The sequence below is a fragment of the Kogia breviceps genome, chromosome 11 (assembly GCF_026419965.1).
Source record: "Kogia breviceps isolate mKogBre1 chromosome 11, mKogBre1 haplotype 1, whole genome shotgun sequence".
Classification (NCBI taxonomy): Eukaryota; Metazoa; Chordata; class Mammalia; order Artiodactyla; family Physeteridae; genus Kogia; species Kogia breviceps.
Window position 1 is genome coordinate 13,873,290 of NC_081320.1, and position 142,260 is coordinate 14,015,549.

At 50.1% G+C, this 142,260-nt stretch overlaps 2 protein-coding genes across 13 annotated transcripts; one reads left to right on the plus strand and one right to left on the minus strand.

Annotated features, from left to right (window-relative positions):
* The first annotated feature begins 457 nt into the window (after positions 1-457).
* Positions 458-47,978, plus strand: ST3GAL5 (ST3 beta-galactoside alpha-2,3-sialyltransferase 5). Of its 5 annotated transcripts, none has more exons than XM_059078365.2 (7): positions 458-687; positions 21,393-21,516; positions 25,058-25,169; positions 36,229-36,572; positions 40,229-40,415; positions 42,109-42,267; positions 46,738-47,978. In XM_059078365.2, the coding sequence occupies exons 1-7, from the start codon at positions 597-599 to the stop codon at positions 46,984-46,986; spliced, it is 1,266 nt and encodes a 421-aa protein (XP_058934348.1). In that variant the 5' UTR covers positions 458-596; the 3' UTR covers positions 46,987-47,978. The 5 variants fall into 5 exon arrangements, with proteins under 5 accessions (XP_058934348.1, XP_066863375.1, XP_058934350.1 ...); XM_059078367.2 differs by lacking the exon at positions 458-687 and adding an exon at positions 753-1,222 and having other exon boundaries at positions 46,738-47,977; XM_067007273.1 differs by lacking the exon at positions 458-687 and adding an exon at positions 753-1,127 and having other exon boundaries at positions 46,738-47,973.
* Positions 47,979-91,679: 43,701 nt separating this feature from the next.
* Positions 91,680-126,525, minus strand: ATOH8 (atonal bHLH transcription factor 8). Of its 8 annotated transcripts, XR_010835381.1 has the most exons (6): positions 125,278-126,189; positions 115,864-116,055; positions 112,383-112,618; positions 107,347-107,514; positions 96,174-96,345; positions 91,680-92,699 (listed from the first exon to the last, which is right to left on the minus strand). XR_010835381.1 is itself a non-coding variant. In XM_059079019.2 (3 exons), the coding sequence occupies exons 1-3, from the start codon at positions 126,031-126,033 to the stop codon at positions 92,694-92,696; spliced, it is 954 nt and encodes a 317-aa protein (XP_058935002.1). In that variant the 5' UTR covers positions 126,034-126,525; the 3' UTR covers positions 91,680-92,693. The 8 variants fall into 8 exon arrangements, 3 of the variants coding, with proteins under 3 accessions (XP_058935002.1, XP_058935000.1, XP_066863377.1); XR_010835380.1 differs by lacking the exon at positions 96,174-96,345; XR_010835383.1 differs by lacking the exons at positions 91,680-92,699; positions 96,174-96,345 and adding an exon at positions 102,296-102,434.
* Positions 126,526-142,260: the final 15,735 nt, after the last annotated feature.

The window sequence follows — 142,260 nt, forward strand, 5'->3', positions numbered from 1 at the left end:
TAGTGCTCCCTCGATTTTTTCTGATACGTGGAACAACTCAAAGCTGGCAAAGGTCCAGACACACTCAGGCTGCTCTCGTTGTGTCGAGGGCTCCAGGAACTCCAAACCAGTATTGCCTGCGGGTCCGTCCTAGAGAATAAAGCACGTGACTACATAAAGCCCCTTCATTCAGCAGCTCCGCATCTACGAGTCCTCTGTGCAGTAAAAGCCTATAACCGGCCTATAAACACCTTTTGTTCCTTCGCCATCTAACCGCACGCAGAGATCCAGAGGGCGGTGGGTGCCCGGGACCCTCGCCCGGGCCAGCACACAGCCAAGTGCGCTTCCAGCTACGGGTGTCTGGCTGGGGGTGCCCAGCTCCCCTAACCCCGCGGCGTGGAGGATTGAGCGTTGGTGGAGCAGGGCAGCCTCTGGGGCCCTCGAGCGCTCCGATTGGTTCTCGTGTCCTCGTGACTCCAGGCCCCGCCCCACGCCCCTCCTCCGCATCTGAGCTGGGGAGCGGACGGTCCGGGACTGAATGGGAGCTAGCGCGGCGCAGGGGGCGGGCCGGGGCGCCGGGCCCAGGACTGGTGGCAGGCTGGCGCCCGCTCCTTAATATGCCGACGAAGGCGGAGGGCGGCACGGAGCGGCGTTCCCTGCAGCCGCGAACCAAGGCGGCGGTGGCGGCGGCGGCACCTGCCGGTCGAGGTACGTGTCGCAGCCCCCTCCTCTGCGTAGCGGGGCCCGCGGGCCGGGGGCGGCGGCGCAGATCCGTCCCTGCCCCCGCGTGGCTGGGCCCGGCGACGCCGCCCAAGCCCCCGCGGGCAGCGCCCAGGGCATGGTTCCCCGTAACGCGCCTGGCGGGGGCGCGGGCTGGGAGTCGTGGCCTCGCGCGGAGTGTACCGGCGGGAGGCGCCGCGGCCCGCGCAAGTGTGGACGCGGTGGAGACATAGGGGTGAACGGCCGGGACGTGGGGTCCAGGCGCGGTGTCCCTTTCCCCTCAGTCTTTCACATCGACTTGGGGTTTAATTCATTGCTGGAAGCTTCTGAGCCCAGGAGAGCCGGGACAGAATTGGGGGACCCTATGACTAGCAGCTCTGGAAACTGACCTTTGCATCATCCATCGGGAAGCCGTGCCGTGTCTGCAGGTAGAAATTTGCCAGTGATCTTCCCTGCACCCTCTCTGCGGCCAGCCCTGCGGAAGAGACACGTTTGGGTGGTGACCTTTGGTTTCTCCTGAATTGTAAGCAATGGCTTGACCTGGGTGTGCATTCATATGAGCCTTTAGTGTGTAAGTAATGCAGGATTTGGGGGGAGCATCTTCGAATAGGAAGAGGCAAGGGGTCCTGCCCAACCCCACATCAGGTGGGTGACCTTGGCGGACACATCCCCCTGTAGGACTCCATCTCCTGATCTGTACTGGGAGGCTTGACCTGCTGATGGCCAAGGCCACTTTCAGGCCCCTGGTTCTGTGGTTCTGACCGCAAAATGTGTTCACCAGTGAAGAGGGTCCTGCAGAGTCATTAGCTGACTTGAAAGACATTTATGTCCTCATGTCTTAATTCATGTTTATGACGTTGCTTCATTAGGTACTGTTCATTTAAAAGGGAAAATGGTTTTACCTGCTACCCTTCATCTGACACCCTCAGGTTGCCTGCTCATTAGGCCACGGCACCGTGCTGGGTGTTGCGATTACAAAGAGAAAGGAGACGCATCTCCTGCCCTCTGGTGTTAAGCGGAGCCCTCCTCTTGGTAATCCTCTGCCACAGAAGAGTGCGCTATCCTGAACCTGGAAGAGGAATCCTGTCTGTTGAGTGAAGGGGCACAAACTCAAAACTGTCAGGATGGGTTGTGGTTTCACTCACATAATCCTGAAAGCTGGATGGTTTAGAAGAATGTCTTAAATTTCTAGTCGTAGAGCCAGGGGATCACCTAAATTCCAGTCAGTGCTGCGACAAGGAGAGACTAATGTGAACTGGCAGAGCCCTGTGACTGGAATGTCGTTAGTCTTTTCATGTGTCTGTCCGTTGTCTGAGTGCCGCTGCTTCTGTAAGATGAAATGAACCTTGGTTATGATTAGTAGCTGTATCTTCCTCTAGGCGAGAAAAGAAATGGGTGAGGTGGGAAGGCATGAAGGTGTTTGTAGAAGACGGAGAGGGCCAACAGGCAGAAATTCTAAAAGTGCACATTTATGACTACCTATTTTGAAAATGCTTATCATTTTGGCACAGACTGCCAAATTGTTTCATATCACCACAATAGACTAGTATTGAATTTTTTAAATTTAATTTTTATTGGAGTATAGTTGATGTACAATGTTGTGTTAATTTCTGCTGTACGGCAAAGTGTATCAGTTATACATGTACATATATCCACTCTTTTTTAGATTCTTTTCCCATAGGGGTCATTACAGACTACTGAGTAGAGTTCACTGTGCTATACAGTAGGTCCCTATTAGTTATCTGTTGTATATACGGTAGCGTGTATATGTCAATCCCAATCTCCCAGTTTATCCCTCCCCCATCCCCCTTAGTAACCATAAGTTTCTTTTCTACATCTATGACTCTATTTCTGTTTTGTAAATAAGTTCATTTGTACCATTTTTTTAGATTCTACATATAAGTGATATTATATGATACTTGTCTTTCTCTGTGTGACTTAACTTCAGTTAGTATGACAATCTCTAGGTCTATCCGTGTTGCTGCAAATGGCATTATTTCGTTCTTTTTTATGACTGAGTAATAGTATTGAATTTTAAGACTATATTTAAGGCAGTATAAGAACAAACCCTTTGTTCTTTGATGTGCCTCCTTCAGTCCTTCCCTGCTTTCCCTGCTGGTCTGTTTGGTAGGAGTTTATCTAGCAGGTTGGCTCTTGGGAGGTGAATGGGAGAGTAAAAAAGGTTCTGGGTCCTCTGTGGGAGTCATCCAGGTGCTGAGGACAGAAGGGGGAGTCTTGGAAGAGAGTCAAACCTGGCTTTCCACACCTTGCTAGTTCCTGCGAAGCGATTTAACCTGAATTGCCTGTGGAGACACTCCCAGAGAGCATGCTCTGTGTTTTTGGCCTAGCTGGGAAGCCTTGAGAGAATTAAAGCAACTGGGAGTATACACACACTAATGATGGTACGAACTCCCTAACTGCTGAGGAAGGAGAAGCAAGGAAGGGCTGGATCAGTAAGAGGGGTATAAGTTAGCAAAGGCATCCAGAAGTGGGTGAATCACTGGCCTAGTGTGGGAGGGAGCCATGACCGTGGTTGGTGCCATGCAGGCTGTCGGGGTAGAGAGACCCAGCTTGAGCACACGTGCAGAGGGGGAGTGGGGAAGATGTATAGGGGAGCAGGAGAAAAATGAGGTTAGAGGGGTACAAGGACACTACCAGGCTTTTCTTACCTGGACAGCTTTTTTCTTTGTTTTTCTAAGTATAGCATACATACTAGGAAAGTGGGTATAAGTATACTACTGTTCAACAGATTTTCCAAACTCAGCAAGACATTTTTGTTCCCCTTTGGAGTGTGGAAAAATATCCAGGATTAAGTTATTGGATGGTTCATCAACTCCTTGTACCCATGAATTCTTCCCCTTTTCAAGTTTTAAATGTCTGGAATTAATAGTTCAGAATCAGGTGGTAGGATTTGTTTAATTTAAACAGGGAAATATTGATACAAATAACAAATTTGTTCTGATGGAATAGTAGGCTGTGTTTTGAACATGAAGTCTGCCTTTAAGACTAGGTGTCAGGGCTTCCCTGGTGGTGCAGTGGTTGCGAGTCCGCCTGCCGATGCAGGGGGACATGGGTTTGTGCCCCTGTCCGGGAGGATCCCACATGCTGCGAAGCAGCTGGGCCCGTGAGCCATGGCCGCTGAGCCTGCGTGTCCGGAGCCTGTGCTCCGCAACGGGAGAGGCCACAACAGTGAGAGGTCCGCGTACCGCAAAAAAAAAAAGACTAGGTGTCATTTTCATAATTAAAGGCTTATATATCTTGAGTTCATCAACTCCTGTCTGCTTTTCACAAACGTCTGGTTCTCATTTCCAATCTAGACTTCAGCAGCAAGAGAGGAGGACAGAGTTGTGGTACTTTTACAGGGCTGCCAGTACTCTCCTCTCTTTGCTTGTCATTTTCTTCAGTCAAGTCCTTAGTCACCCAGGATTTGGTAGCTGGTTTTCTTGCTTATTCTTCCTCTGGACCAGCTCTGTCCAATGGAAATATAACCCAAGCCATGTATAGAATTAAAATTTTTCTAGTAGCTACATTTAAAAGGAAACCAGTGGATCAAAGTTTCAGTTTCCCAGGAAGATAAAAAAAACCTTCTAACTCTTATGCACCTAATAACACAGCTTCAAACTGTATAAAGTAAAAAGTGACAGAATGGCAAAAAAAGTTGACAAACCTGCCATAATAATGAGAGATTTTAGCACATCTCTTTCAGTAATTGATAGATCAAGCTTACTAAAAACCAATAAGGGATTTCTTTTTCCAATAAGGGATTGATTCAACAAGCAACACAATTAATAAGCTTGATCAAACTGATTAAATAGAAAACATAGTTCCAGCAAGTGAAGATTATACTTTTACAAAAATTGAACATAGGGCTTCCCTGGTGCCGCAGTGGTTGAGAGTCTGCCTGCCGATGCAGGGTACAAGGGTTTATGCCCCGGTCCGGGAAGATCCCACATGCCGCAGAGCGGCTGGGCCCGTGAGCCATGGCCGCTGAGCCTGCACGTCCGGAGGCTGTGCTCCGCAACGGGCCACAACAGTGAGAGGCCCGCGTACCGCAAAAAAAAAAAAAAAAAAAAAAAAAATTGAACATATACCAGGTCATAAAGTAAGTCCTAACATATTTAAAATAATCAGTATTGTATTGACCAAGTTCTCTGAACACAGTGAAACTAAATTATGTATCAATTTAAGAATATAATTTTAAAATTAAAAAATTTGAATTTGAAAGTATTTCGATTTGAATGATAAAGAAGTAATAACAATGGAAATATATATATCAAAACTTGTAGAATGAATTGTACACGTAAGGCTTGTGGGATGCAACTAAATCAGTATTTTAAGGGAAATACACAGTCTTCATTACTCATATTAGCAAGAAAATAGTAAAAAACTAATGAGCTAGTTAGCTAAATTAGAAAGAAGTTAGGAGCACAGCAATTAAAATAAATCCAGGGGCTTCCCTGGTGGCGCAGTGGTTGAGAATCCGCCTGCCGATGCAGGGGTCACGGGTTCGTGCCCTGGTCCGGGAAGATCCCACATGCCGCGGAGCAACTAAGCCCGTGAGCCATGGCCGCTAGGCCTGCGCGTCCGGAGCCTGTGCTCCGCAACGGGAGAGGCCACAGCAGTGAGAGGCCCGCATACCGCAAAAAAAAAAAAATAAATAAAAAATAAAAATAAATCCAAGGAATTAGAAGGAAGGAATTAAAAAAAACAGGTGAATTAATTTTAATAATATATTTTAGTTAACCCAATATGTATAATATATTATGAAATCAATATAAAAATGGTTATTGAGCTATTTTACATTCTTCTGGTCAAACTAAGTCTTCAAAGACTTGTGTGTATCTTATACTTTTATTAGAGCACATCTCAGTTTGGTCTGACCATGTTTGAATTACTCAGCAGCCACATGTGACTATGGTGTCTTCGCCTCCTGTAAATGTTGAGGAGATTTGTGGTGATAAACAGGACAGTCAGAGCTAACAGTGGTGGGGTTCAGTTATCTGCCAAGTGCATCAAGGGTCATGGGAATCTAAGAGCGTTTTGTGGTTGGCAGAGGGTGGCTCTTCTTGAAAATCTTATACACCTCCCCCCCAACAAACCCACGTGCTACAAAACATAGGACAGAAATAAAGATAAATACTCTACTGACTCACTTTGTCCTTACCTGTTTTAGACATGTTACATATATGTGTGTGTGTGTGTGTATATATATATATATATATATATATTCTTTTAATTTTCACAAAAGCCATATGAGTTTGGTACCATTATTATCCCCATTTTACAGATGAGGATACTGAGGCTTAGGGAGGTTAAGAAACTAAGAAACTCTAGGGGACGGAGCCGGGATCCAGAATCAGGCAGCCTGGCGTGGAGGGGGTAGATGAGGCAAATGCATCCCTGTCTTTGCAGCGCATAGGGCATTCCTACCCCACCCCTCAGAAGGGCTCCTGAGAGGATGATCTGAGGTGGCTGAGGCGGCTCTGTTCCCTGGTCCAGGTTCCTGCGTTTGCAGGCACAGCATTGTTACTCTGCTGGGTCTCCATGACAGCCTCCTCACTGGTCTTGCCTCACAGAAGGACTTCCCCATCTCCAGTCCTGCCTCAAGAGAGGTCTCTCCAAACTCCAATTCCAGTTCAAATCCACACCCCAACCCCCGGTTGCTTCTTTTATCTTAGGATAAAATTCCAACCCACCATGGCATGACCTGCTTCCTTTCCCAGTCTCTGGGTACGTTGTTCCCTCTGGGGCTATAGACCTTCAGAAACTCCCCTCAGTGTGTACTGTCCCTGCTCTGGTGGCACCTGTGTCCCCACCCCCAGCAAGTCCTACCCATTCTTTCCTGGGGGTGGGGGTGAGCCTTTTCTAAGCCCCTCCCAAACACACACATACACACATCCTCCAAATGTAAAATACCTCCTAACACTACCCTCACGTCCAATGCAGAGTGAGTTGAAAAGAAAAATGAGGAAAATAATTACATGGGTGTTAGATCTACTTGTCTGATTTTGAAAATGAGATGAGAGCCTTTAGAAGAAGAGGCTGTGTCTGTGTTGCTTCTTGCTCTACCCCCAGGTACATACTCCCTCCCTGATTAAAAACGGGGTTACGTGAATGACAGTATGCCTGTTTGGGAGGCTGCCCAAGTGCTGGTTTCCCAAATTTTTGGAGCAGAGAGTAAAAGGGACATGTGATTGGGGTGTAAAAGGCAACTGTATGTTTTAGCCATGCCTCTTACAGACCTAAATACATGTTGTCCGTTTTAGGAACTCAAACATGCTTAACTTATTCTGGGCTTAAAGCGACCCAAACAAAACTTTCTTCTGTCTCCTGTGGTTGCTCCCTCTCCTTCAAGTCTCTCAACTGCCAGGGCCTGTCAACCTCCAGGTTGTTCCCAGTCCTTTTCTGGGGTCATTGCCACTTTCTGGTAATGGATTTGGGGTTTTACATGACTAGTATGGTTCTTCTGTTTCTGTAGGACAAATAGGGTTATTGAATACAGCCAGCCCTCCATGTCGACCAACTGTGGATCAAAAAATATTCAAAACGGAAACTTTCTTGAAAGTTCCGAAAAACAAAACTTGAGTTTGCCGCATGCTGGCAACGACATACATAGCATTTACATTGTGTTAGGTATTATAAGTAATCTAGAGATGATTTAAAGTATACGGGAGGATGTGCATAGGTTATATGCAAATACTGGACCGTTTAATATAAGGGACTTGAGCATCCATGGATATGGTATCCGGGGGGGGGGGGTCCTGGAACCCATTCCCTATGGATACTGAGGGACCACTGTACCTACCAGATTAGTGCATAAACTGCCTATCGAATCCTCCGCCTTCCCTTCAGCCAGCTGCTTCCTGAGGAATATTGCTAAGGTCCTGTTTGGTGATGTCTCTTCATAATCCCAAGCCTTAAGAACCCATACCCTTACCCTTTCTTTTTGGGGAAGGATCTTGGTTATTTTAGAATCTGCACACTCACTTTTCCATCATCTCATACCTGGTGTTTCCCTTTATACTCCTGTTTGGGGGAAGGTCCCCATGTTGGAGCTTGTTTATATTGGGTCCCCGAGTTGCTTTTGTTAACTGTTCATTCTACTGACTTTCACTTTCTCCTATTAAGTGTTACGTATTTAGCCTGACTACTTGTATTTCCTTTAGATTAAGAGGGAAATCTCCCATTAAAAAGGTAGCTTCTAGATTTTGCTTTATTTATGGCACTCCTGAGGTTGCCACAGACGTGCTCTGCTGTAGCATATTCTGCATGTCTAATTTGCTGTCACGTGGAGGCCCACCGCCAGAGAGCTGTTACATAAGGTGTTTTGTTAGAGCTTGGAGGGGCCCAAGGAGGGCAGGCAGCTCTCTGGGCAGTTTTCTCAGTTTCTCCCAGTGTCCTGTCTTACTCCCTCTGGTCTCCTCCTCTTTGATGGGTGCCCACACCTCGGCCGGGAAATCATCTCAGTGGACGTGGGATGGTGGCAGCTGGTGGAGCCTTCTTGCATACTTTTGCTTGTTTATTTCTTTTTTTTTCCTCCCGTTAGCAGCCTGAATTTGTTATGCAGGCCGGATCTCGGCTGGCTGGGTGCGACAAGAACAGCCCCTGCCAACTCAGTCACCGAGTTCGGTGGCCTCTTCTTCCTCCACCACTCTTGTCGGCCCCCATCTCACCGTCCCTGCTCTGGCTCAGCTGCCCCATCACCCCTGGCTGCGGTGGTCACAGCAGCCCTTTGACCACTGCGTCCCGTGGCCTCCTACATTCCCAGTGTGAGCTCTCTGCCCCCCTGCTTAAGAACCACTTAAGGCCGCCTCCTCCTCTGGGGCCAGTTGGGAGGGCCTGGTTCCTTCTTTGTCACATCTTCTGCCACTTTCCCCCAGGTCCCCTGTGACCTGGCCTGAGCAGCCCTCTCTGGGCATCTTGACATGCCCTTCCTCCCATCCGGAATGCCTGCTCTCTCTTCTTTCTGTCTCTGAGGTCTTGCCTATCCCTCAAGGATCCATTTACACATCATCTCCTCAGGGAGACCTCCTTGATTTCGTCTGATGGAGCTAGTGAGTGGTTCCTTGGCCCGAGGCCCTCCAGGTTCCTCTGTTATTTGGCATTTTGAGTATTTAACTATTTTTTGCTTTCCCTGGCTGGGTTTTTCATTTCAAGAGAAAGGCTGTGTCTTAGTTTTCTTTATATTCCCAGTGCTCGGTGTATGCTTATTAAATGTCTGCTTAAAGGATTGTTAGGTGGACAAAGCAATTATACAACATTACAGACCAGCCCTCCCCAGCTGGGGCTCTACAAGAGAATTAAACCCTAATGCGCTAAGGTCACCATTGTATGCTTTGAATTAACTTCTCTCCTGTGCTTCTGGAGTGATTCTAGTTATAAACCATCCTTGGGAGAATTAAGAAAATAGACACTCAGGGACTCCCCTGGCTGTCTGGTGGTTAAGACTTCACCTTCCAGGGCAGTGGGTGATGGTTTGATCCCTGGTCAGGGAGCTAAGATCCCACATGCCTCACAGCTGAAAAACCAAAACATGAAACAGAAGTAATATTGTAACAAATTCAATGAAGACTTAAAAAATGGTCCACGTCAAAAAAAAAAAAAAAATCTTAAAAGAAAATAGACACTCAAGTCCTTTTCTGTAGGGCTTAATCTCCAGTGGACCCAGCCTGAACAAGACTAGTGTAGGTAGTATGATCCTAAACCTGATAAAATATACATATGCAAAGAGGAAAGGTAGACGGAATATAGACCAGAATGTTAGCAGTGGATATCACTGCACTGTAGTGTAACAGCCGGTGTGTGATTTCAAAATGTTCTTTCTGAAGTTTCTAACCTTGTGATAACAGAGGTGTTGTTTTGTTTTTTTTTTTAAATGTTTCTTGAATAATCCAAATCGGAGTTCCTAAACCTGATTGTGCTTTAATCGAAGGCAACGGAGAGTTGGAGTTTTGTTTTTCAATATAGCTCCTTGTGCCACGCCATAGCGGACCAGAAATCACCGAGCTGACCCCTGGAGAACCAGGCCTCCACATGAGGACGGCTAGCTGTCAGCCCTCTGACCCCTGTTAACTACCACTCTACTCTCTGTTTCTATGAGTTCGGCTTTTTTAGATTCCACATACAAGTGATGTTCCAGTTGTTCTTTTATTTCCTCGGTGGTGGGTGGGACAGTCATTTATCTCCCTCCCTCACCCTTCCTCACCCTACATACACAGTGATTCTTGTTTGAAAAAGGATTCCTGTCTCTGTTCTCTGTATGCTGGGTGCGCCCTGGACACTGTACAAACAACCAATGATTGTGATATCTGGACGCATGGAAGGATCTGGTCTTCACGTCTGCCTCCTGTTAGGATCTTGCTGAGTTTGGGTTAGCTTTTCTGTGGGGATCTGGGTGCAGGCTGCTGACCAGCGCATTCATTTATTCATTGGTTCATTCGTTCAAGTATTTCAGTGCCTTTTACACGCGAGGCACTGTTTTAGGTTCTGAGGTTACAGCAGTGAACAACATTGACAGTCTAGGAATCTTATGTTTTAGCGGGGAGAGCAGACAGTAGGCAAATATGTACGAGTCGTAATGAGTGTACAAGGTAAAGTGAAGCAAGAACGTGAATCTCAGGGCTTAGGGTGAGAATGCCGCGTTACAGAGGGTGATCAAGGAGGCGACTTTTGAATAAAAACCAGGACAAAGATGGTGCGGGAGGGAGCCTTCTGGAAGAAGGACAGAGAGAACCACCAGTGAAGACCCTGAAGTGGAAGTGGGGACGGCCTCCCCACCCCTAGAGGAACAGCAGGAGGCCTGCTCGGCTGAAGCAGAGAGGAGAGGAGCGTGAGGAGAGGGGGAGACGGGGACAGGGCTCCAGATGTGACACTGCAACAGTCGATGTCCTATTAATATCTTTTGTCACTTCAGTAAAACCTTGGAGAAATACCATCTGCAGTTGCTGGGCATGTTCTCATTTTGGAAAATGTTCACGTACTGTGAGGGCTCAGTTAATTGCCTTTAACAATTTTAAACATATGAAAAGCAGGCGATTGAATGATAGTTATCATGTATTCTCCGCCTTGGAGCTATACCAGTTGATTAGAAGTAGATTAAAAAGCATACCTCAGAATCATCTTGCAGTTGCCTGCATCTTGGTAGGTGGCCCAGATTAGTAGAGTGTAGACTGCATATTCGCAGAGCAACACTTTTATATGCTTTCCCAGAAGACAGGTCCTTATAATTTTGTGCAGTTTGCAGGAGGATCTGAAAATCTTCAGGCTAAAATCTCTGTTGTTAATCACCGCTGTGAGAAGCTTGCTGGAGAGCAAGGTTTCCTAAAGGGCCATACCCACATAGCTCGGGGGAAACTTGCTTAAAATGCACATTTGGTGTCCTCAGCTGGTCCTGCCAGGCGGGAAATTCTGGGGATGAAGTTACATACGTTACAGCAGCAAGTGGTTCTTGTGTGTGGTCAGGTTGGAGAACCGCAGGCTGAGACGGGTGGAGGCGTTGATCAATTAAATTGAACAAATACTAGAAGTTCTGGGGAGATGCTTGGGCGTGATCTCAGCATCAGTGCTCTCACCAGCACTTCTGTTGTGGTTTTGACATCACGGGTGAAAGCTCACATTCCTAAAATAGAAATGAGACAGCGCCTACCCAGCAGAAATAGGAAGGTCCCATTAGCAGAGGTTTGCACCCTTGGCTGGTGGGCGGGGACCGAGATGGTTAAGGTGATCTGCTGGCGTTGCACGGATCCAGGAGTGAAGGCTGTCCTTCCTCCCCCGTGTACACCTGTGAACCCGCCTCAGCAGGCTGGTGTGTGAATGCAGGGCTGTGCTCGCCAGTTGGTTCCTGTTCCATTGTACACGTGAGAACACGACCCCGTATCTTGCTGAATCAGGATTTCGTGAGCTGATGCGACCCAAACCAAATCTAGAAAAAGATTGGATACTGAAGGTCAAGTAACATCAATTTTTAGCCCCCAGTCTTTGATTTCCAGGTTTTGCGTTGTTTAATTACCTGCAATACTTTAAAAAAAAATAGAGCAGTATTGAGATTTTAATATATATAGTGACTTTGTCCCAATGGGTAAAGTCGGGGAGGATTTGCCCTCCAGGGGATGTTTGGTAAGGTCAGAAGACACGTTTGGCTGTCACAACCGGGAGAGAGGGCCAGGGCCAGAGATGCTAGCAGCATCTAGTGGGTGGAGGCCGGGGATGCTGTGAAACATCCCACGATGCACAAGACAGCCTCTTTGCCTCCTGCACCGTAGAATTACCCAGCCCCAAATGTCAGTAGTGCCGAGGCAGAGAAACCCTGCAAGAGATCAACTCCATGCCTCTTATCTGTGTTATATGTTAGGATTCTAAGTGAGTGTTCCTGTTTAAAACACAAAAAGAGTTCCACGGCCGAAACTGGTTTGAAATTAGCCACCTAGATTATATGAGGATGCTGGTCAGCTTGGACGGCTGGGGAGCACAGGTCACCAGGACTCTGTGAGCCCCAGGTAAGGCCCTGGCAGCTGTGCTCTTGAACTTTTCCAACTAGACCATCTACCCACCCCCCCCCACCCCACCCCCCCCCGGCCACTTCTCCTTCCTGTCGGCTGGGGGCAGAAAAGTAAGTTTAGTTTAGAACTTCACTCTGACCCACTGCTTCCCAGCTTCTGGGTCCTAGCCCCGTGGCTTTTGTGATAGTACCCGTGTGTGGGCTTTGGGGAGGCCGCACCGTGTCTGTGTCTGTGCTGGATGTCAGGCACCACACTTGTGAACAGCCTCCTTTCCTGCAGCCCTCCCCACGCCGTTGGAGTTCCGTTCCTGTTGTCATTTCGCTGGACCTTGGGTTTCTAGAAAGCGGGGACTTAATCCATTTCCTCTTGGCATTCCCACAGAGCATATTGTAGGAACTGATGAAATTAGAAGTCACCCTTTTTTCTGTGTACAGTGGGGGCACCCCTATTACTTTTTAAGGTTAAAGCGATCCAAAATGCATTTTGTTTAGGAACTATTGTGCTCCTTTCTTAAATAGTTGAATTTCTGGAGTGTTATGGAACCCAGGCTTGGAACTGTCACAGCAGAGTCACAGATTTTACTTAAGGTTTCCTTTTCTGCTTTCCTGCAGTACCTTCTGTGTTTCTTCCTCACCTCTCCAACCCCTAGAAGGCTCTGCCTTTTGTTCTTCCCCTTGGAAATCTCATCTCTTTAGAACAGCCTTAATTGTTCCTTTATCTAAATAGCCCCAGGCCCTTATCTCGGCTGTGGCTGGCCCTCCTGCCGATTTAGAGATTTCCCTCTCTCCCTCCTTCCTTCCTTACTGGCAGAATCCTAATTTTGTGTGGAAGCAGCCTGCCCAGTTTGTGAAAAGTTCCTGGCCAACTGTGAGGCTGGGGGTAGTCACGTGATGCAGTTCTGGCTAACAAGATAGAGTTGGAAGCCCGTCAGGGATTTCTGGGGAAGTTTTTCCTTTCCTGATGGAGGTGCCTCCCCTTCCTCTCTGGTTCATCCCTCTTCTCCTTCCTGCTGGGAGTTTGGAGCAGAGGCTGGTGGGAGCCAGGGTCACGGACAGCTTTGCAGAGCCACCGCGCCTGTTCTGTAAGAAAAACACACGCCCGGGGAATTCCCTGGCGGTCTAGTGGTTAGGACTTAAAGCATCCACAGCAGCGGGTACGGGTTTGATCCCTGGTTGGGGAACTAAGATCCCGCATGCCTCGAGGCATGGCCCAATAAAAGAAGAAGAAAAAAAAAAAAAAAAGACACCCCCAGTTGGCTGAAAGCCTTGGCTGGCACCCAGGTTTCTGTTACATGTGACCAAGTGCACCCCTGATTGATACTGCAGCTCAGATCCCTCCCCAGGGCTCCAAGCTGGCATTTATCAGCCTAATGGCCCACTGGCACTGGGGACTCCGCAAGGGCACACGTCCTCCTTTGTGACCTCCCTGACACTTGAGTTCTCCTCCTGCCTGCCTGCTTGCCACATCTGACCTGCCTCAAGCCCTGTCTGTTCTGCGGCTGGAAGCCCTTCCTGCCCACCTGGCCACAGCATGGGGGCTGGGGCACAGGGTCTGCTGCTGAGACCAGCCCCGTCTCTGGCTCTCCCCCTCCACCACGTCCCTGCTGCCTCCCCGGCGACTTTCCTCCACATCTCACGACCCCCCCCTGAATAAAATGTTCAAGGGCTTCTCATGATCGTCCGTGACCTTCTCTGCCATCATCCATATGTTGACCCTGCTGACCTAATGACCTGTCTTAGGTCAGGTTCCCTAGAAGCAGAGCCTGGAACAGGAATTGTGGTCTCAGCTGCTTCCCCAAGGAGCTCTGGAGCTTGAATTGCTCTCCAGGGTAATCCTAGGCCTTTTGTGCCCCCCTGTCAATCGTTGGCTGGGGACAGAGGGCAGATCCTCAGAGAAGGGGCCAGCTGTGTGCTGTCAGCAGTCGACACTCACAGCCGAGATGTGGCAGCAGCCCTGGGGTGTCCAAGGAGACCACAGTAGCGCCCGTAACTCCTGCCTGCGCCCACACCCCAGGCCATATTTTCACATCTGTACCTAGTCACTCGCTCTCCAAACTCCCCAGGCCTCTGCTTCACTCCCTTCTGCCCTCAGGGTGGGTCTCCCCTCCTCACCCAGCCCCCTCTGCTCCTGCTGTAGCTGAGTGTGTTATCCTTGGCACTGGGAGGCGTTTAATCTCTGCGCGCTCCAAAGACGTCTCCCCCTGCGGCAGGCTTTCTGTCTTGTCTCCTGCCCTCCTTTATCAAGGACAGTTCTTCATCTAAAACATAAAATCCAAGCATGATTTGAGGGACTGTCTTCTCCCCTTTCCCATGGATGGCGTGTGACTTGTACCAGTCGAGGTTCACAGGAGAGAAGTTAATCACTCTCGGACCCGCCAAGAAAGGCTGGCTGGAGGGATGGGCGTTCTGGGGAGTCCAGGCTGCATTTCCAGCTGCATCCTGGGCATCTCTGTCTAGTTATTTATCATCTCAAGTTCATCACATCATCATCACTAAACTACAAAAATTGACTTCCGATCCTGTTTCTTTCCATAACCGGGACCCAGATTGACCTTTGCCTGCTTCTTTTTGGCTCTAGTCTTCTTCATTTCTTGATCGATCTCTGTCCTCGTCCTATCCTCTTCCTCACCAGGATGGACCTCAGGCTCCCTTTCCACCCGAGCGTCCAGCGTCCTGCCCCGCTGTCCCGGGACAGCCTGGGGTGAGGCTTCCTTCTCTCTTGCTGTGAAGTCCTTCTCAAGACACCTTCCACCTTGAAGGGCATGCTCTTTCGGCTGCCGTGTTAAGATCTAAGCTGTACCTGCTCATCCTCCCAGATTGTCCACTCCAGCTGTGTCGGTTTATTTACTGCTTTGTCAGTTTCAGGTTTTTGTTTCTAATAATCTGTGCTTTGGCGTGCCTTTATTATTAAAAAAATAAAAAACCAAAAAAACCTTCACATACAGGCATACCCACCTAATTCCAATACCTACCCTTCCTAAGTACCCCCAGGTGGAAGGGTGTGGACTTGGACATGGATAGATGTTGGTTGGAAATTTCAGCTCCCAACTTGTCTATGTGTGACTTTCGACAGGTTAAATGCAGATAGCAATTCAAAAAAGTAGGTGTTTGGGTTTTTTAAAATATTGATTTATTGCTTGATTTATGTGGCTGCATCGGGTCTTAGTTGCGGCACGTGGGATCTTTGTTGTGGCATGCAGGCTTCTCTATAGTTGTGGTGCGAGGGCTCCAGAGCGGGTGGGCTCAGTAGTTGCAGCACGCAGGCTTAGTTGCCCGGTGTCATGTGGGATCTTAGTTCCCTGACCAGGGATCGAACCTGCATCCCCTGCATTGGAATGTGGATTCTTAACCACTGGGCCACTAGGGAAGTCCCCAAAGAAGGTGTTTTTCGGATGTAATGATATCATGTGTAGGCTTATTCCTCCCAATAAATATTAATATTACCCTCTCTTGCACCAGTAATTGGCTGTACAGTTAATCTGACAGTTTGTCATGTACTGCTTTGCAGCATCTGTTGTATTCTTACCTTGGATGGTTAATTCTTAATTTGAAAATGTCAGTGCCAGTTCTATAAGTGGACTGAAGGCCTGGACCTTGCCTTAGTATTTCTTCATTAGGGCCTTAATAAGAATGATTTCTTCATCAGGGCTACAAGCATTTGAGAAGCATCTGTTACAGTTTTACATGTGAGTAGAAATAGATAATTTTGAAAGCCAGGCCTTTTCTGAATAGAAAGGGTTAGTGGAGGCTCTTACTCTGGCAGTCTGAATGAAAGGAGGGACACATTTATGAGCCTTGGGACCCTAGCACTTAGAAGGAGGTGGTAGGGGACAAGCTGCCCGTGAAGGAAATGGAGAAGCAGAACCAGGAGAGTGCCACGGGACAGATGGTGGTGGCTTGCCAACACACGTCCTTGGAGAAATGCCTGAAACCAGGATCACCTCTGAAATCTCATAAGAAACTTGAGTATTTATTCAGTAAATATGTATTAGTCGCCTGTTGGGTGCCCCTTGCCATCCTAGGCACTGGGAACTCAGTGGTGAGCAAAACACTGCTTTCATGGAATCTACATTCTGGTGGGGAAGACAAGAGAAAAATGTATATTAAAAAGACAACAATTACGTGTAACACGTCTCATGATAATAAACGTTTTCATTGAACTTTTCATTGCAACCCGTCCTCCACCAAACAGCACATTAAAGACAAAAGAAATGAATGGACACAGTGCAGATGGTGCAGAGAGGAGCATGGCTAGAAATACATAAACCCCGGGTTCTCCGAGGGAGCATCTTAAGGCCACCCAGCAGCCGTCCGTCAACTGCACGTGTGTGAAGATGACTCTGCTTGGCCCTCCTTTTGTCGTGCTGAATCCAAATGGTCCCTTCTAAATTGGAAGAAGACATTCCAACCCAAGTAGGGGAGGAGTCAGTGACTTCATGGGAAATCCAGTTCTCCTACCTTGAGTAGGTGCACCCTAGAACATGATTATAGGTATATATACGTAATTTTTACAAGCCTGCTTTCTTCTTGCAGTAACTTTCTGTGCCAATAAATGTATGAACCGAATACTTTTGAGTGCTTCTCAGGCTTTAACGTTCATATGAACCCTGTGATTCAGCAGGTGGAGGGGGCAGTGCTGAGCCTTTGCATGTCTAACCTGCTCCCCGCTGACGCTGAGGCTGTGGTCACAGATTCCACTTCGTGTAGCAAAGGCTTTAACAGCTGCAGAGTATTCTAAATCGTTTGCACCATAATCTAGCAACAAATTTCCCTGTTGCCGGACATGTTAGATGTTTCAGTAGAGCTTACACTTTACTCTTTGCTCTTAGAATTGCCGTTAACATTCAGTTTTAGTTTTAATCTGAAATATCCTTGGGAAAGTACACTTGGGGAGGGGAAGTTTATCTTGTTTGATAACAGACCATAGTTGAGTCATGCATATTCCACTCAGTGTGGGATGTTTCTTAAGGGCCTGCTGTGTGCCAAGCCTTATCCTAGGTGTTAGGGTTACAAAGATGAACAGAGCCCCGGCCCTGCAGTTCAGTCCTCCAGGTGCTTGCAGAAAAGTAGAGGAGACCCAAAATGTACACAGAACATTTCAGTTCATAGTGGTAAACAGAGATGGGGAAGTGCCCAGGGACAGTTATGGTGTTGAAAATGATCTTCACAGAGAAGGAGGAGGGTTCAAGGAGGAAAGGAGACACTTCACCAGGCAGATCGCTGGGGAGGATTTCCACCAGGATTCCAGGCTGAGCGTGCATCTGTCCAAAGGCACGGAGGCGACACTGTGGCACATCCGGGCTCCTAACAGTACTTCTTTGTGGCTAGAGTGTAACAGACAGGTTTGTCACCTGAAGTCATAGCACCTGAGACGAGCTGGGAGCCACTGAGCAAATACATATTTTAGAAAGATGGCTTTGAAGGGACAAAATTGAGACAGGGGAGTCTGGGTAAGTGACCTCCACTAAGAGAATGCCCGTGGGCCCGGGAAGTTCAAGAAGGTATGACTGAGAGGCCCTGGGGATTGATTGGGCCTGGGGATGCCAGGGAGAAGTCTGGGGCCGACCTGCAGGTTTTGGCTTGGATGACTGAGTGGATGGTACAGCTGCCACATGATGTGAGAAAAGATTCTGCTTTGTGATTTCGTCTGAGGAGAAGGTAGCAGGCAGGTCGTTAGCTAGACAGGTCTGAGCTGGGTGAGAGGCCTGCATAGGGAGATGGATTTGGGGGTCTGATCCCTTGAGGAGGTGAGTAAAAGGCAAGTGGTGAGCCTTGTGAGTGTATGTGAGCGAGGAGAAAATGGTGCTGAGGGTGGGAACCGAGACTGTGGAGTCCCGCACCGTGTGCAAGAGAGTTTACCATTGCAGAGGTCGGGAGGGAAGCGTGGTTCTAAGGCACCCGGCACGGTGCGCAGATGGAGCGAAGGATCAGCTGGGCCGTCACGGTGGGGAGGAGAGGCCGGTGAAGGAAGCTGGGCGTTTAGAAAGGGGCTGGGGAGAGAGAGGCTGACCGGGACCTGACAGGGTGAGCGCAGGAGGGGCTTCGGGAGGAATGCTGCCTCTCCAGAGATCCCCAGGAAGGGACACGGATAGGACTGAAGACAGGCCCCTGATGGGGCTGGAGCGGAAACCTGTGGCCAGAAAGGAGAATGCCTAAAGGATGCAGATGTCTTAAAGCCCTGTCAGATAGTTGTATAAAATGCCTGTCAACTCCCCTCTCTGTGTAGCAATAGCAACAGCCAGCACTGAGGTAGTGCTTCTTCTGTGCAACCACCATTCCCACATGAACCCTGGGAGGTAGGTAATATTGGACCCATTTTCCAGATGAGGAAACTGAGCTACCAGAGTTAGAGTCAGTTGCCCCAGACTTCTCAGGTGGCAGGTGGAGGAACTGAGCCTAGTGGTCTCTCCTGAGATCCCCTCCAATGTGATAGGAAAAACAAAACAAAAACACAACTGTCTTTTTCTTTTCGTTTCTCTCCCTCTCTCTTTTTTTTTTTTTTTGAGCGTTTGAATGATGCGTGGGTGTGTTGTGTGGTAGTAGTGGTGACAAGAGGGAGGAATCCAGGACTGTAGACCCTCCTCTCACCTCCAGAGCCTCTTCCTGTTTGGTTCCACTTTCCTAAAAGTAGCAGAAGAGAGTCATCTGATGTCCCAGTCCGTGTCCAGCAGGAAACCAGAAATCCTAGAGATATGAAAGGCTGCCTTTGCCTTCCAGTTTTCCACCCAGACGGCACACAATCACAGTTCCTCAGGAAGCTTGATGGCACAAGAGAGAGTCTGGGAATGCAGTTTGCAGTCTTGCAGCCTGAGTGGCAGAGCAGAGTAGAGCCCAGAGCCCGCAGCTCCGTCCAGCGTGCCAGCCGTGGGCAAGGGTGAGATCCCGGTTCCAACGCCACCGTCTGCTTTGTTCTCGGGAGGTCCACGCGGGTGTGAAGTGTCATTCAGGTCATAAAAACACGGGCATCATAGAAACTTGCTTTTTATAGATGCCCTGGTCACAGGCAGCCCCCTAGGACCCACCACTTGGCTGACTGTGCAACTAAGTAACCACGAAGTTGTGGTGATTGAAAACCTTCCAGGGTCTCAGTTGATCTCGCTTCTCCTTTAAGAATTCAGTAGATTCTTCAGCAGAGGTTTACTAGTGAGGCCCTCGGCTCAGTTTTTTGAAACTACTCAAATGGAGTGATGCAAGTCTATGAAAATTCTTGTACTCTAGTGTTACACAGTTAAAATTGCAGTTGAGGGAGGGTGTTTACAGTAGAAAGAAATCAAATACTTGGATGTCAATTTGATAAAAGGTTTTTTTTTCAAAGAAAATGGCACAGCACTAATGGGGGAAAGGAAGTGAATAATGAGATATAACTTCCTCCTGGCTTCAAGACTAAGTATAGTAAAGACATTATTTCTTGAATTAATATGTAAATATCAGAATGCAATAGGTGCCTATATTGGCTGGGATTTAATTAACAATTGCTTCAACAAGATGGAGGTTTATTTCTCTGTCATGTAAGAGTCCAGAGGCAGGCAGTCTAAGGTGGATTGACAGCTCTGTCCTTGGGGTGGTCCAGGGACCCGGGCCCCTTCTCTCTTGTTGCTCCTCCATCCCTTGGCGGACATGCTGTGTGGTCCAAAGTGGCTCATCAAGTGTCAGTATTTCAGCCAGCAGGAAGGGGGGATAAAGGAGAAAAGGGCATATGCCAAGGAAAGCACCCTGAAAGTTCTCCGGGTCACTTTTGCTTGTATCCCATTGACTAGAACTTAGTCACAAGGCTGTACTTAGCTCCAAGGGTGGCTAGGAAATGCAGTCTTTATTCTGGGAGGCTGTGTGCCCAGCTAAAAATTCAGAGGAGAGAGGAAGGGGGAAACTGATATGAGGGGAAATGTTTTGGGTTTTTTTTTTTTTTTTTTTTTTTTTTGCGGCATGCGGGCCTCTCACTGCTGTGGCTTCTCCCGTTACGGAACACAGGCTCCGGACGCGCAGGCTCAGCGGCCATGGCTCACGGGCCCAGCCGCTCCGCGGCATGTGGGATCTTCCTGGACTGGGGCACGAACCCATGTCCCCTGCATCGGCAGGCGGACTCTCAACCACTGCGCCACCAGGGAAGCCCAAGGGGAGATGTTTTGATTTCTACTACAATACCCCTTGTGATATTGCTTAAAAATTGAAAATTTGAGAATAAAATTAATTCAAAAGAATAAGTAGGCAAGCATACCACAGAACATATGTATTTTTTAAAGAAAACCTCTTTTAAAGTTGCCATTAAAATTTTTTTTAATTGCCATGTTTTCTTTTTCCTTTTTTCTTAGTGTAACCCTCTTCCTGTTTTTTAATATACCACTTTCTTTTTAAACTTTTACTATAGAAAATTTCAAATAGTTTTGAGAATTGTATAGTGAGCCCCATGTACCCATTGCCCAGATTTGACAGCAGTTTAAAGCTCAACTTGTGTCAGCTATTCCCACAAACACTTTTCCCCTTCCTGTTTTTTTTTTTTGAAGCAGATTTCATTTCTCCTGTTTCATCTGTAAATAGTTCTGTAAGTATCTCTCATAGTTAAAGACTCAACAAAAATTAGACGTTTACTTTTGGGATAGTTGTAGAGTCACATGCAGTTGTAAGAAATAACACAGATTACTCACTTTAACCCCAATGGTAGCATCTTGCAAAACCGCCGAATAGCACAACTGGGATATGGACAGAGGTACAGTCAAGATACAGAATATTTCCATCACCAAAAGGACCCCTCCTGTTGCCCTTCCATAGCCACCGCACCACCCCCTCCCTAACCCCTGACACCTAATCTGTTTACATTTCTGTATTTTTGTCATTTCAAGAATATTATATAAATGGAATCCTGCAACATGTGACCTTTTAGTGTTGGCTCAGCATAATTGCCTCGAGATTCATCCAGTTGCGTGTATCAATCAGTCACTCCTTTTCTGGGCTGAGTCGTATTTCATGGTATGGCTATACCACATCAAAGCTCTTTAGGAAATTCCTTGGCAGTCCAGTGCTTAGCACTTGGCGTTTTCACTGCCAAGGGCCCAGGGTGAGTCCCTGGTTGGGGAACTAAGATCACGCAAGCTGCCCAGAGAGGCCAGGAAAAAAAAAAAAAAAAAAAAGCTCTTTAAAAGCATAATCTGCTGAACTCACTTTCCTCTTTCCCTTCTCCTGCCCTCTCCTCTCTTCACAGCAATGCCAAGCAAGTACAACCGTGTGAAGCTGAAAAGCGATTGCCCGCGGCCCTCCCTGCAATGGTACACCTGTGCTCAGAACAAGATGAGAAGACCCAGCTTGTTGTTAAAAGACATCCTCAAGTAAGCACGAGCCCTCGGGCCACAAGACACCTCTGATTTGGGTCAACTGGGTAGAACCAAGTTGGGGGGAAAATTCAGTGAAGAGCCCTGAAGATGGCTCTCATCCGCGGTCACACTTGTTCAGGGATCATTTAAAGGCACATCTGAGTCAAGGCTCAGAGCACAGGTGCCGTGGGCTCCTGCATCAGGCTGTGCTTGGTGGCGGCACAGCGCCAGCCAGGGAGCCTCCAGGCCCCACAGCTTCCAGCGCATAGCCCTTCCAGCGCTACCTAGTGCAAGAGGGCTATCCCCTTTTCCTTCGCTATTTCCAGTGAATCTAAAAATACAGTTAATTAAAGTCCCCTACAGGCATTTGAATAACATTGAATATCAAACACTAAAAAGGATGAGAGGGGTACCAGCCAGGTCACCCGTACATCCTAATAAGAGATAGAATTGTTTTTTCACTTTTTAAAATATTTTATTATATCTGTTTATTTAATTTTGGCCACTTGGCAAGGCTTGTGGGATCTCAGTTCCCCGACCGAGGATTGAACCCAGGCCACTGCAGTGAAAGCACCAAATCCTAACCACTAGACCGCCAGGGAACTCCCGAGATAGAATTGTTAAAGGAGGAACTTGTCAGTTTTACTTAGTACCAGCCAAAGTAGGTGGTAAACTACCCTTTATTTCATGGCGACAGGTAGAAATCCAACCCTGAAATCGAGCCACCCATCTCATGTTACTAATTCGGGAGATGTAGAAGAAGAAAGGTGGGAAAGGAAATGTATGTTAATAAACACTCAGATCATTTTCCATCTCCTTTTGTCATCAACCAGTAATTATGGAGGCCTGGCACCATTGCTGGGTGCTGGCCACATGGGAGATAGACCTGGGCCCCGTGCCGCTTATAGTGTGGCTAAGACAGACTTGCAACCAGGAATTACAGAACAACGGAATCAGTGCTGTAGATTCTGGGCCTGCTTTAACTTTTTCTTCTAACTTTTTCTTCCTTCCTTTTTTTAAAATTTCTTTTCTGGCCATGCTGCACGGCTTGCGGGATCATAGTTTCCCGACCAGGGATCGAACCCGTGCTCCCTGCATTTAAAGATCGGAGTACTAACCACTGGACCGCCAGGGAATTCCCCCTTTTTTTCTTTTATAATCAAAATAAGGGAATTTATTAATGCACTGAATAGAATACCTTTTCTGGGGCTGGAGAAAAGAATAGGTCATACTGCATTCATAAGATTCAAAAGATATTAAAGGTACTCAGTAAAACATCTTCTCATCCCTGCTCCCCACCTTTCCTCTTTCTACTTAAAGATGACCGATATTAGCGGTCTTGTGTATGTAAGAAATACTGTGTGTGTGTATTCCCCTCCCCCGACCCTCTCTTTTTTATGCAAATGGTTGCATCCCATTCACTTAGCATTGTATTTGATCTCAGGGAAGAATTAAGATGCTTGTCCAGGTTCGAAAACACTTCCTAGCAATACTTTGTTGCAACATAATCCTCAAATATTAAGAACTATTTAGCATCTATTGTGTATGGTATACTATGCTAAATGCTATATATATATTTTTTTAATTTTTAAAAATTTATTTATTTATGGCTGCACTGGGTCTTCGTTGCTGTGTTTAGGCTTTCTCTAGTTGCGGCGAGCGGGGGGCTACTCTTTTGTTAAGGTGTGTGGGCTTCTCATTGCAGTGGCTTCCCTTATTGTGGAGCACGGGCTCTAGGCACGTGGGCTCCAGTAATTATGGCACACAGGGTCAGTAGTTGCGGCTCAGGGGCTTAGTTGCTCCGTGGCATGTGGGGTCTTCCTGGACCAGGGCTTGAACCCATGTCCCCTGTGTTGGCAGGTGGATTCTTAACCACTGTGCCACCAGGGAAGCCCTAGATGCTATAGTTTTTAAAGTGCCCTTTTCTTTAGAATATATTTTCCCCTTAAGGTTATTCCTTGACTTTGTTTTTTTTCAATAATACAACTTATTTAAAGTACTGGTTCTTAAACTTGATTTAAACTTTTTTTTAACCTTTATTTTGCCAGTATCACTTGGGGAGCTTATTTAAAATGAGATTTCTAGAACCAGGACTAGACTCAGTTCTTTTCTCCTTGTGTGTGTGTGTGCGTGCATGCATGTGTTTTAAACTGTAGAATAGTTCGAATTTATCAGATCATTAAAAATAGTTTTCATAGGTGGTCTTAAAGGTGACTGGTGGTACTGTCTTAACCTCATTTCTGAGTAGAATTGTTTAGAAGAATAATAAGTAGATTGTTTATTTTGTTTTCCTTTTTTTTTTAAAAGAACTCACTGTATTTTCTCCTAATTTTTTTTATTGTGGTAAAATAACGTAACATAGAATTTACCATCCTAACCATTTCTAAGTGTACAAGTTCAGTGGTATTAAGTACATTCACATTGTTGTGCAACCATCATACCATCCACCTCCAGAACTCTTTTCATCTTGAAAAGCTTGATCCTTTATACCCATTAACACTAAGTCCCCCTTCCTCGCTGGCCCCTGGCAACCACCATTCTACTTTCTGTCCCAATTTTGACTACTCTACATACCTCAAATAAGTGGAATCTTATAGTATTTGAAGGACTATTTTATTTTATTTATTTATTTTTTCATTTTTATTTTATTTTATTTATTTTTTTTTTTGTGGTACACAGGCCTCTCACTGTTATGGCCTCTCCCGTTGTGGAGCACGGGCTCCGGACGCACAGGCTCAGCGGCCATGGCTCACGGACCCAGCCGCTCCGTGGCATGTGGGATCTTCCCGGACTGGGGCACGAACCCATGTCCCCTGCATCGGCAGGTGGACTCTCAACCACTGCGCCACCAGGGAAGCCCTATTATTTAAAAAAATATTTATTTATTTGGTCGCACCAGGTCTTCATTGTGGCAGGTGGGCTCCTTAGTTGTGGCTCACAGGCTCCTCAGTTGTGGCACGTTGTCTCCTTAGTTGTAGAGTGAACTCTTAATGCGGCATGCACGTGAGATCTAGTTCCCTGACCAGAGATTGAACCCGAGCGCCCTGCATTGGGAGCGCAGAATCTTAACCACTGCACCACCAGGGAAGTCCCAGGGCTGATTTTTTTTTTTTTAATTGAGGCAAGGAGTACGACTTTATTCTGAAAGCCAGGCATCTGAGAAGATGGCAGACTAAAGTCTCAAAATAATCATCTTCAGGACCGACTATTTTAAAGTGGCAAAAAATTGAAGCTGAGATTCTATAGTTCAAAATTTATTACTTAGGTTTTTTTTAAGTCCAGTAATCTATATGGTGATTCAGATTTTATTGCAGTACCTTTGCAGAAAAATGTTTTTTCTATATTTGCTTATAACAAAGACGGTCATAAATGACTGATTTATCTCGTTAGAAAAATAAGAAATGCTGCCTTAAGTTAAGAGGTCATCTTAAATACTGTACTTTTATGCTGTGTGGCAGGCGGACTCTATTCGGGTTAGGTGTTCAGTTATTTCACATGATCTCTCTTGATTATCACATGACGACATCATTATACGTAATTGATTTTTTTTTTCTAGGTGTACATTGCTTGTGTTTGGAGTGTGGATCCTTTATATCCTCAAGTTAAATTATACTACTGAAGAATGTGACATGAAAAAAATGCATTATGTGGACCCCAACCGCATAAAGGTTAGATATTCCATCAGTGTGGTTTCAATTAGAATATTTCCAAGTGTACGCTTAAATAGTAATATTGTCTCTCAAGTGTTATAAATAAATGTTCATGAAAGTTATAAACAGAAGGGAAAAACACTTAACCTTAGCACTTCAAAACGCCTACCTGACACTGTTCTTCCCCCATCTACTGAAGTCGTGGGGTGAGGTGAGTTCCATTTGACCCTGTAGGGCACCTGTCATGGAGTTAATACGCCATGATGCTGCCAGCGTACATGTTCTTAAAGCAGATCAGGAAGAAATTCTTTTAGTATCATTTGTCATTTCTGTGTTTTATTTTTCGTTTTAATGATTTCACATTGTATTTCAAGATTTTTCCTTCAATGTGTATTTATTTTTCTAATCAACTGACATATTAAATCCTGATTTCACTGATTGTTTGAGTTGTAAATTATCCGATGCTGTTCAGCCTTGGACAAGAGACAGATAATTTTAAGTAAAGTAGCATGGTAATAGTGATAACCGACATGTATGGGTGCTTTACGTATATTATCTCATTTAGTGATCATCATGACTGAGAGACATGCCAGGGTTCTCTGCATCTTGCAGATGATGGCCTGGGAGGTCAAGCTGCTGGCCCAAGTTCACACCTAGTTTAGTCAACTAGTTTCGTTAATCTAGTTTAGTATATACTGTGTAGCTGTTCTGAAAATGCTTTAGCAATAGAAACTCCTTTAACCCTCATAACAGTCCTGCGGATACAGCTACTGTTATTATCCCCGCCTCCTAGATGAGGATCGGGGAGGAGCCTTAAGTAACCTGTCTAAGGTTACCTCAGCAAGTAAGTGGTGGTGTGAAGGCTTAGACCCAGTGGTGTGGTTTCAGTCCAGTCTCTTGATGTCTGTGCTCTCTGCTGGGGTCGGGAGCGTCCACAGAGAGGAAGCCAGAAGTTATAGGTAGCATGATGCAGAGGAGAGAGCTTAAACTTCTGACCTGGACTCAAATCTAAACGCCACTTCGTAACAGTGAGACCTGAGGCAAGTGACTGAATTGTTTGAGGTCCCAGTTTCCTCAGCTGTGAGGTGTAGATAACCACGTCTGTGCAGCGGGGTGGCCATCAAAACCGAGTAAGATAGTACGCACAGAGCTCCTTTCCTAGTCCTGATTTTCATTCACGTGTTTCTATTCTGTATACGCTTTGAAGTACCTCACATTTTTCATAGTACAGACAGGTATAAACATGTAAATGAAAAGAGTGTATTGTAGTTAATAAGACACCCTCGTGTCTCAGGGGTCTTGCTGATCACGGGGCCTTCCTCCCTTGCTGGTTCTGTCCCTCAGACGTTGGCCGACTCAGTTCATCTCGGCAGCATTAGCCCCTCTGCTCTGCTGGAGCAGGATGTGGTCCCTCGTCATCCGCTCGGGCTTTCCCTCCTGAGCGGCCGGCCTTGCAGACATTCCCAAATCCCTTTCAATTCCAAGACCTTCCACAGCTCGCTTGGGTAAACTTGGCAGACATCCTGTCTCTGTTTTTCGTCTCCTGGAAAAACCCTGAAATGCCGACCCGTGATACTGTGATATACGATGCCTGGTATCTGTGAACTCGTCCCTTTGCTACACTTCTCCACATTCTCTGTGTGTCCCCTCTGTCCTGTCCATTCCGTTCATCAGGCTGTTGACCTTCTGACCAACAACAGAGATCATTGCTCTCGAGTCTGGGTTAAGTGAGGAGAGATGTGAGCTCTCTGTGCAAGAGCAGAGCACTGTGTGTACTTTGTGAGATGGATGGAGAAGATGTGGTTTGGTAACACCTTGGGTGAAATCAACTTACTGGTTTTCGTGCCTGGCCAGTGCTGTCTGCATCAACTGCACTGTGGCTGCCTACAGCTGTTTTCTTTTTAGCTACATTAATAGGCCAGTGGTGGCCTGCTCGAACCTGCCATGTTCAGACAAGTGCTCTGGTCATTATGGCTCTTTAAGTTTCCCCTAAGGAATTCTAATGACTTAAAAAAATTTTGGGGGGCCTCCCTGGTGGCACAGTGGTTGAGAGTCCGCCTGCCGATGCAGGGGATGAGGTTCGTGCCCCGGTCCGGGAAGATCCCACATGCCGCGGAGCGGCTGGGCCCGTGAGCCGTGGCCACTGAGCCTGCGCGTCCGGAGCCTGTGCTCCGCAGCGGAAGAGGCCACAACAGTGAGAGGCCCGCGTACTGCAAAAAAAAAAAAAAATTTTTTTTGGCCACACCTCGTGGCTTGCGGGATCTTAGTTCCTCAACCAGGGATTGAACCCCGGGCCCCAGCAGTGAAAGCGACAAGCCCTAACCACTGGATCGCCAGGGAATTCCCTAGTGATTTCGGAGAAGGACCAGAGAAGAGATTCTAGACCTTGTCCCCGAGGAGCCTTTGAAGGGATGGGAACATTTGCATAGAGAAGACCAGTGCAGGACACATGGCAGCTGCTGCCAACAAGCCAGAGGCCTGGCCCGGGGGAGAGTCAGCCTGCCTGGGTGGCCTCACTGGAAGAACTTTGGATCAAGGGTGAGAGCCAAGCTGAAAGGAGAGGGGTTTGATGGTCCATGACGTCCAAAGATGGAAAAAATGAGCTGCCTTTGTGGCGAATCTCTGGAGGTCTTTGACCAAAGCCAGGATAACTATTTTGGGGTAGAACTCAGGCATCAGACAGTTGATGGCTCAAGGACCTTTTGATCCCTTCCAGCCCTGGAATTCCGTGGTTCACTGCAATCGTCTAGTACCTGGCTGGAAAGTGTAGGGCGGTTTTGTAACCTGGGTTTTTCCTGTTCTGAATGCAGGCATGTGACACCACTAGTTCCCACTCTGACATTCAAACTGAATCTCAGTGGTCTTTGAAGCTCCTCTGAAACTTACCAGATTCCATCTGGTATTATGAATGTTTGTGTAAGCATTTCACTGTCCCATCTAAAGTATGTTATCTGAGAAGCGGGGCTGTGCTTATAAAAATATATAGTTCCTAGGATTCTGGAAAAAGGAATAATGATCCAGGGTTGCCCTTGAAATCCTCTGTTCTCACCATTGCCCCAGTTCAGTGTCTCCTTCCCCGCCTTTCTGCATTTAGGCATGCTAATTATGGCAGAAGTCGTATTTCTTTTTTTCTTTTTTTTTTTTTTTTTGCGGTATGCGGGCCTCTCACTGTTGTGGCCTCTCCCGTTGCGGAGCACAGGCTCCGGACGCACAGGCTCAGCGGCCATGGCTCACGGGCTTAGTTGCTCCGCGGCATGTGGGATCTTCCCGGACCAGGGCACGAACCCGTGTCTCCTGCATCGGCAGGCGGATTCTCAACCACTGCGCCACCAGGGAAGCCCAGAAGTCGTATTTCTAATAACTGAATCTGACATGTTGCTTCCTTGCTTCAAACTCTTTGATTTCTCTCCTTTACCTTCAGGAGATTATCTACACTCTTTAGTCTGGCCTGTAGGGCTCTTCATGACTTGGTTCCTGCCAGTCTCTTCAGCCCCCTTTTGTCACCGCTACCATCGCAGCCCTGCCTGTCTCAGGCACACGAACCCCCTCACAGGTCCTTGGTGAACTTCCTTCTTCCTCATTACGGTTTTGATCTGATAACTAATGACGTTGACCATCTTTTCATGTACTCATTGGCCATTTGTAGGTCTTCTAAGGAGAAAGGTCTATTTAAATTCTTTGCCCAATTTTTAATTGGGCTGTCTTTTTATTATTGAGTTGTTTAAGTGTTCTCTGTATATTCTGGATACCACTTCCTTATCAGATATATGATTTGCAGCTATTTTTTTTCCCATTCTGTGGGTGGTCTTTTTACTTTTGTTGATGGTATCGTTTTTAGCACACAAGTTTCTAATTTTGACGAAGTCCAGTGTATCTACTTTTCATTTTGTTCCTTGTGCTTTTGATGTCATATCTAAGAAACCATCGCCTAATGTTTTCTTCTAAAAGTTTTCTAGTCGTAGGTCTTACATGTAGGCCTTTGATCCATTTTTCAGCTACTTTTTAATATATGGTGTGAAGTCGGGTCCAGCTTCATTCTTTTGCTTGTGGCTTTCCAGTTGTCCCAGCATCTTTGTTGAACACTTTTCTCTGTGTTTGCTGCGTTGTGTTTTTTTTTTTTTTAATTTATTTTATTGAAGTAGAGTTGATTTACAATGTTGTGTTAATTTCTGCTGTATGGCAAAGTGATTCGGTTTTGTGTATTTTATATACACACACACACACACGCATCTATTCTTTTTCATTCTTTTTCATATTTTCCATTATGGTTTACACAGGATGTTGAATATAGTTCTCTGTGCTCTACAGTAGGACCTCGTTGTTGTTTATCCATTGTCTCTGTAATAGTTTGTATTTGCTGCAGTCTTTCTTCTCTGCCTGGAGCCCTTCCTTTGCCTCTCTATTATTCATCTTTTACATCACATCTCGGCTCAGGGGTTACTTTTTCTAAGATCCTTCTCCGATCATCCTTCTCTCTTGTCTTCTAGGAACCCCCTCATACCTTAATCCTGACTGTTACCACTGTGGTACTTTAACTGTTTTGTCTTCCCCACTTGTCCTCCAGGCAAGCCCTTGGGAGATAGGGATCGTGGGATAACATTTTACATTAACGAATATGTACTTATATGTATTGAACTCCAGAGGGAGAAGAGATACCACTCAAACCTCAGCACGGTGTCTCATCTCTGAGCTCCAGATTGTACAGAAAATCCACAGTTAAATTTTAACAGGCAGTTCTTTCAGTTATGTACATTAAGTTTAATATCCCTTTCAGGAATAGGACAGATACCTCCTATCCAACTCTTCATATGCCCCAGTAAACAGACTCTCCCTTCTCTTTCCCCCTAAACCGTGGCATGTGAGTCCCCCACTTTAGGCTGGTGGGACCAGTTTTGTTTTTTTTTTTTTTTTTTTTTTTTTTTGCGATACACGGGCCTCTCACTGTTGTGGCCTCTCCCGTGGCGGAGCACAGGCTCCGGACGCGCAGGCTCAGCGGCCATGGCTCACGGGCCCAGCCGCTCCGCGGCACGTGGGATCTTCCCGGACCGGGGCACGAACCCGTGTCCCCTGCATCGGCAGGCGGACTCTCAACCACTGCGCCACCAGGGAAGCCCTGGGACCAGTTTTAAACCTGACTTCACTGCTGGGCCAGTGACAGCCTCTCACGGGTGCTAGTGCCCTGTCCCGACTGGCTCCAGTAAGGATTCCTAACTCGTCCCTGATGGGGGGGATGGAAGGACCTGATGAGTAGAATCAGCCTCCCAAGCCCCACTGCCTGCGTGGAGAAGGGGTGACGGCTGCCTGGACGAAGGACACTACGGTTCCCGAAGAGGAAGGAGCAGCAAAATGGAGACCCAGGAGGTAGCCCACAGTGACCGCCACATCAGCCCACTTCTGAAAGACTTCTAAAAGATTGTTATTTTTTTCCAATTAGAAAGTCCCCCGTAATGGTGTGGAAAGAAGGAGGAACGGGGGCACGGTTAAGTCAAACAGCTTTGTGCAAGTCTCCGTTCAGAAATTAATAAAGGAGAAAGTGAAAGCCTGCTCTAACCATGATGGGATGAGGGGTGTCTTTTATTCTATTGCTTGAGACTTTTTTTAAAAAAAATGTAGCTTCTTAGCACTATTGACTCTGTCAAATGGCCCTACTTTTCACAGTGGTCGTGACAGCGCGTGCAGGAAGCACATGTCTCAGCGGGCTTTGCAAAGTAGAGGAACAGCAGAGTTAGATACTGCTGAGGATTTGGGGTGGGGAGTAGCAGGCTATGAGACTGAAAACGAGACAGGACCAGAGCGTGAGAGGCCTTGAGTGCCACCCTGAGCAGTTCCTAACTTTGATATCTCGTCGCACATCCCTAAACAAGAAGAGAAATCCTCTCTCAAGTCCCCAGAATAGAGGAAATAGCCAGGAAGCCGGCTGGTACGAAGGGCTGGGAGACCGTGTTCAGTACGAGCTCTCTACAAAGAAAACCCTGTCTCCAGGCTTTGGTGGACACTGATCCTTGCTACCAAGAGAGTTTGGATGAATCTGAATGATTGTGGCTGTGTATTAGCAGAAGAGGGTCTCGGAGCCGTGAGAGTGGGGCCCTGTGAGCTTTGTTGGTGACATCCAACAACTTGCAAGGTCAACAACCCTGATGGACTCCGAACCCCTGCTTGCATTCTGCCTGTATGTATACAGCGGGAAGTGTGGCCATGTCTGCTGTGGGTTTTATATTTTCTACTTAAAGATGTCCCTGAACATGCCATTTGTGAAAAAAGCCGGACAGTGGTCCCTGCAGGGATGCTTGGATAGTTTGAGTGTGGTGCAGATGTGAAATTGCACTCAAAAGATGTATGAAGAGAGACAAGAGCACATTCACATCAGCTGAGGTTCAGACCTCGTGGTAGCACCCGTTTGAACTTGGCCTTCTCTCAGGAGCTAAAGACCACACGTCACCCTGGGGACTGCATCCTGGGCTGTGTGGTTCATCGTGGCCAAGTTTACGTCTTCACTGTGACTCCGGAGACCTACGCTCACGTATCCAAAGTAAGCAGAGTAGGACTTCCCCTGGCGGCCCAGTGGTTAAGACTCCGCGTTCCCAGTGCAGGGGGCACAGGTTCGACCCTAGGTCGGGGAACTAAGATCCTGCAAGCAGTGCAGTGTGGCAAAAAAAAAAAAAAAAAAAAGCAGGCAGAGTTACTCTGGGCTGAGTTAAATCAGTCCAGACATCCACACTTCCAAACCGATCCCTGTCTCTCCGGGGTGCTGCTCTTGCTTTTCCCAGACCATCCTTCAGTGGTCTCATAGAGGTGAGGAAACTGAAGCCTTGCAAAGCCTTAAAGTTCATGCTTTAACCAAGTTTACACTACTGATAAAGAGATCTGGAAGTGGGTCTAGATCCAGATCGTTTGATTGTTTGTTTTCTTCTTAACCGTGTATTGTGATAAAATAGACATACCATAAGACTTTCACCTTTTAAGCATCCAGTTGGAGGATGTTAGTAAATTTATAGTTCAATTTACACCATCACCACAATCCTGTTTAGAACAGTTCATCACACAAGTTAGTTCCCTCTCACCCCTTCTGTGGTCAATTGCGACCCTCAGCTACCAGCCCGGGGCAGCCACTGACCGGTTGAGATTTTATGGTGCTAATCACTCTGTGACTTGTTTACTCAGATTTTTCTGCTTTTAACCAGGTAAAAGTTACAGACAGCTAACTCAAGGAAGTTAAACCAGAGTTTACAAACGTGGAAATGAAAGTGTCGTTGCATAACTCATACCCTCGGTTCATGTGATCCGTGGCGGAGTTGGGCTCCTACCCAGGTCCAGTCAGCTCCAGGCCCCAAACTCTCCATCCCAAATGCTGTGCCCTGTCCTGGGTTTAAATCACTAAATAAAAGAAAACATTGCCTTTTACTAAGAATTAGGCCACTTACCTATATTTCTGAGAAGGATTGTCCTAAAAATTATGGGGTAGAAATGAAGATGGAGATTTTTACTGAGGAAAATTCATTTTTTAATATCCTTCAGGGAATTCTCACACTGTGGTTTTCCATGGCACATCACCACATCAGTGACAACTGAAACTGCCTGATGTCTGTTTATTCACAATTGTGGGCAGCCAGCAAGCTCAGCCTTCAAGCCTTTGAAAAAATGAAGCTCTTGTGTCCATGCCTCGATTTGGGAGAAGAGGGGGTTCCTGTATCTTTGAGGAAGTCACCAGTCCTCTCGTTCCCAGTGGTCCTCATCCGAGATGGATGCCATCTGGACCCCACTGCATCCTTCCTCGCCAGCCTGCTCTGGCTCCCAGGTTTGGCACTGTCTGCAGTGGAGAAGAGGAAGGTCGAGATGCTTGCAGTCTTGACCGCAGCTCCACGAGGCGAGCTGCCCTCCCGAGGCATTTTTCTTCTGAGCTTTGAAACCTGAAAGAGGAAGGAGGGAGGCTGAGGCACTTCTGGGGCGTGTTACATGGTTAAACAAGTTGAAACAAGAGAAGAAAAGGAATTGCTGTGGCTTTGGCCATTTCCAGTGGCATTTAGAACGTTGTCACTGGGATTGCTTTATTGCACCTGCTGAGGGATGGGAGGGGTCACCATCAGAAGATGCTCTGCATCTTCTAGAAAGTTACGTTTGAAGCCTGAGAGGGAACTCTTTGCCAGAATAGAAATGGGATGAAATTTCACTCCTTCCAAATGAAACTAGAAAATTTGGCTCCCAAGAGAGTCGTGCTCCAGTGTCCGGCTCCATCACCTAACCTGTCTTTCCAGACTTGAGTCAGTCACTAAGCTTCTGTCTCTTGGCACTTCTCGGTTGTTCACTTCTGTCCCAGGAGATTTGTAAAACAAGATGCTTGGGATGTCCTTCCATAGTGAAGAATTAGACCTTTTGTTCTCTAAAAACTTGTTCACAACCCTCAGGCCCGGGGTGTAGAGACAAGTATGGATAGTACATGTGGCTCCTCTGCTTACCCTGCCCCCCAGTTGGGCATTAAGTGCCTGTAGGTGCAGAGTGTCACCAACCTGGAGGCCTGGTCAGGGTGAGCCCTCCACTCAGGGGCTGTTCTGGGTTACGATCGATTCCTTGCTTAGCTTTCCCCTCGATTCCTCGCGGAGATGCTAATTCGTGAGGTATCAGTGGTGTATCAGAATATGTGTCAGTGGTGGTGTTTGTCACCTGCTCTCTGTGGGCAGAGGCTGGGATTGTAGGGGTTTGGGAGGTGATCAGGTGACGTGAGCCTGCCAGCTCAGCCCTCTTCCTGGGTGTGCCACCTGGAACCCACAAAGCGAAGACACTCAGGACCGTCTGGCGAGGTGTCCTAGGTGTCGTGCCGGTGACCTCAGATGGTGACCTTAGGTCGTGTCTGCAGCATCTTCTGAGGCTCAAAGAAAATCCATTCCCTTCTTCAGACATGGGGCCAGATTCTTAGGATGTAGACAGCGTGCTCTTCCCAGTATTAAGAACTTTTTGAAGCTGTAATTTAAAGAAAAGGGAGTGGGGTTCTCCTGCAGTAAGATTATTATTTCTACAAAAATTTTACTTACAAAAATCAGACAAGACTTTGAGGAAAAACATAGTTGAGACAAACATTTCAAACTGTATATGGCAATAATAATCCTCATAACAGTACTGACACAGTTCAAAAGACATATTCAATCCTAAAAATAAATAATATCCCAGCAAATAAAATAGAGGAACACACACACATACACACGCACACACCCACACATACGCACACATGCGCGCACACACACACATATGCACGCATGCACCCACACATGCGCACACGTGCGCGCGCACACACACACATACACACGCGCGCGCACCCACACATACGCATACATGCGCGCGCGCACACACACATACGCACGCGCACACACACATACGCACGCACGCAGCTTGGTGGGAGGAGCGATAAGGTAGGGCCAAGACTGCTGCATGTGGCAATGAGGACAGAAAGCACAGTGATGCTGCCACATGGTCCCGAGGCAGCATTTGGCCAGACTGAGCCCAGGGGCAGACTGTGGGGCAAGTGGGTGTCTGTCCCTTGTTTCTCCGTGTCTTGCTGTGTTCAGCTGGGCTAGTGTACTTGGCCTTCAACAGTTATTTCTTGTTGATGCAAAATATTAACGTGCAGGGAAGATGGTATACAAAACCAAGGCAACTTCTCTGTTGACCAGACACCGTTGCAGGTTACACCTGGTTCCCATTCCAGACTGTGTGAAGCTCATTACTCCATCTGGTAAATAAGCCTGTTTCTCATCCAACTAGATAGGAACCTGAAATAGGAAATCTTTTTCTCTTTTGGCTGTGCAGCACAGCATGTGGGATCTTAGTTCCCTGACCAGGGGTTAAACCCATGCCCCCTGCATTGGGAGCTCGGAGTCTTAACCACAGGACCGCCAGTAAAGTCCCTGGAAATCATTTTTTTAAACTGTGTTTTGTTTTTTTTTTTTTTTTTAAAACCCACATAAAATTTACCATCTTCATTATTTTTAAATGCATAGTTTGGCCCTGTTAAGTATATTCACATTGTTGTGAAACAGATTTCTGGAACATTTTCATCTTGCAGAACTGAAACTCTACCCATTAAACAGCAGTTCCCCATTTCCCCTTCCCCCCAGCCCCTGGTAACTGCTGTTCTTCCTATTTCTACAAATGTAACTGTGTTAGATACCATCTGTAAATGAAGTCCTACAGTATTTGTCTTTTTGTGGCTGGCTTGTTTCACTGAGTATAATGTCCTCAAGGTTCATCCATGTTGTAGCGCATGTAAGGATTTTTTGTGTGTGTGGCCGCACCACGCGATTTGTGGGATCTTAGTTCCCCAACCAGGGATTGAACCCAGGCCTTCGGCATTGGAAGCACAGAGTCCTAACCACTGGACCACCAGGGAATTCCCACGTCAGGATTTTATGAAACATGAAATCTTAAACACCTCAAATTTATTTAAACAGCTTAGGCTGGGAGGGTAGGAGGTGGGGGTCCTTCCTGTTTTACCTGTGCCATGAAATAAACATCCTTGTTGAGTTTGTCTCCTTGTCATGTGATTCTCCCAGGTTTCCCCCCAAAGTTTCTAGCATAAATTAACTCTTTAAAGCAGATTTTTGTTGTTGTTGTTTTAAATTTATTTAATTTATTTGCTTTTGGCTGCGTTGGGTCTTTGTTGCCGCGCGCGGGCTAGAGGGGGGCTACTCTTCATTGCGGTGCGAAGGCTTCTCATTGCGGTGGCTTCTCTGGTTGCAGAGCACGGGCTCTGGGCGCGCGGGCTTCAGTAGTTGCGGCGCGTGGGCTCAGTAGTTGTGGATCAAGGGCTCTAGAGCACAGGCTCAGTAGTTGCGGCGCACGGGCTTAGTCGCTCCACGGCATGTGGGATCTTCCCGGACCAGGGCTCGAACCCGTGTCCCCTGCATCGGCAGGTGGATTCTTAACCACTGCGCCGCCAGGGAAGCCCCCTAAAGCAGATGTTTTGTGTTACAAGACAGTCATCCACAAGGGAGCTACATCAAACATTGCAGGACGAAGTGTCACCTGTCAGAGTATATTTCTGATGCCTGAGAGCCTTTGAAACTCAGGTCTGTGCGCTTCATTCCAGAGAGCCCAGCAATATGCCCAGCAAGTCCTGCAGAAGGAATGCCGGCCCCAGTTTGCCAAGAGGTCGATGGTGCAGCTCTTCAGGCGCAGGTACAGCTCGGACCTGCCACCTTTCGTGACGAAGGCCCCCGCAGGGAGCGAGTCCAAGTACAAGTACGATCCTCCTTTCGGATTCCGCCAGTTCTCCGAGAAAGTCCAGACCCTCTTGGAACTCTTGCCCGAGCATGACTTTCCTGCACACTTGAAAGCCAAGAGCTGCAGGCGCTGTGTGGTCATTGGAAGCGGTGGAATCCTCCACGGACTAGAGCTGGGCCAGGCCCTGAACCAGTTCGATGTTGTGATAAGGTACGTTGGCCTTCAGACCATCCTCTGCCCTCGGGACTTTAGTTCTCTGCTGTGGGTCAGGGCAGCACCAAAAACAGGAGGGACCCAGGCAGCCCTACATGTCCCTGCCTTCAGGGGACTCACTGTTTGAGAAGTTGAAACAAAGACGTGACAGGATTGGACGCCCCAAACTGTGCAGTACTGACCCTAATTTTGGTAAAAACCCTTTCAGAGGAGGTGAAGGTTAGAAGGATCGGTAGATTCAGATAAGCCAGCAAAGGTGGAAGGCTGTGCTAGGCAGGGCCCAGAGGACGATGCAGTGCAGGGAGCTTGAGCCAGTGGGACGCCTGGCCTCTGGGAACAGGGCTTGGGGTGGGTGAGCCCTGGAAGGTGGCACCGGCTGGGACCAGAAAGCACACAGAGGTGTTTGAAAGCCACACAACAGGCAATAGGCAATCATCCTAAATTACAGGAGTTTCTGATAGTTCGACAGTCATGTCAGGGGACGCCAAGATTTCTAGTCTTGGGTCTGAGACGTTAGCGGGACCGCTGTCAGAAACGGAGAAGTTGAGGAAAATCTCTGGCTAGTGAGGGAGGATGACAAGATCCGTTTCAGGTATTTTGAGCCTGAAAGTGGTGCAATATCCACTTAATGCCTTTATCCCCAGTAGCTGTGATCTCGGGCAAGTTTCCTTGCTGTCCTGTGCCTCCGTTTCCGCATCTGTAAATGGGGGCAGTGATGGCACAGACCTTACAGGGTTACTGTGAAAACAAAATGAGTTAACATCTAGATGTAAAGCACTTGGAACAGTGTCCGACTTGGGGTAGGTGCTCAGTACACGTTAGCAGCTATTTTTGGAGAATGTATAGGAAGCTAAGGAGGAAAGGACACGGGGTATAAGATGTTTGTAGGAAAGAACCAGACTTTTGTAAGCGCCAAGAGATAGAAGAAACAAGTAAGAACTACGTTTTAAGGTGAAAGGTGTGAAGCGAGGGTGTGAGGGTGGGGTTGTGGACGTTGGTGGGGTGAAGGAGGAGGTAACTGCTTCCTTTCTCTGGATGCTTCCTGTGTGCCAGACGCTGTCACGTGCTCTGGATGTTCTCCTCGTTCCACGGTGAAGCCATCCCCTTAGCCGGTGTCAGGCATGAGGACAGAGAGACACTGTAGGGCACAGGGCCCAGGCCAGAGCCTAGCATTCCAAATGCAGGGTTTTGAGGCTTCCAGAACCTCACCCTGACTCTGTGTGAGCAGCAGAATGATCAGCTGTGCACAGGCAGCACCGGGAGAGGCAGACAGGACCCCCATGTGCCCTTCTACTGGTGCACAACCGATACACGGGAGGAGAAGAGGTAAGAAACCGGGGTGCGCACTCTGGCCCAGAGGAGAGATGCAGTGGAAGAGAAGGGCGGCCCAGAGCTGACCTTGAAGAATGGTAGGATTTAGTCCTTTAGGAAGGAGGTGGGCAGGAGATCTGGGTGGGGAACCTTACCCGGCAAGAGGAACGAGGGCCTGGGAGAGGGAAAGGGGGCTGGGCAGGTGGCTCGATGCCCAGTGATGGTGAGGCCAGACTGGACAGCATGGACTTCAGGCACAGGCACTGGGGACCAAGGAAGGGGACTTAGCCTGATTATGATGGAGATCAGTTGAAAAACTTTTGGGGGGTCACTTTATTTTATTTATTTATTTATTTTTTTTTTAAATTAATTTTTATTGGAGTATAGTTGATTTACAATGCCGTGATAGTTTCTGCTGTACAGCAAAGTGAATCAGCTGTGTGTGTGTGTGTGTGTGTGTGTGTGTGTGTGTGTGTGTGTGTATCTCCACTCTTTTCTTTTCCCATATAGGTCATTACAGAGTATTGAATAGAGTTACCTGTGCTATACAATCAGTCCCTATTAGTTACCTGTTTTATATATGGTAGTGTGTATATGTCAATCCTAATCTCCCAATTTATCTCTCCCCCCTGGGGTAACTTTTAGGTTTAAAGCAATTCTGAACTTAACAGGAAAGTTGCAAGAGCAGTACAAAGAACTCCCATTCACCCTTTTCCCAGCTTCCTCAGTTGATAACATTGTATCACACTGGCATTATAATTTTCTCTCTTTATATACTATTATTCTTTTCTGAACGCTTTGAGAGTTAGTTGCAAATCTTAAACCCCTTCTTTACCCCTAAATACTTCAGTGTGCATTTCCTAACAAGGACATTCTCTTATAGAACCACATGACGATATTCAGAATAAGGGAATGAACACTGATGCAGTACAGACCTTAGCTACAGTCCTTATTCAGACTTCACCAGTTATTACAGTCGTGTCCATTATTTAGAAAGAAAGGAAAAGAGGGCTTCCCTGGTGGCGCAGTGGTTAAGAATCTGCCTCCAAGGCAGAGGACGGGTTTGAGCCCTGGTCCGGGAAGATCCCACATGCCGTGGAGCAACTAAGCCCGTGCGCCACAACTACTGAGCCTGTGCACCACGACTATTGAGCCGGCGTGCCACAACTACTGAAGCCCGCGCGCCTAGAGCCCATGCTCCACAGCAAGAGAAGCCACCGCAGTGAGAAGCCCGCGCACCACAACGAAGAGTAGCCCCCACTCGCCACAACTAGAGAAAGCCTGTGCGCTGCAGCGAAGACCAAAAAAACACAGCCGAAAATAAATTAATAAATTAATAAAGAGAAAGAAAGGAAAAGAAAAAGAAAATACCTCGTCCAGGTTCATGCTGTGCATTTAGTTGTCATGTCTAATAATAGCTTCTGGAAGAGGAAGTGGTAGTGGAATAGAAAAGAAAGGTTTTTATTATCACACTCACAGGTATGATAATACAGGGAAAGAACCCAACAGACTTTTTTTGAGATTTCAAAACTGTGTACCTGTGTGAGTGGTACTGCTTTGGGAAGAATTCTTAGCATTTTCCCCAGAGCATCCACCCTGGCAAAGCCTTCATTGATCTAACAGTTCTAAGTGCCCCAAATTCCTGCTTTAATTTTTTTTTTTTTTTTTTTTTCCGTGGTATGCGGGCCTCTCACTGCTGTGGCCTCTCCCGTTGCGGAGCACGGGCTCCGGACGCGCAGGCTCAGCGGCCACGGCTCACGGGCCCAGCCGCTCCGCGGCACGTGGGATCTTCCCGGACCGGGGCACGAACCCGCGTCCCCTGCATCGGCAGGCGGACTCTCAACCACTGCGCCACCAGGGAAGCCCTCCTGCTTTAAAAGACCAGGTTGCACTTGGACCCAGTGCCCTCCTCGGGCCCAGCCCTGTCTATATAAATATGGTTTGTGTCTGCCTTTTCCCAGTTTTGAGGTTTTCTTTTTTGATTACCTTTTTGAAATTCTGGCAGGAACCACTAATATCTAAGCACAATGGGAAGCTTTCAAGGAAACGTTACTAGTGCCCAGAGTGGAATGTGTTTGGGTTGGCTTAAAGTGGGAGGGCTTTAAGATGGAATTGCTTGTCATTCAGAAATTGGATACGGGAATCTCTTGCAGACTGAAGACTGCGTGCATCAAGCACCTGGAAAGGGCAGAGCTGAGGGATAACAGGGCTGCTGGGAGGGGTGCCCTCCCCCCCAACCACACCCTCGTTCCCAGTCCTAAAAAAATGTGGAACACACGCTGCAGGAATTCGGCATGTGTTAAAGTGGTTAATGTCGGTTTATCTTTGTCCTTTTCAAATAGGTTAAACAGTGCACCGGTCGAAGGATATTCAGAGCACGTTGGAAATAAAACCACTATAAGGATGACTTATCCAGAGGGTGCACCACTGTCTGACCTTGAATATTATTCCAATGACTTGTTTGTTGCTGTTTTATTTAAGAGTGTTGACTTCAGCTGGCTTCAGGCGATGGTCAAAAATGAAACCCTGGTAAGCACTAGAAATTCAGCTATCAGATATGCCTTCGTAAAAAGCGAAGGGGTCTCTGATGGGAATTAACAGGTTTTTATTTTTAAACTAACACACATGCTTTCAAATAAACACTCCCTTTGTAGAAGCCCCTCAGAACTTCCCCTGGAAATTGCTTTCAGAACTTGACTGAGTCACATGTGGAAACTGGGATCATTACTTAGTGGAAATAACAAGCTTGGGACCAAAATGGCTGTTATTGAGGTGGACCACCCACCTCATTCACCAGACTTGAATTTACATGGCTTCCGACTGTTTTCAGAAATTAGATTTATGTGCATGAATATAAACCATTATTGAGGCTATTCAGAAGAATATACATAAATTCTCTGAAGAGTATTTTCAAAGAGATTCTCCAGGGCTTCCCTGATGGCGCAGTGGTTGAGAGTCCGCCTGCTGATGCAGGGGACGCGGGTTCGTGCCCCGGTCCGGGAGGATCCCACGTGCCGCGGAGCGGCTGGGCCCGTGGGCCATGGCCGCTGGGCCTGCGCGTCCGGAGCCTGTGCTCCGCGACGGGGGAGGCCACAACGGTGAGGGGCCCGCGTACCGCAAAAAAAAAAAAAAAAAAAAAAAGAGATTCTCCAAAAATGCTTTGATTGATGGTTTTCTTTTTTTTTTTTTTTTTTTCTTTTTTTAATGTTTATTTATTTGTTTGGCTGCGCTGGGTGTTCGTTGTGGCAGGCGGGCTCCTCAGGTGCGGCGTGCAAACTCTTAGTTGTGGCACGCCTGTGGGATCTAGTTCCCCGACCAGGGATTGAACCCAGGCCCCCTGCGTGGGGAGTGCGGAGTCTTATGCAGTGCGCCACCAGGGAAGCCCCTGGTGGTGTTCTCGTTGGAGTCAGTTCACAGCGTTCCAGAGGGGCAGATGTGGAGGAGATGGCCCCAACTTGGTCCTATTCCTTTTCTTTGTCTTTACAATAATCCATCACCTTACTGTATAGTCCCCCAACCCCCCACATTATGTTGAAATAAATTCTGGAAGTCAGCTGTTAAGCAGTGTGTGTGCGTTTATATGCACTTGCCCAAACCAGCTGACTGTAACGTTAACAGGACATATCAGACTTTTCACAGAAGCTTCATGTGCTGGAGAATTTGTATCTCCAAAGCTCGATTCCGTACAGGTTATTGTGGTCCTCTGGATTTTCTCTTGGGTAGTTGTTCTAGTTGAAAGGTGAAGCACATATGAAATGACTTACAGTCAGTTACCAAGAGACATCACAGGACTAGGAAGTGGGGGTAAGTGGAGAAGGGGGTGCATGGTGGGGGCCTGAGCACAGGCGGGGCACCCAGAACACTTCATACCCTCGAGTTGGACCTATTCGCTTGGTTTTCCCTGGGCAAAATGGTGGCTTTGGATCCTAAAAAGGCTGGCTATCTCAGGTCATTACCTGAAGAATTTCTTCCCCAAATCAATAAGAGCTGCTTCAGCAGTTCCTTTCCTTGTCCAGTGCCACCTTCATAAATCAGATCCTTAGAGCTGCTTGTCTGAGTTGAGGTACTGGATTTGCATAGATCTGTGACTTTGCAGCACACAAACCCACAAGGGGCCACACCCACAGTTCTGGCCTCATTAGCAGGGGATGCACTCTCCCCCCTCCACTGATAAGATAACTTTATTAAATACCCCTAACGATTGCTTGCTTTCTTTCCTTAGCCGTTTTGGGTGCGACTCTTCTTTTGGAAGCAGGTGGCGGAAAAAATCCCGCTTCAGCCAAAGCAGTTCAGGATTTTGAATCCAGTTATTATCAAAGAGACTGCCTTTGACATCCTTCAATACTCAGAGCCTCAGTCAAGGTTCTGGGGCCGAGATAAGGTATTTTTGTCGCTACTGAAACTTAACTGTTCTTCTCTGTGTTGGAAAGGAGGCACCTATACAACTTTCAGTTAGGCTCAGCTGCATACCCAGAAGCATCTTCCAGGGATGAAACCTAGTCATTGATTAGATGTTCCATGTGTTTTTCCCTCTCTGCATCCTCACCTTAGGGCTCCCCACTGTTTAACCCCCTCAACCCCCGGGGGCTCATCTCATTAGTATAGTCAGCACGTTAGCACTTCGGTCACTGAGGTATATTTAAGGTATTCTTACTCCAGGACTCCATATAATTAGCTGCAGGACACTGAAAGGAACTTTGATGCTCAGAAAATTCTTTACATTTTAACTCTACAGGCCACTTGGGTGAAAACTGACGTTTATCATCACTTTATAGGTGATAGTAAATAAGCAGTCCTCTAGAGCAGTGCTTTTCAGTTGATGCCTGGATCCCACCCCAGACATTCTGATTTAATCTGTCTGTGTTGTGGTCTGTACATTGGGATTTTCAAAGTTCCCTGGGTGATTTTTATTTTTCAGCCTGCTTTGAGAACCTTGGTGCTATAGGCGGTTCACTGCAATAGATTCTTTACCTGCAATTAGCCTGTGTTGCTACTGGGGGGAGATGCCTTTATTACCTGTTTCTTCATGATCTGAATAGCTAAACCTGTGGCTTTAAATAAAACTTTTCTAAAAGCAGTGGAAATCGTTTAAGCAAAACATTTATATATAAGGAAAAGCAAGGGATTTTGAAACGTGGGGACTGCGACCCACACTGGGGGCGTGAGATACCTCCTAGGAGACGGGGCTGGTCCAGGGTGCAATTTGCAAACACGGAGCTAGACTCAGGGGTCCTCATCCAATAGGCAGATGAGCAGGGTCTTCTATTTGCCCTTTGAATCAAATTCTAATTAAAAAGATGCTTTAACACAACTGTGTAAATTTTAAAGGAAGAGAATCAAATTCTAATTAAAAAGATGCTTTAACACAACTGTGTAAATTTTAAAGGAAGAATTCTGTGCTTGTTAAGGAAAACAAATACCTGAATAGTCTCCTTAAAAACAAAAACCTAGGGCTTCCCTGGTGGCGCAGTGGTTTGAGAGTCCGCCTGCCAATGCAGGGGACACGGGTTCGTGCCCCGGTCCGGGAAGATCCCACATGCCACGGAGTGGCTGGGTCCGTGAGCCACGGCCGCTGAGCCTGTGCGTCCGGACCCTGTGCTCCGCAACGGGAGAGGCCACAACAGTGAGAGAGGCCCGCGTACCACAAAAAAAAAAAAAAAAAAGATAAAAACAAAAACCTAGTTCTTCACTGCAATCAGTAAGAGCTAAATCCAACTCTGGCTCCAACTTCAGGGTTGAACACCCAGCTCGGGTGAAATGGTTCACATAGTGGAAGCTGTTCCCTTCTCAGGCTGCCGTTTTCCTCCAGGGCTCTGGCCTCTCCATCCATGGGGAGCCCAGGAGGGCCATGTAGTTTCTGCCCATTGTAGGAACGTGTCCAGAACCCATGATGCGTTTTCCCTCTCATAGGAGAGCAGCCCTACCCCCGACCAGTGACTGTCGGGTCTCTGATTGTCTTTAGCTGGGCTCTCCCACACAGAGCACATGGGTTCCTCCAGAATGTGGGCTTATAACTTTTAACCTGTTGGCATCACTTTTAACAAAACAATTTTATAAAAAAGACAACATACTTTGGCAAGATTCTTAAACTAAGTTATAAAGAGGTTTCACTATAAATGCACTTAGATTTCTGTATCTTTTAAACTGCCCTGTTTCTTTGTTAGATTCCATAGTATTTTTTTAAACACAGGCAGATGCTCATTTGTTGGTTTGCAGGTCGATTTTATTTTTTAAATAACCTTTAGGAAATGGACAGATTTAATTACATGAAATACGAAATTGCTGAATGGCAAAGGGTTTCAGAAGCAAAGTTAGCGGGGGGAAATTTATCATAGAAATTACAGAGTAAATATTCTCAAAGCATTTAGAGATCTTATTAAATCAAAAAGAAAAAGATGAGCCAATAAAGAAATGAGGAAAGGATATGAACAGACAGTTCACAAAAGAAATTAATACAGCCCAGGAATACCTGATAAAATGTTCATCTTCACCAGTGATCAAGTGAAAGCGAATTAGAGCCACAGTGACGTTTTTTGCCTGTTTTCTTAGCAGAGATTTAAAAGCTTGATAATATCCTTGTTTGGCAGGAATGTAGGTAGAATTTTATAAGTTGGCACTTTTTCCGGAGGGTGGTTTGGCAATACATATATCACTTTAAAATATGAATAGTCTTTGACCCCGCGATTTGACTCTAAAAATTTTATTATAAGGAAATTAGAGAAAACCTGCAAGGCTATTCTAGGATGTTCATCATAGCATTGATAGCAAAGGACTAAAAACAGCCTAAACATTCATCATTAGAGAATTGTTTAAACATTATGGTATAGTCGATGCAATATCGATAGTTTGACTGTTGAGGATGAAGAAAAACTAATGGATATGAAAACACCTCCACAATGTATTAAGCAAGGAAATCAAGTTACAGAACATTTATTTACTCCCGTTTTTGTTTAAAAACTAAAAATGTATATATAGTTGCATAGGAAAAAGCTTGGAAAGAATCACCAAACTGTGAAGAATGCCCTTCTCTGGAGAGTGAGTCTATAGGAGTCTTTTACATTCTACTTTATAATTTATCATTTGAATTGAATATTTGCTTATTTTTTTATCATTGTCAAAATGGTATTCTTCTTTTGGATAAAAACGGTAACTTGAAAGATGGCTTCTGATCTAAAATTGCATTGTCAGAAACTCCCTCATGCATCTGCTCTCCCAGCAGACAGAGAAGCCTGTTGGACAGTGAGGGCTGCTCTTGGGGGACGTGTTCTGGAGATAACATGCTCTGGGGAGTTTTTAATAGTTTCTGCGTTTCTCTCCATGCATTACCCCTATATACTCCTCCACAAACACTGATGGGTACTCCTAAGGTGCTGTGTGCTGAGCTGGCCGCAGGTGGAGAAGACAGGACACACTGCCTTAGAGTCCTAAGTCTGGCTTCCCCCCCCCCCCACCCCGGTACGCAGGCCTCTCACTGCTGTGGCCTCTCCCGTTGCGGAGCACAGGCTCCGGACGCGCAGGCGCAGCGGCCACGGCTCACGGGCCCAGCCGCTCTGCGGCACGTGGGATCCTCCCGGACCGGGTCACGAACCCGCGTCCCCTGCATCAGCAGGCGGACTCTCAACCACTGCGCCACCAGGGAAACCCGAGGCTGGCTTCTTTAGGGTCAATTTCCCTTGGTTTTTATTTCCAAACATGTAAAATGACTGTTGAGTTCCTTCTTAATAAGGGAGGTTGGCTTTGAGAGGTAGACACGACACACTGGAGAGCAGGAAGCAGTTTTTATCGACGGGTGGGTTCCCTGGATGTGCCCTTAATCCCACCTTAATCTCTGAACTCTGAAGGGTTCACTGTGGTTCCAGTTTACAGGAAAAGAGAGCTGTTGATGGAAGTCACAGACTCGGCTGAGATGAACCAAGGAGGTCTATTTGCACATGAAAGACGATACAAAAGAATTATCAAGTAGTAGATGGGCAGCAGCCTCCAAGGAGGGCTTAGGCACTGCAGGGCTTTCTGTATTCCTGTCTGCCGCCCTGTGTGCTGTCTTTACCCAAGTCTGTGAGGGAGATCCAGAGAACCAATTCCAGATTTACAAGTGGCAAGATGTTGGACGTGAAGAGGGAGTGGTGATACAGTCAGAATCCAAAATTCTGGACATTTGGCATTCTAGGCCAAAGTCAGCAAGGGTACATTTTGGAAAAAACAAATGTGAGAGCCTGTAATTTGAGGCGACAAATGTACTTGCCTGAACAGAGAGTGAGCAGAAACTGGCTGAGCAGCAAAGACGTGAAAATGGCCTGGGGTGTTACTTGCCAGAAAGGCAAGTAGGGGTGAAGTAAGACACTGTCTTCACAAGTAAGGGGTGAAGACAGTCTTCACCAGTGGGATCTGAGGCCTCTCTCTCCTCAGGCAGAGGCTGTACAGGAGCCAGCCAGGACGGGACAGGTTTCCAAACCATGTCCGGAGAAGGGCTGTGGCCACTTGTCCCAGAGCAGACCTTGTAGACATTTGTCACATGAGAGAGGAAATGGGTTAGTCTTGCTGTTATGGTCATCCTGTGCAGGACCGGTGGGTGGAAGTTTTAGAAAGAACACCTTTTAGCTTGGTGCAACAGGACCTGCCAGGCTGCCTCTTGCTTGTGTGTTAAAAGAATTCACATCACAGACCGTGATTTAGAGTCTAGATTCCTGACTTGGATGGCAAGCCAGACTTCAGAATTGGGTGATATTTGAAATTGTGTGATGTATAAAATTGCAGCCCCCAGCGCCACTTTCATCACTTTGCATGGCATGTAGCGTACCTGTAAAGCAGTGACTTGTGCTAAGACCCTTTTTTTGTCTTTTCTCCTTTCCAGAACGTGCCCACGATCGGTGTCATTGCCGTTGTCTTAGCCACGCATCTGTGCGATGAAGTCAGTTTGGCGGGCTTTGGCTATGACCTCAGCCAACCCAGAACACCTCTGCACTACTTCGACAGTCTCTGTATGGCTGCCATGAACTTTCAGACCATGCACAATGTGACGACAGAGACCGGGTTCCTCCTGAAGCTGGTCAGAGAGGGCGTGGTGAAGGATCTCAGCGGAGGCATCCATTGTGAATTTTGAACCCAGAAAACCTCACTTGAAAATGCAGTTCCGACCCGGAGGGCTGTTTTTCACAGCCTTCTTGATGCGTCCTGCAAGAACTTTGAAGTGCAGCTGGTGTTTTTTAACTTTTAATTTAAAAAACAACACAAAAAGTTCCACTCTTCCTACTTTTTTTTCCCTATTTATTTGAAGCCAGTGATTTTGCACAAAATTTTGTAAGTTAATTTTGAGAATGAAAAAGACTTTCCAAAGAGAATTGTATGTAATGATGTTTTATTGTATTTTAAGAAAGTTATTTAATTTGTAAAAACTCTGTTCTTCGTGTCTACTGCACATAGAATCCTCCAGGTCATTAAGTGGAAAAAGGGAGGCGACTCCTCTGATGACAGCCCTGAATGCCTGACTCTGGTTCTCTGTTAGTCTGTTTGGTGGGACAGATGTCGGAAACACTTCCAGGGTGACACGTGCCGGGTAGCTAAACCACTGGGACTGGTTGGGCCATGCTGCTGCATGTGGCCTGAGCCGGTCGGAGAACTTCACAGTCCTTCTCCATTGATCGGCCTTCTGCAGGAAGACTTGTAGGACTCAAGCAGGGGAGCTGTCCTGCAGGTCCCAAGTCAAGGAGGGACACAGAGACATTTTCTGTGTCCTCCGAGTACCGCAAAGCTGCTCCACGGTCTTCCCCACAATTACGACAACTCTTGGATTTCTTGAGAGTTTTTAACTGCCTTCCAAACACTTAAATGTTAATCCAGATTATTCCACTGTCTGTCTGGGGTGGCTTATAAAAATTAGGACAAAACCTCCGTTCTCCGGAGCCGTAGAGGAATAAACTCTTTCCAGGAATAATCTTGTTTACTGAAACACTGAAATGAAGTCCTCCCAGTGTTATAAATTGCCTATTTAAGAAAAAACGTTTTTTTTTTTTTTTTGAATGCCTCCTTGGCAGTGTGCTGGTCAAAAAAAAAAAAAAAGAATAAAAGCTTTTGAGGAACTCTTACAGTTAAGTTAATTTGAGTGCTTTTTTTTTTTTTCCCCCCAGAAGATAAGTTTACAAGTCTAGCTAAAATGTCCTTCTTGGCTGCCACTGCTGGGCAGGACCTCACTGCAGATGCCTGTGAGGAGGGCTGGAGGATGAAGGGGTCTCCTCTGCTGGCTGCTGCCACCGCCCCTCCCCCAATTCTATTTCTCCCACAGCCCCGGTGCAGCTCCGACTCCCAGGCCAGGCCGATGGCTCCCACCTCTGCCAGCTCCCCGGCATGAGCGGGGCAAGGAGCCAGGTCATAGCTCTGAATGTGTCCCTTGTATCTCCAGGGTTCTGGGGTCAAGCTCAGAGCAGCCTGCGTAGCAAAATAAGATTTCTCTGGTTTTATGTCTTTTCTTAAAATTTTCTATGGATTTTGCTTTCTACTCTGTAAGACACTGTTTAGGAAGAAATGCTTTAAAATTCCTGCCTGTTAAATGGTGAGACTTAGCTCTGAATATTGAGACCCAGGAAAATGGTCCGCAGCTGTCCTGTGTTTCAGGTGAGGCCAGGCCTGCACCACACACCTCCACCCCCATCACGCTCTCAACTTTGTGCAGCCTTATAGGCACACGTGCTCTTACGTGGATGTAATCATTGGTTTTGAGGCAACTTAGGTGACTTACACATGTTCTATACTTTAACATACTTCTCACTAGAACTTTGAGCCACAGAAAATTTTAGGGAGTTTTAGTTTTTTGTTTTTTCCTACAGAGAGTTTATTCTCTCCAGAAACCTAGGCCGTAGAAAAATTTGGGGGGGGGGGAGGACCAGGATGAGTATCTCCTGATGACATGTGTCATGTTTCTAGGCAAAGATAAATTGGGATCTTCTGAACAACTTCATTTTTCTAGGTGTTACCTTGCCTTCTTCACTGATACTTTTGTGTCACGATGTTGTTGTTTTAAAATTTCCCAACAATGTACTAATAAGGCATTGGCCATGTCTATTCTCACACATTTGGGGACGGGGGCGGGTCTCATCATCTGTGGACCCATTCGTTAAAATAAGTTGTCAAGCCCACTTTTTGGACTGTTCCTGTTGAACTATGACCTCTTGACCGGCAAGGTCAATCTGGTTTGTGTGCAGACATGGGCTGATTGTAAAAGAAAACAAGCAGTAGTCACACCCTCGTCTCCCCAGGGTATTAAAGATTTCTGAAACCAAGGACCTCTTTATTTTAACTACATTCTAACTCCAGTGCTTTGGGACTTGATATCAGAGGGATTGTTACATTTGCCTTATTTCTGTCTTAGGAGAAACTTTCAGACCAGCATCATGGGAAGATTCTGAAATGGGATCTCTTCTCCTTGGCAGGTTTACAGCATCCAAGTGTGGGCTATTTTTTCTTCCTTTCTTTGGTGCACTTCAGTCAAGTCCATTGAGAAAGAAGGAAAGGACTAGATCTGTGATTTAGCAGAATTCCCCTTAGAATGAGGTGAGCGTTTAGAACGCTTGTGTAGCAAGCAGGAACTGTACAACGCCGGGCGGCACTGCCTTCCGTGCACGCACCTGGTGACAAAATGCTTCCCTCAAGCGAAGGACTCTGTGTTGCTGCCCGTGGGACTGACACCATCTTCCCAGACGCTGACCCTCCCTGAAGGCCACCCAGGTGACCACACCCTCAGCTCTCAGACTAAGGTGCAGACAACAGGGGAAAAGACCCAGTACCTAGCGCACCCCCTGCCCTTCCCTGGAGGGCCAGGCACCCCGGCCCGAACTTGTCTTTTTCTCTTCTTGCCTACATCCCAATGCCATTTTAGCCTGTTTTTGTGTTCACAGAAGAAGGTGTTTATGTGTGTTTACCTACAACCGACACAACATAAAACTGAAGTAAATTGAGGAGAACCATTCATTCATACGCACATTCCAATTTTGACAAGAAAGTAGTGTCCCCCAAAAGGAAACCGCAGTCTTCGTAGCTGGACTTTCATTACCCAAATGATTCGATTTGACCAGTTCCCAATATTAAATTCCAACCCATTCCGCAGACAGGAAAAGTAGCCACTCAGTGGAGCCGTGGTGAAATGAGCATAAATTACATGGTGTGAAATTTAGTTTTGACTTTTTTAAAAGCAGATTTTTCCTATGAGCTGTGTCCATAGGACATGTCGGAAGAATGACAGGTTTATAAGTTTCCTTCTGTCTGGCACAAGTGAGATGTCAAGTTTTGCTCTGGTGTCAGGCAGCCATCCAAGATCGGGCAGACGTAGCCATTATAGCCTTTGTGTAGCTGGAAATATTAACAAAGTGAACTTTCAGAAAATGTACAGTAAGAAACTGACTATTGGGCTTCCCTGGTGGCGCAGTGGTTGAGAGTCCGCCTGCCGATGCAGGGGACGCGGGTTCGTGCCCCGGTCCGGGAGGATCCCACGTGCCGCGGAGCGGCTGGGCCCGTGAGCCATGGCCGCTGAGCCTGCGCGTCCGGAGCCTGTGCTCCGCAACGGGAGAGGCCACAAGAGTGAGAGGCCCGCATATCGCCCCCCCCCCAAAAAAAAAACCTGACTATTCAGTAGATATGTCATAACAGCAATAACTGTTTGTACACTAAAAACTTGTAACTTCTAAAGGAGCAATGTGTTTCCACTCTGTTCTCTTGTTACCTGGCATATTTTTTTGATTTATCGAAGAAAATCATTTTCAAGAAAAACGACATTAAAGACAATGACGGAATTCCCTGGCGGTCCAGTGGTTGGGACTCTGAGCTTTCACTCCTGAGGGCGCAGGTTCAATCCCTGGTGGGGGAACTAAGATCCCACAAGTCACACAGTGTGGCCAACAAATAAATAAATAATAAAATAAATGGTGGACAAAATACCTTCTGACTATGAGGTTTTGTTCTAGAGCTGCTTCCTCTTCCAATGTGATATTTAGTATGAAGAGGAAGACTCAAAAAGAACATACGTACACACACACACACACACACACACGCTCCAAACAGGCAAAACTATAGATTCCAGTGTAAACCAAAAGTCTTGTCCTAAAGTTAAAAGTTGAGTGGAATGTCCCAGCAGCAGCCTTTCCCTTTCCCTCTCTGTCTCGCCTGTGGCTCATCTATGTCACTTTTCTCTAAATTGACCTAAATTGAAGAACACGGTGTGTACTGTGATCCTGGAGGGTGAGCTGAGGAGAAGTCAGAGGGACAGACCCTCTGTCCTCTTACTAATCTCTCCTATTCTCGCAACATCACCACCACTCATGGTCCGGAAGCAGCACCAGGAATCAGGAAACATCTGGTCGACCTCTTGCTTCACAGCTGAGCATTTAGGGTTCATGCATGCCAGCCTGGCACCCCTCATCTGGAAGGGGTGGACAGTCTCAGTTCCAATTATACTGTCCAATTAGCTGGTCAAATGTCCTGATTTTGACTTTGAACAGTATAATCACCATACTCATTGCTTTATAGACTTATTCCTAGTGATCTATTTTGTGTTTTTTAAAGTATTTATGCCAAGACAGTTGGAGTAACTCAGAAGGGGTTCTCCTGACCACTTACATCTCAGCCTGAAGCTACTTCAAAGACGCTCCAGAAATTTCCCCAAACCTTTCTCTATAAACAGCCAGTCCTGTTTTTCTTCGCCTCTCCCTTTTCTCTGCCCACCCCACCCCCTGTTCACATCCTGTACTAAACATTGATTTAGCTTCTCTCCAACTAGAAAGAATCCTTCCTCTTTAGGAAGTTTGCAAAATTAGGCTGACAACTGAGGAGATTCTGGCCTGGAGCTAGGAGCCAGATTTAAAAACCATAGCCTTGGGTTTCCCTGGTGGCGCAGTGGTTGAGAGTCCGCTTGCCGATGCAGGGCACACGGGTTCGTGCCCCGGTCCGGGAAGATCCCACGTGCCGCGGAGCAGCTGGGCCCGTGAGCCATGGCCGCTGAGCCTGCGTGTCCGGAGCCTGTGTTCCTCAACGGGAGAGGCCACAACAGTGAGAGGCCCGTGCACCGCAAAAAAAAAAAAAACAAAAAAAAAAAACCATAGCCTTGTGTCAAAACTTCCTGCAGAAACAAAGGACTATCTAATTTCTATTGTCCAATTTTGAATACTCCTGAAAAAAGATAACAGGACTTTAAATATCATTTAGCATTGAGATATGAAATAGAAAGAAGAAAAGCTTAGTTAGATCATTTTTTATTTCTTCAGGCTTTTTGAAGTCTCTGTATATGACCTCCTTTGCATAACAAACTTGGGTTTCAGTAGCCCTGCAGCTGGCCTATGCACTGGGGAAATCCAAAACCTCTATTAACACCCACTGCTACAGCTTTGTTGTAAGAGAGAAAGGAGAGGGAAATATTTTGACATGTTGGTCCTATTGGCCAACAGCCCAAAGTTGGTTATGTCCACAGCGACAGCATGGCGGGGCGCTGGTCCACCATCAGCTTTGTGGGTGCCTCCACATTACTGTCATTGTCTGGCTCAAGGGTCTGTTGGCCTCAACTCTGGGTGGGGTCTGACCAGGTGAGAACAAAGGCCATGCGGATTCCTACCTGCTCCAGATGCAGCCCCACATTCTCCGAAACTTGGCACTGAAACCCTGGTTGTTCTATTTTTAAAAACACTAAAATATACCAGCTCCTAGAATACAAAAGTGAGACCAACAGTGCGGACCCCTTCTGCCGGCTCGATTCTGTGACTCTGGCTAACCATTCTGTATGGAACACCATTTGTTCAAACGCTGAGAACAGCTGATGGTCGGCCCCCGGTTCCAGACACATGCTCTTGGCTATACGTTAGTACTCAGTGGGCGTGCCCCAAAGATCCTGCCCTGGGACACCCGGTGCTAGCTGCTCTCCTGCTCTGCCAGCAAGGTCACCCTTAGTGCGATAGCCTTCCTGGAGCCACGGCTGGACCCTGATGGACAGGCTGCAGACAAAATGGACCCTGTCCTACTGCCCTGGACTTCAGTCTAGAGGGGAAAAAACATTAAAGACATGAACATGACAACGCAGGCATTAGAGCACAGGGGAGGGCACTGTGGAGCATGGGGAGGATACCAGGGAAGTCAGCCTGAGACCAAGGGGGTAGTTAGAGGAGAGAGGAGGAGTGGGGAAGCAGAGCGAAGAGATTGGTGGAGGTGACACAGCATGACCAGCTTTCTCAGAGCAAACTCGAAAGGCAGGTCTACAGAGGCTCAGGGTGAAGCTTCTAGAGGCATGAAGCCCTGCAGGCCAGGCTAAGATGAATGTCAGGGTAAAAAGCAATCTGGAGGGCTTCCCTGGTGGCGCAGTGGTTGAGAGTCCGCCTGCCGATGCAGGGGACGCGGGTTCGTGCCCCGGTCCGGGAGGATCCCACGTGCCGCGGAGCGGCTGGGCCCGTGAGCCATGGCCGCTGCGCCTGCGCGTCCGGAGCCTGTGCTCCGCAACGGGAGAGGCCACAACAGTGAGAGGCCCGCGTACCGCAAAAAAAAAAAAAAAAAAAAAAAAAAAAAAGCAATCTGGAGCCACTACAGGGTGTTACTGGGAGAGCAACTTGATTCAGTTTATACTGAAACACATCTCTGTGGCTGCAGGTGGAAGGGCTGGGCCTGGTGGGCAAGGTGACCCTACCTCGGCCATGACACCCCTGTACGGTTTGGGGAGAACCAAAGTCCCTCTCTGGGCTTCTCATCTGTTAAACAGGAAAGTGGGGAGCGGAGGGCAGCACACATTAACTTCTCTTTAAAAAGAAGAAATCCCCGACACGAAAAGGAGTGGCTGTTAGAATGGGCCACAGCGCCGCCTAGTGTCTTGCGTTGCGTGTGCGGCTCTCAGAGCCCTGGGCTTCCAAGCAGCCCCCAGGGCAGCCGGTGGGACCCACTCCTCTGCATGTCAGGCCTCCTCTTCGGCTGGGCTGATTCCCTCCTTCCTGCACCATCTCTTACCACTTCTCTTTGGGTTCCCCTTCCTCCTCCCAAGCCTCTGGCCTTGATCCTCTTTTCCCCTTCCCGTTGTAATTTCTCCCTGGAGGGTCATCCACTCCCATGGGTCACACTTTGATGCAGCCTCTCTTTACTCCACACCAGGTCTGCAGTGGGGCCTCCCTGTCAAGTCTCCAGAGCCACAGCCCAGCGTGTCCACCTCCTTCAGGACATTGCCTCCTCCCCAGCTAGCCTGGACCTCAGACTCCAAATGCCAAAAATTCCAGGGCTCTTCCGCTGAACGACTCAGTTTCTTACAGGCAGCATCTCACAGGTACCATGACCCAGAGTCCTGCAGTTTCAGGTAGAAGGTCAAGTGGATTCTGCCTTTGCAACGCCTCTTACATCCCAGTTTGTCCCTCGTTAAGTGGACAGTTTGGGAGAGTGAGGTTCTGGGATACAGTGGAGCTACCCCCCACCCTGCAGAGCCCAGCTTGGCCTTGACACTTCCTTGATCTGCTGGTCCCTGCCCACCACAACCCCTGACTCCTAGACCCACCATCAGGAAGAAACACTACTTGTGTTTTTTCTTTATGGTACAAATAATACACATCCACTGGAGATACTGATACATTTAAACATACATGCTGGGACTTCCCTGGTGGTCCAGTGGTTAGTTGGCCATTGTTCTAGAAAATGTCTTGCTTGGCCTAGTTTGCATAGAGCATTGTTCAAGTCATTTATTTGCTTGTTGGCCTTCTGCCCAGTTGTTCTATCCAATGTATATGAAACAAGCCTTAATAAACTTGAAAGGATTAAAATGATGCAAAGAATGTTATCCAATCACAATGCAGTAAAATTAGAAGTTAGTCAAAGAAATAAATTAGGGAAATTCACAAGAATGTGTAAATTAAATGACATGCAACTGAGTAGCCAAAGAGTCAAAGAAAAAATTTATGAGAAATTAGAAAATGCTTTGAAATTAATGAAAATAAAAGCAACAATGTACCAGAAATTGTGGGATGCAGTTAAGCAGTCCTTAGAAAGAAATTTATAGCTGTAAATGCCTACATTAAAAAAGAAAATCTCAGGACTTCCCTGGTGGTCCAGTGGTTAGGACTCCACATTTCCACTGCAGGGGCCATGGGTTCAATCCCTGGTCGGGGAACTAGGATCACGCATGCCATGTGGTGTGGCCAAAATAAATAAATAAATAAAGCTTAAAAAATATATATCAAGTCAACAACCTAACCTTCCACCTTGAGATACTGGGAAAAAAAAGAGCCAACTAAACCCAAAGCAAGAAGAAGGAGAGAAATTATAAGGATTAGCATAGAAATTAATGAAATGGAGACTAGAAAAATGATAGGATCAACAAAACAAAAAGCTGGTTCTTTGAAAAGATCAACAAAATTGACAAACCTTTGGCTACATTGATCACAAAAAATGAGAATACTTAAATTACTAAATTAAAAAATAAACAAGGGTACATTACTACTGACCTTCCTTATAGAAAAAAATCATAAGTGGCTACTATGAGCAACTGAATTCCAACAAATTAGGTAATAGATGAAGAGGAAAAACTCCTAGAAAGACATAAACTACTGAAACTAATTCAAGAAAAAAAAATCTGAATAGACCTATAACAAGTAAAGAGATCAAGTTAATAATTAATCAATAAACTTCCCACAAAGGATAGCCCAGGCCTAGATGGCTTCATTGGTGAATTCTACCAAACATTTAAAGAATCAATACCAATTTTTCACAAATGCTTCCAAAACACAGACGAGAACACTTCCTAACTCATGCTGTGAGGCCAGTATTACCCTGATATCAAAACCAGAAAAGACATCACAAGAAAAGAAAACTATAGAGCAATATCTCTTATGAGTATAGATGCAAAAATCCTCTACAAAATGCTATCAAATCTAATCCAGCACTCTATTAATAGAATTATACACCATGACCAGGGGTTTATCCCAGGAAAGTAAGGTTGGTTTAACTTGGAAAAAACACTTTTTGTAATACAACTATATCAATAGAATAAAAAACAAAATTCACATGATCATCCCACTAGACGGGGGCAGGGGAATCATTTGACAAAATCCAATACCATTTCATGGTAAAAAAAAAAAAAAACACTCAACAAATTAAGAATAGAAGGGAAATTTCTTAACTGGATAAAGGACATCTACAAAAGGCCCACAGCTAATGGGTTTTCACTTAATGGTGAAAGACTAAATGCTTTCCCCCAAACTGGGAATTCTAGACAGGGCAACCAGGCAAGAAAATGAAATATCAGTCACCCAGATTGGAAAGAAACAATTACAACAGTCTCTGTTTTCAGATAACATAATCTTGTACATAGAAAATCCTAAGGAATCCACTGAAAATGATTAAAGTAATAAATGAGTTCAGCGAGTTTGCAGAATACAAGATCGACTCATAAAAATCAATCATATTTCTGTATAATAGCTTTTTTTAAAATTTATTTTTGCTGTGCTGGGTCTTCATTTCTGTGCAAGGGCTTTCTCTAGTTGTGGCAAGCGGGGGCCACTCTTCATTGCGGTGCGCGGGCCTCTCACTGTCACAGCCTCTCTTTTTATGGAGCACAGGCTCCAGAAGCTCAGGCTCAGTAGTTGTGGCTCACAGGCCCAGTTGCTCCGAGGCATGTGGGATACTCCCAGACCAGGGCTCAAACCCGTGTCCCCTGAATTAGCAGGCAGATTCTCAACCACTGAGCCACCAGGGAAGCCCCTGTATAATAGCTTTGCGTGTACCAAAAATGAAATTATAAAAACAATTCTATTTACAATAGTATCAAAAAGAATAAAATACTTATGAATATAAAAGTATACTTTAACAAAAGAGGTACAAAAGTCATAGTTTGAAAACTGCCAAACGCTGTTGAAAAATTAAAGAAGACCTAAATAAGGGGAAAGGCATCCCATGTTCATAGATCGAAAAACTTAAAATTGCTAAGATGGCAATACTCCTCCCAAACTGATCTACAGATTCAGTGCAATCTCTATCAAAATTCCAAATGGCTGATTTGCAGTAATGGATCAGATGACCCTAAAATTCATATGGACATGCAAGAAAACACAAGTAGCCAAAGTAATCTAGAAAAAGAAAAAAAAAGTTGGAAGATTCACACTTCCAAATTTCAAAACTTACAATAAAGTGACATTAATCAAAACAGTGTGGTACTGGCATAAGGATAGTTAAATAGACCCATGGTACAGGATTGAAAGTCTAGAAATAAACTCATACATTGACAGCCAATTGATTTTTTCTTTTTTCTTTTTTTAATCCATTCTTTTTCAGATTCTTTTCCCACATAGGTTATTACAGAATACTGAGTAAAGTTTCCTGTGCTATACAGATTTTCAACAAGGGTTCCAAGTCCTTTCAATGGGGAAAGAGAAGTCTCCCCAATAAATGCTGTTGGGACTACTAGATTTCCACAAGCAAAAGAATGAAGTTGGATCCCTATCTCACACCACATACAAAAAACTAATTCTAAATGGATCAATGGCCTAAATATAAGAGCTAAAACTATATATAAAAAAAAAACTTAGCAGGAAACATAAGGGTAAATCTTTATGACTTTGGATTTGGCATTGACTTTTTAGATATGACAACAAAGCCATGAACAACAAAAGAAAGGAAGGTGAGGGCATTGGGGTACTTATAGGATTAGCAGGGTGGCCTTAGGTGTGGGGAAAGGTGATTGGATGTATGGGAAAAAGATGAGGTAATTGGTGTTTGGGAAGGTGCATCTGGGTTACATGCTTCTGCATATTCATGTGCTTAGCATGATCTGAGGGTGGAGTTTTCTGGCCCTCTGATGTCAAAAGGCTGTTGGTTGGACATCTGCACAGGCCAGGCCTAGGGTTCATGGTCCCAGTCATCCCCCAGCCGGCTTGCACTGAATAGGAGCTGACTCCAAGTTCCCGTAGAACAGTTGGGCTGTGTGAAGCTGGGAAGGTATGTAATTAAAGAGAGGGGGGGGGGAAAAAAGAAAGAAAAAAACTAAAGTGAACTTAATCAACGAAGGCAAAGGACGTTTAACAAGCTGTTCCTTTAACTGTTGTTATGTAAGACAAGTTCAAGAATTTCTGTTATCAGCTTCTGTTAATTCTATGGGGAACGGTTTCATAAACAACGGAAATTTATTTTCTCACAGTTCTGGAAACAGGAACTGCAAGTTAGAGGGAGTTGCCAGTAGGTGTCTGGTGTGGGCTTTCCTCTGGGCCTGCAGATGGCTGCCCTCTTGCTCTGTGCTCACATGATGTCTCTCCTTATAAGGACACTAATTGTATTGGATCAGGGCCCCACCATTATGATCTCATTGTAACCTTAACTACTACCTCAGAGGCCCCATCTCCAAATACAGCCACACTGGGAGTTAGGGCATCAACATATGAATTTGGGGAAGACACAAACACTTGGTGAGTGTTCTGTGTGAGCTTGAGTAGAATGTGTATTCTGCTCTTGTTGGGTAAGTATTCTATAAGTGTCAATTAGATCCAGACAACTGATGGTGCTCTTTAGCTCAACTATGTAATTACTGATTTTCTGTCTCCTTGATCTGTCAGTTTGTTCAGCTTTTCTCCTGTTGTAAGAATGGGAGCAACGACTTCCAAGATTTCAGAGCTAAAACTGGGGTCCCCCTGATTTGCTGTTTTGAGTTACAAATAAGTGGGGGGAAGTAGAGACAGCCCCCTCCCGGGGTGCCCTTAGGAATGTATGTAGATGAAATTTCTTCATCCATTCATGTTGGAAAGGAAAAAGGTTGCCTTTGGAATGCGGAAAATAAAGATGGGATGGAGATAGGGACAGAGGAAAAGGAATAGGTTTCAGAAGGGATCCTGAGGCTGTGGCCCCAGTACCAGGGACAGAAGGCTGCCTAATGTTCCCACAGGGCATCCAGAAAGAGGGTTTACAAACTCAGAGAGACACTGGAGCATAAGCATGAGGGGGCTTTGGGGACCTTATGTTCGATGCGCAGGTTGGATGCCAATGAGTCAGAATTTCCAGAGCATTTCACTGCTGCTTTATACGGTCAAGCAGACAGAATCTCCAGTATTGAAACCGTCTACCAGCCACAGAATCTCTGCCAGGTACTGTGCCAGGCACTTTGCAAACATTATCCCTAAACCTTACAGTAAACCTATAAAGGTGATGATACCCCACTTCACAGATGGGAAAACTAAGACCCCAGGGGAAAAGATAACTTACCCAAGCCACACTGCTGATGAGTCTCGAAGCCAGGACTCATTTTACAGATGAGGCAACAGAGGTCCAAAGATGTGACATCACTTGCACAAGATCACACAGATGGTAAAGTTGTGGAATTTGAATCAATTCTATCCCTTCATGGCACACAAACTTGTACAGATGTTCCACTGCCTAACAGGAGGTTAGTGCCCTGTCTCACCCACCCCAGGGCTCAGGAAGGCCCTGGTAAGGATCTCGGCTCTGCAGAAATCAGGGAACCTCAGGAAGGGCTCTCCCAGCCACAGGCCTTGATCATGCAGCAGTGGGGCAAACAGTGTGGAGACATCCTGTTACTCCAAAAAGACCCAGGTGTCCCAAGCCAAAAGGTTGCTAAATTCAGGATGGCATTTGCTGCCAGAACTCCAGTGCAATAGTCAGGCAGTCTAAGAATCCCACACTCTAATGATAAAAGAAAATTTTTTTATTGAGGTGTAGTTGATTTATAATGTTGTGTTAGTGTCAGGTGTACAGCAAAGTGATTCAGTTTATATATATATATTTATATATATATATATATATATATTCTTTTTCAGATTCTTTTCCCTTATAGGTTATTACAAAATATTGAGTATAGTTCCCTGTGCTATACAGTAGGTCCTTGCTGTTTACCTATTTTATATATAGTAGTGTGTATACGTTAATCCCAAACTCCTAATTTAACCCTTCCCCCACCCTTTCCCCTTTGGTAACCAACCATAAGCTTGTTTTCTATGTCTGTGAGTCTATTTCTGTTTTGTAAATAAGTTCATTTGTATCATTTTTTTTTAGATTCCACACGTAAGTCATATCATGTGATATTTCTCTCTGTCTGACTTATTTCACTTAGTAAGATGTGAATTTATTAATGATAAATTTAATGCTATGTGCCTTTTACAACAGCAAGAGTAATAATAAAAATTCTTGAACTTCATTGCAGCATTGTTGAGAAATAGCAAAAAAATTGGATATTACCTAAATGTTCAACAATAATAGCCAACAGCAGTATTCTGAACACTTTATGTGCGTTATCTCATTTAATTCTCACAACCTCCTAATAAGGTAGGTACTATTATCACCTCCATTTTACAAGTGGGTAAAAAGAGGCACAGGGAAGTTAAGCAGCTGGCCCAAAGTCACACAGCTAGCGCAGGGTGAAGCTGGAATTTGCAGTCTCGTTCTAGAAGCTGTTATCTGAAACACTGTTTCTGTTGTTTCAGTAGAATTGATTATAATTTGCACCTTAATTAAAAAAAAATTTTCCCTAGTTGGAATTATTTGAATTTTCATCTGACCTAAAGTGGGAGAGGGCTTCCCTGGTGGCGCAGTGGTTGGGAGTCCGCCTGCCGATGCAGGGGACACGGGTTCGTGTCCCGGTCCGGGGGGATGCCACATGCCGTGGAGCGGCTGGGCCCGTGAGCCATGGCCACTGGGCCTGCGTGTCCAGAGCCTGTGCTCCGCAACGGGAGAGGCCGCGACAGTGAGAGGCCTGCGTACCGCAAAAAAAAGAAAAAAAAAGTGGGAGAAATTTAATTACAGAATAGTATATGTAGCATTATCTTATATTTTGGGGAGGTGTGGCTATTCAGGATCACAATCTTATAATACTTTGTCAAATGTAGTATGGACATACCTATGATCTATGACAAAGCAATTTCAGTCCTGGGTATATGTTTTAATTGCAGATAAGTTCTCACACAGGTCTAAAAAGGAAATAATATATAAGAATATTTATCACAGCATGTTGGGGGGCAATCTGGGTGTCCACCCTGGAGGAGGAAATAGGTCCCGTGTGGTCCATGCACACCCCATGAAGCACTATGCAGCAGTTAGAGGCGACAGACCTGGTGTAGACACTACAAGATGGATTATCTTCAAATCAAAGAGCTGAGCACAAAAAGCAAACAAGAGAATGAGATCTGTTTCAGTCCAATCAACAAAATGGAAAGCATCATAAACATTTTAAACAGAGGGGATTGAACACAGAGCGTTAGTGATAAAGGGGTTGGAATTGCTGTGGGAACAAAAGTGGAAGTTCAGGCTACCTACAGATTCGTACCTGCAGGAAGCAAAAGGGCAGCAGTGGTACCCGGTACCACCACCGCTGCCACCACTGCTACTGGGAGAGCTGCTATCAGAAGCCTCCACCCCTAAAAAGGCTTTTCCTATCTCCCCCTTTCAGTCTCCCACCATTGCCTCCCATCAGCAGAACCTCACAGGTAGAGAGTCAGGGAACACGGCTTTCAGATTTCCAAATCCTTCAGTGGAGAGGATGGTTAGACAAGCAATCAGGAGAGAGTGGACGTGACCCAGCACAGCCCATCCCTTCTCTCTTCAGCATCCATAACAACCCATATTTAAAATTCTCAGTGACAGAGATCACTACACCCTCACACTGCTGCCTAGAAGAATGCAACTGTCACTCATACAGATGTGGACATACGCACTCTCTTCACAAAATTTTAGACACCAAGTCCCACTAGTCTCTGCCTCCATCTCTCGGCAATGTTAATTTCTCTTCTAGTTCAATCACCAATCCCACCTGAATTTTCTGTTACCTAGAAACGATGCTGTAGTGTTAAACACCACCATTTCTTATGTAAATCGTTAGGAGAGGGACAGCAAGGGAAAAGGATTAATGTAAACAACAAGGAAGAAAATATGCATAGCTCCTGGTTTGCACCTGTCATAAGGCCGTGGCTGTTGTCAGAAGTTCTGTGTTTACAGGACACAAGTATATGGCAGTTCCACAAATGGTACTTTGGGGTTCAGATTGGCCACCCAGAAGTCCCTTCCCCAAGGAGGGGTAAGATAGGAGTAAGGAGTTAAGGGGTATAAACTACTATGTATAAAATAAGTAAGCCACAGGGATATATTGTACAATGCAAGGAATATAGCCAATATTTTATAATAACTGTAAAAGGAGTATAACCTTTAAAAATTGTGAATCACTATGTTGTACACCTGAAACATTGCACATCAACTATAGCTCAATATTTTAAAAAAAATCCTGAAGACATACATTTTAAGGGAAAATGGGACAAAGTATATGTATAAAAAAATTAATAGGGCTTTCCTGGTGGTGCAGTGGTTAAGAATCCACCTGTCAATGCAGGACACGGGTTCGATCCCTGTCCTGGGAAGATCCCACATGCCGCAGAACAACTAAGTCCGCGCACCACAACTACTGAGCCTGCGCTCTAGAGCCCGCGAGCCACAACTACTGAAGCCCAAGCTCCTAGAGCCCGTGCTCCACAACAAGAGAAGCCACGACGATGAGAAGCCCACGCACCGCAACGAAGAGTAACCCCTGCTTGCCACAACTAGAGAAAGCCCGTGCACAGCAACGAAGACCCAATACAGCCAAAAATAAAAACAAATAAATAAATAAATAATTTTTTTTAAATTAATAGATGTAAAAAAAAAAAAAAACAAACCAGTCACTTCCCTATTTCTGCTGTGCACCAAAGCAACTGGGTAGATGGGGCCCTGACAAGCTCGCATTCACTGGTATAAGCTAAGGAAGTGTAGCCATTCTCCAGGGACCTCAGTGCAGACCCTGGAAACCCAGGCCCCAAAGATCATTCAGCACTGTGGTTAATACTATAGCTTCTGGGGACTTCCCTGGTGGTCCAGGTGTTAAGACTCTGCGCTTCCACTGCAGGGGGTCTGGGTTTGATCCCTGGTTGGAGAACTAAGATCCCATATGCTGTGCAGCAAGGCCAAAAAAAAAAAAGAAAGAAAAAAAAAAAAGGGAGAATGCAGAATTTCTCCTCCAAAAAATAATACAGTAGCCTCTGGAGTGGAAGAGCCAACTCAAGTCCAACCTGTACAGCCTCCTAGATGTGTGGCCTTGAGCAAATTCCTGACCTCCCAGGGTCTCATCTAGAATGGAAGATGGAATGAGATCGTCCATGTAAAGCCCTCCATAAATATTAGCTGTTAGCATTAATAGCTGTTCCTGTGAATTATTTTTTTAAATCTGAGGGCAGTCCAGAAAGGACTAGAGTTACTTAGATATTAAATTAATGTTCTCTTCATAACATAGAAATAACCTAGTTATCCTTAAGCAGTTATGTTCAGTTTACAAATCTTGTTATTCTGTTTATAAATATGGCAAGATAAGGCTCTTGACCTTCAATTCTCTTTGATTAATGATCTATTAACTTAAAGACCCTAAACTCCTTTGAAAAATCATTTACAAACTTAATTAATTAAATTCCCCTAAACACTTTGAACTGCAATCATAAATTTAATATATTACGTTTCCTTTGTAAGCACTTCAGTTGCCTGACAAAGCAAAATATCTCCAAGTAATAAATTCTTATACGCCTAAGAAATAAAATGTATTAATATAGTGAAGCACCAGTTTTCTTTAAAATCTCATAATATTCCCAAAAATGGAGTCAAATTTTCTTTGCCCTTCCAACTGGAAGTCACAAGTCTAAATTCTATTACATGTTTAAAACACATCAAGTTAATCTGTCAGTCTTTAACATGCTAGCGTCTTTAACTATTACAATATTTTAACGAAACCAACATAGACAGGTTACTTCTAAACTTAACGTGATAGTTTGATCCTTAGGGCTTAATTTGTTTCACCATCTTCATGTTTAAACCTAAGCTTTGCCAGGGAAAGGGCCCTTGAGGAAGCAGATGCGACATCTCTAGCAGGCCATGGGCACCACCCTCAGGGAACTGGTGACACTAAGCTTGTAGTTTATGGCCAAGCAGTGGATGTTTTTTGGTCAGAGCTTCAAGACAGTATTGTGGGTCTGGGAACTGCAGAGTCCAGAGGGCCGCAGTTTGGACCCACCAGGCCCTTTGTATACTTGAGATGACAACAGGGGCCCCAAGTCCATCCCTTTCAGATAGGAATGGCTTTGCAACCCAGGCTCCCTGGGTATTATTTATCCCCTTATCCAGTTTTCTGTAACCTCTTTTTTTTTTTTTTTTTTTTTTTTTTTTGCGGTACGCGGGCCTCTCACTGTTGTGGCCTCTACCGTTGCGGAGCACAGGCTCCAGATGCACAGGCTCAGTGGCCATGGCTCACGGGCCCAGCTGCTCCGCGGTATGTGGGATCCTCCCAGACCGGGGCACGAACCCATATTCCCTGCATCGGCAGGTGGACTCTCAACCACTGAGCCACCAGGGAAGCCCCGTAACCTCTTTTTAAGCTTTTATTGGTTTAGTTGGGACATGAGTTAACATGTTCCATTCCTCATGACCAACCCCTCCCCCGGGCTTTCTTCAGTTGGATTCAACCAACCTGCTCACTGTCTGAGCCATGTCTTATTGGCTTCAGCTGCAGCAAGAAGGTCATCCCAAGGACATAGCATTTTCCCATAGGCACAAGTTGCTGCCAGGCAGAGTTTAGAAGGGCAGGAACTTTTCTCGAGATAATCATTTACCCTTTGTTCTTGATCTACCTTCCTCCCCTTATTCAACCTATTTTTTCCGGCTTTTATTTTCAGGATCTTGAGCAATTTAAGGGGATTGGACTGGGGGTTTGGGGAGAAGAGAAAGAGGTAGTTTGGGGAGCATGCGGTGACCCAGAGTCGCAGTGTTCACCAGGAAGAGACAGGACCTCAGGTGGCAGGGCTGCGCTATGTGGGGCGCCCGGGGAGCATGGCATGGGCCCAGGCCCCAGGGCTGCCGATCTTGGCAAGGAAGCAGCAGAGCCTCCTGGAGGCTTAGACATGAAGCTCTCACAGTGGCCCCAACATACTGAAGATTTGCCCTCCCCCACACTCCCCCCTTTTCTGGCATCATGTTAGGCTCCTGGGTCCTTGCATGGGCCTAGGAGAGAGGAGCCCCATTTCCACTTCCAAAAAGCAAGTAACAATGAATTTTTCTGCAGCCCTGGAAACGTGGCGTCAGGTCTAACTTGACTTTTTTTTTTTTAATTGAAATATAGTGGATTTACAGTGTCCTGTTAGTTTCAGGCATACAGTACAGTGATTCAGTTATATATGAATATATATATATTCTTTTTCAGATTCTTTTCCCTTATAGGTTATTACAAAATATTGAGTAGAGTTCCCTGTGCTATATATACTAGGTCCTTGTTGGCTATCTATTTTATATATCGTAGTGTATATATGTTAATCCTAACCTCCTACTTTATCCCTCCCCCACCGAGGTCTAATTTGATTTTAATGAAATAAAGAAAGGCACTGTTTCCAGATGCCTGTTCTGTTACATTCACACAAAATGACTCTATCTGGAGTAGGAGGAAGAGCACTGCAGGGTGGGTCTGGCTCAACCATGCAACAGCAGTTTACTTCACTTCTCTGATCCTCAGTTTTCTCATCTGTAAAATGGGAATGGGCTGCCCACCTACCAGGGTCCCTCCTGGGCCGGGGCCTGGCCGCCTGCCTGCCCAGTACAGGGGTGTGGAGGCCCTGCCCGAGGCTGGTTTTAGGGTCACCATTACCCTGTGCTGAGGAGCAACCAGTGCCAGCCCAGCCTGGCCAGCAGAGGGCGCTGCCAGGCCGTGCAGACTGTTCCTGCTTCAGCCTGCGGGATGGGTGGCTCAGGGAGGCCGCCAGCCCCCAGGGCTGTATGGAGCAGATATGCTGTCCAGCATCCATCCTCCCTTCAGGGAAGCAATCTCACAGGTGGGACCAGGTCACAGGGTCAGCCACTCAGGCCCAGGTCCCAGACTGTCTGGCAGGTCCAGGTCACCCCACCCATGTGACTCCACTTAACCCCACCAACACTTCTGTTCCCACAGTGTGTCAGGCCCTCTCATACTCCTGCTGGCACTTAATCTCGAGGAAACGAGATAGAGGACATCATCCCCATGGGAGAACTGAGGCTCAGGATAGGCGAAGTGACTTGCCCAAGACCTCATGGAACTGCACTGAAACCCAGACCTCCAGATTCCAAAGGCCATGTGATTTTCACAGCACTGTTGAGTCTCTTGAACGTGGGCACCAGGGGTTCGGCTGTTTGGGGGAACTAGCATGGGAGGGTGTGTGGGTCTAGCTGCCCGGCAGAGGGCTAGAAGATGCACTGCACTCAAGCTGAGGTTGATGTCACGTGGAGCACAGACAGGCCTGGAGAAGAGATGCCCTTTGCAGGCCGCTTGTTTGGGGCAGCCCAGCCAGAATGAGCTCAGACCCCTGTGAGGTGTCCGTCCTTACCTGAGACTGAGCGGGGCTCCTGGGAAATTCTGATGACAGGATGCTTAAGGGGGAAGTAGAGGCAGGGCTGGGCAGGGGAGCCCAGGCCACACTCTCACTGTCCCGGCTGATTCCTGGGCCGGTGGCCGATGTTAGCAACACGGGGCTGGTGCCCACCTTGTCTCCCACCTCCTCTGAGCAAGCTGGTTTGAGCCCCTCTCCTGTTTCCCTCACACAGGTCACCTGTGTGATGTCGCCAATCAGCCCAGATTTACCATCAGTGAAAATTCAATTCCTCCAAATGCAAGGTCCTGTCTGCACAAGAAACTGGGTCAGGCGTGCAGAGGTCCTGATGAGGGACCAGATGAGGAAGATGAACAAATCCACAACTCAAGGTGGCCCAAGGTCAAGGGCACGGGAGACCTGAAGGTGGGGGGAGGGGAGTGTTGGGGCAGCTCAGAGAGGGAGGGAGCCTCTCTGGCCAGGGTAGCCTGGGAGGACCTAAAGCACAGACGGTCAGCAGACAGAGCTTTGCGCTAGGAGAGGGGCTGAGCCCTGGCCGAGAGGTGGGAGGAGGGGCACAGGTTCAGAACCAGGGAGATGCATGGCAGCTGCGTCGGAGCGCTTGAGGGCACTCAGCAGGGATGAAACTGGGAAGGTGGGCAGGGGCCAGGTGTGGGGAGCTTCGTGTCAGGATGAGGACACCATGGGCACCTGCAACTGACCAGCAGTTCAGAGCGGCAGCAAAGCACCTAAGTCTCTGAAGCAGAGGTTGGTTCAAATCCCAACCCAGCCAATCACCAGCTGTGTGACCTTGGGTAAGTCATTTCGTTTGCTGGTGTCCTAGTTTCTCACCTAAAATGTGGATAAATTACTACTTCACGGGGCTACTGTGCGGATGAAATGAATTAAACTGCAAGCAGCACTTAGCAAGTGCCTGTCTCATAAAGGTGCCCTGACTATTATTTATATTTATCATATAAATAATAACAACGGCTACCATTTGGGGAGCACATATAATATACCAGACTCTGAGACGTTGCCCTAACTACATCGTCGCTTTAATCTTCACAGGAAACCTCAGGGGTACCATCATCTTACCATTATCACACCCATTTTACAGATGGGGAAAGGGGGTGTCCTTGCCCACAGTCCCAGAGCTGCAAAGTGCTGAGCCAGGCTCCCACCCAGACCTGCCGGGCTCTATGGACCTCTAAGTCGCTGTCTCCTCTGGCTGCATCTTTCTGCCAGCGAAGGGGCCTGGGCTGTGCCCCGGGATTCATGGATCCCAGGATTCTGAACGCAGCTTTGTGGGTCTTGGATGGGGTAGGAGAAAAGTTCAGTATCCTCCCCCCAACCCCTAGGGACACCTCCCGGGGCCCACATCCAGGAGTCTCGGTTTTAGGCGACACATCAGTGCTGCCTGTTCAAAGCAGAGCAGGGGGAAAGGCGTGGAGCCCTTAAAACAGTACAAACGTGTCCCTCGCAGCCGTGCCTGATTCTCCCCGAGCCCGGGCGCGCACAGACAGAAGTTGTGTACGCAGGATTTTAGTATTTCCTCTCCGGCTCCAGCCCCAATTTGAGGGCCTGTAAAAGCTTGAATGGCGTCCAGTGCGGCGTGGTTTGCCTAAGCTTGGCTCCCGGCACGGAGTCAGAGCGGCCCACACAGGGATGGGGCGCCCACAGGAGGCCCTGGGGGGGCAGAGGGCGCCCATGTCCACGCCCGGGCCGCCTAGCCCACCCCCAGCAACCCCTCACCCCCAGCCTGGGACACTGATGGGGGAAGGCGAGGGTCGGACCGCGTGACCCTCTGCTCCCCACTGACCTGGAGGAAGAAAGGGTGAGCCGGGAACCTCTTTCACTTCATAGGAGGTGGGGAGGGCTCCCCCGTGGCTGGGGCTACTGGTCCAGGCTGCACCCCAGGAGGTGGGAGGCTTGTCCAGTCCCCGCTTTTAAACCTGCCCCTGGCATCTCTGCCACTGTCTGAAATCACTCAGTCTCCTTCCCTAACTGGCTGTGTGAGACTACACAGCTCATTCGCCCTCTCCAGGCCTCAATTCCCTCACCCGTATAAAGGGGCTGATGGGGCTCTATCTCAGGCCCCAGACCCAGCTCCAGCATCTCGGGGTCCAAGGAGCCTGTGAGAAGTCTGTGCTGTAGACAAGGCGCTCTCTGAGGAAGGGAGGCCTGGCCCCCTCCTCCTCGGGGGGCTGTGACACCGCACAGCCAGGCGATAAGGGGAGGAATGTGTCTCAGGGCCAGGGAGGGACACCCCAGGCCCCCCACGCTCGGGGGACGGGTCACAGGCCTTCCAGGGGTCGCTCACACCCTGAGCACAGCAGCCTTTGGGGACACAGCCCAGGTCACCCAGGTGTCCAGGCATGGAGGTGTTCAGCCTGCCCTCCACAATCGCCTCTCTGCAATTCCCTCGTGCGCATTTGTCCTTGAGGCTCTTAACCAGGGACTTTTGCAGAGGAAAGTTTTTCATTTTAACGAGGCCCAGTTCATCCATTTTTTTCCTTTTGTGAATCAGGCCTGGGTTTAGATCCCAAAGATTTTTCTCCTGTGCTTTCTCAAGTTTTCTAGTTTTGTGTTTAAGCCCATTTACGTCTACAATCCATTTTGAGTTGATTGTTGTATAAGGCATGGGGTTAAGTTGAGGTTCATTCCTTTGTCTGTGGAGAACCAATGGCTAAAGGGATTATAAGAGCCGTTTTGACCATACCCAGTTTCTGCCTTAGAGCGCCACTTTTAGATAAAGGAAAGGAAGCCTGGAGAAATTAGACGACTTTCCCCAAATTACTATGTTCCTCATGAGTGCTGCTTACTATCCCTTTCCAACTCTCTCTTTTCCGGGCACATGGTGGGATCACTCCTCGGGTGCCCCTCTGTGGTTGGGTGGGTCCTCGCCAGTGAGTTGTGAGTAGAAATTACATGAGTCTCTCCCAAATCAGAGCATTGAAATGCCATTTCAAGACCCTCCACATCTTTCCTTTCCCTTTGTCCCGGCAACCAGCAAGTACAAAATGGTGACCATCTATTAGCCTGCATTCCGGAGGGCGGAGAAATGGAACAGAGCCCTCAGTGGACTCATGATGGACATTTAGAATGAACAAGATATGAACTTGGTGTTTAGACCATTACACTTTTCAGGCCATTTGTTACCACAGCATGACTCAGCCTCTCCTGACTGATACAGCCACCAGGTTGGACTGAGGGCCCCTCACTCCCCTCACTATGGACTTGCTAGGAGAGGAGACCAGCCATAGAGTTATATGGACAATACAGCCCCTAGAGCATATTACTGCTAGTACTCTCTGCTACTACGACACCAGGCTCCAAGCAGCAGCTGTCCCCAGGCCCCCTGCACCCGCTCAGCTCAGAAAAGGCCCACAGGGAATTCAGCAATGGTGCTGTGTCAGATGACCCAGGGACCCCCCCACACACACACACTCTGCTTAGCACCAATCACTACCCCAGACACAGGGGCTGGATCTACTTCTAATGGCCCCTGTAAGGGGGTGGGTAGGGATAAACTGGGACCCACTGAGGCAAGGGTCTGGAATGGAAGTGGGGAGACATAGGGGGTTGCACAGTGTTAAGTCCAGAAGCTTCCGCTTTCCTGATAAAAGGGGATGAATTCAGCTGGCTTGGCCCCTTTCTTTTCATCTTTTTGTCTCTGTTTTCTTTTGAATGTTGGCATGATACCTAGAGTTGTACCAACCATCAAAGACCATGAAGAAAAGGCCAAAGAAACCCTCCTACACTGTTGGTGGGAATGTAAATTGGTGCAGCCACTGTGGAGAGCAATATGTAGTCTGTCATACAGAGTGAAGTAAATCAGAAAGAGAAAAACAAATACCGTATGCTAACACGTATATACGGAATCTAAAATTTTTTTAAAAAATGGTTATGGGGCTTCCCTGGTGGCGCAGTGGTTGAGAGTCCGCCTGCCGATGCAGGAGACACGGGTTCGTGCCCTGGTCCGGGAAGATCCCACATGCCGCGGAGCAACTAAGCCCGTGAGCCATGGCCGCTAGGCCTGCGCGTCCGGAGCCTGTGCTCCGCAACGGGAGAGGCCACAGCAGTGAGAGGCCCGCGTACCACAAAAAAAAAAAAAAAAAAAATGGTTCTGAAGAACCTAGGGGCAGGACAGGAATAAAGACGCAGACGTAGAGAATGGACTTGAGGACACGGGGAGGGGGAAGGGTAAGCTGGGACAAAGTGAGAGAGTGTCATGGACCTATATACACTACCAAACGTAAAATAGATAGCTAGTGGGAAGCAGCCGCATAGCACAGGGAGATCAGCTCGGTGCTTTGTGTCCACCTAGAGGGGTGGGATAGGGAGGGTGGGAGGGAGGGAGATGCAAGAGGGAAGAGATATGGGGACATGTGTATATGTATAACTGATCCACTTTGTTATAAAGCAGAAACTAACACACCATTGTAAAGCAATTATACTCCAATAAAGATGTTAAAAAAAAATAAATAAAATAATAGAACTACCATATGATCCAGCAATCCTACTCCTGGGCATATATCCAGAAAAGATGAAAACTCTAACTTGAAAAGATACACGCACCCCAATGTTCATAGCAGCACTATTTACAATAGCCAAGACATGGAAGCAACCCAAGTGTCCATCAACCGATGAATGGATAAAGAAGATGTGGCACATACATGCAATGGAATATTACTCCACCATTATAAAGAATGAAATATTGCTGTTTACAGCAATATGGATGGACCTAGAGATTATCATACTCAGTGAAGTAAGTCAGACAAAGACAAGTACCATATGATATCATGTATAGGTGGATTCTAAAAAAGACGATACAGATGAACTTATTTACAAAACAGAAACAGACTCACAGGCATAGAAAACGAACCTATGGTTACCAAAGGGGAAGGGGGGCAGGAAGTGATAAACTGGGAATTTGGAATTAACAGATATGCTGTACTACACATAAAATAGATAAGCAACAGGGACCTACTCTATAGCACAGGGAACTATATTCAATATCTTGTAATAACCTATAATGAAAAATAATCTGAAAAATATATATGTATGTATATTTAACTGAATCACTTTTCTGTACACCTGAAACATTGTAAACCAACTATACTTCAGTTAAATAAATAAATAAGAAAAGGCCAAAGGAAATCTGAGAATCGTTGAGCTACAACAACAATGTCATAACGGCCTCCTCTTGATTTCTTGTTATGAGAAAAAGACTCCCCTGTGTGTTTAAACTTCTATAACCAGGCTTCCTGCTACTTGCAGCCAAATACTTTCCTAACTCGTACAGTTCCTTGCAGGGGAGTTGGAAGAAAGGACTTTTTCTGGTTATCAACGCCTGTGCTTCTCCTCTTTCCTCACCCGGGGTTGTATGGCCCCAGATCAATCCTGTACCCAGAAGTTGTCCCCGATCAATTCTGACCGCAGCAGGAGGTAAGATTTAAGTTCCCCACATCCGGGGCTCTGCAGCAGGAGATTTTTGTACCTTTCACATCAACTCCAGAATTATCTCCCCAAAACACAAACCTGAACATGGCACTGTTCTGCCCCCAGATCCTACCACCTTCTCTCAGACCCTAAGAATGACATTCAGGTTCCCTTCCCAGGCCCTCAAGGCCCTTCCCACCCCGGATTCAGCTAATCTTTGCAACTTTAAACCCCTTGCCTCCTCTCCAGGCACCCTCCCCTTCCTAAGCCACCACCTCTGTCACCTCACATCCACCGCGGGTGGATGTGCTGTTACCCTCCTTGGCACTCTTTGTCCACACCTTTATTATAGCAAGTGCACTTCACCTTGTAATTACTTGTTTGCAAATCTTTCCTTCCAGAGATTGTCAGCTTTGAGGACAAGGGTCAATCCTTATTCTGTCTGTATGTGCTTTAGCTTCCAGAACGGCTAGTACTCAAAACACAGCCTGTTGAATAAATAAAACCCCAGTGCTTTGGTTATACTTTGGATGTTAACTGTGAGCTTTCTCTTTGGGTCCTATATGGAGCCACTCTTCAGGTTACCTGTGAATTCCCCCTTATAAGGAAAGGGCTTGCTTAGTTTCCTATTAAGCAATATTTATTGAGCACCTACCTTGTGCTTGCATCAGTTAGCTATTAGCACAATCATGCTGTATAACAAACACCCACAAATCCCTGAGGCATATAATCATAAGCACTTATTTGCCACTTGTTTTTGTGTTGGCTGGGGGTATCTAAAGTTGCTATTACAAACCTCATTTTTTTAGATGAGGAGACCAGAGGTGCAGAGAGGTAAAGTAACAGTCTAAGTTTGCACAGTTGATAAGCAGCAGAGCCAGAAGGAAAACCTAGGGAGCCTGGCTCACATCTGGATTCTTAACCATTATGTTGCACTGCCTCTCTGCTATAGACTGAATGGTTGTGCCCCTTCCTCCCCAAATTTAATTGTTGAAACCTAATCCCCTATGTGATGGTATTTGGAGGTGGGGGCTTTGGGAGGTGATTAGGTCATGAGAGTGGAGCCCTCGTGAAAGGGATTAGTGTTCTTATAAAAGAGGCCCAGAGAGCTCTCTAGTCCCTTCTGCCATGTGAGAACACAGGGAAAAGACGGACATCCATGAACCAGTAAGCCGGCTCTCACCGGACAGTGAATCTGCTGGTTTCTTGATCTTGAAAGTCTCAGCTTCTAGAACTGTGAGAAACAAATGTCTGTTGTTTGTAATCTACCCAGTTTGTGGTATCTTGTTGTAACAGCCCAAGAAGACTAAGACGCTCTCCATCTTTGAAAGCATCCCACCTCTATGCATAAAGAGTTTGCTCACGGACTTCCCTGGTGGCGCAGTGGTTGAGAGTCCGCCTGCCGATACAGGGGACGCGGGTTCGTGCCCCGGTCCGGGAGGATCCCACATACCGCGGAGCGGCTGGGCCCGTGAGCCATGGCCGCTGAGCCTGCGCGTCTGGAGCCTGTGCTCCGAAACCGGAGAGGCCACAACAGTGAGAGGCCCGCGTACCAAAAAAAAAAAAAAAAAAGAGTTTGCTCACTTTTAAAATCACAACCTAAAGGCTTCCCGGGCTTCCCTGGTGGCGCAGTGTTTAAGAATCCGCCTGCCAATGCAGGCGACACGGGTTCGATTCCTGGTCTGGGAAGATCCCACGTGCCGTAGAGCAACTAAGCCCATGCACCACAACTACTGAGCCTGCGTGCTGCAACTACTGAGCCCGCGTACTTCAACTACTGAAGCCTGTGAGCCTAGAGCCCGTGCTCTGCAACAAGAGAAGCCACCGAAATGAGACGCCCAAGCACCACAACGAAGAGTAGCCCCTGCTCGCCGCGCAGCGAAAACAAACAAACCACAACCTAGTATTTCAATGAATGGATGGCAGTATATCATAAGTACTTAGTCAGTCCCTATTGATGCGCATTTAAATTGCTTCCAAACGTTTGCTGTTACAAACAATGCTACATGAATAATTTGTGCTCAAGTCATTCAACATTGGTGAAGTGTATCTGCAGGGAAAATTCCTAGAAGTGGAATTGCTGAACCAAAATTATGTGCCTTTATGATTTTGAAGGATATCTCTTAATGGCCTGCCAGCAGTCTATGAACTGGCTATTTCCCCACACCCTTTCCCAAATGGTGTGTTAGCAAGCTTTTTGATCTTTAATAGCACGATGAATGAAAAATACTATCTCAGTGTTGTTTTAATTTGCATGATTTTCATTATGAGTAAGGTTGAAAAAATTATAATGATACCTCATGGGGTTATAGTGAAGAGGAAATGAATTAAGACAATTAATAGGTATCAAGTTCTTAGGACAGTACCCAGTACGTGGTAAACACTTAATAAACGGTCATCGCTATTAATATTATATACTGCGGGGGTGAGGAGAAGGGGGAGACACAGAGCAGTATGTCTAATATGTTGTGATTTGTGGAAAAAAGTATATTATTTGTGAAAAAAGAATATATATGCATATATATACATGCACACACATTCACACATATATATGTATGTGTATATATGTACTTGCAGGTATATATAACTTTTCTCAGAAAAGATATACAAAAGTAGAGAATGGACTTGAGGATACGGGGAGGGGGAAGGGTAAGCTGTGACGAAGTGAGAGAGTGGCATGGACATATATACGCTACCAAACGTAAAATAGATAGCTAGTGGGGAGCAGCCGCATAGCACAGGGAGATCAGCTCAGTGCTTTGTGACCACCTAGAGGGGTGAGATAGGGAGGGTGGGAGGGAGGGAGACGCAAGAGGGAGGAGATATGGGGACATGTGTATACGTATAGCTGATTCACTTTGTTGTAAAGCAGAAACTAACACACCATTGTAAAGCAATTATACTCCAATAAAGATGTTTAAAAAAAAAGAGTAGTAAATATTGATGCCTCTAATAGAGGAACTGGGTGCTGGTGACAGCAGTGAGAAGAGATTCTTTCCCGCATTCTCTTTGTATCACATAATATTTTAACCATGTGCATGAAACATTTCTTCTCAAAAAACGCTGCAGTTACTGGCACTTCCTGTAGGAAGGCTGCACAAGTAAGGAGAAGGCTCCCAGCCCCGCAGCTTTAGCCTTAAGTCCCCAGGGGATACAACGCATTTTTGCCACCTTCCCGCCCTTGCCTCTTGAGGGCGCCAGACTCAGCCCTAATTGTAGCTCAAAAGAAGGTTGGCTTTGCCGCAAGCTGAGGGATGGAAAGAGCTGTTCATTCTTTCCCATTTGTCCATGCTCTCCAAACCCTATCATTCCATCCAACCCCCTCAAGGCAGCAGGAGGAAGGACGATGCAAGAAGGGGCCCCGAAGCATTTGCTGCCTTCCAGACGCCTGACAAAGTAATAGAAGAATTTCTCGACTTGGGTGCCCTCATCCAGTCTCAGTGATGCCAGTGACCTCCTGGGCAGGCAAGAGCCATCACCTCCCTCGGCCTGAGTTTCCTCAGAGTGAAAAAGGGTTACTGACACCCAGCCTACATCATGGAGTTTAGGTTAAATCAAATGAGCGATGTGAAGCCACACTGAAAAACCAAAGCATGATGTTAGCCAGGCTTACGGAACATGGGAGTGGAGCGTAACAGTGAGTGTTCCTGATCTGTCACCAAAGAGAGAAGCCACTCCACGGGGCATCTGTTCCCAGAACAGACTCCAGCCTCGGAGCTCTCTTCTCATCCAAGAGAACAGAATGAAATACCTTGCCCAGACACTGTCAGATGTCAGATGCCGTGTCAAGGATGAAGAGAACAAGGATATGGGAAAGAGAAAAGCTGATTCCAGGTTTAATAAATGTCTGCGGGAATTTGGCAGAATGTATTGCAAACATCAATCCTTGATGAAAATCTGTTGATTAAAAACAATCCTCAGCCATAAGAAGGAATGAAACTCCGATATATGCTACAGCATAGATGAACCTTGAAGACATCAGGCTAAGTGAAATAAGCCAGACACGAAGGACAAATAATGTCTGATCCCACATATATAAGGTATCTAGAATAGCCAAAGTCATGGAGACAGACGGTAGAATAGGGTTACCAGGGGCTGGGGAAGGGAGAAATTGGGAGTTATTGTTAATGGGTTCTGAGTTTCCATCGAGGGTGATAAAAAAAAATTCTGGAGATGGATGGTGGTGATGGTACACTGTGAATGTATTTAATGCCACTGTATTGTATGCTTAGAAATTGTTAAAATGGTAAATTTTTGTTAATCCACAAATAAATAATCTCCCTCCAAAAAGAGGGGGAAAAAAATCCCTTAATGCTCAAAGTGAACTTTGTACAATCACCTTAGCAGATAATAAGACTAATTGGAAAATAAGGGCCCAGAAACAGGAAAACACCCAGTCCTAAGACCAGCAGTGTCGGGTTGGCACGAAGTGGAGGGTGTAGAGGGTGTGGAAGGTGGAAGGGGGCGGCGGGGCTTTACAGGAGAGGAGCCCACCCTATCCAAGCCGGTGTCATCTCCCTGACACACTCCTCAGGGTTCCTTCTGGTCATTAGTAAGAAACCTCTGGGCAGTGACACCAGAATGCACTGTGGAGAATTTATCGTCACATAGATTTGAGTCTATGTTCGTACAAGCCGTGTCGTAAAATGCATTCTCACGTCACAATGTGAGGCCATTCATGCTAAAACGAATCCTTTTGTTGAATTCATATCGTCCTGCGTGTAAACAAAAGGAAAGACCCTTCAGCTGATGCCCTGCATCAGGGGAACCTTACCAAGCTATAAAAATTCAGACTCTGCTGTTCTGAGTGGGGAAATCAGGAAAGCCCCAGGCCCAACCCTCTTAATAGAATTCTGTCCAAGTGAGGCTTGGTTCGTGGGTCATGTGTGACCCTATGAGAAGATGGAAGGCATCCACCTCAGCTCTGCTGCCACCTCTGTTCCTGAGGCGGGCAGAGTCCGAAGAGAAGGTAGGTTGGGGCGTGGAGGCAGCTCAGGGGGAAGAGAGGAGGAGTCCAAGACACCCCAAGCTGTTCTCTGAGGCTGGGGAGGGGAGGTCGGTCCGGTTTGCTGAGCTAGCTCTCTGCACAGGCAGGGGGAGTGACCATCACGCTGAGGCTTCTTGCACCTGGGGAAAGCCGAACCACCTAGAACGCCCACCAGCCTCGCCTGCCAAGATCTGACTGACCCCTTCAGGGCATGACCACCCGGGGGCCTTATCAAGGAGAGAAGCACATGTCAAACTACTAAGCGAAAGCTCACTTTGTGGAGAGTCTTCGTTACGATAAAATTTGGCTGTTGTAACCGAGATCTAAAGCTTCTCAAATCGTATTCCCATTCTGGCACACAGGGAAAATGACAGCAATTATATAGCTCCACTGGCCCAGGGATGGCTCTAGGCAATCAGTAGCTTCACACACCTGTAACCCACACACCAGGGAAGCCCAACATTGGTGGGGAAGCTCTGACTTTATTAATACAGATGTTTACTACCCTGTCAGATAGGAGAGTGAGTTATTATGGTGATTTTGCTCTATGAAGCCATCAAGGGCCCACACCCTGTCTATGTTGTTGCTCCTCCATCCTTAGCATATTGCCCTCATCGGAAAGATCCAGGGTGGCACACCCCACACCCACCTTCCATACGGAGAGAGGGCGAAGGGAGAGCAAAGGCCCACCCATCCTCTTAAGAGCATGTGTTATCTGTGGCTGCATAACAAATTACCCTAGAACTTAGTTCCTTCAAGCAATATCCATTTATTATCTCAGTTTCAGCAAGTCAGGAGCTCAGAGGTTGCAGTCAAGATGCCATCCAGGCTGTGATCATCTGAACGCCAGCTAGACTGAGGCTTGAGGATTCGCTTCCAAAATGTCTCCGTCATGTGGCTGTTGGCAAGAAGCCTCAGGTCCTTGCCACGTGGGCCACTCCACGGGGGCTTCTTGCACAGGCTCCGGACGCGCAGGCTCAGCGGCCATGGCTCACGGGCCCAGCCGCTCCGCGGCACGTGGGATCTTCCCGGACCGGGGCACGAACCCGTGTCCCCTGCCTCGGCAGGCGGACTCTCAGCCACCGCGCCACCATGGAAGCCCCATAGAGGCTTCTTGATTGTCCTCATGACATGGCAATTGGCTTCCCCATCGTGCTTATGACAAGAGAAAGCAAGGAGGAAGCCAACTGCTTCCTTGCCCTAACCTTGCACATCACACACAATGACTTCTGCCATACTCTATCCTTTAGAAGCAAGTCACTAATTCGAAAAGGTACCTGCACCCCAATGGTAATAGCAGCATTATTTACAATTGCCAAGGAAGCAATTGGAAGCAACCAATTGTCTTTGGAAGCAACCCAGGTGTCCATCAAGAGATGAGTGGGTAAAGAAGATATGGCGTATATATACAATGGAATACCACTCAGCCATAAAAAAGAACAAAATATTGCCATTTGCATGCAGCAACATGGATGGACTTGGAGGTCATGACGCTAATGTGCTATAAGTCAGATACAGGAAGACATAAATATTGTATGACATCACTTATATGTGGAATCTAAAAACATACAACAAACTAGTGAGCATAACAAAAAAGAAGCAGACTTACAGCTATAGAGGATAAACTAGTGGTTACCAGTGGGGAGAGGGACTGAGGAGGGGCAATATAAGGTGGGAGAAAATAGGGTTATTATGGGATTATATGAAATCGTGTGTGTGAAACTTTTGAAAATTGTAAAGCGCTATAGAATTTAAAGAATCTTTCATTCCATCAAAAAAATTCAGAAAAAAAAAAAAAAAAGCAAGTCACTAAGCCCAGCGTAAACCCAAGCAGAGGGGAATTAGGCTTCACCTTAATGAAAGGAGCGTCAAAGAATTTATGAACATGTGTAAAACCACCACAGGACACATCCAAAAAATTGTACATAGTCCTCTTCTGCTCACCCCCCATTGGCTAGAACTCAGTCACATGACCAAACACAGTCCAAGGGGAGCTGGGATGTATTGTCTTTGTGGTAGTGGCTGGACACCCAGTGGGTGGCCTGTTACTATGAGAGGGAAATGAAGCGTGAGTACAGTTTCTGCCTCCGAAGAAGCAAAACTGCAGATATGCCAGGTGAAAAAAGGACCCTGTGGAATATAATTTACCTTCTAGGCAAGGGAAACCATGTTTCTCATCATTGGCAGCCTTGAAAACGCTCGTGACATATGGACGAGTGAAAAACCCAGGTGGAATAACAGCACGATGCCATTTAAGACAACTGATATACGCAGATCTCAATGGGTGCGGAGGCTGAGAGGTGATTGGAAGGATGTTTGCCAGCACAGTAATTGTGGTTATCTCCAGGTGGCTGAATTACTGGCAGTTTTTTCATACATTTCTGTCATTTTTCTATATCATTTACTACTTTTCCCCAACATAGAAAAAGACATGAACAATATTTCTTCCTATCCTTTCTAATCAACCCACCTCCCCAAGCTGGTCTAAAAAGAATGTCGGTGAGAAATTCCTGGGTGTCCTGTCGCGAGTCTTGCTGGAGAATCTGTCAGTTCGGAGGCAAACTAAGCACAGGGCAGCAGGAAGGGCAGGGCCGGGGGTCTGGTTAGACAGTGAGGATGTGCCAGTGGACATAGTACCAGGGCACGAAATCGCAGCTGAGACCATGAGATCAGTGGTGGGGGGAATGCCATGAATACAAAAGTCAGGACAGAGAGTCAGACCAAAAGTGGGAGCAGCCAATGTGTGGTGCCTGAGGGGATGTGCCAGGGTCTGGGCAAAGTCACAGTCTAAGCATCCAGGCTGAAGACAGTGTTCCCAGTTCCAATGAGCCCTAGGGAACAAGAGGAAAAGAGATTTCAGAAACTGATGCTTGGTATTCGTGATGGGAGCCAATGCAGGTTGAAAAGACCCCTGGAACCTCAGCCAGGGCACTTCTGGGGAGATGCAGCCAACTGGCAGCCCTGATGCCACCAGGAGGCTGCCGGGGAGGATGCTACTGCCCCAGCAAGAGAGGCCTCTGCGGGGCTGGTGCTGACTGCACTGCCTCCTGCCTGGGCAAGGATAGGTGAATGGGTTTCATCTTGCCTGTCAGCTCTGATCTATGACTAGTAGCTCCCTGGACTCCTGGGTTGAGAAAGGTTCTAAGGCTAAGTCTGGGCTTAGGAGGAACCACTGAAGTGATTGATTGGTGATGTCTGCAGAGGCCCAGAGGAGAGTGTAGGCCAAGTGCTGTGATTCCAACAGCTTATCCTTCTCTGCTGGGGATTCAGCACCACCCCCTCTTCCCCCACTTGCCTGTCTCCCATAGTAGGGAAAAATTATCCGTAATCCTTCCCTTTTCACTTTGGCTGATTCACTGCTAGAGTTTCTATATACAGAGAGTCTTTTTATGTAGCTGTCATCAAAAAGTACATCCTAATTGTAAATGTTTTTTCCACTTGGCAATACAACACAAGGATTTTCCTATGATTCTCTTTTAATATCTTTTTTTTAAACTAACACAAGTACATTGTAGAAGAGACAAAGAACCAACAAGAAAAACACTTTAAAACATCTTTAATTCCAAAATGCACAGGGGACCCCAGAGCATGTCAGGAAGTGGCAAACCAGGAAGATGTTCACTCTAGACCAATCGCTCCAGAACCTCCGTAAGTATCAGAATTGTATGGGATTTTCTTTTAAGAAATGAGGATTCCCTCTACAAACTCATTAGAAAAGGTAAACCTCTCCCCCCAACAACAAAAACAAAAAAGGGGAGCAAAGACTATAAAAGAGACAATTCATAGAAATAAAAATTCAGGAGGTCAATAAATAAGAAGGATGTTCTTCTCTAATCAGTCAGGAAAATGAAAAGTAAAACAATGAGATGCCTTCCCCCTCCTCCAGCACGCTGACATTGCACATTCAAGAGCGAGAGCATCCAGCACAAGCAGGGCAATGAACATGAATTGCTACAGCCTCTTGGGAAAGTAATCTAGAGTTGATTATAAAAATTAAAAATAAATCTATATGTACAATTTTTTTTTTTTTTTGCGGTACGTGGGCCTCTCACCGTTGTGGCCTCTCCCGTTGCGGAGCACAGGATCCGGACGCGCAGGCTCAGCGGCCATGGCCCACGGGCCCAGCCGCTCCGCAGCATGTGGGATCCTCCAGGACCGGGGCACGAACCCGCGTCCCCTGCATCGGCAGGCGGACTATCAACCACTGTGCCACCAGGGAAGCCCTATGTGTACATCTTTTAGAACAACCTCACTTCCAGGATCTCCTCTACAGAAGTAAAAAAAACCCAGAACATGAAGATACATGTACTAGGACATCTACTGAAACACCCACCTCTTTGTTCAACAAACATTTGTTGATTCACGACCATGTACCAGGCGCTAGGAATACAATGAATAAAACGAACACACCTCCCCGATCCCATCAAGTTTATCTTGCAGAGGGAGGAATCAATTTAAAAACCAGATACATTGAAAATACATAGCATGGAGGCAAATACAACGGGGAAGAAAGATGGAGAGAATGCTAGGGGAAGTGGAGCATGTGGGGTGGGGGGAAGAGGGTTGCACTCTGAAACAGAGTGATCACGAAAGGCCTCACTGAGAAGGTGGCATCTGATCAAAGAACTGAAGAGGGGAGGGAACAAGTCATGGGGCTATTCAGCGTTCCAGGCGGGGGAACCGCCGATGCAAAGGCCAAGAGGCAGACTGGGTCTGGTGTGTCCGAGAACCAGATAGAGGTACAGGGGGTACAGGCCTTGGAGGCCACTGCAAGGACTCGGTTTTTCATGCAGCCTCAGGGCATGCAGCCCTGAGGGGGGGAGGAGGGGGAGATTGTGGGAACTGAGGACGGGGGCCGCAGGGCGCAGGACATCCCAACAAGCAAAGGAGGCTGAGGACAAGCAACCGGAGAGGTAGGAAGTGACACAGGGAGACTGGACTCCACTTCAGGGAGGGCGGACGGGCTGCGTCAAATGTGCGGGCTGACAGGTCAAGTCTGATGAGGTCTAAGGACCGACATCCTGAAGGAGACGGGCTGGTCCAGCCCTGACGGAGGAGGACTTCAGTCACGGAGGGTGGGCACTTGTACAAGCCCCTCAGGAAGGGAAATGGAAGGAACAGCCAGAGCAGAGAGGATCAGGAGGCAGCTGCAGGGGCAGCTGGCCGGCTCCAGAGAACAATGGAGTGCCCTGTGTCCTTGAGCTCCGAGAAGGGAGCCTCTCACCCAGGGCCGGGAGGAAAGCGGATCCCCGCGTTCATTAAGTCCCATCAACAGCAAGTCGGTGCTTGCCAAGCTGCCGGGCGGGGCCTGATCCAGGTCCTGCCTCTAAGGAAGCCTCCAGGCCGCCAGGACAGGCACCGGCTCCTCGGAAAAGTGCTCAGGCCTGGAGGAGGAAATGAGTCCCTGACCGAGAGCCCGGCCAGAGGAAGGCCACAGCCCTGGGAGGAGCCCGGGTGCCTGGGGAGAGGCCAGGCCAGCGGAGGCCTGAGTGAGAAAAGCAGATGGGATGAAAAGCCTCTTCCTTCCTGCTGTGGGTGATGCCTGGTGGGGCAGGGCAGGCTGAAAACGGTGAATTTAAAATAGAAATGAAACAGATTTTTAACTCAGCCTGGTGCTGAGTGATATTTTCTGGAGAGAGAGAACCATATAGCTGGACGAGGCTTTAGTCATCATGTCCTCAAACCACATAGTTTCCGAATGGAGAAACCGAGCCTCCGAGAGGGGAGGCATTTGCCCTGGGTCACACAGCCAGTGAGCAGCAGGGCTGAGAACCACCAGCGTCAGGGCCCCTGGCACCTGTGACAGACTGCAGGCCAGGGGGTGCCTGGGAAATGTGGCCGCCACCTGAATCCATGTACTGAGGAAAGGAGGCCGGGGAGGGGAAAGCACGAGACATCAGAAGCCAATGGACAGAGGAGGGAACAGAGCAGAGGCCTGGCTCCCAGCGGGAGGGGGCTCTGTGGGCGGGTAAGACCCTGGGAACAGACTGGCCCAGGTGGGAGAGGGGGCTAGAGGTCTGTGAGCAGGTGGGTCTCAGTGGGCTCAGGACCTAGAGGCCCTGGGAGGGGCACACACCCTGCACCTGGGCCTGTGGACAAGTCAATTTCACTTCAATCCTCTGAATGCCTTCTGGCTGGAGAAGCTCAGGTACTCGCGGGGTTCCACTCCCTGTGTGTTCAGTCTGGCTCCCGCTCCTTATTTATTTCGTGCTGAGGACGCTCGTCCCGTTTAAGACTTTCTTCCTTGCCCGAATCTCTGTTGGACTCTGCAGGACAACCTGGGCTGAAGAGGGATGGACAGGACCCTCTGGGCTCACCCTGCAGCCCCTCACCAGGGCAAAGAAACCCCAGGAGCCCTCCCAGCCCAGGCCAGCAGGGCTGTACATCGAGGCCACGGGGCCTAGGACTGTGTCCTGCAATGTGTAGACAGATAGACCTACTCTCTGTCCTCCAGGGGCCCACAACCAAGCCAGAAAGATAGATGGAGAGGCAAGCAACAGTGCCAGAAGGGGGAAAGTGGGTGTCCTGAGAGGCCCGAGGCATGTGGAGTCTGGACAAAGGTTAAAGGACCTTTCGTTGAGGCAGCAGGTCAGGAGTCTGGGGGTCTGGGGAGGTGACCTGTACCCAGATTAGAAGGATGACCACTCGTTTATTTGTAATTTCTCTAAAGATGCTCTGTTGGTTTTTGTTTAACAACTCTGGAAGGTATCTCCTCCTTCAGATAATTCTCTGGTTCAAAAGGTAATCCCTCAGGAGAAACACAGCTGTTCTAGCAAGACGGAGGAAGAACCTCAGGCTCGGGGTGGTGGGAGAGCCCATGTGGGGAGCTGTAATCTGAGCCTTGAACTCAGGAATGCAGGCAGGACCAGGCAGTGTGGAACCCAGGATGGAAATCAGCTGCGAGGGACCTTGGAGGTCACAGAGCCACTGTCTGCTTGTCTACTCAAGACAGGTCACACGGGGGAGTTGAAGTTCTGGCCAAGCTGGTCCCCAGGCCCCCAGGTTCCCAGAGGACCGCGTTCTCCCCCAGTCACAAGGGGCTTGGCTCTGGGTGTTTCCTCCCTTGCGTTTCCCAGATCCCTGAGCTTGGGAGAAGAACGCACAGCAGAAGGCCCTCTGGAGGGGGGTGAGCCCAGAGGGTACGCACTTTGCCCCAGCAGATCTGCCCCGTGGGAAGTGCTGACGGGAAGGGCAGGGAGGGGCGATGGTTCGGAATAGCCCGTCCAGCTCCCTGAGGAGCAGGACGGGGTGCACCTGTGAGGCTGCCAAAAGGGGGCCGGGGCCTCCCGCAGGCTTGGCTCTGGTCCAGTGCTGTCATCAAAGCCAAGGGAGGGGCCGCCCTGACAGATGTCACCAGCACGGAGCTGTCAGTCATCCGAGCAGGTCTCCTCAGCACAGCCACCATCCTGTGAGGGTTGGAGAACAGGGCTCTTCCTGGCTTTCCCCCCCGCTCCCCGTGCTGATCACTGATCCGCCCTCCCGGGTCCTTCCACGACAGCTTCACCTCTTGGGGCTTCAGCCTCTGCCTTCAGTTTTGAGACTGAGCCCATCAGAGCGCCTCTGGCAGCGCCTGGGGCAGCCACGTGGGCAAGGAAATCCTGGCCTATCCAGAATCCCCATTAACCAGCAGCCCCCAGACTGTGTTCCATGGACCTCCCCACATGGTGTCCAGCGAGAGATTGGGGCATGAAATAAAGAATAAATGCCCTGCATCAGCAGATGAACGGGTAAACCAAATGTAGCACGCACATAGAACGGACCATTATTCAGCCATAAAAAAAGAATGAAGTTCTGATACACGCTTCAGCATGGATAGACCTTGAAAATCGTATGCTTAGTGAAATAAGCCAGACACAGAAGGACAAATCTCATATGATTCCACTTATATGAGGTACTAAGAATAGGCAAATTCACAGAGATGGAAAGTGGACTTGACTTTACCAGGGGTGTAGTGGGAGAGGCAGGAAAAGGGGAGTTATTGCTGAAAGGGTAGAGAGTTTTTGTTGGGGATGATGAAACAGTTTGGGGTATAGATAGTGGTGATGTTTACACAACATTGTGACTATATTTAATGCCACAGAATTGTGTACTTAAAATGATTTAAATGATAAATATTATGTGATACATTTTACCACGATAGAAAAATTTTTTTAAAGAGTGAGTGCTCGGGCTTCCCTGGTGGCGCAGTGGTTGAGAATCCGCCTGCCGATGCAGGGGACGCGGGTTCGTGACCCGGTCCGGGAAGATCCCACGTGCCGCGGAGCGGCTGGGCCCGTGAGCCATGGCCGCTGAGCCTGCGCGTCCGGAGCCTGTGCTCCGCAATGGGAGAGGCCACAACAGTGAGAGGCCCGCATACCGCAAAAAAAAAAAAAAAAAAAAAAAAGAGTGAGTGCTTGAACAACTTTGGGAGACACTGTGTCCTCAAATTTAAATGGAGGGGCAGTACAGGGGTAGGGGATTAATTTTTTTTAATAAAAAATTTTTTTAATTAAAAAAAATTTGAAATAAATAATTTTTAATTAAATATATATTTTTAAAGGGTTGTTATGGGATTATATGAAATCATGTGTGTAAACCTTTTGAAAATTGTAAAGCACGATAGAATTTAAAGAATCTTTCACTCAATAAAATATAAATGTAAAAACATTTAAATGGGCTATCCTTGTGCAGGACTTTCAGAGCCTTTATGAAGGGGAAATATTAGCTATGGTTCCCAGTGGAGAGGATCACTGAACACTTTGTTCTTAGAAAACCTATTCATCTTCTTTTTTTTTTTTCAATTTATTTTGGGCTGAGTTGGGTCTTCGTTGCTGTGCGCGGGCTTTCTCTAGTTGCGGCGAGCGGGGGCTACTCTTTGTTGCAGTGCGCAGGCTTCTCATCGCGGTGGCTTCTCTTGTTGCGGAGCACGGACTCTAGGCGCACGGGCTTCAGTAGTTGCAGCACGTGGGCTCAGTAGTCGTTGCGCACGGGCTTAGTTGCTCCGCGGCATATGGGATCTTCCTGGACCAGGGATGGAACCCATGTCCCCTGCATTGGTAGATGGATTCTTAATCCCTGCCCCACCAGGGAAGTCCCCCTGTTAATCTTAGAGCTGCCCCTGAAGTTACAACATTTGACTTCCTAAGCTGCCTCTCACACCTGAAGGAGGCACTAAAATCTTTGTCAAACCCTTTGTCCTGATTTTTATTTAGAAAATAAAGCATAGCATAGCTATCCCAAAGCATACCCGAAGCTTGATTTTTTTTTGTTCTATTTTCTTCTCCAAAAATAGAAATTTATTTCCTGGGACTTGGAAGGGTTTTGAGTTCTTTATTAAAAAAAAAAAAAAAAAAAAATGTGTGAGTTGCATGCATATGTGTGCCTGCAAGAGGAAAATTCTCTAGAAACTTCTGGTTGTGGGGATGGAAATGAAATCCCGGAGGAGGAACGCATGTTGTCTGTGGGCCAGATGGCTTTGAATGTGGTTTGGGGTATGGGTTTGGCACGAGGCTAAGTTCAGGGCCCTGTTGCCTCTTGGGGGAGGGGGCAGGCTCTGTCCTGTCCCCTCCTGCCATGGTATTACCAGCCAGCTGCCCTTGGTTACAGGAGAGCCTGGGGAAAGGAATGTGCATCTCTCCAGGTCATGCATCCCTCCTCCCAGAGGCAAGACCCTGGATGCCTGCTCAGCTGAGTGTGGGTGAGAGGCCCGGCCAGCTGTCATATTTGCTTGTGACCTTTCCACTGGGCGTAGTATTTTATAGTCTCCTGTTTTCGGGCTGGGATTCGGTGGTGGCCTGGGGCTGGGTAGGGAGATGTTAAATTGAAGAGAAAAGACTGGATTCAAGCCCCAGCTGTGGGACAACTTCGGTGAGTCAGAGCTCAGAAATGTACCGTCAGAGAGTGAAGCCAGAGGGGAAAATATTTATAACTGCCGGAAACATGATGAACCTGTCAAAAATACATGAAATCAGCTAAATAAATTGGGAAGAAAAAGGCAAGGTCTTATTTGGGTTTTTGTGAGTGTAAACATTTTAAAAAATCATCAGGAAGGAGAAAAATAATTCCTCTATGCACAACTGCCTTGTGTGAGTGATGTGTTGGGGAAATCAAGGGAAAGTGGCTGTGTTCCCTTGAACTAAAGCAGAGTAAAGAGAAGGGATCAGCCATAGGAGGCGACTGAGAGAGCGATAATTAGATCAAAGCAAATCCCATGGGGATGGAAGCCTCTCAAGAATCCTCAGAGATCTGGGGCAATGCTGGCTTCTCAATGAAGATGGGGCGGCGAAGTGATGTTCTAATTAATATATATGAACAGGAAAGACGTGTCCTTAGGATAGGAGGACATGTACCCAGGCCATTGCTGTTGGGTTAAGCAGGGCCTCTCTGCCTGTCCAGGTTCTGGGATTGAGAAACCTAGATTTCCCCTAGGGAACCAGGGGCCTGGGTGGATGCGATACAGAGGAAAGTTAGGTTAAACAGGAACTGTTTCCATCGCAGTAAACATGAGGGTCCAGAAAGAATCTTGTTTTGTGGGCAGCCAGAGGAAAGGGAACGGAGACATGATTAAGAAAGAGGGGCAGGCTTCCCTGGTGGTGCAGTGGTTGAGAGTCCGCCTGCCGATGCAGGGGACATGGGTTCGAGCCCTGCTCTGGGAAGATCCCACATACCGTGGAGCGGCTGGTCCCGTGAGCCATGGCCGCTGAGCCTGTGCGTCCGGAGCCTGTGCTCCGCAACGGGAGAGGCCACAACAGTGAGAGGCCTGTGTACCGCAAAAAAAAAAAAAAAAAAAAAGAAAGAGGGGCTGTTAACACCTGGGGATAGGATTCAGCCAGCATCCTTGGATGCCCAAACTGGGGGTCACTGAGTCTGGGGTGGCATTGGAGTCACTGGAGGAGGGGAAGTGACCATCCGTGACCAGTCCTATAGGTAGCTAAGGAGACTGGACTTTGCCCGGAGGCGATGGGGCCCAGGGCAGGAACTTCAGGAACCCCCTCCATCAGCAGGAGGAAGGGGCAGCAGGGAACAGATCAGAAAGCGGGAGCCCAGCCAGGAGGTGGCCGCACGGCCTTATGGGCATAAGGAAGGTGACCTCCTAACGTATCCTCAGTCATATCATCCTGATGGTGCCCCAAGAGGCTGCTCTGAGGGTGTCCCGACCTACCACTTACTCCAGGATGGCCCTGAGACCAAGATGGCCAAGAGAGCGCGTCTCTTCAATGGATTAATAGTGACTGCCTGAAGCACTGTCCTGAACTCAGGCAGCTTCAGGGACCCGAGAGAAAAAGAGCCACCATTGATTAGAGATGTCTGAGGAGGGGCATGAGGGTGGGGCAGCGTTCATTCATGCATCCACACACCTTCAACAAATATTTATTAGGCACCTACTGCATGCCAGGTGCAGGTGCTATGAAGCTCTCCTCTTTGCAGGAGCACAGTTCTCAAAGGTTCAGCCACAGAGAGAGCAAAAAGCCCCAAGCCTGGGCTCCACTCTGCTCTGGACCTTCTCCCTTTGAGCCTCTTTGAAGCCTTGGCAAAGGCCTGTGTCCGAGTCTCTCGGGGTCTTGAATAAATTAGCTGCTTGGTAGTTATTTGCGGAAGGAAGAAAATACATGCGTGACTTACCATATTTTTCAATTTTATCCATTCATTCAACAAAGAAACCAATATATGCATTTTGCAAGGCCTTTTCAAGGATTTGGAGATGTATCTGACCTAATCTTTGCCCTCTAGGGATTCATAGCGCCATCTGGAGATTAGACACATGCCCGCATAGCCGTAAAACAAAGTCGTTATTTATAAATCCAAGTTCCTTGGAGTGCCTGGCTTCAGGGAGGCAGACATAGCTTGTCTGGGGCCCAGGGGACCAGAGGGGACCCGTGGGAAGGTGAGGACCCTGGGGCAAAGGGCGAAGCCAGCCGCCCCCTCCTCTCCACCCCTCGCCTAGGCAGGGTCTCCTCCATGCCTCCCTGTCCTCCTGGAGCCTGGAAACAGAAAGCAGCTGTGCAGGTGGCAGAGAGACAGAGGGACAATGGCAACACAAATCGGCTGAAGGAAACACTTGGAGATGTCTGAGTCTTGCTTTGAGAAGGCCAGGCTCTTTGTCAGCCGGGCTGCTGGCAACAGTCCCTCTGAGCCCAGGAAGTAGCATGGAAGGCGGGAAGCAAGTGCAACCCCTGCTCCAGCCCCCTAGCAGGCCTGCCCTGGCTGCCTTACAGTACGGCTAAGCCTAGTTAGCGGTACCCAGGCCTCTGCCCTGTATCTCGGGCACAGAGGAGCCCTGTCTGCACCTCAGCTCCCTACACAGTCCCTGCTCACGGCTCTGCTACCCAGTTCCCAGCCCCTGAGACCTGCCGGCTCCTGCCTCTCACTGGCTTGGAAGGAAGGGGAGATGGGTGGCAGGGATCAAGAAAAGAAATAGGACAGCACAGGACAAGGTGAGGTGCAGGGGGGCGGGGGAAGGAGGAGGTCCAGGACAGCACAGCGGGCCATGGGGCCGGGAGGAAGGACAGTGTGGGGAGACAGAATCCACCGGGGCCCTGGCCACGCTGTGAGACCAAAAAGGGGCCCAGGGACGCGTGGAAGGCCCTCCCCAGAATTTACACCTCTCTTCTGGCATTGTCCAAGGCCGGAACCAGGAAGCAGCGGGCAGCCCGTGTGCATGGAGTTTTTGAAGAATCTTGGAAGGATCGGTCTTGAGCTGGGGAGATCTATGACTCGCAGAGCCATTCTTTGTGGGTTTGTCCTTTGGAGAGCAGGAAGCAAGCATGCTGCAGGAACCAGGCATGCACCAGAGGTGCAGACACGTGTGTACACATACGGCCTCCAACACGGACACCCTCCCTCTGTGGCTGGTGGCTGATGAGCCATCCCCGGCGTGTGGAGCCAAGACCCAGAGCAAACAACGGGGCACAGAGGGTGTGTGAGCGAACAGATCTGCAGGGGCCCTGTGACCACACGCTCGGCTGGACCAGGACAGGCGTTGTCAAGGCCCCGTGAGGGTGGCTCTTCATAACTTTTATTTTGGTGAGGGCCTTCTTGCACGGTTGTTTACACAAACTGTTGAGAAGGCTGCTGATGAAATCTGAATCCATGTGAAATGGATTTCCCTTCCCTGGGAATGTACATAGTGGGCATCTGGGTGTGCATACGCACACAAGAAGGAGTGTGTGTGTGTGTACATGTGTGTGCACAAGAACACAAGCTGCTGTATCGGGAGAGAAGCTGGAAAAGGAAAGAAAAGCATGGACTTTCAATCATATACACACATACCTGTGCGCATACATTCATGCCATCGTCTGACGGTATCACAATTATTAGCTTGTCTATTTGTATACACACACACACACACACACACACACACACATCCCTGTACATTTCTGGCACAGCCTGTATCCCATATCAGTGATTCTAAATCACTTTTTTGTCAGAGATCTCAGGCCATTTCAACCAGTAGCTCTCAACCTTGCCTGCACCTTGGAATCACTTGGGGAGCTTTTAAAAACCCTAAATGCCCAGACCACACTCCAGACCAATATAGCAGAATTTCTAGAGATGGAACTTTGGTATTAATACTTTATGTCAGTATTTTAAAATCTCCTCTCTTTCGAGGGCTGAATACTTCTCTGCATAGAAAGTCCTTCTTTTCCTCTGCTCAGAAAACTTCTATTCATCCTTCATGACCCAACTCACATAGCTCCTTTCTAGGAAAGCCCTTCATGATACCTCCCCAGAGAGAGTTACCTTTTTCTTGCCTGAAACTTCCAACAACCCCTTAGTCATCCAACTGTATCACAGTTATTTGCTTGTCTATCTGTCCGTCCCACCTTCTGTTCAGAACTCTGAGCTCCGTGAAGACACTGCACGGGGTCCATCTCTCTACTCCCGATACCCAGCTTAGAGTCTGCTATGCAGCTGGTGATCAATAGATGCTTCAGAATGGAACGGAAATACGTAATGAACGCCATGAGCAGGAGAGGGGTGGGGAGTAGAGACCATTATTGTTTCTGGGTAGAAAGGCCACGGGTCTGCTCCCGTGTCAGCAGGATGGGGGTATCTCCCCAAACCATGAGTAACGGGGTCCTCTTATGTCAACAAGTTTGATGCAGGTTGGTCCACATTTCCTGCTTCCCTAGGAAATGCCACCAGTGTTACTCAGAGGCTCAGAGGGACACCAGAGTGAGTCCGTCATCTGCGCCTACAGGCCTGGGGTGACTGACCACCTCCCCACCCTCCCCATTCCAAGCCCACTCTGCCTGGCCTCTTTCCAGGGCACTGTTGCTCTGAGGACCTCCATGAGCAGCCTGTGGCCTCTGCTTCTGCCCCAGATCCAGGACCGGCCCACATAGCTCAGTCCTTGGCCAGAGCCGTGTCTGGGAAACACTGGTGCAAGAGGAGGTGCAGACACTGCAGCCCCAGCCCAGGAGCCCGGGAGTAGACAAGAGAGGGTGACAGTGGGCAGGACCATGGGACACGTGTGTATTCTGCAAGGGTACAGCCTCCTTCCCTCATCACCTCCCCTCTCCTTGGGCAGCCCTGCCCCTCCTACACAGCCCTCTGCCCTGACAGTCCTTTCCTTGTTCTTCTCTTATTAACCCTCCCCCATCCCCACTGAACCATTATTGCCCCGTCTTAGGCCAAGGCCACACAAAGACTTCGGGCAGGAGCTGGCCTACGGGGCTGGAGAGGCGCTAAGATTACAGGCAGTGGAGCGAGGCCGCCCTGATGTGAGAACTGTTTCTGTCACCGCCAGGCCCTGTCTCCTCCCTGCCTCAGGTTCCTCATCTGTACAATGGGATTAAAAATTCAGTCCCCACCGTATCAACTCACAGTATGGAGTAAATGAGGCACAAAGCCCAGAACGCTCCTCACATGTTCCTGACCTGGCCTCCTGGTCACTAGTCCAGGCCGAGGCCATGGCGAGGGCCCCACCCTCTTACACACACACACACACTGCTCACTTCCTGAAGGGTTCTCAACCTCTCCCTCCCCCCACAACCCTCTCCAACTGACCGGCCAAAGTCCTGGTCGCCCACAGAGTCCATCAACACAAGCAAGTGTTTTCTTTACATGTTGGGGCTTTTACTTCAATTTGAAGCAGATGGTTGAGCACAGATGTGAACAGCTTTGGCCTTGTGAGCGCCCGCCTCCCCACGTACTGGCCCTTTCCCCCGGTCCCTTCCTGCCCTCTGCCCCCCTGCACAACCATCACAGACCGCCAGCCCCCAGGCAGGGGTGCCGTCATGTGTGCCCAGTCAGGAGGGCGGGCCCCTGGCAAGGAGTGGCCGGCTGGACCGGCTGGGGGTCACCTTGGGGCAAGTGCCTGGGGTGAGGTATGGGGGGGTCGGTATTGCCCCCACCCTCCCATTAACTTCTCATGATGCTTAAGGCCCAAGAAGGAGCCTGGGCCCAGGGAACATGGGAAAATCAGGGTCAGAGGCCTGGGCAGCCAGCGGGAAGGAGAGGGGGGCCGGATCTCGGATCTCACTCCCCACGGGCGCCCCCCAGCCCCCCTATCACAGCCCCCAGAAGGCTTATCTGCGTCCAGCCAGCTCGGGGCCCAGCTGTAGAAAGGGAGTTCCGGGTCAGAGGGTCAAGCGCTTCCAGCAGTCACCAAACGTCCATCCTTTCCACGAGTTCCTCGCGGAACTGCTGACTCGTCTTTGGCGTGAGATGGGACCCGGGCAACAGGAGGAGCAAACGTCACAGAGCAACCGTGTGGCTTTTCACTATGGGGTCTTCTCACCCCATTTTGTTCAGTGTCTCTGTCGAATCTTTGGCAATGAATTTCTGCAGCCAGACGGTGGGCCTCGGGCCCGGGCAAGGGGAAGGCTTTGCTCTCCCCGTCCCACCAGGCAGAGAGCAAAGTGCAAAGTCACTGTGGAGTGGTTGGGGGGCGGGCAGGGAGGGCGAGAGGGGGGCAGGCAAGCTCCTGTCCTGAGAGGTGGTGGTCTGAGCATCCGGTGGCAACTTAGAGAGGACGACGAGGCTGGACTTGGCGAGCTCACCTTCTCCTCAAGCTTGACTGGAAAGAGGGCCCACAGCAGCGTCCTTGGACGAGCCCATGGCCAGTCACTCCTGAAAGAAACAACCAATGGGAGGAGAGGGATAAATTAAGAGGTTGGGATTAACATATACACACTAGTATATCTAAAATAGATAAGCAACAAGGACCTACTGTAGAGCAACCGGAGCTCTACTCAATACTCTGTCATAACCTGTATGGGAAAAGAGTCTGAAAAAGAATAGATATCTGTATATATCTATATATAAAATGGAATCACTTTGCTGTACACCTAAAACTAACACAACATTGTAAATCAGATATACTCCAATATAAAAAACTAAACTAAAAAAATAAAGGGCAGCTAACACCCAGCACAGCCAAATAAATAAATAAATAAGTAAATGTTTTTAAAAATAAAATAAGCTAAAAGGATATATTGTATAGCACAGGGATTATAGCCAATATTTTACACTAACTTTAAATGGAATATAATCTACAAAAATTTTGAATCCCTATATTATATAACTGAAACTAATATAATATTGTAAATCAACTATACCTCAATAAACAAGCAAACAAACAAAAAGAAGGGCTTCCCCGGTGGCGCAGTGGTTACGGATCCGCCTGCCAACGCTAGAGGACACGGGTTCGTGCCCCGGTCCGGGAAGATCCCACATGCCGCGGAGCAACTAAGCCCGTGCGCCACAACTACTGAAGCCCACGAGCCTAGAGCCCGTGCTCCGCAACAAGAGAAGCCACCGCAATGAGAAGCCCGCGCACTGCAACGAAGAGTAGCCCCTGCTCGCCGCAACTAGAGAAAGCCCGTGCGCAGCAACAAAGACCCAACGCAGCCAAAAATAAAAATTAAATACATAAAATTTTTTAAAAAGCCAAAAAACAAACAAACGAAAAACAACCAATGGTCAGAAGTAGCCCCTACTGGTCCTGACTCCAGAAGGCCGACCTGTACCAGGTGCCGGCACCCATGGCACCTCCTCTTACTTGATCCTTGCAGCTGCCCAGGGAGGGACTCAGGAGGGACTCCTATGGTCCAGGCAGGGACTGAATCTTGAAAGGTTCAGTAAGGGATGGAGGCAGCATCTGGACCCAGGACTGGCTGCTGCCAGAGGCCACATTGTCCCCTTACTCCCTACCCCTACCTTGCTGCATTTCAAAGCCACTGCTGATTTTGTTGGTTTGGGGGATGGGCAGGGTTGTAGAGGAAACTCAGGGACCCCTGGTCCTGATACCACAGTCCCCCAGGTCACACCTCTGAGGGATATCAGAGTCAGCCCTATCTCCCCACAGGAATGACATCCTTACCTCCTTATCCCTACACCAGGGGTCCCCAACCCCCGGGACCCCCGTACCAGTCTGAGGCCTGTTAGGAACTGGGCTGCACAGAAGGAGGTGAGTGGCAAGCAAGGGAAGCTTCATCTGCAGCTCCCCACCGCTCCCCACCTCTCCCCACCTATCCCCACCTCTCCCCACCTATCCCCACCTCTCCCCATCCCTCCCCACCTCTCCCCACCGCTCCCCACCTCTCCCCACCGCTCCCCATCGCTCCCCATCTCTCCCCACCTCTCCCCACCGCTCCCCACCTCTCCCCACCGCTCCCCACCTCTCCCCACCTCTCCCCACCACTCCCCACCTATCCCCACCTCTCCCCACTGCTCCCCACCTATCCCCACCTCTCCCCACCCCTCCCCACCTCTCCCCACCTCTCCCCATCGCTCCCCACCTCTCCCCACCTCTCCCCATCGCTCCCCACCTCTCCCCACCTCTCCCCATCGCTCCCCACCTCTCCCCATCCCTCCCCACCTCTCCCCACCTCTCCCCACCTCTCCCCATCCCTCCCCACCTCTCCCCATCCCTCCCCACTTCTCCCCACCTCTCCCCACCGCTCCCCACTACTCGCATTATAGCCTTAACCATCCCCTCCCCCATGGTCCATGGAAAAACTGTCTTCCACTAAACCGAAACCGGGCCCTGGTGCCAAAAAGGTTGGGGACTGCTGCCCTACACCCTTCAGACAAGACACGACACCAGCAGCCAAGAGGCTGACTCTAGGTGCAGCCCATCCCCCTGCCAGCTGGGCCTCAGTGTTCTCATCTATAAAATGACAGTGTCCTCAGCTGTAGTAGAAATGAAGTCTGACCTGGGAATTCTAACACAGAAAACAGATGAACTTGGTTCTAGTCTATTTGGATCGGGAGAGTACAGGGGACACAGAGAGAGAGGGCAGCCCAGAGTCTACAGTATTGCTTCCAACGTGGAGCCCGGGTGGCTGTGAGAGCCCGGGTGCTATGGGGCGAACTGGAAAACCCCTAGGTTAGACCGTCTTTCAGTTCCTTGCCATCCTGACCTTCGGAAACTTCACTCTGGCAGCTGAACTTGGTGTTGCTCATGAGAAAACTGACCGGAGGGCATGATTTGCTTCAGGAAGGGACAGGAGACATGCAAAGGTCCTGGGGCTGCCGGGGCTTCAGCTTTGGGGGCGGTCAGAGCTGGTGGGGAGGCTCTTCAGGGACTCCCAGTCCACCCAGAACACTCAGGAGAATAACAGCCAACCGTGTACTGGGCACAGCACACCCCTAATAGCGCAGTTCCAGATCCTTCTCTCCTGTTTCCTGCAACAACCCTGAACAAACAGCTAAGCACTTATTTTTGAAGCAAAACATCTGTCAGGCACCTCTGACGTGCCAGGGAGCTTCTCACATCCCCAGCTCAGAGGTAAGTGCTACGAGTTGGCAGCACCACGATTTGAATCCAGATCGGCAGTGTTTATTCTACCACAAAGAGCCTGCTCCTGCTGAAAGGGAGGCTCGGGGAGCCGGGCTGGAGCCAAACCACGAGGCTGGAGGGGCTGCTAACCACAGGCCCTAGCGAGCCTCAGGCCTGGGCGGCGCTGGGCAGGCAGCCAAGGTGCGAGGCCGGGGCACGGGGCACTGGCTGGAAGTGGGGTCCAGGGAGGGCGAGGGAGCCCAGCCAGGAGGAGGGAGTGTCCTCCAGCTAACAGAGGCTAAGAAGGGGAAAAGGAAAAGTGAGAGGAGAGAGCATCTTGATGTGGTGAATCCAGGCTCACATTCTCCGAGAGCCCGTGGTGCGTGGCTGGCCCCAGCAGGAATCTGCTTTTTGTTACCCAGTCTGAGGAGGAGGATTAAGAAGCGGAAAGGAAACCCGTGGGGATGGCACTGGGTCTGTGGTCCGCGGGGTGATTTACAGCCCCGTCATCCCGGCGCTGGCTGCCTGGGAGGGCCCTGCCGAGGACTGGCCCGGAGTTCCTCCCTTGTTCAGTCTGCCTGCGGTCAGGGAAGGCACGGAAGGCTGGGGCAGCTGAAGCCGTCCCCCTGGCTGCCCTGTAAAGGCGGCCGCCTGGCCGGGCCCAGCCCCAAGCCCTCAGTCGGCTCTCAGACTCCACCGAAGCCATGGCTACCAGCCAAGAGCAAGGGAGACAGGGGTTTCTCTCGCCAAGGCCTGACCTTCAGTTCTCAACCCCACCCTTTCCCTAACGTCTACACGGGACCCGCGTACCCACCACCCACCTTGGTCCAGGAATGTCAGCACATGCATCATCCGTCCAAGGAAGCCTCATGTCAACCGGAGCGTGGTGGGGAGAACACTGGGAGGCCTTAGGTGCCACGAGCTTGTTTGCAATTAACCAACTGTGTGACCTTGGGGAACTGACTCTCCCTCTCTGTGCTTTCATTTCTTCACCTGTACAGCAAGCACATGCACGTGGATTAGCACTCCCCAAAGGGTGCCCTTCCGAATACTAGCCGGGTGAGGTATATCCCATGAGCTCGGGAAACATCACAGACCTTGGCCCTACTTTGGAAAGTCACTGTGTATATGAACATATTGAAGTCTCTGAAAAGTCCTACAGTAAGGAAACTCGTGTGGCTTTACTTACCCAGTGTTCTCCCAACCCATTTGATTGTGTGACTGCAGCTGCATTGTGAGGAGTAGAAACTCACTCTCCTCTTCCCGTTATTTAAGGCTGCACAAGGGCATTTCAGAGGGGCCGGGGGGTGGGGGGGAGTCTCAGGAAAGCTTGTGAACCTCAGTAGGGGCCGCCCTTCCCCGCCAGGCGGCTGACAACGACATCACGCAGCCACTTCCAGGCTCTGCTTCTTTCTTGACTGTCTGCCCATTGGCCCGATCTCTCAGCATCCCGACGCCAAGCACCCAGTGAAGGCGATCAGTTGGTCCAGCCTCAGATTTCTTCCCCTAGACCAATCTGGTGTGGCTGAGAGACAGGAGACAAACCTACCTATGCCATCCCTTCAGAAGAGGTGGGGTGTGTGTGTGTGTGTGTGCGTGCACACGCGTGTACGTAGGTGCAGGTGTGGACGTGTATGTGCGTGCACGCACACGTGCAAGCGTAACTGCAAATACAGGCGAGAGGGCTGGACGTACTCCCCACTGTGACAACCACACCACAGACCCCCTTCTCATGTAACTCCTGGCAACATCCTGCTTGGGTCCACGTGAGAAGCACAGCTTGAAAGGGCCTCTTGCGTCCCCTCTGGCTCTGGCCTTCTGTGAGTGGTGTTCCCAACTGCGGCCAAGACTCTGATCATGGCTGGGTAAGGCTCTCACCGCCCTGAGGAGCCCCCTGCAGCGTGACCCCTCCACACAAAAGATGCCCTTTAAACACTAATATAAACTTTAAAAATGACTAGACAAGATGCCTCCCAGGTCCCTTTCAGAGGGTCTGACGTACTGAGTCCCACTGAAGTGATGTGGTCAAGGGGGACAAAGTGTCTGGGTTTATCACATTCAGAAATCATCATTTTTTTCTTTTTTGGCCACAGCATGGCATTCAGGATCTTAGTTCCCCGACCAGGGATCAAAACCGCACCCTCGGCAGTGAAAGTGCAGAGTCCTAACCACTGGACCGCCAGGGAACTCCCAGAAATCATCTTTTTATCTGCTCACTCATCTGTGGTCAGAATGTCAGCTCCACAATGGCAGGCACATGGTCGTTTTGTTCGCTGCTGTAGCCCCAGAGCCTAGAACAGTCTGGACACATAGTAGCATCTCAATAAATATTTGTTATTTGTTGTGTGAAGAAATATTTCCAGTTACCAGGCATTTTATGTACTGTAGCAGTTAAGTACCGCCAGATATGTTTCCTATTTCAAATGTAACACTGAGCATTTTTGTAACTGTGCTTATGCTTTAGGGGAACTTTTGGTAATTGTTGTGAACCCAGGAACAACGTTGTATCTTTCTGCTTTTGTTCACTTCCAGTTTTTAAATTCCTAATTATACCTCCTCTGCTTACTAAGTTTGTCCCTGGCTTTAAGTGGATTGGTTTCCTCTCCTCATCACTTCTGTGTGCTGCAGGGTAATTTTATCACTTTGGGGGCACTTTAAAAAAAACTATTATTTCTGCCTATAAGTTATTTTACCTTTGAAGTTCTTTTTCAGTCACTTCACCTATTTAACCATTTTTGACTGTTTTCAAATCATACATCTTTCTGTATTTAAGCAATTTGTATACAGCCTTCTACGTGTAGAAAAAGACGTCAAATGGGATTGAAATCCTGAGTTTTTTGTTTTTTATGGTTTGTCCGAAAAGGAGCAGTCAGATTGCAATGTTACTTTACAACTAAATATGAAAGACAAGCAGGGAGGGCATGGGAGAAGTATTTTTCAAGACCCACACTATCAGGCATTATTTTACCTTTCACTTTTACATACACCAATATATGGGCTAGAAAGGGTTTGGTTCTAAATGCTGTGACCACTAGGGTTCATCTTGGCCCCAAAGTCAGTGGGACTCTGGGGCCCTGGGCAGGCTGGCTGATCTCTCAAAGCCTCAGTTTACTCATCTTTAAAATGAGCACAGGAGAGGGATAAACTGTGAGATCAGGATTGACATATACACCTATTATATATAAAATAGGTAACTAGTAAGGACCTACTGTACAGCACAGGGAACTCTACTCCATCCTCTGTAATGACCTATATGGAAAAGAATCTGAGAAAAGGTGGATATATGTATATGTATAACTGATTCACTTTTCTGTACACCTGAAACTAACACAACATTGCAAATCAACTCTACTCCAGTAAAAATTTTAAAAATAAAATTAAAAAAAATAAAATGAGCACAGTAATAGTATCCACTTTCTAGCTCAGTTGCAAAGAATCAATGGGACAAGAGAGCCACACTCCCAGCAGGGCCTGGTACATAATGTAAGCACCAGCTCCCATTCCTGCAAAGAGCTGGGTTCTTGGTGTGATTCACTGGTGTTTGAAAACATAAAATGGCATCATAGGCTGAAAAGTCTCAAAAGAAGTAACCAGAAATAGTCATATGGAACCAACTGTCATCTTGGCCAATCTGCTCGAGACGAATTCTTTTTTAAAAATAAGCACAACTGGGCTTCCCTGGTGGCGCAGTGGTTGAGAGTCCGCCTGCCAACGCAGGGGACAGGGGTTCGAGCCCTGGTCCAGGAAGATTCCACACACGGTGGAGCAACTAAGCCCGTGTGCCACAACTACTGAGCCTGTGTGCCACAACTACTGAAGCCCGCACACCTAGAGCCCGGGCTCCACAACAAGAGAAGCCACCGCAATGAGAAGCCCCCGCATCGCCACGAAGAGTCGTCCCCGCTCGCCGCAACTAGAGAAAGCCCGTGCACAGCAACGAAGACCCAACGCAGCCAAAAATAAATAAATAAATACATTTATAATTTAAAAAACTGTTAAAATTTTTCTAAACACATAAGTAGTATATGTTAATTATAGAAAAGTTAGAAAACACAGAAGAGTGGACAGAAGAAAACCATTTTAATCACCTCCATCTCCCCACCAAGAGAAACCATGATAGTTAGTGTGGGGTGATCGCTGTTCCACATACTTTTCCTTTTTTTTTTTTTCCTAGTTGATATACAATGCTGTGTTGGTTTCAAGTGTACAGCAAAGTGATTCCGTTTTATATATATATACGTATATATGTATATATATATATTCTTTTTAGATTCTTTTTGATCATAGGTTATTACAAGACATTGAATATAGTTCCCTGTGCTATACAGTAGGTCCTCGCTGTTTATCTCTTTTATATATAGTAGTGTGTATCTGTTAATTCCAAACTCCGAATTTATCCCTTCCCACCCTTTTCCCCTTCGGTAACCGTAAGTTTGTTTTCTATGCCTTTGAGTCTGTTTTTGTTGTGTAAATAAAGTGGTTTGTATCATTTTTAGGATCCTACCCGATAAGTGATATCATATGGTATTTGTCTTTCTCTGTCTGACTTGCTTCACTTAGCACGATCATCTCTAGGTCCATCCATCCACATACGTTTCCTTTGCGTAGGCAGACCTATGTTGGATTTCATGGGAGTGAACTCAGCTTGTGCAAACTGCGTGGCAAGCTGGTGTTTGTGTTTTCTCCAACACTCCAGCCCATACATCTTTGCATCTGGCAGATCTGCTTCCACATCTCCGAGGGCCAGGCTCTGCTGAGGTTATTCTGGCCACAAGCATAGGCCTGGGCTTCTGGCCTCCAAACTTCCCAGGGAACTGGAAGCAGGTATGGACCAGCCCACCCCCAGCGCCTCCCGCCTCGCCTGGCCCCGGGCGCCACGGGAGACAGGCAGGAAATTTATGAGCATTTGGAGCTGGCTGCTCTTTGCTGAGGGCGGGAACATGGTGTGAATCAACGACCACACTGTGTCCAGGCTGGGAGGGCTCTCAAGGTGCCAGGATCTAAGAGTTGCAAAGTTATAGCCAGAGCCCCTTGTGAGCCAGGAGAATCCGTCTGGGGACCATGAACGGGAGGAAAAATTCATTTAGTCATCAAAGATTTATTGAGTTCCTCCTGTCAGCTCTGTGACAGACATCAGGGTTGGAGGCCCTGCCTTGCAGCGGCTTACAGTCTAACCCCAGGGCAAAGCAGAAACCACCAAAATGCTATCCTGCTAAATGCGGTCAAGTCACCCCTTCCCCTGCCCCGCCCTGTGTCCCTCCAGGCCACTCATCAGAGAAGTGAATACAATTGCCAGGGGCTCCCGGCTACAGGGTGCAGATAGCTTCCTGTGACGCTAGGAGGACGTCCTGCCCTGCCGGCCCACGTCAGGAGCAACGGTGGGTCCAGCAGTCTAAACCGCTCGCTGACTGAGGCCAACATGTATGTTCAAACCTCAGGGTCAGTCAAGGACATAACAGAAGAACTTTCCTAGCTGTAGGAAACAACCACTGAGTAACACTGGGGACCCCTCCTGTGCTGAGATGCTGGAGCTAGAGCTGGGACCCAGGCACTCGGGCCAGCACTAAGAGAGCACCGTCCAGTCCCGGGCGTCCCCTCTGTTCCAGTACAGCCTTGCTCGGAGTTACTTCCGCCCACGGGAACGGAGGCTCCAGGAGGGCAGGGTCCTGCTGGCTGTGTCCCTGCGGTGTCCCCAGTCCGGGACAATGGGGGCTCCAGTCCAGCTGCCTGCCCCGAGACCCACCTCACTGCAGTCTGGGGAAACGTGTTTCCCCTCCGAAGCCTCCAAGCACTTCATACCGACTCCTCCGATACCCCTCTGTGCTCGAGTCATGGTTGGTGCAACTGCTATCGCCCACTTGCTCACCCCGCACAGCTCCACCACGAGCTCCTGAGAGAGGGGGCCAGGCCGTCCTCGGCTCCCTGTCCTCCCAGGCCTGGGGACAGAAGTCAGTGAAGCGGCTGAGAGCGGCCTCATCCGGAGCCCAACACGTTACTCCTTTGCGTGTGCGGTTGTACAGTCCTCGGGAGGTGTTGTCGCTGCTTCCACTTTGCAGATGGGGAAATGGAGGCCCTAGGGCACACGCTAGGACGCAGCAGAGCAAGGCAGACCCCTCAGCCCCTAGAGGATTCAGCTTCTTCACTGGCAATCGGGACTAGAAAGTCCTCGAGCCATCCCCCCAGCTGCCACCTCTCTTGGTTCTAAGAAAATCTCAGCCTTCATCCCCTGGGGCCTAAGGGAAGGTGGGAGGCCTGGCGCTCTCAGAGCCGGGCCAGAGCTCAGAGGGAGACCCCGCGCCTGCAGGGGACAGGCAGGGAGACCCCAGGTGCCTCCGCGCCGACCCTTCTCGGGCTGCAGGCTGACAATCTCTGCTTCTCTCTCCGTGCTCCCGCCACGTCTCTCTGTGCCAGCTCTCTCTTGGCCTCCCCTCTGCTTCGCTCTCCACGTCTGTCAGCCTATCTGCCTTTCTTGGTCCCCACCTCACCCCGCCCACAGTACAGGGCACAGCAAGGGCCGAGCTGGCCTGGGTGAGGCCTGAGGCCCAGCTGCTGCAGCTTCCCATCTGCTCCCCATCCTGTGAGGTGGTCCAGCCAATTCCACTTGGCTGCACGCTGCCCTTCCAGACCCCAGAAGCTCAAGGAGCTCCTGCCGTTGCCCCATAGCCAGAGAAGGCACCCGGGCTGGAGGGCAGCAGCCAGCTGGGCAGACAGGTGGCCCAGCCAGGTGAGGAAGGCCCTGCGTCCTGGAAGCGTCCCTCGGGCCCCGACACATGACCCTCCCACATGTCCCCCCCACCCCCGCGCCAGCACTACACATATACACACACCCCCAACCACAGTGTCGGGGGTCCCCGGAGCCCCCATCATGCTTCTGCATATCTCCGTGCCTCCCCTCTCCCCGATCCTTTTTTTTAAATTTAATTTATTTTGGCTGCATCGGGTCTTAGTTGCGGCACGCAGGATCTTCGCTGCAGCATGTGGGATCTTCAGTGCAGCATGTGGGAACTTCACCTGCAGCGTGCGAACTCTTAGTTGCGGCACGTGGGATCTAGTTCCCTGACCAGGGATCGAACCTAGGCCCCCTGCATTGGGAGAGCGGAGCTTTAGCCACTGGACCACCAGGGAAGTCCCTCCCCTCCCCTCCCCAACCCTTATAGCAAAGCGACAGCAGGAGTGATGGGGCACCAACCAGACAAACCAATTCATGCTGAAGTGCTGGCCCACAAGCCTCTGCAAAGCCCACAGCATGTCTTCAGGAGACCCCCAGTAAGAGTCTAGCTGTGGATATTTCAGGATCAGTGGGGGCAATAATGGGGGTCTGGGAGAGGCCATGAGGCCCATGGACAGCCCAAATAACCAGATGATTTCTGAAAAAACAGTGTGCAAACCCCTCCTCTGGCCCCGCCCATCGTCCCTAAGCCCCTCATAGCTAGATGCTGGAGCTACCATGGGATTCAGGGAAGGGTAGGACATCTCTGATCAGGGCTCTTTACTCACCACCACCCTGACCGTCAGTGACACCACAAAAGTACTAGGAAGAGAAACAGATCTTTCACCCCCACCCACACACATTTAAGTGCACGTACATACACTCCCTGACGCACACGCACCCTCACCCTCACTGATGCGGTGCAGCGCAGTGGTTAAATGTGCTGGCTATGGCATCAGACAGCCTCTGTTTGAATCTTGACTTCCCCATTCCACCAGCCGTGTGACTTCGAGCAGTTACTTAACCTCTCTGTGCCCCGGTTTCTCCACCTATAAAATGGTAATAATCGTAGTCTACTGTCTGAGGTTGAAGAGAGGATTCAAGATCACAGAGGCTGCAAAGCCAAGCACTCAGGGTTAGGCAACCACGTGTCAATACACACACGTGTGTATGTATGTGTGTGTGTGGGGGGGTCTCCCCCCATTTGCATGTCAGCTCATCAAGGCAGGAACTGTGTCTCCCCATCAGGTGGCCAGGGCCCCACTGGGGACACGGCAGAGAGGAGCTGCCCATGAGACAGTGTGGAAGACAGCTAGAAACACCTCACTTGCTTGGACTGTCACGCTTCCATTCATTCGGCAAACGTGTACTGAGTGTGCAGACTGTGCCGGGCTCCATTCGGAGCACGGGCCACCCCCCCCCACCGCAGTGAGCAAAACAGACAAGGACCCCGGCCCGCCCAGCGCTGCCCCCGCAGGAGAACAAGCCCCCGAACAGGAGCGAGTTTCCCTAGAGAAAGGAAGCCGTGTGTTTTCTGTGCCCAAACAGCTTGGACAGGTCCCAGCTCCCAATAATTGATGCACTTCCCTGCATTCTCCGTCAGACGCTACTGGATGTACTTCAGCTTCCTCTTGACAACTCAAGGTCAGGCCCGGGAACGTCAGTCTACAGAAGACTCCCCAGGTCCTTGAGGCTTCTGGGGCCCTTTACCCCGACACTAAATGGCTCCAAGCCTCTTGGCTCTTCTGAGCCCCTGGTGTTGCTCTTTTTGTTCTCTGTTTCTTCCCACGCCATCAGGCCACTGGCTGTGATTCTGGGGGCTGTCACTGCACCTGCTCCAGGAGCTGGTCTCCTGGTTGTTTCTGCTCAGCTGCTCTGACCTGAGCCTCCAGGGAGTCAGGCTTGTAAGAACTGCGTGCAAAGCTAAGCAGAGCGGGCTGCGAAGAAGGTCCTGCAGGGCTCTCCTGTGAGCTTTCCTGCCTGGCCTTTGTGTCGTTTAGCCTGAGTTCCAAAGGGTGGGGCCTTTGTTTTGTTCTCCAAAGTGACCCAGCACCTAAAACAATTCCTGGCACATAGTAAACACTCAAAACTGTTTATTCTTAAATAAATGTACAGCGTCCTTCAAGCTTAATTCATCTTTTTCTGCTTCTGTTGAATAAATGAAGCACCACGGCGTGTATACGTGGAGGGGGTGAGAGCCAAAGTGGACCCTGACCCCTGGGGGAGAGGGGAAGTTCTGAAACCCTTGAAGACCTCCGGGCACCTCCCCAGTGCCAGACACTCAGTCCACCATGTGGGAGGCCCTCCATCTGATCCTGGCAGACGGTGCCTACAGATGCCCCAACAAACCGGTGCACATCACACACGCACACGCACACACACACACACACACAAGCAGAAGGACAGACTCGGTGTCTGCTGCCTGGCAACAGAGTCAAGTCCACCCAGTCTAAGTCCCTGGGTGGGGAGGGGACACTCAAGGTCCCTCGTGTCCTCCAGGAGCCTCAGTGACTGTGTAGTGCATCCAGTTGACGTGGCCCTTTCATGGCCATCATTTCCTTGAACGCTCCTCACCGATGGACATTTCTATCCATGTCTCATGAGGAAAGCGAAGCTTGGAGAAGGCAAGTGCCCGAGCTGACAGAGCTCACGAGTGGCTGGGCTGAGACAGACCCGCATTACCGCTAGACCCCCTCACCCTGGGAGAACACAGAGGGCAGGGATGGTCTAGATTCAGGAGCGCTTGTTTCACGGGGCTGGATGAGCCTAGGTCCTGCCCGGCCCCACCCAGCTGTGTGGCACTGAGTGACTTCACCCCCCGGGTCCCAGCCTCCTCCTCTAGTTCCCATGGCTAGTGACGTGGATCTCAGGAGGTCACTGCAGAACTCAAGAGGATAAGAGGCATGAGAAGGCTCTGCAAACTGAAAAGGACTGTGCAGAGGGAACAGGTCACCAGTGGCCTGGCCTAGTCACCTAGGTTCTCTGAACCTCAGTGCAGTCAAATGAAAACAGGCGTTCTGGCCCTCACTTTGTGGGGCTGGGGGGAGGAGTAGGCAAACTCGCAGAGATGGGGTTCTGACATTGTGGTTGAGGTTATGACATGGGTCAGCCCCGTGGGGAAGAAAACCACTCTGTCAAAAATCAGGGTCAGGGCTTCCCTGGTGGCGCAGTGGTTGGGAGTCCGCCTGCCGATGCGGGGGACGCGGGTTCGTGCCCTGGTCCGGGAGGGTCCCGCGTGCCGCGGAGCGGCTGGGCCCGTGAGCCATGGCCGCTGGGCCTGTGCGTCCGGGGCCTGTGCTCCGCAATGGGAGAGGCCACGGCAGTGAGAGGCCCGCGTACCACCAGAAAAAAAAAGAAAAAAAAAAAACCAGGGTCAACTTTCCAGGGATGAGCCACGTGGCTGTTTACCCTGCTGTCCACCCAGATGAGAGGCCCCAATGTCCTCCTCAGTTTCAGGGAGAGCACCCCTTCTTTCAGGGAAGGTAGGGGATGTCTGGACAGGACTGACTGAACTGGTGAGGAGAAACACTCTTCCCGGCAAGGCCCTGCCCTGCCTTGGATGTAGCATGTGGATGAAGTACTCAGTGCTGTGGCAGCCACTGTGCAGTCATGAGGTAAAGACCAAGAAAGAAGCCTGAAGCCTTAGCATCACCAGAGCCTTGGAGCCAGGGAACAGACTCCTCACTTCACCTTTCCTAACTGTAAGAAACAGGAGCCCTGTTAGTTTAAGCTGCTCCTAGAGGGGTTTCTGTGATCTGAAATGCAAAGCTTTCTGCACTGACTCAAGGCAACAAGAGCCCAAACTCCCCAAACAGGAGCCTGGGGGAGCCCAGGGGCACTTCCCTGTCTGTGTCCTAGAGCCCCTAGTTCACTCTTCCCTAGAGTCTTTGCCTTCAGCTCAGGAATATTCAGCCCCAACGTGTGTGGATTTTCGTGGAAGGAATGCTGTGCATTATTTGGCAGCTTCCTCTGTGCCAGGAGCTGGGACACAAAGATGAAAGGGCTGGACTTCCCTGGTGGCGCAGTGGTTGAGACTCCGCCTGCTGATGCAGGGGACGCGGGTTCGTGCCCCGGTCCGGGAGGATCCCATGTGCCGCGGAGCGGCTGGGCCCGTGAGCCATGGCCGCTGAGCCTGCGCGTCTGGAGCCTGTGCTCCACGATGGGAGAGGCCACAACAGTGAGAGGCCCGCGTAATGCAAAAAACATCAGCAACAACAACAACAAAATGATGAAAGGGCTGACAGTCTAGCTAGAGAGGTGTACTAAACACACATTGTGTGACATAATGTAATGTAGTATAGAGTTTTAATATCACATAATTGATCAGGTAACATATCACCTAAAAATATAATATAATGACATAAAATGAGCTCTAAAATATCACATAATATATCATTACTTCATACTGTATCATAGGATGTGCTCCTGAATTAGACTCTACACACCCCTATGGTAAGGGCAGGGAGGTGGCCATGCTACATGGGGCCCTGAGGTGGAGGCTGGGGTAGGGGTCAGGGAGGGCTTCCAGGAGGAGCTAATAAGCCTTCCAGAATGAGCAGGACTTAGCCAGACAGACAGGGTAGAAGGGCATTCCAGGCAGAAGGGAAGGCATGAGCACAGAAGCCAAAAATAGCCCCTCTGGGCGAGGAGTTCCGCGTTGATGGGAGTGACCGGCTAGAGCCAGGTCACATTGGGGGAGGGGCAGGTGCCCTGTAAGGGAGTCTGGCCTCTACCCTTGGCCTGTGGAGAGCCCCTGAGGGGTCCTGAGCAGGGGAGTGAGGCGGTCCCACCTGGCTTTCAGCAGAGCTGCTGGGAGGGGCTCAGGTGGGTATGAACTGAGCCACGGAAGCAGCTGGGCGGCAGGGCCAGGCCCCAGGTGGCCGTGAAGTCTGGGCAGAGAACTAAGCACCTTGAAGGCAGGAAAGGCTCCCTGCTTCGCCCTCTAGAAACATTTATACTAGGAGGTCAAGAAGGCAGGGATTTATACCCTCCCCTAGAACCAGCCTCCGGTCTGCAGGGGCAGGTAGAAAAAGGACGACCAGGGCCTGCCGGCGGCCCCTGTGCCAGGCGATCCACTGTGCCAGGGGCAGGGGCTCAAGGCTGGGCAGTGGGCAGGACAGGCCTGGTCACTCCAGTGGGAGGGCAGCCCCCCCCTCCCTCCTCCTCCCACTGGTCCTCTGGAAGCCCCAGGGCTGGAAAGCAAGTTCTGGTCCCTGGTCGGACCCCATATCATCACCAGGGGCCTGGGGCCAGCGGCCACTCCTCCTTCCCCAGGCCCTCCTCACCTTTGGCTCCACGGGGACCAACTCCTCAGGCAGGAGACACGGGAGGGAGGACAGAGTTCACAAAACAGTTTCACTTCTTTTGTGCCACTGACCCCTGGATAGGCGGGCAGTCAGGCTGGCATCTCCCGGATACGACACTTGAGCAAGGCCACCCAGCTACGCAGCTCCCTGGGCAGAGACGAGACCAGCCTCAGAGTCCAGACTAGGTAGCCGTCCACCAAGGCCTTAGCAGGGAGGGGGGATCTCGGCCCATGCCCAGCCCTGCAGACGGGGAAATTAACGGCCCTGACATTGTGATAAACTTATATATATTTTGCCCTGCCAGAGCTGCCACCTCTGCAACCGAAACCGGGAAGAGAGGAGAAAGGAGTGAAGTACGACGCCTGAGTAAAGCACAGATGAAACACCCTCCAAAGCGCGAGCCTCAGCTTGTGAGGACCGGCCACCCGGAGCGATGTGCACGACGGGCTTTTTCCACCGCTGGGGTGAGGGGCAGCCGAGCTTCTGGGTCTCACGGGACAGTGTTGGAGCAGGCAGTGAAAAGGGGGGGGGCGCGGAACTGAGAAAGGAAAGGGGAAGCCCCCAGTCCCCTGCCCCTGCCCCGTGACCCCCCCCATGAGGTCACGCCCATCTGACACCTGGCAGGTGTCCCTCTCCGCACCTGGCAGCCCTGGGCCTGACTCTCAGCTCCCCCTCAGGGGTCCAGGGGGTGTGAGGAAGGTGGCCAGGCCTTGCCCTCCCCTCCCCACCCCCGCCAATGCTGGCCTCCCAGCTGCCAGCCCTGCCCCAGCACAGCCCAAGGGCCCCACTCAGGCCACCCGGTGACTGCTCCCAGGAGGTGCCCAGATTCCAGGCAGACATCTCCCAGAAGTTTCTGGCGGTGGCGGCGGTTCTTAAAAAAGGCTTCCTGTCATCCTGCAATCAGCTGAGGCGCCGAGCGCTGAGCATTTCACTAATGTCACTGCTCTCCCAGAGCGTCTCCGTGCTGCCTTCTGATGAGCTGACGGCAGTCTCTGCACTTTCTCTGCCCCCGACCTTTCCTCAGGTTGACGACTTTCTGCTGCCCTGCCCACACCGTGCCCTCCCGGGCACCTTCTTTCTGCCCCGTCTCCTCCAGCCCGGGTTTTATGAAAACAGTCACTTCTAACCATCTCCCATTTTAAGAGCTTTGCGAAGAAAAAACAAGTTCAGCAGCGTCCAGGATACCTAATTAGGTGGCCTTCAGGCACCTTAGAGGAGGAAGAAAAGTCACAACTGGTGCAAGAAGGGGAAGGGAAGAAACACCATTAAAAGAAAACAAGGGGAAACCAAATAAAGAGCAGAGATAAAGAGTCGGGAGAAAACAGCGGCGCCTGAGAAACACGGATTCCAGCCGCCAACTTTTACGGCGTCCAGCCCTGTTATTCATAAGCGAGTTTCCTCTCTCACAAAGGACCTTTTGCACGGTTTTCCCTGCTGCCTCCAAACCAGCTGCTTGTGCTGTTGTATCCTGAGTGATGATGAGGCTCTGAAAGGGTTTTTTGGGAACAGATGGCCAGGGGAGAGCTGGGGAATGTGCCAGCAGAGCGCTGGGCGGGCTGCCAGGGCCCGCGGTGACTGAGCGCTTGGGCTTCCAGCTCGCGTGCTTTCCCTGCCCTCTGCCCTCCGTGGCGCCAGCAGGCCTTCCCAGCGAGCGCTCGGAACATCTGGAGTCTGGGGCTGCCAGGAGGGGGGGCCGCGGCGGCCGGGCGGGGGACCCTCTGTTCCAGCGGAGCTCCCAGGGCCTCGCCACCAGGCCCGCCTTGTGGAACAGCTAATCAAAACCACAGCGCCCGAATGGGAACCAGGCGTGCTCCCAGCTGCAGCCAGAGGCCGCCAGGGCGACTTAACCCGGTGTCAGGCCTCGCTGGCGGCGGCACTGGGGGCGGGGGGCTGCTGACACCCCCACCCCGACCGGCCCGGCCCACCCCTTGCCACCCCCAGCGGTCTGTGGGCTCCCCGCGGCTAAATGGAGCCTGCAAGCGCCGCAGTCCGGCTGCTTACATAAGAGCTGCTGCTCCTGACAAGGCCCTGCACCCGCATTTGCTGGGGGTCCCCGGGTGCAGGCCACCCTGCTGGGCGATACGTGAGCTTCAGGGCCCGGGCGCAGCTGAAGAGCTCGGAGTTTGGAACCAAAGAGACACGTGCTCAAATCAGCTCCACCACTTCCTCGCTGCATGGCCTTGGGCAAGTGACTGCCCTTCTCTTGGCTTCAGCTTCCCCTCCGTGCAATGGGGAAGTGGTGCTAACTTGTGGGGTTAGCATAAAGGGCAGAGATAAAGTACGGGAGGTGCTCGGCACGCAGTGGGCACTCCCCACTCGGTCAGCGCGACTGTCGGCCGGAGTCCGTTTATCAGCATTATTACCACGTACAACCACACGTTATGCATGTTCTTTGGTATGAATCCGCGAACTTTGAAAGCCCAGGGATTTCTGGGCTGGCTAGGTGCTCTCCCTCCTTTAAGGATGCAGGGCCAGGGGGTTTGCCCTGAATGCTGGACAAACAGGAGTCCCCCATTCAGAACTATTTGCCCTTATCTGCCTTTTGTCTGGTCGTTCATCCATTCCAGGCACTGCCCTTTCCTGAGATGACCCTTCCAGGGATTCCATATGAAGTTGTTACCTTGCGACTGTAAATTCATGAGATTTCCCTTCTGGCACTGAGAAAAGGCCAGCCCTTTCTCATAATGGATCTCCTTTCATCCTTCCAGCAAGGTGGCGAGGAAGGTTTATAAGCTGACACTTGACACACGAGAGAACGGGGGATCAGAGAAGTTAGGGAACACACCCAAGGTCACATGGGTAGGAAGTACCAGTGCCATGATTCAAACCCAGGTCTCCAGCGCCAAAGCCTACACTTCCCCTACTTCATGGTCTTGCCAGGGTCATACCCTGTTGTATGTGCCTTAAAGTTAAATGACAGCACCAGAGAGAACTGAAAGGAACTGTAGGGTTCTCTCAACTCAACACCCACCTACAGCATCCTGGACCACCGAGACTCTGAAGGGGTTTTCAAAGGGGCACCCTGGCTCGAAGAGGTGCCCTGCAGGTTAGAGCATCCGAGGGGACTTTTCCCATCTCTGACTTTCTGAGCATGAGAGGTGGGTTCTTTCTCACTGTCCGAGACCCCAACGTTTCATTCATACACAGCGTGGTGGGGAGAAGGGTGGGGTCTGTGAGTGTGTGTCAGGAGGGGAGAAGAGGAGGAGAATGTGAAGACGGTGTGAAAGGAGAGGGGAAAGCAGCGGCCCAGTCTCTCCCCCACCTCGGGACCACCCGGGGAACAGCAGAGGGCCAAGTTCTGAGTTCCAAGGAAGCCAGCTCCAAGCTAACCTGGGGGGCTCCCCAGCCCACGACCCCTCCATCCCAGTCCCTGCCAGCCGTGTAGACTAACGGTGTCAACTGTGAGAGGAGAAACGGCAGCTGAGAGAACACTCCGTGTGAGAACAAACAGCTGGCCACAAACGTCTATGTAATTGGAATGCCAGAAAAAATAAATTGCATCCATTTTTATGACGAGAAGGGAATTTGATGGTGGTTTCCCACCCACCCCCCTTCTTTCCCAGCATAGACGGACTCCACGGGTTTTGAAAGCACATGGTATTTAACTCAGTAACATGGCTTGGAGGATGTGGAGACAGGACCTCCTCTCACCACACCATTTCCATGTGGGGGGGGGGTTGGGGGCGGGACAGGGAAGCGATAGGAGCCCCGGGCACCTCTCCTACTGGCCAGTTCCTCGGGCCTCTGAGCCTCAGATTCATTGTTCCCGGGACAACAGCAGGATCCACCCTGAAGGGGTGGCAGGAGGAGTCAACGGCGTGTTATGTCAGAAGTACTAAGCACCCAGCACCACGCCTGGCGCGGGATCCAGACTCTAAGAACGTCAGGTAGTGTCAGTATTCTCCGGGTACACTGCACTGGGGTCCCAACAGTCTCTGTGAGCAACTTTCAGATGTGTGTGAAATGCCCGTGATGGAAGGAGGGGGAGGGAGAGTAAACGCCTGTTGTCATTTAGACAGAAAAAGGAGCTGAGGTGGCCTCAGTTCGTTAAGTCTGACCAGAAGGGGCCTTAGGGGCTTCCCTGGTGGCGCAGTGGTTGACAGCCCGCCTGCCGATGCAGGGGACGCGGGTTCGTGCCCTGGGTCCGGGAGGATCCCACGTGCCGCGGAGCGGCTGGGCCCGTGAGCCATGGCCGCTGAGCCTGCGCGTCCGGAGCCTGTGCTCCGCAACAGGAGAGGCCACAACAGTGAGAGGCCCACGTACCACAAAAAAAAAAAAAGAAAGAAAGAAAAGGGGTCTTAGAAATCACTTCTGGGGTCAACTCACCTTACAGAAGTGGAGACCAAAGCCCCAATGGGGGTGACTGTGTACGTGGCAGGTGGGGACAGAGACAGGACAGTGTCCCTCAGTGGGGACTCTGGGGTGCAGGAGACCCTGCACACGAGGGGCTGGATCCAGCCAGAGCAGGTGCTGGAGACTCTGCCTCACATACTCTGGGGCTCTGGAACAGACCACAGAAAGAGCAGGTGCCACCAGGTCCTGTCCGAGGCCTGGTTTCAGCCACCCAGACAGAACCCTCTCGGCTCCCACTGACCCCCCAACCCAAAACCAGTGTGCTACCTCAGCTGGCTCCCAGCACCAAAGATACAGAAGTCTGCACCCAAGATGGTCTTCCCAACAGGAGTCTGGCTACCCTCGAACCTGCCATCACCACAAAAAGCCTCCCCTACCCAGAAAGCAGCAGGAAGAGAGAAGCCGCGGTTGAGCTATACCGGCCTCAGTGCCTCCTCTGGCACTGGACCACCCACAGGGTGAGAAGCAGCCTCTGGCCTTGCAGAGCCAGCCTTCCCTGCCCAGCTGTCACACACGGCTACAGTCACAGCCCGGGGGTCACCAATCGGTGTCCAGGCGTCTGGTAGGGCCCTTAGCTCAGCACACCATAATGGACTTCTCTCTCCCCGCCACCCCACCACGCCAACCTGGGGCCTGTGAGAAACCTGGGGGCAGGCACTTACTGGTCATTTATCGCCAGGGCTTAAGCTATGCCATCAGTGTTAGTGGCTGCTGCTGCTGTTGTTATTATTATTATTATTATTATCCACTGGAAGGCAGTGCCCTAGATTGTGGGAAATTGGTCCTCTCCTATCCCACAGGTCCGGCAAGGCCCACCCTGCCCAGGTGTGGAACAGTTCTGCTTCTCTTCCTTCTCCTCCTCAGAAGCTCCCAGGAGTTGCTGCTTTAAAAACAGGAGCTGCGGAAACATGGCCCAGAGCCAGGTGCTTAATGTGCATTATCTCCGGCTGCAGCCGTAGCCGTAGCTCGAGCTGAGATCTGCAGAGCCCTTCCACTCCTCCCACCTGTCTCTCCGCTTGGCGGCCTCCGACGGGCCTCTCTGCGCGACCAGGGCTACCAAATGGACCCTGGACCCTCAAAGTCACTTCCTGTGAGGCCCAGATATAGAGGACTCACCCATCAAGGGATATGGGTCCCCACCCCCAGCAAGGAAGGGCTGAAATGGGCAAAAGGAGGTGCCTGGGGCCTAGAGGGTACGTAAAGATCACTTTAAATCCCATTCTTAACACAGGTCTGGAGGGACAAGGCAGCTCATCGGGGTACAATCTGTCAAGCAGGCGTTCTGGAAAAGGGTGGCCCAGCCTCTGGGGCACATGAATTGTGAGACAGCCACGGCACGCTCTGCGGGACAGCTCAGATGGCCACAGTGGCATTGGTGATGATCATTTATGGAAGACTTCCTTTCAGCTGGTCACTTACATCAGCATGTTTTCTAGTTTCTTCCTTTCTTTATCCTTCGTTAGAATGTAAGCCCGACTCACTCCCATCCCCAAACCCTCAGGCTGCCCTGAATGGCTGCAGGGGAGGAGCAACAGGGGCTTGATTGGAGCCTCACATCCACCTGCCCTGTCTACAGGGACTAGGGAGGGTCAAGCCCGCCCCATCGCAAACACCAATCACGGTGCCCGTGTGCCGAGGATGGGATTCCCCAACACGGAACTCACTGCCAGTGCTCGATAAACACTGAATGAATGAACGTATGAACAAATGAAGGAATGCGTCTCCAGGGGCACCAGCTCCCTTGGTTCTGGTTAACAAAATGGTGGCCTATCCCAGGCACTCAGGGCCACTGGGCGGGTCACTGGAGACCATCCCTGAGGGCACTCTGAAACTCACCTACCTGCATGGTGACAGATGCAGGAAGGCACACACCACCAGGAGTGGGGTGGTGCTGTGATCTGCCAATCTAACCAGGGCAGTTACAGGGCCCCAAAGGCCTCAGATGTCCCAGCAGCCCCAAGACCCTGTCCCACCCCTCCCCCTAAGTCCTCTGGGCAATGGTGGTTGTCCAGGCATGGTCCTCGGGAGATGGCAGCCTCAGCACAGCTCGCTCGGCAGGAGGGGCTGCAGGATGCAAGGGGCCCCTTGCCCTTCAGAGGGGAGGCAGGACCTCTGCTTAGAAGGGCCTTGGAAATCGCTGATGTTTCCACCGTCCCCGTTTATGGAGGAGAAAACTGAGGCAAGAAGAGGTAAAGAAACGGGTCCAAAATGATACAGCTAGTAGGTGGTGAGCCAGGCCTTGAACTCAGGGCTGTGTGATGCTCTTACCCACAATCTAACACCTCAGTCTCCCAATCTGGACAATGGGGACGCTGGACCAGAGAGTCTCTAAGGTGTCTTAGATTTGATGTGATTTCAGAGGAAGCCAAAAGCTCGTCTCTCCTAGGCATCGTCACCCCACCACCCCCCTTCTTCCCTCACCTCCCAAGCATCTAGTTTCCTCCCCAGCCCAGGGCACTTGCTCCAATCAAAGAACAGGGAAGGAGGGGGGCCCAGCACTCTGGCTTTTGGTGGCTGACAGGAGAACTTGGGGGAGGGCGGGGGATGAGGGGCAGAGATGGGGGAAACGGCGCCTGCCCACCCTGTCCATCCACACCTCCGACCGACCACCACCGAATGCCAGGGGAAGTTCACCGAGAGTTTACAACCCTCCTTTGTCACAGAGCGCCGCATGGAGCCATCAATCACGCCCTTAATTTACCCGTGTCACTTTCCAGAGGAAAGCCGCCCTGCGAAGCAGCCAGTGGCACTTCCTCTCTCACCCACTTGATGAAGATTTCATCTAATTGGGCCACATTAAATCACCCCCAGGATCCCAACGTGCCATCACCGCAGCAGCGGCAGTGGCTGGCGGTGGGGACATGCCGGGGCCCTCCCTGCTGTGGGCAGGAGAGTCCACAGAGGGCCTCCCTGGCTGGAAGCCTCTTGAAGGGGCCCCTGGGAAACCTGGAGAACCCAGAGAGGGGCCTCCTTGAAAGGGGGGGCTGGGGGGAGGAATGTCAGGGATGCGGGGAGGGGCCGGCCAGGAAGGAAGGAGGAGGTGGTAGGAAGGAAGGAATGGATGGAGGGTGCCAGAGTCACTGGGCTCCCCCCCTGCTCCCCATCCCTGGATGCCCAGAGGAGTCAGGCGTCTCTAACCACCTCTACCCTCTTCATGGATGCAGACGGGGTCCCACCCTCTTTCTCTCTCCATCTAGCCTCGTGGGCACAGAGATCCAGAGGGCTGCCCATAAGCCTTGCTCTGCACAGCCTGGCAATGACCCCCGACTGGAAATGCTGGAAGCCTAGGCCATGTGGGAAGCACAGCTGTGCCCGACACCCTTCCTCCTGCCCGTATTTCTCCAGGCACATCAGGCTTTGGACAGGCCGTTCTCTCTGCCTCAGATGTCGTTCCTGCTTCATCTGCCCAGTGACCTCCTGGCTGTCCTGCTAATCCCAGCTCAAACACCACTTACACAAAGATGACCTTTCAAACTCCCTTGGGCAGGAGAGGTAACCTGTCCCTGCTCTGCGTGGCCTTCCCCTGCCCCAGCACAGGCCTCCGGGGCCTCCTTTACTACACTCTTCTGCCCTTATCCACAGGCGAGAGGGTCTCTGAGCATCCTGTGAGCTGCAGGGGTGCTGCGACCATACGTTTATCATTTTTATACCCCTGCCCGGCAAGCGTGGCACATGGCTGGGGCTCAGTAAATCTCTTCAGAATGAATGAATGAATGAATGAATGAATGAATGAAAATCACGTGTCTTAATGCGTGGCCTCAGGTAACCCACAAGCCAAGTCACATTACCGAAACACACCCCGATATGACATCAATCAGGGGTCGTCTGGAGGATTCATCCTAAGAGCATGTAAGGCCAGAAAGAGCTTCAGAGATAAGCTGTCCTCCTCATTTAAGTGATGAACGAACGCAGGCCCAGGATGACTGTCCTACTAGGTACCCAGCAGCCCCATTCCCAGGAGTAGAGTCACACACAATCCCAGGGGCCTGAGGAGCCCTGAAGCTGGCACGAACCCCAGCAGAGCTCCTAAAGGCCGAGCTCACCGGTCCCTTTGGAAGCCTGGGAGAGTGCGGGGCTCCCCGGGTTCCTGTCCCCACCTCTCTGTCTTCCCAGGAGGCTGCTGCGTGCGTGGCTGGCACGTACCTTGCGTTTCTTGGCACGGCCCTCGGCCTGCAGGGTGCGGGTACAGCGCTGCACACACTCGGAGAAGCTGAGGTTGCTACGGTCGGCGCTGTAGTCGAGGTCGGCCAGCCGCGCCAGGGACAGGATGTAGTTACAGGCGATCCTCAGGATGGCCAGCTTGGACAGCTTCTGCCCATATGAGTAACATGGCACCTGGAGGGTGAGAAGGCGTCAGGAGGGGCTGCCAGGGTCTCTGCCGAGAACGGCTGGGGGGCACCTCAGCCAGGCAGGTGTAGGGCCCCTCACGCTGAACATCTGCACCGCCGGACAGGGGACTGCGGGGCAGCAGAGGTGGCCCATCTAATCCCTCAACCCGGATTTTATTCCCTGTTCTAAGCATGCGCTGTTTCCACACTCACAGCCTTGGGGGAGGCATCCACATTCCCACGTCACAGGGGAAGAAACTGAGACTTAGCTCTTGCCCGAACGTCAGGGAGCAGGAAGCATAGAGCTCCCCCCCAGGACAGAGCTCCACCCGCCTCCCTCCCTGAGAAGGAATCTCTCGGAGAGAACCGATGTTTTTTGGCCCTGAGGGTCTATTTACTCATTCAGTGGCACTTGCCTGGCTGGGCACTTGGGGTCCGACAACAAATAATAACTCGGGTCTGTCATCAGAGAACTTACACTCAAGAGTGATGTTATAACGTCAGAGCAGAGTTAGGTGCCCGGGACTCTGGGAACAGACCAGAAGCAAAATGCCAGTGCTCAGCTGGGGAGCCCACACATGACTGGCTTTCTTTTGCTTTTCTCTTTATCTTTCTGCCCTCTGGACCTGGGGTGCTGCTGGGCATTGCAACAGGACAGCCCCAACCAGACTTGACAGCCTTGACATCCATCAGCAACTAGACACTCACCGATGGCACAGAGATTTGTACGGGTGAAGCGATGGAGTCTCTAACATTGTCCACCAATGCTCCTGCTGCTTGAGCAAAAAGCTACAAAGACTGCAGCAGAGTGCTGTGTCATAACCCGGAGACATCACCACAAAGCCCACCGGACAGGTGCTAACCGATAGAGCTGCTCTGCTGCGTCGTTCACCCCAAATGTGCACTGCGACCAAGGCTGAGGCATCCTCCTCTCTATGGCTCTCCGGGATCTACATGCAGCTCCCATCCCTACCACGGATACCTGGCACTAACCCTCAGCCCACAGAGAGTGGGGCGCCTTGCAGGGACCACTCAACAAGTATGCCGGGCACTGTTCTGGGCCAGTGGGTCTCAGCCGGGGACAATGTTGTCCCCAAGGGCAGCTGGCCGTGTCTGCAGACATTCTTGATCGTCACCACCAGGCAGCAGGCGGGGAGGGGCTATTGGCCTGTCGTGGGCAGAGGCCAGGGATGCTGCTAAACATCCTACAATGCTCAGGATCCTACGATGCCTCCACAACAAAGAACGACCCAGCCCAAAACGTCAGCAGCGCTGCGTTTTCAAGAAAGCATAATCAAGAGAGCCGCTTCAGATGAGGACCCTAAACGCGTCAACATCTTGATCTCACGTTAAAGCTCACTTCGTCCAGGAGCTTTCCCTGACCTCCCACCCAACCCTACCCCGGGGACTAGGGCTGCCTCCCCTTGATGGTGCTCTAATAGCCGCCATCTGTCCTTAACTCCTGATTACTGTGACTCATTTAATGGTCAGTCTCTGTGTGAGCTGTCAGGGGAAGGCCTCTGTATGCAGAGCCTAGCCCATGTCCTGCCCATCACTGGCCTCCAAAGGGTTTGCTGACTGAGGGAATGAATGCTCTCCCTCTGTAGCTATCAGGTGACTCCAGAAGGTTTAGAACTGGGTTCAAAAACCATTCGCGCGCTCTCTCTCTTTTTTTTTTTTTTTTTTTTTTTTGGCCACGCCGCTCAGCCTGTAGGATCTTAGTTCCCGGACCCGAGATCGAACCCATGCCCCCTACGGTGGAAGCATGGAGTCCTAACCACTGGACCACCAGGGAATTCCCAAAATTCTCTGAGGATAAAGATTTAGTTATTTGGTGCAGAGGTGAAGCTCGTACACCTTTTGGTCACCTGGGCTAACTCCTGGCTCTAGCTACAAACCCTGGGCGAGAGACATAACCGTTCTGAGCCTTGGTGTCCTTGTCATATTGCTAACAGGACTGACCACACAGCGTGGTAAGGACTAAAGGAGATGGCACATGTGCTGCACAGAGTAAGGCCTGATACAGGTCAGTGACATTATTACGGTGGGTGTTGCAGAGGGTCTCTAAAGAGGGGCTCCAGAGAGGGTGAGAAGCAGGCGATCTGGAGCCAGGACAGAGTGCCTGCTCCTTCCCCAGCCCCTGGGGGTCCTGAGACCGCAGGCCCGAGGTGAGGTTTGCTGTCACCTTTCAAGATCCTCTAGCAGCCACGGGGTCGCCCTTCACCAGGCCAGGAAACACAGGGAGGGGCGGGGAGGTGACACGGGGACCACCAACTCCTGTGCATTCCCCTTCCCCCTCCCAGCCCCGGCCACAGCTCCAGACCCATCTGAGAAAAGACTGCAGAACAATGCACTTTGCCTGTTCTCATCCAGAGTCCAGAGAATCCTGCTTTATCAGCCTGAACAAATAAACAAGGTCTGTGGCACAGAAAGGTTCCCTGGGGCAGGGGCAGGGGTCTCAGGGACCAGCCTAGCACCTCTGCCTCCCCTGCACCCAGGGAGGGAGTGCCTGCCTGGTGGAGGCTCCGGACACTGGGCACGGCTCTGTGACACAGGCCCCAGTGTGTTGTTACCCAGAGGCCATGCTGGGAGTTACCCAGCTCTTTGAGCCCTGGGCCCTGAGCAGCTGGGCTTCCCTGCCAGCAGGGAGCAGGGATCTTGGAAGGGATTTGCACATGGGGATCCAGGGTCGTTGCGGGACCACAGAGCAACAGATGAGGTCAAGCCCGACCTAGGGGCTCCCGTGCCAAGTTCTGAGCCAGTTTTGCCCCAGATTTGTTGCTCTGTTCCACTGCTTGGTGTCAAAGTCCAGGTCTAACAAGAAAACCATCTATTGAGGGGGCTTCCCTGGTGGCGCAGTGGTTAAGAACCTGCCTGCCAATGCAGGGGACACGGGTTCGAGCCCTGGTCCGGGAAGATTCCCACATGCCGCGGAGCAGCTAAGCCCGCGCGCCACCGCTACTGAAGCCCACACGCCTGGAGCCCATGCTCCGCAGCGGGAGAGGCCGCCTCAATGAGAAGCCCGTGCACCACAGAGAAGGGTGGCCCCCGCTCGCCGCAACTAGAGAAAGCCCTACATCGCGCTGCAACGAAGCCCCAATGCAGCCAAAAATAAATAAATAAAATAAATAAGTTGAGAAGCAACTGTGGAGTTTAAAAAAAAAACAAACCCATCTATTGAGCTCTGGTTGTTTACCTGGCACCGGGGTCACTATTTACAGGTAGTTTTAGCCCATTGAAACTTTCCCCCAAATAAAGATTGTTACCCTATCTGAACATGAGGAAACAGAGAGGTGACATATTGGGCCCCAGGTCACTCAGCTAAGACCCGGTTGGAGCCAGAAACTCGTGTGTTTATCACCCAAGGAAGGCAGGCTCTCCAAGCTCCCATCAGGAGCTTGGCCACTGGGCTCTCCAAACTCCCACCACCATCAGTGGGGATCCTGGTGCCCACGGCCCAGGATGCAGCAGCTGGGCCCCCGAAAGCCCAGCTCAGAGGCACCCTGGCCTATGAGGATCTGATTCTAGGAGGTCAAGGTAAGGCAGAAAGAGCTGGTCTGAATCCCAAACAGCGGGGTGACTTTGGACAGGTAGCTTCACCTCTCTGAGCCTCAGTTTTCTTATCTGGAGAGTGGGAATAATGCCTGGGTACCCTGGATGACTCTTGGAACCAGGTCACCCCCTTGCTGTTTCTTGTGTTCTACTAAGGCCAGGCAGAGGGCTGGGGGTTGTGAATATAATTCATCTTTAAACAGCGCCATGAGGTAGAAATGACGACTTCCACTTTACAGAGAAGCATTTGATGCCCAGGGAGTGTAAGAACTTCCTGTATCTCTCAGCTGGTGAAAGATGAGCTGGGTTTTGAACTCACACCTTAGCTGGGCTCTTTCCAATCAGCCAGAAGCAACGGCTTGGGGGTATGGATGAGCATCTACAGCCTCTGGTGGGGAGGTGGGCAGCCCACGCTTCCGAGCAGGGGATGGAGAGTTCTGGACTCCATGGGACCCCAGCCTTGGTGCATTACCTCTCTGAGCATCCACAGCAAGGCCCAGAGCCCAGCCATCCCACCACCTGCCGGAGACCACACAGCAGTCATCTGCTCAGCCTGGGCGGAGGACAGAAACCAAAGGAGGCAGCAGGGCCACTCGGCTCCAGCTGCTGACAGGCAGCAAAACTTCCTGTAAAGTAAAAGGACCTGCCTCACGCTCACCCCACAAGAATTGTTACGTTTCCGAGGAGCAGGTGCAGGATGGGGATTTTTCACGAGGTCCCACGTGCCCCTAAAAGATTCCATCCCACCTACCCCAAGCTGGACCCTCTCCTGGCTCCAGCAAGCGGGAAAAAGCAGGAAGGGCACTGGCCTGGGATTCTGAGGACCTAGCTCTACTCCGGGCCGTCCACGTGATCTTAGGTCCACATCCTTAGGGGACCTCAGTTTCCTCACCAATATAATGGGCATCAGAATACCTGCTACCTCAGAATGGAATCGCCTTGGGCAGATGTAGGGAGGCGCTACAGAGAAGCAAAGCCAGGAACCAACCAGCCAGTGCAGCGGAGGCCTGGAAGCCCTCCACCCTCTTGCCTCTGTGCCAACTCCTACCCACCCTTCAGACCCAGCCCAGGACGCCCACTGAGATTCCTGGACCCACAGAGCTCCGACATCACTGCATCCCCGGCACACAGCCGAGCACTTGATCCCATTTGAAATTTTTCTCTAATCGGCGGCTCGTGTCAGTGAGTGCTGGCTCCCTGGGATGCAGCCGCTCTACACAGAACTGTTCAAGGTCCTTGTCAAGTTCTGTTTAAACAAAATCCCAACCTGCTACACAGCAACGAGGCTGGACCCTGAGAACCCGGGTCTGAGTAGTTAAGAGCCATGGCCCAGGGCCAGACAGGACAAATCCTGGTCACTCACTCCACCTCTGTAAGCATCCCCCTCTGTGAAATGGGAAGGCAGCACGACAGCAGGGCCAGGTAAGGCACTTCACCCCGTGCAATGAGGCTCAACAAGCTGTTGTCCTGGTGACTGTGGATGCGAGCGGGCAGGAGTCAGGCGGCTTCTGTCACCCCTCTCCCATCTGGATGCAAGCAGGTCCGTCCCCCATTCCCTGAGGAGCGGGGTACAGGTTGCAGTGGGGCCATGGGCCCCTGGCATCCTATGGGGTCTGAGACTGAGGGAGGTGCTGGGCTGGGGGTGCCATCCTCATGCTCCCTCCTGGGCCATCCTGAGTCCACTTGTTGAGGATTCTCTGACACTCCAGGGGCAGCAGAGGAGGGGGCCACTGGTTTGGGACTTCAGCAGGTCCTGAGGGCTCCCCCTTGCTGCCCCAGGCCTCTGCCCGACTAGGCTGCCATTCCTCCATCAATGCTGAGGGGCTTCGTGCTTCTCGGGGAGAGAGGAAATCTGCACAGGTCTGCACACACACCAGATGCCCCGAGGGTGAGCACAGCCTGTGAACCAGAAGGTTCTGCGGGGGAGGCCGAGGCCCACAGCTCTGGCCCCTCCCCTCACCTGCCCAGCAAGGCCAGGCTTTCCCTTGGACCCTCTCCCACCCGGCCCAGAGCAGCCCTGCACGTGGGCCAGGCCCAGCTATGCACACATTGCCTTCACGTGAGGTGGCGGGGAGGGGCCCCAGCAGCTGGGCTGGTGGCATGTGCCGCGGCCTGACCATCTGCCCCGCATACGTACCCCCTGGCCCCGCTGCCAGGGGGCCTCCCTCTCCCCCACCTGCACGTCTCATGGCCAAGCGGCCCCCCACCCCCGTTCCCTTCCTTGTTGAGAGCATGATGGGTTGCACAACACAGAAGACTGTCTAGCTTCCCCCTGCTGGTGGTGGACAGCTCCGGGGTGGTCACCAGGCTGAAGAGCGGGGCCGTCAGGAGCCTGCGCCCTGGAGCGACTCGCTGACTCCGATTCGAATCCAGGCTCTGCAATGACAGCGGCACACAGCCACGCAGGCTGTGACTGCACCACGCCCGGGAGGGCGCTGGTACCCTGAAGCCTAGTGAATGGCAGGCCGGGGAGGCATGCAGTGCAAAACCCAGGAGTCCTCATGCGGTGGCCAAAGGCTGCAAGACCTCCACCAACTTACAGAAGGTCCCTGAACCTCGGCCTCACCATCTGTGAAACAGGGGTGGGAATGGGGGCGGGGGGCTCGGGGGGTGGGAACAATACCTACTTCATTAAATGAACTAAGACGCATAACACGCTTAGCACACGACCCAGTACAAAGGAAGCATCTGATAAATGGCAGTTTCTATGATTATTATTAAAATGATTACAGAATTCTTATTTCTACATCTGTCAAGGCCTTTGCCCAGCACTGAGGACGTGGCAGACGTTTGAGACATGTTCATTCCTCCTACGGCCCCCATTCCTTTCTTCATCCGCTCTCTGCAGAGAAGCGGTGTATGAGGTAAACATCATCACCATTTTCCAACTTTAGCAACTGAGGCTCAGAGAGGGAAAGTGACTTGTCCACGGTCACACAGAACGCATACAGCAGAGGTATAACTCCATCTCCGGCCTCCGGCCTCCCCGCCCAGCGCTCTTTTCACCGTACCAGGAAGCTGCTCAGGGAAAAGAAGCCCCAGACCAGAGCCACAGTCCCAGAACTGACCTCGGTGCTGCAACAGCCATGGCCTCATATCAGGAAAAAAAATCCTTCTTCCTTACCCTCCTTTCCCAGGGTCCATTGCAGACAGTCAAGCCTAAGCCTAGATCCAGAGTCATAGCCTGCCTGGATAGGGGCACACGCACACATACGCACACGAGCGTGTGTGCGTATTCACGTGCGCACTTTCCACAGGTGGGATACTGAGGTCCAGAGGAGGAAGGAGCGCCTCTGAGACACAGGACTTTCCCCATCGGATGGGGGCTGTGATGTGGACATGGTGAGTGTGCCTTAGCGATATTTCTTTCCCTCCCAGACAACAGACCGGTGCCCACCAGCAGCCTTTTGGGGGAAGGGACAGATGGACTGGGCAAAGGGGGTAACAAACCAGAGCAGGCGCTTCTGATCACGCATTTGTGTGTGCTCTTGGGCACGTGTACTGATCGTGTGTATAGGTACAGCTGTGTGTGTGTGTGTGTGTGTGTGTGTGTGTGTGTGTGTGCGCGCGCGCGCGCGCACTTTCTCCCTGAATTTGTCCCCCTTATATAGAACTTCCGCACAAGAAGGACAGAAGTGAAAGGAAACCACGATTAACGATCTCATCTCAGAGAGTCAGCCATACGTACACCCACCTTCCGACTTAACAACACTGCGAGTGCAGGGTCCACAGCGCTGATACAGCTGACATTGTGAGAAGCATTTGGCCAGGCGGGCATTCCAGAAACTTCTGTCACCTTCCCTAACCCACTAGGTGATCTTGGAAGCGTTTCCTTCCTTCTTTCTCCAGGCCCCAGTTTTCCATTCCATTAAATGGAAAGCTAATTCAACCGACAGGGATGTTAAGATCAAATAAGATGGAATTTATTACTGAAAGAAGTTAAAGCCACTGGACAAATGAGATGTAGTTGAACACACAGAGACCGTGAATACTTTCTCGGAACAGAAAGAGGCAGCTGGAGGAGTAAAAAGGAACCTGAACTGTCAGTTAAAGGACCTAGGTGCCAGCCCTGACCTTCCTCTCACCAGCTGGGATGCTCTGGCACGTGGCCTCCCCAATCTGAGAGGGGTTGCCCTAGCTGCAAGGTGAGCAGGTGGACAGTCACCTCTCTGCCATCTCATCCTTCCATCCTGGGCGGCAGGTAGCAGGATGCCCTCCAGGCTGCCACCCTCTGTCACAGAGCCACTGCCTGAGGGTGAAACTGAATTCTCCACTGGGCCCACTGCCCAAGGTCCCAACGGTCTATGACAGTTATCTGACTCCCCCACTCCACTCCACCTCACTGACCAATCATCTTACTCAAGACCAATGTGACACTTTAGCTCAAAAGTCATAGAAATTCTTTTCCCCAGGAGTTTAATTCCCTTCCCATGGATGGACACAGGCACCTTCCCTGCCCCACCCACAGGAGGAAGAAGTGAGAGTGTGATCCAAAAAGAAGATCATGTTTTCTGAAATCCTTTGCTGTTGGCTAAAGCCCAGAGAGGGTGAGTAACTTTCCTGAAGTCACACAGGAAGTCAGCTGCAGAGCAAGCAAAAATCCTGACCATTCAAACCTGTCACATCCAACCCCCCCAACCCTTCCCCATGCCCTGTGTGGGGTGGGGGCAGGGGGCACTTACCACACTCTTAGATCTCCGCTCTGTGAAAATGAGCAGCCTAGAATCCCAGGGCAGTCTCAATCTCGTCTAAGTGGAATTGTAAAACTGCCACTCCCCACTATGGGTAATTCTTGGACAAATATTCTTTCCCATCGGCCCCAGAAGACAGTGTCTGGTGAGGACAGCCCCCACCTGCCCCAAACTAAGAAGCCCCTAACCCACCCCAGAACTAGTTTCTGAAGATTCCCCGAACCAATCAGTCCCCTCAGCAGACCTGCCTGCTTCAGCATGCGCGGGCCGCGAAGGGCAGCGGTGGAGGGGATCTCCTGGGAAGGCTCTCTCCAGCCAATTCCTGAGGCCTCCCCTGCAGAGGGGGCTCAGGCTTGTACCCTGGGTCCTTAAGGACACCAGGAGCGAGGGGTGCAGAGCGCAGAAGCAACCTGAGTTCAGGGGCATCCCTGCTGGGAGGTGGGGGCTGAGGAGGGGTTGACAGGTTCCCGCGGAATGCGGGACCCTTATGTTCTGGCAAAACCAGGACCACCCCTCCGCAGCATGCCGGGCCTCCAAGACCACGCCAAATTGCCGGAAGGGTAAGGGTCTTCCCCCTTTCCCCGCCGGAGACAGTTTCCCACATTGCCCCTCTCCACTCCCCACCGCTCCCAAGGGACTCCGGGAGACAAATATTCGCTGCCATAAAAGTGAACTATGAGGGGTGAAGTCAGACGCGCAGACAGGGTCACCCCAGGGGGGGTGGGGGTGGCTGTAACCAGGGCGTGCCCGAGCCAGAGATCTCGAACCTTCACCCCCACTTTGCAGACTAAGAGCCGTACCAACGCTGTGGCAAAGGTCACTGTCCCAGGAGGACCCAAACCTGTCTGGGCCCTGGGGCCGACCGGGCGGGGACAACCTGCCGCTTACCTGCTCCCTCATCCTCCCTAAAGTCCCCCCGCCACTTACCCACCCACTCCCGCAGTCATACCCGGGCGCAGTGAGGGTGTGTGGCTGGGAGCCGGTACCTGCTTCCTGAGCGCCTCGAAGGCTGCGCTGATGGTGTGCACCCTCGTCCGCTCCCTGGCGTTCGCCAGGAGCCTCCGGGTCTGCTGCAGGGCTTTGATCTCGGAGGAGGCGGCTGTAGCTTCGCCCGGCCGTTTCCTAGGCGACGCGGAGGAATCCGGGTGGTTATTGTAAATTACGTGTGAAATTGACGAGTAAGAACTTTCCCCAGGGCGCGTGGGGGGGGCTGGGCGCACTGAGGGCTCCTGGGGAGCAGGGGCCGCCGACGGCGTGGGGCGTGCTGGCGGTGCGCACAGCAAGATGCGGGGACGTAGGCCGGGCTCCCGGAAAGGCTGCGCCTCGGGACCCCCAGGTACCTGGCCCTGGGGCGCTGGAGGCGGCGGCGGTGGCGGCGGCGTGGGGAGTCCCGGCGCCACTGCGCCCAGGGCGAAGCCGCGTTTCCGCGCGTCCGAGACCTCCGGAGCCCGGGCGCCCCCGCGCTCCCCGGCCGTGTCCGCGCCCCCACCTGAGGGAACGGCCGGCGCCACCCGGGCTGGCACCGGAGCCGGGACCGGCTGCAGCCGCTGGGTCCTGTCCCGCAGCCCGTTGGTGGCGGCGGCGCCGTGCTCGGGCGCTTCCAAGTCCAATCGGAAAGTTTTATAGCCGTTCGCGCGCCGCGCCGGCTCCTTGCCTTTCCTCTTGAGCTTTTTGAGGCCGTTCAGCTCCTTCACGCACACGGTCTTCCACGGCCCGTCCTCGAGAACCGGGATGTGCTTCATGGCGCGGGCAGCGCGCAAAGCAGGGGCGTGGGGCTGCCCGGGAAGCGCGCCCGCTGCGCTCGCTCTACACGCTGCGCGCCGGCTCTGCCCGGGCGGCCGCGGCGCTCAGCGCCTCGGAGTCTCCAGCTCTCCCCCTGCTCGCTCCCTCCCTCCCTCCCTCCCTTTCTCCCCCTCGTCCGGGGCAGCTGCGCCGCCGCCGGCTCCGCGAAGCCGCCGGGCTGTCCGTTCCCGGAGCGCTCAGAGTGTCATCTGAAGTCGCTGCCGCCGTGCCAGCATTTCTGGAGAACGCCCGCTGCGCTCCATCTGTGTTTGTTTAGCCTCAGTTTACACAGAAGCCCAATTCGCGAGATCAGTCAGCGCCGCCGCCCGGAGAGGAGGCAGCTCCCGCCGCAGCCTCCCCAGCCCCGGCCGCCCGAGCCGCGAGCGCCTTTAAAGAAACAGGAAGCATTTTTCAAAACAGCTGGGCTGCTGGCCGCCTCCTTTGTCCGCGTCCACTCCACCTCCCCCCACCCCCATCCCTTCTGCCCAGAACCTGCGTCCTCTGACTCTCCCTCCCCGCCCCCTCCTCAAGTCCGGGGCGCTTCTCTTTCCCCAGAGGACAGTCCGCTCCCGAGCACGTGCCTTCTGGGCCCTTCGGCCCTTCCCCAGATCAGAGCCGGGCCTTGTCTCCCTGGCCTTGCTGACCTCTCGGTGACGCAGCGTCGCCTTCCGCACCCAGCACCTCCACGTCCAGCCCTCCACCCCAGCTTGCCAATCGAGAAAGAAACAGAATGGCGACTTCTCGTGGGGGGCGGGGGCGGGGGTAGGTCGAGGAGGGAAGGAAAGGCGCTGGGGTTGCCTGAGACCCTCACTCGCCCTGTACCGCAGCCCCATCCGCTCGGGTCACTTGCTGCAGCACAGAGACCAGGAGTAGAAGGCCTAAGCGCCAGGCAAACTGAGGATCTGAAAAGGAATGGGCTTTCCCACAGTCACGCAGCGAGTTAAAGAAGCCGAGCAGCGTGGAAGCTTCAGGTTTAGACGCAGCATCTGGGAGAATCTCAAGTCACCTCACCGCAGGTTGCCCACTACATTGCTGTGGGGAATTCAGCCCCAGGCACATAGGGAGTACCAGTCAAATGGAAGCTTTGGTTATTTTTATTATTCATAACAGAGGCAGAATAGCTTCTAGAGGCAGATTTCCCGGGTTCAAATGCCAGCTGTGCCACTTACAAACTGAGTGTCGTCGAGCAAGTCACTGAACCTCTCTGTGCCTCCCTTTCCTCGTCTGTAGAATGGAAGTAACAATTGTACCTTCTTCCCGAGGTGTTGTGAAGATTAATTGAGCGTATATGTGCAAAGCATTCAGAGCTGCCTGGCGCAAAGTGAGAGCTTTGCAGGTGCCCACTGTTACTGGCAGGGGACAGAGGTCGACTGCCCAGACCTTCGGTCCCAGCGCCATCCCACTGGAGATTCTGGGGGAAAATAAAGGACAAACTAGTGGGCCCTCACCCGAGCCCACCTCCCGGAGGCTGCCCCGAGGACCAGCACACGGTCCTTCACTCTTCGCAGGTCCTTTCTCTGTGGTAGTAAGTTCCTCCTTGGTGGTGGTTGCTTTAAGCAGGTTGAGAGAAGATAGACCCTTGACCCTGGCCTTGGGCTCTGACCTCTGCAGCCACTGGAATCTTTGTCTTTCTGGTTTCAGTCCTTCACTCCCACCTCCAGACCCACCAAACCCGATAGGGTTTTTCTTGTGAAAATGCAGTTCATCAGAGCGCCTTCTCTCCTCTAGGGGAGAGTGCCCTGGGGGTGGGAGGAGGCAGATGACATGGTGACCTGTGCCATACAGTGTCCTGTGAGGTAGGATGGGGGTCCAGGCAGAAGGTTCAGGGGCAAGAGCATAGATTGTACTTGACTTTTCAACTGTCAAGCTCCATGACCCTGAGCAAGACAGTCCATCCCACTGGGGTTCTGAATCTGTCCTTGAGGATGATATTTCTGTCCAGCCAACCTCTCAAGATAGTTGGGGAAGTAAAAAGAGATCACAGGTGTAAAAGGACTTTGACATAAGACTTCAAACATCCCTTCACACGTCGACATTCACACAAGGACACACGCAGAGGCATGCAGTTTTCTGACTATGGTAAATGCAAAACCTCATTTTTTCCACCGGGATGGGTCCGGCATCATAAAATGTGTGCTTCCTGAGGCACCCCCTTCTCTGGGCACCCAGCATCTTCCCATACCTTATCTCTCTCCTGAAGACCAAGGGTAAGCCCCAGAGAGGAGTCCCCATTCACCTTCTGTTTCCCCCACCAGCCCGGGACACTCTGAAGAGAACACTCTTCTCACTCTTTGATGACTGGCTCCAGTCTCCCCTCCTCCTGTAAGCTGGTCAGCACAGCCCCCTGTCACTCTTGCTGGCCTCTGCATGTGGTCCCTCACAAGAATTGCTGTACCTTGTCCTCCACTGAGGTCCTGCCTGAACCCCAGGGTTTGTGAGCTCTGGAAAAGCCACTGTTTCCTTCCTCCCTGTCTTCCAGGAAACTTTTGCTGAAGGCTTCAGGCCCTTTACATTCTCCAGATCCCAAGCAGAAGCTGTAGACCCCAGCCTACCCACTCCTCACGCACCCAGCCAGTCGGTGGCAGAGTTGGGAGGAAAGCCAAGACCCGCTCTCCAGAGCTGCTGAGGTCCTCTCTGAGCCTCCGTCTCCCCCTCTGTAAAATGGAGATCGTAATGTTTTCTCGTTGGGCCGGCATGAGGTTTAAGTGAGGCTGCAAGTACAGCACTGAGCCTGGTACTTTAAGTGGAACGACGGTGGCCTTAGGCATGCTGGGTTAGCACAGCTGCCCAGGCGCCTTGCATCCCAACTTTTCCCCCCTGGCTCGGGGTGCACTTGCAGGCTGGGGTGTCCATGGCTAGTTAGGGCCTGCAGAAGTCTCTTGGCAGGACTGAAAATTGTCCTTAAAGAGGCCAGGCTGTGCTCCAGGAAAAATCACGTGTCTTGGTTGAATAGCGAAGGCTCCACTCATGCTGATCTTGAGCCTGTCACCAAGTCTTCCAAAACAGAGGAGAAGGTCACTGAGATTCCCAAGGGGTGGGAGGAAGAGAAGGGAGTGGAGAGGAGTGGTCATCTGCACTGGGTGGAGGTAGCACGGGACTCAGAGCCAGCCAACCTCCCAAGACATGCTCCTTCCCCGTCGCCGTGCTCCCTCTACCGCTGGTCAAATCGCGGGGCCCAGGGGTTGGCATCAGGCTAGTCTAGTGCTTTGCCACTCACCAGCTGTGTGGCCTTGAGCAGCCCCTTTACCTCTCTGAGCCGCAGTTTGTTATCTGGCCGTTATCTCCTTAGTCATAAGATGGAATGCCATGTACCGGAACACGAGGGCCCAAGTGATGTGAGGGTCCCTGTTAGTGTGATTTCTCAGCCCACCAGGTGGCAGACCTTCGAAGTCCAGGCTAACTGCCCAAGGTCCCCCAGCCTAAGGGCAAACCGGCCACCCAGGGCTCCCTTCCCTCAGCCTCCCGGAGAAGTGGAGGGAGACCAGCCTGCCAGCACCCCCTGGTGGTATGACATTGTCTGGGCTACACACAACATAGCCGGCTCCCCACAAGGATTTAGAGCTAGGAGTGGTAGCCCTGCAATGACAGCAATTCGGATTTTGTGAATTCATAGAATTTCCAGGATAAAAAGGCTCTCCAGGCTCCAGGTGGTCTCACCCCCTGTTTGGAATGGGACAACACGGACATCCAAAGAAAACCTATGCCCTATGTTAAAAACATCCCCCACTGAATCAAGTGTTTGAGGTTACTCTGGGCCAGAATGATCATGCCACTGAGAGGTTCCACATCCCCTGTATGGCCGGTCCAGGGAATAGGAATGAAACTAGAAAGGGAAGTGAAGTCAAGAGCTTAGGGCTTAGGCCACTGGGAACAAATGTTAGAAAGCCAGGCAGCAAAACTCACCACCACACAGGGAGCGACTACAGGCTCTATTTCACTAAATCCTTATAACAACCCAGGGAAGTAAACCCATTCTACAGATAAGGAAACTGAGGCTCCTCGACCAAAAAACAAAACAAAACAAAAACTTGCCAATGGAAAGGAAATAACAGAAGTGAGATTTGAACCCAGGCCGACGGACCCAAAAACTTAAGCTTTGAACCATCGTGTTTTGCTGCCTCCTGAGACCTCAGTGAGTAGCATCTGGGGAGGTGAGTCACTGGGCCACCTACAGGGCTGGCCTCTCTGGAAGCCTGGCTGTCCCTGCATGTGCCACCAGCCTGGGCGAGCTTCTTGCTGTCCTCTTCTCAAGGGTCCTCCTTTGGACCAGCTCAATGACCCTCCAGCTCCTTCCAGGTCAGGGTCAGATGGCAGGGGCACTGCCTCTGGACATTTGATGGTCTCAGGCATATGGATCCCAGGTCTTATCCAGGTACTGGTGCCCTCCTAGCATTGCTGGGTGGAACCTGCCCAGCAATTCCTTAGTGCATATGCACCACCCATGGGTGAGGACAGGATAGCTCTGCAGGGTGACATCCCAAGATTGCCATCTTCTTGGCCAAAGGGGATGGAACCTTGGCTACTTGCTACATGGAACACTACATTCCTGAATCCGGAGTCCCTATTTCCGGCAGTCTAGAGTGTTCCAAAGTGGCTATGTCATCCATTCGAGAAAGGGAGGAAGAACAGAAATTAGACTGCCAGAAGGCAACAGAACGCATGTAATCAGTGCCTTCCAGAGTTCTGCTCATAGCCACCCTGGATAGGACCACCCAAGGGAGTGAGCCTGGTGGCCCCCAAAGCTCCTCCCTACCTTTCAGTCACAGTGTCTGCACTGCCACCATTAACCAGCAGGATCCTGGATCCAGAAGACAGAAATGAGACATCCAGGCAGAAAGCTGTTCCAGACGCACCCTCCAGTCTTCCTCCTACCTCTCTCTATGCAAGTGACCATCCCCGCTGTGGAAAATTCAGAGAGTCTTTGGGGCTGGGAAAGGGGCTGGATAAGGACATGGCAGGAGGGAGCAAGGAGGGCCTTCAGCAGCCCGTCTCTGGGGCTCCCTCCCTGGGATGGGCTAGCATGCACCTTCTCAGCCCTGAGCACACGCTCTGTGGTTAATGGAGCCGTTTCCCCTGCAACAGGCCGAGCCCATGGGGTGCACTTAGTCCTGGCTCCTGTGGTCAGGGAGGAAACGGGAGGATTGGCTCAGGAGAGAAGGGGTTCAACACCAGGAGGAGCCTGGCACAACAGGCTGGCAGGAGACAGGTTCCCACACAGTTGGCCAGATGTCCTCTGAAACCTAGGACACCTCATGTCATTCCTCTGTTCAAAACCTCTCCGTGACTTCCTATTTTTCTCAGATGTGTTAGGAGCTACCAGCAATCCTCTCCCCCTGCAAGCCTGGAGACAGGGGTCTGTTCCTCCACCCCGGGAACCCGGACTGCCTTGGCTAAGGGAGGCCTGAGGCAGTGGAGGTGACACCGTGCTTTTAAGGGCACTGGCTGTTTCAACTTCACGCCAGTGGGAGCCCTGAGTCACCGTGTGAGCAGTCCAGGTTACTCTGCTGGAGAGGGAGGCCTCGTGGGGAGCAGCGTGGTGCCTGACCTGTGAGTGAGGAAGGCACCAGGACACCCGGCCCAGGGGAGCCTTCAGACGCCTCGAGCCCCAACCTCTATCTGGCTACAGCCACATGGGAGAACCTAAGCGAGAACCATCCAGCTGAGCCTGGTCAACCCCCAGAACCATGGGAATGAATCCTGAATTGTTGTGTTAAGCCACTACATTTTGGGGTGGTCTGGTATGCAAGCAATAGAGAACTGGAACATTCGAGCAGGAGCCAAGGTTGGCATCTGGTCCCCCCTTTCCTCTCTGACTTCTTCCCCTCAGTCCTCCCCCACCACCCACCCCACCTCTCTGCTCCCAGCGCACTGGGCTTCTTGCTGCTCCTTGAACTTACCCAGCAAGCTCCCTCCTGCCACAGGGTCTTTGCACTGGCTGTTCCTCTGGCCTGGAATGCCAGGAAGCCCAGGTAGACTCGTGGCTTACTCCCTCACCCCCTTCTGGTGTTTCTATGTCACCTTCTCAGTGAGGTCGTCCCTGGGCACCCCATATACCCTCCTCTTCAATATCTCTACCTCTTCCCTGCTTTAATTTTTCAACCACTTACCATTCTCTGACATATTATGTCTGTAGGTGTATAACTGGGTTTTTTGTTTATTTGTCTCCCCCACTAGAATGTCAGCTCCATGAGGGCAGGGCTCTTTACCTGCCTTCTTCACTGCTATATCCCAGGATCTAGAACAATCCTGGTATACAGTAGGCACTCAATAAATATCTACTGAATGAACGAAGGCTCACTGCTCAGTTTGGACCAGGCCTGACTCAACCAGTCAACCAGCTGCTTTAACGAAGCAACCAGTGGATCCAGAGTTGATCATGTCCCAGGGACCGCTGCTCTGACCACTGGGAACTGGTGGTTGGTCGAATTCGCTCTCTTTTCTCTGGTTTCGTGTCTCCTGGCCTGATAAACAAAATGGGGGACAATGGGTGCAAATCAACAGTCATTCATTCACTTGACAAACCTTGGGCCGAGCCAGGCCTCACGATGGGACTGGGTCAGAGAAATGAGGTGTGTGCCGTCAGGAGCTCAAGTGATTCCCATCTCCAGCTTGATCCACCTGTGACAATTCAACACACATCTGTAGACACCTACTGAGGCTGTCTACACCTACAGCACAAAGACAGCTACTGAGGGATACAGCAGTGAACAGAGAAAAACCCCCTGCCTCACGGAGCTAACATCTGGTGAGAGGGCACAAGGTATCCACCTCGAGGCATTCCAGGTCCAGTAGAGAAATAATACAAATCTGTTAAGAGCTGTAAACACAGCACGAAGTGATACACTCTGTAGGGAAAGCTGCGGGAATTCCGAGCATGGCAGAACTGCTCTGGGAGACTTCCCGAAAGAAGAGGCATTTGAACCCGGCTGGAAGGTCAGTGAGATCTGGCCAGGCAGACCACTTGCCTGACAAATGCCCATAGCTCACTCCTTTACCTCCACCCAGCCTCCTGTTATGTCACCTCCTCGTTAAGGCCTCCCCTCACTACCCACTTACAACTGGAACGACCGCCAGCCCTTTTCTCCTTGTCACACACTTATGCATCACGTTTATGCTCTGCATTGCCACCCAAGGGAGATAGAAAGTGGCAGTGAGGAGTGGCGCCTGCTCCCTTACGAAGCTTAGAAAAGGTTCGTCCCAGTGGCTGGTAAGATGGCAGAGGAGAGAGGGTATGGTCACGTGGCACCTCCCTGACTGTCGGGGATTCGCTACGAAGTGAAGGGATATCTGAGCCTCAAGGAGGCTTCCTCAAGAAAGCAACACAGCAAGCCAGGCTGTGCTGGGCCAGCACACCCCCAAGAGGACCCGAGGGCTGCCCGAAGCAGCTGAGTCTCCAGGCTCTCTGCTTCCTCTGACCAGCATCTGACCTGGCCCTGCCCTCTCTGGTCCTCTCCCTCCCCCTGACACCTCGCTGTCCCCCAGATTCCTTCATTCCCATGGCCTCTGATGGGGAAAGTCCAGGGTCTTCTGTGGCTTCTCCTCTGTTCCTGCTCTGTGCTCTCTGGGCTCTGTTTCAGCAAAACGACATTATCCATCATAACTCCATGTTGTTAATGTGAATTTTATCACCTTTGTAGTTTTGTTTATTAATTTATTAACTTATTTCCATTTATAGTTGCATAAGAATTAAAAGCATAAAGCGTAAGTGTATAACTATGTCTTAGGGCTCTGTGACAGTGTGTCACCTTTCGAGACAGGAGCACACATTACCCAGGTTCAAGAAATTCTGGGCAGGATGTTATCAGAGTTGTCCTGCAGCTTTGACTTTCTGGTCTGGGAGTCAAAAGATACATTCTCTTCCCAGGACCAGCTAGGTACCCTTCCCTTGGGCACTTGCTTCCCCTGTGCCCTGGCTCCTGCAAGCCTCACTTTTTTCTCTTCTTTTCTTTTCTTTTCTTTTCTTTTCTGGCCACGCCGTGTGGCACGTGGGATCCTAGTTCCTGACCAGGGATCGAAACTGCGCCTCCTGCATTGAAAGCGTGGAGTCTTAACCACTGGACCACCAGGGAAGTCCCAAGCCTCAGTTTCTTCATCTATAAAATGGGAAGAGTGAGAAGGTGATGGCGCCTACCTACCCCGAGATCTTCCCATCCCCAGCGTCTTAACATTTGTCTTAAGCCTCTTCAAAACCCAGAGCACAATGGGGGAAAAAGAAACATTCACTCGCTAGAGAGAAAACTCTCTTGCAGGCCTAACCCCTGTTGCAGGCAAGAGAAGCTCTGTCACGAAGCCATCAATCCCACTGGAACACCGAAGCTGGATCAGCCAGGGGTCGGGCGGGGAGCGAGCCAGAGGCCCATTAGTGCTTTCCTCATCAGGACCTAGTTGTCAACAGCCTAACAAGACCTGGCTTAAGCCAGTGATCTCCCGGGAGCTGTTATCAACCCTCACAGGCGTGCTCTGTGGCTAGATGTAAAAACCAGTGTGTGATAAGTTCTTCTTCTTCTTCTTCTTTTTTTTTAGGAAAACAACATTAAATTCCCCAAGGAGCACATTCCTTCATTGTGAAGTATTCCCTATCCATCTCCCCCATTCCCTCAGAAAAGAAAGGAAACAAAAAAGGCTTGGCTACTTCTTCTGTACAGGCTCCTTAAAAAACTATTTTTATAGCTCTCTAGAAAAGTCCCCTCTGATGGCGGCAGCTGGAGTACATGAGGGGGCAGGATGGAGCTGACACAATGCACATTTATTAGCAATGTGGAAAATTAAAAAGGTACTGGCTCTTCCACTGCCCAGCTCAAGGGCAGCCCCACAGACCTGGGAAGCCCCAGTGACAGCTGTTGATCTGGTGGTCTCCAGGCTGAGTCCTCAGAGGCCGAATCAGTTGCAATCCTAGATTGGCACAGCTGAGGGAGGCTTAGAGAACATCTAGTGCCCAGAGGCCAAATATTTTTCTTCTCTCTCTCTGTTTTTTTTTTTTTTTTTTTGAATTTTATTTTCTTTTTATACAGCAGGTTCTTATTAGTTATCTATTTTATACATATTAGTGTATATATGTCAATCCCAATCTCCCAAAGGACAAATGCTTTTTATCATGCATGCCAAGTCTAATTGATTGGTAGGGGCTGCTTGAAGCCCTGTGTTGAAAAGGATTCTGAGGTTGGATCTGGGTCCCATGGGAATGAGTGCTGTAATTGATTAGCAATGTCTGCCATGGATGAAAGAGGAAGAGGGCAGTATTCATGCCATGTGTTGGCCACTCCTGGTCTAGTCCAGCCTTCCCATTTTATTGATGGGCTAGACTGAGTCCCAAAGCCCACTGTTTGTAGGGTCTTCCCCAGCCTTCTTGGGGGCTGGCTGTTGTTGGTAAGCGTCAGGGAGCCTAAATAGCTCTGAGGTCCAAAGATGTCAGGTCCAAAGACTGTCTCTGAAAAACCAAAACAATGATTGGGTTTGGTTAATACAGTCAATTGCCTGTTTCCTGGAAATAACTGGTAAAGTCTGTCATCTCATGGGATTAAGTCAGTTCAACCAATGAAGATGATTTGGCAGGCCCAGGTGACCCCCACGCCAGTGTTTACCTAACACTAATGGTTAGATGGTCAAAAAGAATCAATGGGGCTTCCCTGGTGGCGCAGTGGTTGAGAGTCCGCCTGCCGAAGCAGGGGACGCGGGTTCGTGCCCCGGTCTGGGAGGATCCCACATGCCACGGAGCGGCTGGGCCCGTGAGCCGTGGCCGCTGCGCCTGCGCGTCCGCAGCCTGTGCTCCGCAACGGGAGAGGCCACAACGGTGAGAGGCCCGCGTACCGCAAAAAAAAAAGAATCAGTGGGTGAGACTCACCAACTATTTGGCCTCAGGACAATAAAATCCCCAGATGGCCAGTGGAGTGGCTCTAATCAAATGGACAACTATCCATCTGGTCTCTACCCAACGAGCTTGGGTCTAACCATCCCGTCCATTACTCAACTCCCTCACCCCCATCTTCTCCTCCCTGCCAAGCCTGGCTTATTTCCTTCTCCTCTCCCGAGTCTGGGAGAGACCGTGCAACAGACTCTGCTTTCTCTGACCAAGAATCCTTCTGAGGTGGGTCAGACACCAGCCTCCCACCAAATACCTGTATATCAACTCTGCATCTTAGATTCTCTCCTCCCGTCTATGACAGCTCAGGGAACATACAGACCACTCCTCAGGGGACAGACTCGCTTGACATCACTGAGAAGTACTGGTGCCACTGGGTCCCCCGACTCCAGCTCTCGGGTCACGCTTGTTGCCCTGGATAAAACCATTCTGTCTGGTCCACCTGGGTTTCATGCGCTACTCAGAGTAGCAGATAACTACTTCTGAAGACCCCTGAAGGGGGCAGTCCCACGGTGAACATTTGGGGTGGAAAAGAACTTGGCATGTGGCGGGAGTGTGCTGAGGAGTGCGGTAGGGGACACAGGTCACTGATTAGATGAGCCAGGCTGTTGGAGAGGCCTGGCTCGCTAGGCACCCTGGCAGGGCTGCCAGCCGTCACCTCCTGGGAATGGTGAGACAAAGCAAGTTCCTCTCGGATCTCCCAGCACTTGTCACACTTCCCTCTGGAAAGTCTACCTTGGCATCTTAGATCTCCAACTCACATTGAACAGTTCTTTTTCCAGGGACAAAAAAAATAGAAAAACAAAAACAGGCCCTTACTCAGAGAACTTGACTAAGTGGGAAAAGACCCTCAGCGGTGGGGAGAAGTCATGCTTTCACGTAGGACCGCTCTGAGCTGAACCCGCCTGACCACTTACGAGCTAGGAGCTTGGCCAAGTTCCCTAATTGCTCTGGGCCTCAGTTTCCTCCTTTGCAATGTCGGATAGAAAGATCCATGACCCTCGTGGGCTGTTGGGAGGATAAGGGATCGTCATTGTAAAGGGCTAAGCAAAGGCTTGGCCCATGGTGGCTACTAACAGTTTCCTGAACACCTCTCCTTTCCTTTCAACGCAACACATATGGTCCCTGACTTTCAATGGTTCAACTTAAGATTTTTTGATTTTATGACAGTGCGAAAGTGATACACATTCAGTAGAAACTGTTCTGGGAATTTTGAATTTTGTTCTTTTCCTGTACACGCGGTACATACTCTCTTGAGATGCGGGGCAGCGGCAGCCGCAGTTCCCAGCCAGCCCCGCGATGACACCAACGCACAACCATTCTGTACCCAGACAACATCTGTTTTTCACTTTCAGTCCAGTACTCCATACATTACATAAGATAGTCAATACTTTATTATAAAATAGGTTTTGTGTTTGCCAAAATAGGTTTGTGTAGGCTAATGGAGTGTTCTCAGCGCGTTTAAGGTAGGCTAGGCTAGGCTGTGATGTTTAGTAGGTTGGCTGTATTAAATGCATTTTCGACTCAACAGCACTTTCAGCTTCTGATGGGTTTATTAGGGCATGACCCCATTGTAAGCAGAGGAAGAGCTTTCCTTCGTGCTTCAGGGCTGGGACCCTACCACACCTCCTCCAGGAAGTCTACCCAGAACACCCTCAGCCATTCACGCAGCCTGCTCAGGGGAACTTCCAGGCTGGCCTGACTGTGTCCTCTACTTGGGAGACTTGTTTCTCCAAAGGGCCTATGGGTCACCGGGGGCCAGGGTGGTCTGCACCTCCCCTTGCTCCCGAGAGCCCCCAGCTTTAGGCAGAGAACACAACGGGTGCTGGATAAAGTAGCCACACAGATCCTGGCATCCTCTCCCCCCCACCCACCCACCTAATCTCGCTGGTTCCCCTGATTTTCCAAACCTCTGTCTAGTTTCTTCCTAATGCTTCTGTCTCCACGTCTCCAGGGTTCTGTTTGCATGAGGGAAAGAAGTCTACACACACACACACAGAGCTCAGAAAGCATTCAGTTGCTCCCGGGCGGGCTGCCAGCGATTGAGTGACCTGCAGCTTCCCCCCCAAATCACATTCCACTGGCACGGATCTTGCCCCGCCTGACGCCAGCCTCCGAACTCGCCCCCAGAGCAAACATTTCCAGTTGGCAGCCCGGCCTTGTTTTTCTGAGGCCCTGATTCAGGCTCCCTTGTAGAAAACAGAAAACAAAATGCAAGGGACCAAAAAGGAATTCAAATCAAATGTGAACGGAGGGGGGTGAGGTGGGGAGGCGTTTGCTCCAAGGCGCAGGGAAAAATAGGAGCTTGGGGATGTGCAAAGATTTTCTAAGAAGCAGACGCACATGCTCACAAGCCCTCCTTCCCTGCTGGCTTGGAGGCTGGGATCAATTCATTCAGGCCACTGCCTCCTGCTAAAAGGCTTACTCTGTTCTCATTCACAGCTGCGCGGGGAGGACAGGAGGTGGGGGGCGGGAGGCTGCGGATCTGAAAGGAGAGGGTGGTCTGTGTTACAGGACTGGTGTTTGTTCTAAAGGGGAAATTAAAGGAAGAAAAATAAACACGGCCAGCCGGATTTTCACGCCAGCGCGTGTGGCGTCAGGGCGAGTAGGGGTGCGTGTGTGCATGTGCTGGCGTGTTTGCCTTCTCCAAATAAGAGCCGCTCAGTGGAAAGATGTCATAACCCAGGCTCGGGTGCTGGGGGACAGGCCAGCCAGGGAGGGCTGAGGCTGGCGCCCAAGTTTACCCATGGGGTCAGGCAAAGGCCAGGTGTCAGGACAGGGGCGCTCAGCCAGGACCCATTAGTCAGGGCTGGGCGTGTGGGGGCCAGAGTTGGAAGGTCAGCCCCAAACTGGGCGCTCGGTCCCCGGGGAAGGGGTGGGCTGAGAAGAGTTACTAGGGAAGGATGGACTCGGGCCTGGAATCGGGTGCTCGTCTCAGTGGGAGAGGGCCATGAACAGGGAGGGAGGGATGGGAGAGGCCCAAGGGACGGGAAGGGGCTAGGTGGGGTGGTAGGGTAGGAAAGGGGATGGTGAGGATGCTTAGCGGATTCCAGAGTGAGCGTAGACCGGCCACAGTCTGGCTCAGACACAGAGCCGGTCAGCAGGGCTGCAAACAACCTCCTGCCCAGGGACAAGGGTCCCGTGAGGGCCCCCCGGGGAGGAAAGGGGAATCCCAGGCCTGAGGGCATCTCAGGGCCTGGGCTGGGATATAGGGTCCCGGATCCGGCAGAGCCCGAGAAGTGCTGTCAAGAGTTAGGGGCCCTGAGTGAGTGGGCTGTCACATGGGAAGCTGTGAGAGGTGGTGAGGGCTGGCAGCTCAGAGCTCACACTGCGACCCACGTGGCTGTGTCCCTGCTCTATAGTCCCAGCTTTCCCACACAGGGCAGGGCCTGGCATCTTAAAGGCTTCACCTGGCAGTGACGAAGAGATCCCAGGGTGAGGGCCCCGGTGAAGTTTGCAGAGGCTGTAAGGGCTCAGCTGTGACAGCCCAGTGCTGCCGGAGCAGGAAGTCACACAGCCAGTAGGAGAGATTCAGGAGCCGTGGTCCAGTGTCCCCCAGAAAATGTAGCGGGACAACCATGTTTGAATCACCTGGGGTGTGTGATAAAATGTACATCTCTGGCATTCTTTCCACCTGCTGGACCAGACCTCATCTGATTGGGCTACCAAGGAGCTGTACTTTGGAAGGCCAGCCCAGGGGGTTCTCCTGCCCTCCACGATGGTTCCAAGATCTTTCCCCTCCAGCCCTTCTTCTCTGGCTGTACCCCTACCTGTTCAGACTCTAGGAACCGTAGGACTCACCACTTTTCCTCTATCACACAGTCTGTGAGGAAAGTAGTTAACAAACCTTCCAAGGTTACTCTGACTCCGATTCAGGACATTTCTAACCTCAAAGAAATGAGTCTCTAATGGTGGAAATGCAGGCCTGGAAAAACCCAGAGGCAGGTTTGGAGAGTACATGGGAAGCCTTTCAACTAACCCTTAACTTCACTGTATCATTGGGATGCCCCACAGGTAGCTTTTTGAAAACTTTTTTCCCTTTATCTAGCATTTCTCGGAATAGTGAGTTAGTTTTCTCTAAGCAGCCTCCAAATGTTTTTTTATTATGATCATATTTTAATTCACGGACTTTAAAAAATATTTGACATGTTTCAATTCGTTGCAGGGTTTTTGTTTGTTCAGTTTTGTATCTGATGCTCAAATGATCCCATTTTATCCAGGAGGAGCCCCTTCAGTCTGGCATCTGAGTCTTTTTGACACGACCTCAATGGTGTTTGACAGCTGTCTTATCTTCTAATACAAGATGCTCTGGGCTTATCTTATATAATTGTTGCTCTGGACCTGGAAACAGCCAGTTCTCCAAGAAGCCTTGGTTCCTTTCAGTGAGAAAAGATGCTTAGAGACCACAATTTGGTCACTATATGTGCTCAATCAAAAACAGCTTATTTTCTTTCAATCTCTCAATCTTCTCCAGGTAGGACTTGAGTCTGGGCCCAGGGGCATCTAAAGGATACCACACCCTGCCCCATTAAGTATGTCTTTCTTCCTTGGAGGTAAGCTCTCTACCCACCTGAGGCAGCTTCCCCCTCCCCTTATCTTCTCCTCAAAGATTAACCTTGGTCCCCCAGGCTAGCCCATCAGCCCCAAAGCCCTCCTCACCATCTTTCTTGGATGTGTACTATAATGTGAGGAGCATAGATACGAAAATCAGACCTCAAGGGAGTTGTCATAGCTTCTATGCCATAGTTCCTTCATCTGCAAAGTGAGGTCAAAAAGTATTTTAAATGAGAGAATCCAGGCAAAGTTCTTAGCACAGTGCTTGGCAAATAGTAAGAACTAGAAAACTTCATAGATACGGCTTTCCCTGCCAGGGGAGCCTACGAAGTCTTCATGTGAAAACAGAGTTTCTCCGAAGTCTTCTCTGACATTCCCGAGGCAGGAGGGTCTGTAGATCCCCACCTTGTTATAAAACAGAGACACAAAGACGGTTTGTACTGGTTTTAGGCTTTCTTTCTTTGGCTGCACCTCGCTGCTTGTAGGATTTTAGTTCCCTGACCAGGGATCGAACCCGGGCCCTCGGCAACGAGAGTGCAGAGTCCTAGCCGCTGGACCGCCAGGGAGTTCCCAACGTTTTGCTTTTGAGGAAGGGAGTCCCCAAGTGAGAGAGGAGCATTCAAAGGAAATAAGAAGTCCCAGGAGGGAGGTCTTAATCTGCAAGAAACAAACAAATGTATGTGTGGAGGATGATAGGCATTGCAAGACACGTGTGGGACAAAAAGGGCGATACGGATGTTGTGTGCATACAATCCACAGTATGGCAGGGCCTCACGAAACCTGGACCGGTGGGATCTGAGGCTGCTCTAGGGACCAGCTCCCCTCTCTGTGGACATCAATAAGGCTGGTCACAAATACTCCAGTTTTTCCTCTTTCCATGCATACAGTAGCATCACACGACTCTTCTACCTTTAAAATTAGTCACAGCCATGAGATCTGCTTTAGCCAATGAATTGTAAGCAGAAGGGGCATGTGTCACCTCCGGACAGAAGCCTTAAGAGCTGACATGTAATTGGCTGAATGTCCTTCCCCCACCTCTGCAATCATGGAAACCCAGGTCAAAGTGGAGCCTCTGTTGGCCTGAGTTCTCACACAACCACAGTGAGCAGAGCCTTCCCTGCTCACCGGTGATGGACAAGTCATGTACGGTCAGGAATAAACTCTTGTTGGCTTAAGCCACTGAGATTTGGGGGACGTTCATTCCCACGGCAGAATCTAGCCCATCCTGACTAACTGTTCTCCATCTCTTTCTCTGTAGCTTACTCCCTCTCTCAGGGAGTCGGTTATTCTTTCCATGGACTCTAGGATAGTTCTTCTCTCCTTGTATCCTCACCTGCTCTTCGTTTCTGCTCCCTGCATAACTTTTGCTAGCTTAACATTCTCCCATGGCCCCGTCTCTGCCCCGTGGCCCTGCCTGGAACCACTTCCTTCTTCAGGATATCTCAGTTCAGAGAGACAAAGAAAGACTCTGATCGCCCCAGCTCGCTTCTTCGTGCCAGGACACACATGGGTTGTTGCCCGGTGTCTAGACTGGCTCTGTGGGCTAGATACCAATTCCTGGTCCAAAGAACTGAGGAGGAAGGAGACAAGTGGGGTAGGCGGTACCGCATGATACAAATCACAGCACCCACCTGAGGATTCGGGCGGGAAATGACCATCTGGACGTGACTAGGAATAGGCAGGCGCCAGATGGGGGGCAGGGGAGGGAGGAGAAAGGAGGAGTATTTGCTCTTAAGCATTAAATCATGTTAACCCTCCATCTACGAGATACTCA

Excerpts from the sequence above, each read along its gene's own strand:
- ATOH8 (XM_059079017.2), bottom strand. The coding sequence starts at position 126,033 with ATGAAGCACATCCCGGTTCTCGAGGACGGGCCGTGGAAGACCGTGTGC. Across the intron at positions 116,056-125,277 it reads TCGAGGCGCTCAGGAAGCAG|GTGCCATGTTACTCATATGG; the intron begins GTACCGGCTCCC and ends CTCACCCTCCAG. Across the intron at positions 112,619-115,863 it reads GCCGTGCCAAGAAACGCAAG|CTCCTGTTTTTAAAGCAGCA; the intron begins GTACGTGCCAGC and ends ATGTTTCCGCAG.
- ST3GAL5 (XM_059078365.2), top strand. The coding sequence starts at position 597 with ATGCCGACGAAGGCGGAGGGCGGCACGGAGCGGCGTTCCCTGCAGCCG. Across the intron at positions 25,170-36,228 it reads TGGACCCCAACCGCATAAAG|AGAGCCCAGCAATATGCCCA; the intron begins GTTAGATATTCC and ends GCTTCATTCCAG. Across the intron at positions 40,416-42,108 it reads TGGTCAAAAATGAAACCCTG|CCGTTTTGGGTGCGACTCTT; the intron begins GTAAGCACTAGA and ends TTCTTTCCTTAG.